At 43.4% G+C, this 124,418-nt stretch overlaps 2 protein-coding genes and 1 pseudogene across 2 annotated transcripts; 1 reads left to right on the top strand and 2 right to left on the bottom strand.

Moving 5' to 3' along the window:
• Positions 1-22,859: 22,859 nt before the first annotated feature.
• LOC139182015 (zinc finger protein 708-like) lies at positions 22,860-27,983 on the top strand (annotated as a pseudogene).
• A 17,733-nt stretch (positions 27,984-45,716) lies between these two features.
• Positions 45,717-100,891, bottom strand: LOC139182014 (zinc finger protein 85-like). The gene is given in 4 exon segments (XM_070785501.1): positions 45,717-46,498; positions 46,583-46,981; positions 98,586-98,684; positions 100,879-100,891. Coding segments are annotated over 4 exon segments (1,293 nt in total).
• Positions 100,892-101,621: 730 nt separating this feature from the next.
• LOC139182013 (zinc finger protein 678-like) lies at positions 101,622-103,100 on the bottom strand. Its single transcript, XM_070785500.1, has one exon. The coding sequence runs from the start codon at positions 103,098-103,100 to the stop codon at positions 101,622-101,624; it is 1,479 nt and encodes a 492-aa protein (XP_070641601.1).
• Between the last annotated feature and the right edge of the window lie 21,318 nt (positions 103,101-124,418).

The raw sequence follows: 124,418 nt of genomic DNA, 5'->3' as shown, positions 1-124,418 counted from the left end.
ACATTGATTCCTTGGTGCCCTACACCCTTGTGTGGCTCGCTGCGTATGCCGTCTGATTCTTTTGCCATCCTTTTGGACCTGTAGCCCACCAGGCTCCCACTGTCCCTGGGATTCTCAGGCAAGAATACTGGAGTGGTTGTAATTTCCTCCTCCGAGGGATCTTCATCGGCCAGGAAGGAACCCAAATCTCCTGCCTTCCAGGTGGATTCCGTACATGCTGATCCATCAGGGAAGCCCACCCTACACCCTTAAGTCCTCTTTTTTCACATCACTGCAGCCCGAGGCCACCCCCTGCTCTGGAGCCTCCAGCTTTTCATCTTGTACTCTCCTCTGTCCACATTCAAATCCATTCTTCAATTTCACCGCTGAGTTGAATGCAGCTTCTCCACGCAGGCCCTTTCCTGATTGCCCTACCCAATCAGACGTGGATAATCTCTCCCTTTCCAGAATTATCAAGTGATTTCCTTATTTAATTTATGTATTTGGCTACGTTGTGCTCTCAGTTGCAGAAGGCAGGCTACAGGCATGGAGTTGCTCGGCAGCAGGTGGATCTCAGTTCCCCGACCAGGGATGGAACCTGTGTTGCCTACACTGGGACGCGGAGTCTTAACCACTGGACCACCAGGGAAGCCCCTATCAAGTGATGTTATTTGTTCTTTTCTGGAGAAGTGATTTTTTCCTCGTGACAGAGTGATTTGTTTTTGTGTAGATGCCAGATAGTAACCTACCCTGCTCTTCATTACTCAACAAATTCAACCTGTTTAGGGATGCAATATTGCCTGCTCAAGCACTACTTTGGCCTCCTTTGCATTTAAGAGGGGACCGTGTGACATTGCTTTAGTGGAAGTGAGCTGGGGATTCTTGGGGAAGTTTTTGCTTTCCTGATACTGTCCTTTCCTCTTTCCTGTCTCTTCCTTCTTCTTCCTCCTAGAATATGGATGTGATACTGGATGTGGAGCAGCAATTTGGCAACCATGAGGTAACCATAAAGAAGAAAGCCACTCATGGTGATTGTTCACTTAAGGATGCTTTAGCAGAACAATTCAAGAAGCCTAGTTCCCTGACGGTCTTGGAGAGCTGCTATGCCAACCCTGCACAGCCTAGCTCTGCACATCTTTTTTTAATTGACGTATAGCTGATTTAATGTTAGTTTCTGCTGTATAGCAAAGAGATTCAATTATACATGTATATACGTATAATATATTCTCTTTTGTATTCTTTTCCTTTATGGTTATCACAAGATACTGAAATAGTTCCCTGTGCTACACAGTAGGGCCTCGTTGTTTATCCATTCTGTATTGTAATAGTTTGCATCTGTGAATCCCCAAACTCCCAATCCATCCCCTCCCCCACCCCAGCTCCCCCCTTGACATCCAAACATCAAGCAGACCTCTGTGCCCTGTGCAGAGCTTAGAAATGAACTTGTTTGATAGTCATTGATAAAATGTTCACATCAATTTCACCTTTCTTGAAACTATTCCCCCCACACACACTTGTTTTTTTTTGAAAAGCACTGACTTCAGAGCAGGAGCCCAGGGTTTGAGTGCCAAGTATGGCGGCTATGACACTGATTCATTGGGAAACCACAGATAACTGCTTTTCCTCTCTGGGCCATTTCTGCAATAATTCTGCAATAATTCCTGGGAAAGAGGCAGAATGAAGAAATACGTCTGGGCATGACCTTCCTTATTAGCATTTTAATCAAGCATTACCAAAGACATCATGGGTATTTCAGGTTCCAGGGTTATTCTATGTCCTCAGACATTGGGTTGGTCTCGATTCATTTCTGGTAAAATATTTCAGCAGCCGCCACTTTGTGGAGCTCATTGGCTTTTGCCATAAACTCCGGTCTGCATAAGGATTCCGAGACTTCTTTCCAGTAATTTTATAGACAGGGGCTAGCAACAATCCCTGATGTAGAATATGTTCATGTCCTCCAAAATCCAAATAGGCCAATCAGACACTGGGCTTCTAACTTCTTTTTTCCACCAGACATCCTGTCCTTTTCAAATTAACAACCTGTGTGGGTTTGGGCAGTTTTATTGGTTCCCATTTATTATATCCAATCAATTTTGGTTGAAGGGAGGATTTATATGTCTCCTATTTAATAATACTAGAAAGGGGAAATGTTCCCAGTCATACAAGTTATCTATTTATTAATACATTGAGGTAAAGGAGGAGATCCAATGACTTTCCATGAAATCTATTTAAAACACTCCAATCTTCCTCTAACTCCCACAGTAATCCCATCAATTCTTAAATTTCCATAGCTTCCCCATTCAACTGTAACTCCTATTAGGACTGACTAGCATCCGTTCCCATCACTTCATGGCAAATAGGAGGAGAAAAAGTGGAAGCAGTGACAGATTTTATTTTCTTGGGCTCCAAAATCTTTGCAGATGGTGACTGCAGTCATGAAATTAAAAGATGCTTGCCTTTTGGAAGGAAAGTTATGACAAACCTAGACAGCGTATCAAAAAGGCAGAGACATCACTTTGCTGACAAAAGTCTGTATAGTCAAAGCCATGGTTTTTCCAGTAGTCATGTACAGATGGGAGAGTTGGACCATAAAGAAGGCAGAGCACCAAAGAATTGATGCTTTCAAATTGTGGTGCTGGAGAGGACTCTTGAGAGTCCCGTAGACAGCAAAGAGTTCAAACTAGTCAAGGCTAAAGGAAATCAACCCTGAATATTCATTGGAAGGACTGATACTGAAGCTGAAGCTCCAATGCTTTGGCCACGTGATGCAAAGAGCTGACTTATTGGAAAAGACCCTGATGCTGGGAAAGACTGAAGGCAAAAGGAGAAAGGGGACGACAGAGCATGAGGTGGTCAGATAGCATCATTGACTCAATGGTCATGAATGTGAGCAAACTCTGAGAGATAGTGAAAGACAGGGGAGCCTGGCATGCTGCAGTTCATGGGGTTCACAAAGAGTCAGACATGACTGAGTGACTGAACAACAAGTTTTAGAATCACAGAGCATGAGGCTCCCATGTTAAGGAGTCTCAGAAACATGTCTCTGTTTTATTGCTAATGTGCATATGGCTATGAGTGCCCCACTGGAAGTGGGGCCAAGGAACCCAGGCCCTTTAATGAATCTTTATCTTGATTAGGTTATGGGACCATCACCTCAGGTGATTTGCAGGCAGATTTCTCATTGTCCTATCTGTCTTGTGGCTTTTTAAGTTCCCCCAAACAAGGGTAGATAGAGCAGACTTGACTGAGGTCCTTCAATGCTGGGGGACGATCCAGGGTTCCCACGGGTCCACCCAGTCTCCCAGTGTGCTGCACTGAGACTTTTGTTTTGACCCCATCAATGTCCCCTTTATCCCAATTCTTTTTTAAAATTAATCTATTAATTTTTGGCTGGGCTGGGTCTTTGTTGCTGCATGTGGGCTTGCTCTATTTGCAGCATGTGGGTTTTTCATTGCAGTGGCTTCTCGGTTGTGGAACACAGGCTCTAGGCGCACGAGCTTCAGTAGTTACAGCACACAGGCTGAGTTGCCCCTCTGACATGTGGAATCTTCTTGGACCAGGGATGGAACCTCTGTCCTCTGAACTGTCAGGAGGATTCTTAACCATTGGACCACCAGGGAAGTTCCTATTTATCCATTTCTTAAGGACTGTTTTAAAAGATTTCCACCCTGTCAGACTTGACTCTCCCCTTCATCTTTCTTCATTCTCTGGTGACTCACTTTAATGTTTTGTGCTCCCTGTGGTTTCACCAGAACGCTTCCCTTTAGTAGCAGCAGCCCGAGGCTAACAGCTTTATCTTGGGCTGGACAGAACCCAAACTGGGCTGTCAGGATCCAGCCCGGCCTTTTCCTTTTCTTTCATGTTAGCTATTACAGATAAAAATAACCCAGGATCATGCATTTAGCTTGTTCTTGTTATGTTGCATTTTCTTATGCATCCAGTGGGTCAACTTCTTGGATGTTGTATCCATCATTAAAAAAAAAAAAAAGGTAACCCTTAACCTCCTGTAACTAATTACAGAACAGTTGTATTTCAGCAACCCTTGAGTAACCCTGGGGCCACCCAGGAATCAGAGTCATCATCTCGTGTCCTCATATCCTTCCTTTTCCCAAATGATGTGCTTCAGTGGGTCCTGTTTGCTCTAGTGGATTTCATTTCTATGCCAGCAGCAAAGCTAGGGAACGGTCTGCAAGATGCCTCATTCCTGACAGTGACTGCAGATTGCAGGGGTCCCTAAAAGCCCCTCGTTTTTGACATCTATTGAAAGTTTGGGGGCCCTCAAGACTACCCTCAGATTTGATAATTCACTGGAAGTACTCCCAGAATTCACAGGACTTCCCTTGTGGTCCAGTGGTTAAGACTCAGCACTTCTGATGCAGGGGTCATGAGTTCAATCCCTTGTCAGGGAACCAAGATCCCATATGCTGCAGGGTTCAGCCAAAAATAGGAAACAAAAAGAATCCACTTCTAGAATTCACTGAAAGCTGTTTTAGGTTACTGTTTTTTGCAACTAAGGACACAGATTAGAATCTGCCAAGAGAAGGAGCACAGAAGGCAGAGTCTGGGAAAGTTCCAGCCAGACAGCTTCCTGTTCTCCTCTCCCCGAGGAGTCAGAGACAGAGCAACTTAACTGTTCTGGAGTTAATGTCTGACAACAGGCCCAGAAGACTGACAACCAGAGAAGCTCTCCTAAACTCTGTGAGCAGAGTTTTTATTGGACCTTGTGGCAGATTTTATTTTCCTGCTCCTTCTGAAGATGAACTGGTACCACAGGATCCAAAAACCCCACTGGAAATCACGTTGTTAAACTGTCTTGTGCGGCCAGCTCCTGCCCTTAATCACAGCTGAAGACTCTTCAGTGTGACGCCAGGACCTCAGGCAAACAGAGACTCTCCATCAGGCAGGACTTCCCAGGGTTTAGAGATTATACCTCCTGGAATCCAAGGGCAAAGGCCAGACCTCTCTTTGGGCTCCATTAACTTCCTTACTACATAGAATGATGTGTGCTGAATTCAAGGTAGCAGCGATTGCTAGATTTTAGTGGGAGATATGGTTGGGGAAGGGGTACAAAGGGTGAGTGTTTTAAATTTTAAGCTGGATGGTAGGTGCATGCTCTTTTATATACCATTTTTATACAGTTCTGTAAAGAATCTGCCAGCAATGTGGGAGAACCGGGTTCGATCCCTAGGTCAGGAAGATCCCCTGGAGAAGAATGGCAACCCACTCCAGTATTCTTGCCTGGAGAATTCCATGGACAGAGGAGAAATGAAAAATTGATCATTTCATTTATGTAAAAGTTTTATTTTATTTATTTTTGTTTTGGCTGCACCTCGTGGCATGTGGAATCTTAGTTCCCCGACCAGGGATCCAACTGGCATCTCCTGCATTGCAGGCTGAGCCACTGGGAAGCAAAGATGGATTAGTAAGTGGAAAAAAAGAAAGAATCACCTAATTAGGCCATAATGAGATTTTAAAAACCTTTAACTTCAACTAGTATTTATTGTTTACTATGTGTCTGACTGTCAATTTCACATACACATAGTCTCATTTACATCCCCGTCAACAACCTGAGAGGCTGAATATACAGAAAAAAGAGCCAGACTACATACGACCCTCAAGTCTCATCCGTATGACATACATGACTCTGGTCCTCAATTACCAGCAACTAGTCCCAAGAAACCAAACCACTACTGCAGTGACAGTTAGCCTAGAACAGTCAGAGTTTGCCCCGTAAGTATCAGGTTCCTTATTATTTACTGTTTCCAGCTCAGAACCAACCAAAGAAAACCAAATATGCTTTCCAATCCAACCACAGAAGTTGCTAACCCTCCATCTTTCTCATGATTAAAATCGTCTCCCAACACTGCTGACCACTCCTTCACTTTTTTCCACTCTAAAGGACTCCCACTGCCCTGCCCGGCTTCGTAGTCTTTGCCGAATGCAAATGGTGGTGGCTGGCTCTCTCACTACAGCAAGTCTGAATCAATAGCCTGTTTGTTCTCATTTGGGTGATTTTCGTTTATTTCCACAAGCCCTATGGAATTAAGTGTTATGATTTCCTCTTCACAGAGGAGAAAATGGAAACTCAGACAAATAAGTAATTTTCCCAGAGTTGCTGAGCAAATACAGTTAGAGATGAATTTAAAACTCGTTTCTCTTTTTCCACACCAACTTTCAAGAGTGTAGAGATTATAAGCTCCCCCAAATTCTCTGGCCAACTGGCACTATGGGTACTGTACAAATTACTATTAAATGTTTAAACAGCACTGCCCTATTCTCAGGGCTTCCCAGGTGCTCAGAGGCAAAGAATCCTTCTGCCAATGCAAGAGACGTGGATTTGATCCCTGCATCAGAAGCTCCACTGGAGAAGGAAATGTCAAGCCACTCCAGTATTCTTGCCCAGAGAATCCCATGGGCAGAGGAGCCTGGTGGGCTACAGTACATGGGGTTGAAAAGAGTTGAACAAGACTGAGAACACATGCAGCAACACAGCCCTCATGTCATAAAAAGGAAAAAGTCAATCACCTAAATTTAGGAAATATGTCTCTAAATCAAATAAAATCACGTTCAGGAAGAAATCAAGAATCAAGACCTCAGAGTCCACTTTGACTACTCTTTTCATATGTCAGAAAATCCTGTTGGTATTGTTTTCCAAAATATATTCAAAGTCTGGCCATTTCTAATCAGCTGCACTGCTCCCACTCTGGCCCAAACCACCATCCTCTCACCAAGATGGCTGCAATGATCTTCTCATTGGCTTGGCTGCTTCATCTGTGTCCTGTACATGCTACTCCCCGCATGGCAGCTGGAGGGATTCCATCAACACCTCAGTATCATCCTGCCCCCTTCTCTTCTCAAAACTCTCCAAACGGTTCTCATCTCACTCAAGAGTAAAAGGCAAAGTTCTGCATAACATGGTCCATTCCCTCCATTCCCTTTCCTTGTCTGATCCCATCCCCTACCACTCTACAGAAACTCTACATCAAAGAGCAGTCTTCCCCTTCTCAGGAACCTTTCTCAAGAAGCACCACGCCGTTTTTGTTTTTGGCCATGACACACAGCCAGCATGTGGGATCTTAGTTCCCCCAGGAGGGATCAAACCTGGGCCCCCTACATCAGCAGCACAGAGTCCTAACCACTGGACCACCAGAGAAGTCCCAAGGAGCACATGCCTTGGTGATGGCACTCTTCATTCATTCTTTCAGTCAACCAACATGTTTGAGCATCTCCTTTATGCCAGGGACTATGTTAGGGTTTTAGCAGTAAGCAAGAATGACACAATCCCTGTCCTCAAAAACCAAGCTGATGGTGAGCATAACTTGATAACTGTAAATACAATGAAGGAAAAGAACCCAGGACAAACACGATAGGAATTATGGGATGGGGGACATTGGGAAAGAGTTTAGTAGGGTGGTCAATGAAGGCTTCTTGGAGGAAGTGACATTTGAGCAGAAACCCAGAGGAAGGAAAGCCAGGCCATGCTGGGGGAAGGAAAATTGCAGGTTGAGGGAACAGCAACTGCAAAGCTGAGGAGTTTAGCATGGTTAAGAGAGAAAAAAGCGAGCTGCTGAAGTGCAGTGAGGGGTGCGGGAGACTGGCATGAGACAAGGTCAGATACCAGGTGGGCTCACCTCCTAAAAGGCACAAGAGGAATATGAATGCAATTCCATTGGAGTGTATTAAGAGGTGTGACTGTAAACCGATTAATTTGGTTTTGAGTTCCCTCTGGCTGCTGTGTGGAAAATGGACCACATCAGGGGCTCGAGCGAAAGCACAGAGACCAGTGGGAGACCATGCAGCCAGTCAGAAAGTGTGATGATGGCTTAGCCCAGGGTGGCAGCTCTGGAGATCCTTACTGTACTGAGGATAGATTCTGGGCTGAAATGATAGTATTTTCTCTTCTTCACACCCTACAGCCATTCCCTTTTTGCACTGCCATTTTTATTCCCTTTTCCTTTCTCCAATTTAAAACTGCATTTGGGTGTTGGGATGAGCCCTGTCTGGGTCCTGGCCGAGGCTTGCCCAGTAAATCACTAAAGAACCTTGGTCAACTATTTTACCCTCTCTGTTTTTTTTTTTTTTTTTTTTAATCTATATTTATCTATTTGACTCCATGGCATCTTAGTTGTGGCTCATGGGATCTAGTTCCCTGACCAGGGATCGAACGGAGCCTCCCTCCATTGGAAGCACAGAGTCTTAGCCACTGGAACACAAGGGAAGTCCCTCCTTTTATTTCTTCATCTATAATATGAGTGAGCTTGACTGTTTGAGATGTAATGATCAGCCAAGCTCTAAAATTCTGATTTCCTCTTGCTCCTCTCTGCCAGCCTTTTAGAGGTGAGTTGAGTGACTCTTCATGCACCCTCTTTTCCCCTTTCCTTCTATTTCCCTTCATCCATCACCTCTCCTCTCAATTTCACCTTTGTCTCTGGTTCCAAGGGCCCCAAACGGTTCTTTGACCTCAGCACACCTCTGTCTGTATATTTCCAAAGCAGAGTGCAAGAGATGCAGTGACCTTTCCAGACTTGGTAAGGGCGGGACTGACTTTTGGATGACTGACCTATTTAGGAGCCTGGAAAACGAATTTTCAAGAGAAATCAAGGACTAACAGTGAAACCGATTAGCTGGTTTACACGCAAGATAACTGTGTGACTAATGACTGAGTGCCTGGTAGGGGGATTAGCTTATTAGGAAGCTGATTTACAAGGAGCCTAATTGGACTGATTAACAGGGCAGGCTGTGAAGGGGGTGTATTATCTGATTAAATGATTTATGAGAGGACTCACTGCAGACTCATCAGGGCACTAGCCTGATCCGCCGTTGACATAGAGACTGACGGTCTTATTGGCAGATTGGTGATCCCCTGGCTGCTCTTCAGGCTGACCGGGTGACCCACTTGGTGGCAGGCTGACGAATACAGAGACAGGCTCCGGTGAACTGACTGGCTAGCTGGTGAGCTGGCTTTCAGGAAGCCTCCCAACCTGATCCAGAATTGGCCCCGGGGGCCTCTCAGGCCGGACAGCCACCTTGGGAGGGCTCACCCACCTCCGGCCGCCTAACTGTCTAAGGGTCACAGTGACTGACAGAGATGCCCTACTCTCATGGAAGCCCAGTTCGGCCAGTGCCAGCGCAGGTTCTCCACTCAACAACTGACAGAAGAGCCAGCAGGCGGAGTGCAGCCCCGTGAGGCCTCGTGAGGCCCCACGACGACCCACGTGTCTACAAAAAGAAGGCTGTGTGGGAACCACCCTAGATCCTGGCTGCGTGCCTCCTGAGCGTGTGACATAAGCATATATCCGGCAGCCAATCAGCGACTGCATGGGCCCGCCTCCCAGCCAATCAGTGACTGAGTGGTTTAGTTTGGCTCCTGAGAGGGAGGGGTGATGCTTAGAAAGTGAGGATTATTAGCGATGTACCCTTGTTATGGCAACCCATTCCAGAACTCTTGCCTGGAAAAATCCCATGGACAGAGTGCCGGTGCCAGCCGGCAAAGTCGATCAGGTCCCAAGAACGTGCACGGCGGGGCTAAGAAAGAAACTAAAGCAAGAGACTACAACAAAGATGGGGTCGAGAGGTTCAGACACGGCTCCACGAAGGGACGCAGTCTGACACCAACTTTATTCAGCATCTTATATTTATACAGAAAAGTGTGAGAAAGACAAGACAGTTGACATTTTTTCTTGGTTGGCCTATACATCTTACAAACAGTCACAAGAAATCTTGAGAGCATGGGAATGGCTCCCTGTTATTATTTCTTACACCAGATAACATTTCCCTGTGCGTGAGAAGTTTGCACAGAACTCCAGGTGCCTGCAGTAAATAAGCGCCTAATCTCTGGGGTGGTGGGACAGAGAGCTATGTTTGCAAGCAAACCCTCAAGAACTGAGGCAGCTCCCAGAGCTGTGTCCTTCGGACAAAGGACCCCCGTTCTCACGGGTAGCTCCCCGCATCTCCCCCTTTCTTTTTATATAGGCGCATGCTTATGTTCCTTTAACCGCAGACCATTTCCATAGATGGAAGCCTTTATCATCCATAGATCATCAATCAGTCTTTTAATTAAACAAGGTGCAAGAAATAAAACAGTTAAAATTATTAAGAATAGTCCTCCTATGGCTGCTCCCAAGTACCAAATACTATTGACAGTAGGTACATGTCGAAAAAGTTCTTTAACAAAAGACTCAGCTCTTTTTGCAACATCCAAATCAGGTCTGGGTGCATTTTCAATGTTCATTATTTCCTGATGTAGATGCAGCAAATCTAAGGAAATATTTTCATTATGCCAAATACCTTCTAAATGAGCTTTCACCTTATCCCAAGCAGTTATACTACCATTATATTTTTTGGGAGTAACACAGATCCATCGAAAATCAGCATGACATTGTACTCGTAATCTCAACTTTATACTTTGAACCTCTTTACCTACAAATTTTACAACATCATAAAGGGCATTCAATCAATCCTCTAGCTTTTTGTCAATATCTTCTTGAGTCCCCAGGGCAACGGATGCATTTTGGGCCAGATTATTAACAAAAGTTGCAGTTTGCACTGATTGTGCCAAGGACAGGGCTGCAGTAATCGAGGAAGCAATAAGAGTTACCAAAGCTACAAATCCCAGAATTATTAACCCTATTCCCCTGTGATAACGCATTAAAGCACCCTCTACTTCTCTCCAAAGTTCAAGTCCCCTTTCATCATACCAAGACCCATTAATCTTTACAGGAACCATAACAAAAGCAGGGTGTCTTAAGACTAGAACCCTAGTTTGATTAGTAATTCCCCTAACACAGTTAGTCAAAGTACAATTGTTACAAGTTACATTATAATTTCGTAACCAGGTTGTATTTTTACAGATCCTACTAGTAAAGCATAAGGGTGAGGCACACATGCACGAGGGTATCTCATGGTGAGATTCCACAAATAACCGTGTCTCACTTTTGATCCCACCTGAAGGTAGGAACCCTCACATCCAAGGGCGGCAGCTAGTTTCCAGATTTCTGTTTGGAACACTTTAGAGCCACCAAGATCCAAATACGGGATGCAAAGTTCCTATTATCTTGAGCTCCAGGGTTTCGGGCCGAGTCTGGAGACCAGTCCCACAATGACTCATTTGTCCCAAATATGTTATAAACTGTAGCAGTTCCATCTCGACACAGTTTCCATGGTGCAGCAGTGACCCTTCCCCTTGTTCCAAAAGTCGCAGAAAGGGATATCTAAAGGACCAGTTCCATTACGACATTGAGGAATTCCAGATTCTTCCGTTACTCCAGGAATATACAGGCTCCAACCATTGTCATAATCAGCATATCCGGACTCCCTAACAAAAAGACATCCTGTTGAATTAAAATATCTAGACAGACAAATAGGTAAGCGATCAAACACTCCATGGTAAGAGAAATTAACTTGATTAGGAATAATATGTTTATCTGAAAAACCACCCAAAGCCACAGTATCATTAGTGTATATGGGAATAGACCGACCCTCCCAGCCCACCGGGTCGGGAAAATAAGCCCAGTAAGCACTTGAATGTTCTTCAGAGTGTGCAGTGTTAATCTGATTTAAGATAATTAATAAGGTTATCAGGAAGCTTAAAGGCGATATCGGATCGCCCTGCACAGCAACACGATTCTGTGCCTCTCGCATCAATGCCTGAAGTTGTTGCAGAGATGGTAATTCATCATGCTCTTGAATCGTCAATCTCCTCATCTGGTTTGCTAGAGATCGTCTCCGCCGTGTGTACCAACCTTTCCGGCAGCCAGCGCGGCGCTTCGGCATCCTGTGGGAAAACACAAACATGCCCTCGTCCCCAGATGAGTACTGGATCTGGTCCGTACCATTTTCCCACAAGGGGGTATTTCCAAAAGACTTTAGGTCTTATTGTATGTGCATCAAAGTTCCAAAATCGCTGTGCTGCTGAACGGCACTTATACCCAATTGTAAAAAATTTAGAACAAATAAAGCATGGTTTAGAGAGTTGGAGGGGGTATTGGGATACAATTCCCCCTTCTTTCGTTTTTGCAATTGATGTTTGAGAGTTTGATGTGCCCGTTCAATGATTCCTTGACCTTGAGGATTATAAGGGATACCTGTTTTATGTGAGATAGACAATTGCGTACAAAATAGTTGAAAACTTTTTCCAGTGTATCCTGGACCATTGTCTGTTTTTATGGTTTTAGGGGTTCCCATAACAGCAAAACATTTAATGCAATGAGCTATACAATGTTTGCTAGCTTCTCCAGATTGTAGAGAGGCATGAAAAAGCCGGAGAAGGTGTCAATAGTAACATGAACAAATTTTTGTTTACCAAATTCAGGAATATGGGTAACATCCATTTGCCATATATCGTTTGGCAACAATCTTCGAGGATTAACTCCATAATGGGGGACGCTAAAAAATTGAGGACATGTTTGACACTGCTTAACAATCCGGCAGCTTCTCGAGTAATGCCAAATTGAAGTCTTAAGCTATTGCTGTTTTGATGGTGTAAGCTGTGAGAAGTTTTTGCCATTTGTTCCAATGAAGGAAATATCATACGTGTAGCTTCGTCAGCCAAAGCATTGCCTCGTGCTAAAGGTCCAGGAAGCCCAGAGTGAGCACGAATATGACCAAAATAGCATTTATTAACTCTGGAACAAATTAAATGTTGTATATCACGAAAAAGAGTTTGGATAGTAGAATTCAGGGTACCAGTAAATGGAACAGTCTCAATAGTGTTTAAGGCTCTTATGATATATTGACTGTCAGAATATAAATTAAATGGAGCAGAAATTTGTAATAGAGCCTGAAAAACGGCAAATAGTTCTACTTCTTGAGCAGACCTTATAATTAGTACGCCAGGTGGTAGTATTGTCCTGTATAATCAAACTAGCCATTCCATTTGAAGAGCCATCAGTAAATACAGTTAGGGCGTCAGCAAGGGGCTGAGAAACAATGATTTTGGGGAAGAGAAATTGGTGATAGTGAGCAAATTGCAAAATTTTATCTGAGGGATAATGATTATCAAGCCGTCCACTAAAACCAGCTAAGGCAATAACCCAATTGTCGCTAAACTGAAACAGCCAGTCCTGCTGAATTTTAGAAAATGGAACACATATAAAATGTGGGTCTCTTCCTAGATATACAGTGGATTCTGACCACCCAAGAGCTATTAGGGCAGCAACCAAATCATAATAGGGGGTTAATACCCAAGAGGGAGAAGCAGGCAAATGAAGCCATCTTAAAGGCAATCCTTGGAATAAGACTGCTGTAGGAGCATGTTTAGTAGGAAGAATATATAAACCCCATTCTTGAGTATAGTCGCAATAAGTAGCTTGTTGTTTAGACAGGGCCTGTTCAACTGTATCTAAGGCTTGCCTTCCCTCCAGAGTCAGAGTTCGGGGGGAAGTTGGATCAGGATCACCCTTCAGAATATCAAAAAGAGGCTTCATTTCCCCTGTAGTTAGCTTCAAGTAAGGTCTTATCCAATTAATATCTCCTAACAGTTTTTGGAAATCATTCAAGGTAACCAGATTATCTTTACGAATTTCTATCTTCTGAGCTCGAAACCATTCCTTTTCCAGAAAAAACCCCAAATAAGCATAAGGGGGGAAGCGTTGCACCTTTTCTGTTGTGATAATCAAACCATAATCCTGTAATGCAGTTTGCATATAAGCGAATGTTCTTAATAGCAACTCCTCATCTTGATATGCCAAAAGAATATCATCCATATAATGAATAATATATACTTGGGGGTACGAGGACCTAGTGGTTTTTAAAGCTTGAGCAACAAATTTCTGGCAGAGAGTAGGACTATTAGCCATTCCCTGAGGTAAAACTTGCCACTGATATCTTTTCATAGGTTCTTTATAATTTGTAGAAGGGACACTAAAAGCAAATCTTTGACAGTCATTAGTGGCAAGGGGAATAGTATAAAAGCAGTCTTTTAAGTCAATAATAATTTTGTAAGTATTTTTTGGAATGGCCATGGGGGTAGGCAACCCCGGCTGAAGGGGGCCCATCAATTCCCCTTAACCTTTCATTAACCTTTCGTAAATCTTGTAATAGCCTCCATTTACCTGTTTTCTTTTTAATGACAAAAATAGGTGAATTCCAAGGTGAATTTGAGGGGGTAATATGGCCGAGAGCAAGCTGTTCCTGCACAAGCTGATTGGCGGCCGTGATCTTTTCTACTGATAGGGGCCACTGATCAACCCATACCGGATCGTCAGACTTCCATTTTATCGGATCAGCATGGATTGCAGGACGATCAATGACCCCTCCTAAAAACATCCTATGCCTTTTCTATCATTCTTAACTGCAGGGATCAGGGGTTGTAAAGGCCCTTGTGAATGTATCCCCAACCCCTGATGGGGCAAAAGGCCTTGGTCTAACAATTGATTACTAATCTTTTTATCTGGACTATAAAGATATACCCCCATATTCATCATAACATCTCTCCCCATAGATTAACCGGCAGTCCTGGCAAAACATAAGGTTGAAAATGTCCTTCATGTCCTTCTTCGTCCCTCCATTTTAAAAAGGTTGAACTCTGTTCTGGGTCATGTGATTGCCCAATGCGTTGCAGAGTAGAAATTACAACCTGCTTAGGCCATTCATCAGGCCAATGTTTTTGAGATATGACAGAAACATCTGCACCAGTATCCAAAATACCTTTAAAAGGCTTTTCTTGAATATACAGTAGAAGCTCAGGGCGCTGTTATTAATGGCCTGAATCCAATAAGCGTCTGAAGACCCAAAACCTCGGGATCCTCGTTCTTGCTTAATGGCTTTTCCAACTGGAATTGTAGGAAGTAGAATTAATTGAGCAACACGTTGACCAGATTGTATTACTGTTATGCCCTGTGGTGAATGGGCCATAATTTTTATTTCACCCATATAATCAGAGTCTATGACTCCAGAGGCTACTAATAAACCTTTCATCGTAGTACTGCTTCTCCCCAATAGGAGGCTCATAGTGTTCTTCGGAAGAGGGCCAAAAATTCCAGTTGGCAAAGCCTGCATGCCCATTTCTGGAGTTAATACTGTGTGGGTGGAGGAACTGAGGTCCAATCCTGCACTCCCTGCAGTTGCTCTGAACAACTCGGTAACAGTTCTGCGTTTTGGCCTTGAAGCGTCTCCAATTTGGTCAGATTTTGCATCACCCCATAACATTGTTTCGGGGCCTGGGGCTGGCCCCTCACCCAGTTTCCCGAGACCGGAGGAAGTGGCTTTCCCTGTTAAGTCAGTTTTAGAACGGCAATGCTTCGCCCAGTGTTTGCCTTTCTTACACCTAGGACAAAGGTTAGGGGTTTGAGCAGGTCTCCGGCCTGCTTCTGCAGGCAGTGGGTGGCCTGATGACCCATCTGGCCACAAGAAAAGCAGCCAGAGCCAGGGACTCGAAGCCGACCACTAGTTTTATCCCACTTTTGTTGTTGATACAGTACTTCTTTGACTGTCTTTCCTTGTAATGCTGCGGCCAAAGTTATGCCTTGAACGTATGAAGGGCCGATATCAGCACAAATCTATATATAGTCAGATAAGCCTCCCTTTTTCCTGTAAGGTCTCAGGGCAGCTTGACAAGCCGAATTGGCATTCTCATAAGCAAGCTGTTTAGTTAACACCATCCCCGCCTGCTCATCCCCTATCATTTTACCAATTGCCTCAAGCAGGCGGGCAACAAAATCCTGATATGGTTCATCTGGCCCCTGGCGAATTTTAGATAAATCTTCAGTCTTTTTACCAGAATTTGGAAGCTTTTTCCATGCTCGTAGAGCCGCAGCACTAATCTGAGGGTAGGCTCCAGGCAAATAATTAAGTTGACTATTAGTGTCTCGATATTCTCCCTCTCCCACCATCATTTCATAAGTGGTGTTCAGTCCCTGTCACCGATTGATATCGGCCGTGATCCCACACTGCTCAGCAAACTCAGATTTCCATAGTAAATAATCTCTTCCAGATAAACAAGCCCGAGCAACCTGTTTCCAATCATTAGGTGGCAGATTTTGATTTCCTAAAGCCTCTATAATAGCCTGAGTAAATGGAGCAGTCGGGCCGTATTGTGCACAAGCCATTTTTAACTCTTTCAGTTGCTTCAAGGGCAGCGGCTCATTATACCTCTGCTGTTGAGCATTTTCAAACACTGGATAGATTCCTGAAAACCCAGGAATATGTTCTCCTTCTTCATTAGCTCCTTTAATTGCTTGTTGAAGAGGAGATAATAATATCTCACTTTTAATTTTTATGTTTTCACCGGGCAAAGAAGCAGGGATAGATATAAGCTCTCGCAGTTCTACAAAAGGCGGAGGTGGATCGAGTCCAGCAAGAACCGAGGGAGGCTGTGCTGGAGGCTCAGGCTGGCTGGAGTGGGAGTCTCCCTGTGCATCCTTTTTTACTGCTATAACAATCTTCTGAATTAAATTCTCCAGCTGTTCTTCAGAAAGCCCTGAATGCTTTAATTCCCCTTTTCCCGAGGGGGATTGCATGTTAACCATCATCTCCCAAGGCATATCCTCTCTATGGTACTGAGCCGCTTGTTCATTTAACTCTTCCTGTTCATCAGAGCTTAACACATCATCACTCCCTCCAGCCTTACAAGCTGTTCCCTCAGGCACAGCATAAAGCGGCTCAGGTGGAGGGGCAGAAGGCTCTGCAACTTCGGGTCCCGTGGAATCCCTGAGAGCCATTTGAATTTTATGTCCCTCATGTTCAGGATCCAGATAGTCTCTTCTGAGAGTCCACAAAGAAAAAGCATCCACAGGAACACGATTGGGACCATGTAAGGAATAATATGTCTGCAATTATTTTCCTACCTTTTTCCAAGTTTCCAGACTAACTGTTCCTTCCTCTGGAAACCAGGGACAAACCTCTTCTATAAAAAGTAAAAACTTCTCTAGCTGTAACTTATGTACATGAATTCCCCTACCTTTTAACATAGTTTTCAACATATGTACAAATAACTGGCGGCTATTGCCTTGTCCCATGATTTATTACTCTCGACAATCACCCTCCCTGCCCTTTACTTTAATTAATTAGGAATTCCTCTTTACTTACCTCAATCTTGGCGGGCAGCAGCCGTCGTCGCGCTCCAATTCTCGAGTCCCTGTTTTGGGCGCCACCAGCCGGTGCCAGCCGGCAAAGTTGATCAGGTCCCGAGAACGTGCACGGCGGGGCTAAGAAAGAAACTAAAGCAAGAGACTACAACAAAGATGGGGTCGAGAGGTTCAGACACGGCTCCACGAAGGGACGCAGTCTGACACCAACTTTATTCAGCATCTTATATTTATACAGAAAAGCGTGAGAAAGACAAGACAGTTGACATTTTTTCTTGGTTGGCCTATACATCTTACAAACAGTCACAAGAAATCTTGAGAGCATGGGAATGGCTCCCTGTTATTATTTCTTACACCAGATAACATTTCCCTGTGCGTGAGAAGTTTGCACAGAACTCCAGGTGCCTGCAGTAAATAAGCGCCTAATCTCTGGGGTGGTGGGACAGAGAGCTATGTTTGCAAGCAAACCCTCAAGGACTGAGGCAGCTCCCAGAGCTGTGTCCTTCGGACAAAGGACCCCGTTCTCATGGGCAGCTCCCCGCAACGGAGGAGCCTGGTAGGCTGCAGTCCATGGGGTCTCGAAGAGTTGGACATGACTGAGTGACTTCACTTTCACTTTTCACTTTCATGCATTGGAGAAGGAAATGGCAACCCACTCCAGTGTTCTTGCCTGGAGAATCCCAGGGACCGCGGAGCCTGGTGGGCTGCTGTCTATGGGGTCGCACAAAGTCGGACACGACTGAAGCAACTTAGCAGCAACAGCAGCACCCTTGTTTATAATGACATAATTTGAAATTATTTGAAAACCAAAATGAATGTCATTCAACTCTCAAATAATCCATACTATGCTTCGTTTCTAGTGTGTATGCAAATGTAGGTTTTTGATGGTTTGTGCTTCAGAGAAGAGAAGCCCTTCTATATTGTGTTGCAACCATTTATATCTATTCTCCATTAGAAGATGGACACCGTAATGTAAAATGTACAATGAACGTCTAACTGGAGGTGTTTGTGATTCGTGTCAAATATCCTTGGAGGTCACCATGATGTAAGTGATCATGGAATCTTTTCATGTATTAAAGTAAGACAGATTGGTTCTAAATTTTCAATAGTTATGTCACTTGATTTGTGAGGAGAACACAGTGACAGCTAACTGAAATATTGATGTTATGTTTATAATATCCCTAGAAGTCATGAACTTTAGTTGACAACGTTGAAATAAAGACAGCTTCTGTGATAAACTAGAAATGTATGGGAAACCCTTCCTGAAAAAGTCATATAATTAGTGTATGTCTGTTTACTAGCTTCTGCTTTGTCAATCACAGAAATCACAATTCTCGGATTGTTATATCAGGAAAATAAATAGCTTTCTCTACACCTGTAATTTGTATTTTAATCAATGATCACACAGTGAATTGTAAAATGTTTTATTTCAACTATGTGTGAAATTAAGACATGCTAATTAATAAAAAGTGAATGGTTTTTATTTTTTATTTTAATGAAGTGTTAACCCACCACCACCATTAATCTCTCCCACCTTATTAAAGGTTTCAGGGAAGAGATAACAACAGTAAACTATTTGGTAGCACAGAGACATGGCATCTGTAGAAATTAATTTCCTTACTGGCTTTAAATCTCTAATAACGTCATATATTTTGCACCTTTTCCACACTGTATCTTTTTCCCTCTCTGTAACTGCGGGGACATTCTGATGATTCTAATAAGAAGGATCATACAGAGTACTGTTGAGAGTCTACCTGAACTGCTCCATGCTGTTGCTGCCTCAGCATCTATCTGGGGAGCAGGCAGCCTGCAGGTCCTTGAACTCACACCAGCCAGTCCTGTGAGCACCTGCACTAGGTGACCCCTTTCCTTGAGACCAGCAGTCTTACTGAACCCCAGGGTCTACTTCACAGGTCCCCCTTCAATGACACCCTCACAGCGCTCACTAGAATCCTGGTCTTTTTGGTTTGAATGGACCATCCACGCTTGGCCTGGGGAGCCCACAGCACTTCACTCAGGGTCACTTAGAAAGGCCTGAATCCCAATTACTGCCTCTTTCTGTGCCTGGTTCTCGCCTTGACCTTCCTAAGAAATCCCTTCCCTAAACCCTACCCCACAGAGAAGTCTCAGGTGTGCTGAGTGTAAGGGCTCGACCTCAGGGCTCCTTAATGTGGGTTGTGAGGGAGAAACATCAGAACAAACAGGGAATTTGCTAAAGACTCATTTCATGGCCCCACTTCAGACCTGCAGATTCATAACTTCTTAGAGTGGGGACCTGACCTCAAGGGATTGTATACACTGAACTGGTTCAGAAAGAATATTTGGTCAAGTGGTTTCCACCTGGTTTCCTATCAGGATCACGTGACCAGTGTTAAGCGATAACCTCCCCGGTGCCCTCCCTACAGATTTCTTTGTTGGTCCTGTGGGAGCATCAGTGTGGTTTGTAGGAAGTGCTCCAGGGGCTTCTAAGGGGAGGCCTGGGTTAAGGACGTGGCTCCTGATCCATTTGTGAGAGCTGAGGCCCAGCTTCAATCAGGAGAGGCAGCAGGGTTGGCCTAGCTGGATTTGGACCGGGGAAGTCAGTCAGCTCACACGGTCTGTGTGAGCTCAGGGTGAGGAGCTCTCTCTAAGGAGAGAACAATCAAGAAATAAGTTCACAGGCTGGTCTCCAGGTAGGAAGTGATTGTTGCTGAATCTCTCCTGAGACAGGACAGGAGAGGTGGGTCTTTTCAGCTTTTCAAGGTCCTTCTGTCTGTAGTTGCGGTGGTTGCAGGTTATAGAGCTGTGCGGATGCCTTTGAAGCTATTTTCTCAAGATGTAGAGGTGCGTTTGCTACATAACATCCCCAGAGAAGACAGAGCAGGAGGAAGAAGAGGAGGAAATGGCAGCTTCTCAAGTACATGTCCTGTCCTGGGTCTGGGGCTGTGTCTGGTTTTCCTGCTGAAATGCCTGGACTGAGAGAACCTACAAACCTTTAATTCTCTACTCATATTTTTTTTGGCCTGGGATGTTTGTTTTCAACTATTTACTTTTTCCTACAATAGTGAAGACCAGCTCTTCTCCCTGATGTCCCAGAGCCTTTTCTTCATTGTCTGTATCCCAGCTTTCTATAGAAAATGAATTCTCAGAGTGAATTAGTGATGAGTTCTCAAAGTGAATTAGTGACTTTCAACTGGAGAATATATTCCCTTTGTGAGAGATCAACACTGAGAGGCACTGGTATCCCAGATTCCATGGGGATGTGGTTTGGTGTTGGGCTCTTAGGGAAGTAGAGGAAATGCAGTGATGAGTTTACATCTGGATGCAACTTCAGCTCTTTAGAACAGAAAGAAAATGCAGTTATAAATAGAATGATCTCAGTGATCCATAATTTTTCAGATAATTTTGAAACAAAAAATAATAGTGCAGTGTCTATATTATTAAAATGACTTGCTGTTAAAATATACTCATAGGATACAGAACTGGGGAGGTATATATGAAGTGAAATTTTTAGAAACTGACATTTTTCAGGGTCAATTCAGATCACTGCTACCATTTATCCCATTACACTGCATGTAACCTTGATCAGGTACTTCTGTGAGATTCCAGCATTACGATGTTCACATTTTTTTTCTCTTTACCTTTAATAAAGATTTAGGATGATTTAGGGAGGGACCTGCACAAGCCACCAATTATGGTGGAAATCCGCACCTTCTTAGTCTACCTTTGCTTTGAATAATGAACACACCTGTGTTTAGTGGGGATATTGGATTTTGGGAGTGGAGGTTTCCTCACTCAAGCCCAGGTCCGGTAGTTTCCGTTACACTCCACCCTCATATCTCAGACATGATCTTATCACCTCTTTTTATTTTCCAAAGCACTTACCATAATCATATTCCTAATGTTTGTGCAACTATGTCAAATTTCTAAAATATAGCTCAACACAAGTGATACAGATTTCAAAAGAAATAAAGGACTCTAATTTAGAGTCCTAATTTATTTCATATTGGTATGTGTGTTTGCATGTTAGTGTATTTTAAAAATACAGATTATCATCCACAAAAAATGATGAGATTTAACCAGTGAAAAATAATCTTGATTTTATTGAATTGAATACTTTTTATCACTTTTAAAATGTATGTAGTTCCCATGTTAGTGTAGGTGTGTGCGTGGAAATGTTAACCTATTTGATCCATTTTTGGACTATGTTCTTCCCAATTACCTACACTTGTCTACACATTTATTAGAGTTGTCTCTGTATATTTCTCTGTTCTTTTTCTTTTTTTGTACTATGAAAGTATGATAACACATTTACAGGAGACATGTACAACACAGAAGAAAGTTACATATAGTTCCACTATATAATACATTTGTCTTTTTAAGTAGATAAATTAAGATTTTTAGTTGGAGTTTCAATATCAAGCTCTCCAAAGTTAATGGAATATTCATTCTAAAATGAATGGATTATGATTTATTAAAGTTTATTTAATTTAATTTCTAAAAGTAGAAGGATATAGTTAGACCTGAAAAGCACCATGAACCAGTTCAACATAATTAAGATTTATATAATTTGTACACAACAGTAGGATACAAATTCTATTTGACTTCCAATAGCCTGTAAACTAGGAGACACTGGAACATATGTGCTAAGTCACTTCAGTTGTATCTGACTCTTTGTGACCCCATGGACTGTAGCCTCCCAGGCTCTTCTATCCTCCAGGCAAGAATACTGGAGTCGGTTGCCATTTTCTTCTCCAACTGGAACATATCTCAGTACATAAAACAAGGTACAAAAATTTCATGGTCTAAAGGTTTTGAAATCATAGAGTCTGTTCTCTTATCAATGTGGAATTGTCTTATCTTAGAACAAATATCAAAAGATGTTTTCAAGTGCAGTCTGACATTTACCAAGAGAGATCCTTGACGTAGCCATTGAAAACCTCAATAAAGTTAGAAGACAGAAAAAAATGTGTTTTTTAAAAATAAATTCTAGTCCATATCAACTAAAGAAAACCCAAGCTCTACCATTTACTGAATACCTGACAAAATATTCTAAAATAACTGTTACAGCAATATTATTGATCTAAATTATTTATGTGGCTCATTCAAGACTATGTAAAAACTTTTAGAAAGATATATGGTATATACTAAATATCAACAAGACTGTTTTTTTCTATGCTTACTATTCTATTAAACCTGTAAAATCTGTAAAACATGTACAGTTCAATATTAACTATGACTTCTTACCTGGCTGTTCAAGTCTTTGCAATCCCATGGACTATACAGTCCATGGAATTCTCCAGGCCAGAATACTGAAGAGGGTAGCTGTTCCCTTCTCCAGGGGATCTTCTCAACCCAGGGATCGAACCGAGGCCTCCCACATTGCAGGCAGATTCTTTACCAGCTGAGCCACCAGAGAAGCCCTACCTGGCTCTTCTACTTCTGTGCTACTCACAATGCCATTCATGAACCTGAGATTCAGTTAGAAGTGAGCTTGTTAAAGAACAACAACTCTGGCCCCACTCCAGAATTCCTGAATTAGAATCTCCTTTTAAAAAATATTCCCAGTTTGGAGAAAACTATTCCCAGTTTGGTTGATAGACAATTTATCCTGTATAACACAAGAACAACACTCTAAGTAAACCTGCCTCTATAGATCACATCATACCATAGTTTTTCTCCCAGACAAAAAGGATCTCTACAGTAGTTTTGTGAATCGTATACCATCTTCTTTTTTTCTGGGGTTAGAAATATGGTAGAGAATATTAGTGTGGAAAATCTTATTCTTGTGTAATACCAGACATTCTCCTGAATCAAAATCATTTCTCTTGCTGGTTTCATCTTGGGTCACATAAGGAAGTGACAGCCATATGGCATATGTACTTTGTATTTCAGGGATGGCTGACATTCCAGGATATAGCCATAGACTTCACTCAAGAGGAGTGGGAGTGCCTGGACCTCGGTCAGCGGGAATTGTACAGAGACATGATGCTAGAGAACTACGGGAACCTGGCCTCCTTGGGTGAGGATAACTGCCTTCAGAATCCCTTATCCACCCACTGGGTTATGGTTCCTGCATTTCCAGAATGTCTCCTGGAATCTTCTGCTTCTTATAATAGAGTTTCAGATCCCTGCTTTCTAGGAAAAGAATGGGAGTTTGTGAGGTTAGAAAGACGTCATGATGATTCTTTATTATTCCAACCTTCCTCTTTCTTGAGATAATCTGCCTCCTTCTCTCTAGATTACTAGGAATTTTATAAGTTCAGTGGTATAAAATAGTTGTATCCTCGTCTCTACTACTAACTTTTCCCTAGTAGTACCAGACCAGAATCTCAGGATCTGTCTTTATGTTTTTGTTAGTGTTTATAGGTGCTCTCAATAAAGCATTTGGGGAAATCAGTTTTCTAGGCTGTGTCAGTATTCTACCACACCTTGTCTTCTCACCTGAATACGTATTGGAATGGAAACTGATGAATCTCCTTTCTCTGATGAACAGGACTTGTGTCTCTAAGCCAGACCTGGTCACCTTTCTGGAGCGAATGAAGGATTCCAGGAATATAAGCAGCATGGAGACAACACCCATATACCCAGGTAATACTGAATGGATGGAGCCTGTGACAGGTGAGAGGTCCAAGGATCAGTGAGGAAGTCGTCCTTTGTCATGTGGTTTGGGAAGATCTGCTTCAGTGGAAATGATTTTGGAGAAGTCTGGGTTTATTTCTGTTGCTGTCATAGATGGATATCACCTTCCTCATTCTGTCTCTTTAATCATTCATGAATTCATCTCCAGTGATTACTTTTCTCATTCACAATGAGAACTGAAATTCTCCCCTTGGCCTGTGACAACCTGCATGAGTTGGCTGCTCTTTCATTTCTTGGGGATCCTAGGAAAACTGTGTTCATTTCTGAGTAACTCTATGACACTCCTTTTAAAGTTCATTTCTACCTCTAGACAGAAGTGTTTGGGTGGAGTTGTAGACAAACTGCCAAAGTTCTAGAAATACTGGGGACAGACATTTGTTTTCTGCTTTATAATTTCTAATCCACTGGGAACTATAAATATGGCCTTATAAATTTCATACTCAAATAATTTCTTCACTGCATAAAGCCAAATCTCTCTAAAATGAGAAAATGCAAATCCCAGGTGTATTTCAAAGTTTCTGTTTTCTTTATATAAACTCATGTTAAATATCTTAAGTGTATTTGCCCCAATTCGTCAATGTTAAAATACTTTAATATATTCATTTAACTCAAAGAATGTTAAAATAAATTGGCATGAGAGCTTAGAACATTTTCTACCATATTTTTTCTGGTTGTTTCTCACTATTAAGCTTTTTAGATTATGTGAAGAAATCTTTTAAAAAATTTTATTCGAGTGTAGCTGTTTTACAGTGTGCTGCTGTATAGCAAAGAGAACCATATATATATATATATATATATATATATATATATATATATATATACTTTTTTAGATTTCCTCCCCACTTAGGTCTCCACAGAGCACTGAGTAGAGTTCTCTGTGTTCTTACCACATTTTTAAAGTCTCACTTCTTATTTCATTTCATAAGAACTACTATATATTCAGTTTATCTTGTTTGTTATGAAGCATCCCAGCACTTTATCCTGTACATCCTCACTTTCTGATTAGCTCTATGCCAATATAACTTATGATTTTTAGATTCAAACATCTAATACAATATGCTCAAGTAAAAACACATGTGGTAAAAAGTGGGTTAAAGAATTAATAGGCACCTAGTAATTGTGAAAATGTTTGGTATCTCAATTTAAGATTACTTAAAGCAAATGATTACTTAAAGTCATCATTAGATTGTAATCATTAGTAATCATTAGATTAACTATCTATTCTTAATTTAGTTGTAGGTTTTTATCTTGGTCCTTTCTCTACAACATATTTCTTTTTCATTCTTCATCTCATTTTGTGAAATTTTCTGTGCTTGTGGTCTCAGACTCTGGCCTGGTCCAGCTCCCTCAAGTACAAGCTCACAAAGTCTCCAGCTGCTAAAGCTACACCTATCAGGACTGTGGGAGTCCTTATTGTCTAATCAGGCTTTCTGTAGGTGCTGAGTTGACAAAGCCAGTTGTGGGGGTATAAAATCGTGGTCTGTGCAGCTGTGAGATTTCACTTTTCTTCCTTAGATGTATGACCCTGGGGCTCAGCTGTGTTTTCCGCCCCCTCAGTGCGCGTGGGCCACCCACAGGCACCTGCTCCTCGGGCTGCCCTGGAGCACAGGAGTCCACCCTGGTGGCGAGGGTCATAGGGGAGGAGTCAGCAGCTGGGATCCTGAGATCACCCAACCCTGTGGGAGTCCTTGCTAGTGCCTGGCCAGGAGGGGCTGGCATAGGAGGAGAGGGGCTGCAATGGTGGTTCTTCCCTTTGGGCATCACTCAACAACGCTGCTCTGCTTCTCTGGTGGTTCAGGCTTCCTCCACAAGCATCCCGTTTGCAGAGCTCCTCCCTCCCTCCTGTCCCCTCAGGATGTCTCCTCACAGCCAACCGCAGTCCTCTGCCTGGGTCTGCTCTCCAAACCCCACATTTCAGGACCCAGCCCTCGTGTGCAATGTTGGACTCCTCGCTCAGGCTTGGGGAGCAGGGCTGTGGTTAGTACCATCGGTAGCGGCCTCACTCTGTCCTGCCTGCCTCTAACAGGTGCTGCCTTCTCTTCCCATAAGAGAATGAGGCTCCCTTCTGTCCCAGTGAGCTCCCCCAAGGGTTGCAGGTCCCATCCCACTTCCTCTCCTCTTCCCTTTCCTTCATTTGCTTTGGTCCCACCTGGCTAAACAGAATCTTTCTTGTCCTTTTAGGTGTCCATGGTCCTCTGCTAGTGTTCAGGAGGAGCTCCGTGAGACTTAATCCATTTCTAGATGTATTGATGCATTTGTGTAGAAAGACGAATTCCATGTCTTTCTAATCCTCTGTCATTTTGACTCCTTCCTTCTCTGTTTCATTCTTAATCTAGCTAAGGGTGTATCAGTTTTATGTAAATTGTAAACTATATTCACTGAGAATAGTAAGTAGAATAACTTGTTATTTGCCCTTTCAGCTGCGTCTTCTCTACACACCCAGTGTGTGATGCCAAGAAATCCAGGCTTCGAAGATTTATGTCCAATAGAAAACTTAAAAATATATGAAATATTTCACCTTGTAAATTTACATTTAATGAAAGACTGGGAACATACACGGGCATGTGAAGGACAGAGAAGATGTTATGATGGACATAACCCAACTGGGACAGTTTCTCATAATGTAAACATTACTGCCAAGAGAAATCAAAGTTGTGAATCCAACTGGGAAAAGCACCAATTTAAGTCATTAACGTCTGCAGAGAAGTGTATGTTTGTCAGCAAAGACCCACATCGTGTTTTGACATATACATGTTCTCTGAAAGGAACTGTGGAAAATCTGGAAAGTCATCTAGTCTCTACTGCAGATAATCATTCAAACCACTCTAAATGCAATATTCAATTAAACATGCATTCAAATATGTCTGACGTCCAGAAATTTTAAAATGAGGGAAAAGATTCCCAGTGTAATCAACTTGAGGGATCCTTTAGCAAGGGTTCAGTATTCTTCAAACAACAGATATTTTTTCCCTTTTCCAAAATCTGCAATTTTGATAATAATGGAAGAGACTTTATTCAGACATCAATGGTCAATGCATATGGGGGTATAGTTAACGCAGGACAACTTTTCATGTATCATAAAATGAGTAAGGCTTTAAGCAAGAGCTCTACCCCCAATAACTACAAGAGTCTTTATGATGGAGTGAGAAAGTATTTATTCAATGAAACTGGACATAACATTGACCAAGGCTCAAGTCTCATGAAACACCAGGGAAATCCATTTTTAGACAATGATTCTGGAAGTAATAAATGTAGGAATATCTTTTATCAAAGAGCAGATGTTTCTCTGTATAAAAGTGTGGATATTGGAAAGAAGGCTTATAATTGTAGTGAATATAGTAAAGTTTGTAATCAGTCTTGTAAACTTGAACAACAGCAGAGTATTCAGAATGTGGAGAAACATTACAAGAGTAACACATGTGGGAAAATAGTCACTAAATCATTAAATCTAAGTAGCCATAGGAAAATCCATACAGAAAGGAAGCCTTTCAAATGTACAGAGTGTGGCAAAGCCTTTATCTGTTCCTCGTGTCTTACTCAACATCAACAAACCCATACTGGGGAGAGACCTTATAAATGTAAGGAATGTGGCAAAGTCTATACCTGTTGCTCAAATCTTACTCAACATCAGGTAATTCATACTGGAGAAAAGTCTTACAGATGTAGAGAATGTGGCAAAGCCTTTAATAGGTGTTCATATCTCACTATGCATCAGCGAATTCATACTGGGGATACTCTATACAAATGTAGAGAATGTGCCAAAGCCTTTATCTGTGGCTCACATCTTATTCAACATCAGCAAATTCATACTGAAAAGAAGCCTTATAAATGCACAAAATGTGACAAGTCTTTTAAGCGGCGTGGAAGCCTAACTCAATATCACATAATTCATACTGGGGAGAAGCAGTATAAATGTACAGAGCGTGGCAAAGCCTTTAGGCACAGCTCAAGTCTCACTCAACATTAGTGAATCCATTACTGGAGAGAGACCTTATAAATGTAAATATTGTGGCAAAGCCTTTAATTGTAAATCACATCTTACTCAACATAAGCAAATTCATCCTACAAGCAAGACTTATAAATGTACTGAATGTGGTAAACCCTTTAATCAGAAGTCAAGTCTTTCTAGACATCAGATAATTCATACTTGGAGAGAAACCTTATAAATTAAGGATTGTAGCAAAGCCTTTAATTGTAAATCACATTTTACTCAACATGAGCAAATTCATCCTACAAGGAAGCCTTATAAATGTACAGAATGTGGTGAAGCCTTTAATCAGAGGTCAAGTCTTTCTAGACATCAGATAATTCATACTTGGAGAGAAACCTTATAAATGTAAGGATTGTGGCAAAATCTAACCAAATTTCAAGCCTTACCAACATCAGCAAATTCACATTGGGCAGAAATCATCCAGATGTAAAGAAACGTGGCAAAGCCTTTACCCAAAGCTCAAGTCTTGGTCAGCATCAGAGAATTCATCCTTCAGAGAAACTTAAAAGCCTAAATATAAGGAAAGTGGCAAAGGCTGTCATCACTCTCGCCTCACTCAATGTCAGAGAACACGTACTGGAGAGAAACTCTGGTAATATAATAAGTGATGAAAGAGGTTTGTCCTAAATACACACTTTAGAAAACATGAGCCTGTGTTTATACAAGAAAGGTATGTGAGTGATGTAAAAACAGATGTAGGAAAGTATTTAATCAATCATCAAATCTAAATAGGTATCAGAGAATGTGTACTAGAAAGCATTTCATCACTGCTCTTCTCTGAATTCACTCTAAAGGAGAATTACTGTATATGAACTTACGTTTTTGATGGTTGATGCCCCAAAGATAAGAGAAGCCCTTGTGTATTAGGTGGGCATGATTTATATTTATTCTTCATCAGAAGATTAAGGACACAGTAATGTAAAATGTACAGTGAACATCTAAATGGAGGCGTTCTGTCATTGAAGTCAAACATCCCTGGAGGTCACCATGATATCGGTGATCAGGGAATGATTCTGTGTATTAAAGTAAGGCAGGTTTGTTCTAAGTTTTCACTAGTTATGTCACTTGTTTTTTAAGGATGAAACAATGACAGTTCACTGAAATCTTGGTATATCTTTATAGTATCACCGAAATCTTGATGTATCTTGATAATATCAATAGTTCACTGAAATCTTGATTTATCTTGATAATATCAACAGAAATAGATCAATAATAACAGTTCACTGAAATCTTGATATATCTTTGTAATATCTTTATAGTATCAACAGAATATTAGTTGACATGGCTGAAATATTGACATCTTCTCTGATACCCTAGAAAAGAACTGGACACCCTTCCTGGAAAAGTCATGTGATTAACATAGGTTCCTGTTTATGAAACAATTAGCCTCCATTCTGTACACCATAGAAATACTTTTCTCAGATCATTATATCAAAGGCATGAATATCTTTCTCTGTGCTTGTAACTGGTTATTTTGATCAAGGATCCCACAGTGAACTGTAAAAGGTTTTATGCCAACTGTATGTGCTATTAATATATGTTAATTAATAAAACTGAGTGGTCTTTAGTGATACAGTTGATGTGGAATGAAGTGTTAACCCACCACCAACTTTAACCTCTCCCACCTTCTTTAAGGTTGCAGGGAAGAAATGAAGCATCAACTATTTGCTGCCCTTAATCCTCAAATAATGTCACATATTTTCCATAATTTCTACAATGTACCTTCCCCCGGCCCCTCTCTATAACTGCGGGGACGCTGTGACAGTTCTAATAAGAAGGACCATACAGAGTACTGTTGAGAGCTTCCCTGACTTCTCCGTGCTGTTGCTGCCCCAGCGTCTGTCTGGGGAGCAGGCAGCCTGCGGTTCCTTGAACTGACACCAGCCAGTCCTGTGAGCACTTCCACTAGATGACCCCCTTCCTTGAGACCAGCGGTCTTGCTGAACCCCAGGGTCTACTTTACAGGCCCTCCTTCAATGACACTCTCATAGCGCTCACCAGAATCCTGCTCCTCTTGGTTGGAATGGACCCATCCACGCTCAGCCTGAGGAGCCCACAGCACTTCACCCAGGGTCCCTTAGAAAGGCCTGAACCCCAAGTACTGGAGCTTTCTCACCCTGGTTCTAGCCTTGACCTCCCTCAGGGGGCCCTCAAGGTTTGCTGTTAATTCACTCACGACCTTGAGTAATAAACTCATCTGCATCAATTTCCATTGTGCTTTTTTGTTGACCTGAGACTCTCCATTCCTGCTGGAGGTTCCTTTTAACAAATGTAAATTTAAGAAAGTCACAAAAATATAATTAAAGCCATATTTATCAAAATCTGGAATCATATTTATACAATTTTATCTATTTTTCTTTGCACATATTCTTTGTCTCAACTTATGGAACACAGTATTTCATGGCTTTGACCTACACTGAATACAAAATGTAAATATACGAAGGTATATTTTAAGAGTATGAAACCTAAGAAGAAGAGCAGTGTGGGTATATGTGTTTATACACATGTCTTTTGCAGAGTTTAGAAATGTTAAATCAAAACTGGTCATTCCAAAACTTTTGATGAGTTACTAACTAAAAACCTTAGATTCAGAAAGTAAATCTAATTTGTTTACTTTTCATTGAATTCATTTCTGCCATATTTCATGAATCCTTGTTTTGAGATTCTTTCCATGCAGATCCCATTTTGCTTACTGGCCTGTTAATTATGAAAAATCTATTTTGTGGGGTTTTTTTTAGTTCAAAATTTATGAACTTTACCTATCTGCTCAAGGATTTTCAGAACAGCTTTTATTAAATTTCATGGAGATCAGAAATTAGTTTCAAGATGAGATTAATTTCCCCATGAGCATATTAATTTGATCTTGTTTAATATGTTCCATTACTTCCTTCTTAATTTGAGAGGAACACTAAGAGAATCTTTTTTTTCTGATTGTTTCTTTCATTTCTTATAATTGACTTCATCAGGGTTAAACAGTTTATTGTGACAATTGATCAGGAGAAAATCCAGAAATTTCATAAGTGATTGTGTTGCTTAGGCAATTATAAGAAGTGAACAAATACACTGAAGCTGATGGGTGCATGATAGAGTATCTGTAATTAAAAGCAAAATACTTCAGGGGCTTCCCTGGTGGCTCAGTGGTAAAGAATCTGCCTACTAAGGCAAAGAGTCAGACATGACTGAGCAACTGAACAACAAAAACAAGGCAGAAGACACAGGTTCGATCCCTGATCTGGGAAGATCCCTCATCAGTTCAGTTCAGTTGCTCAGTCATGTCCGACTCTTTGCGATCCCATGAACCGCAGCACGCCAGGCCTCCCTGTCCATCACCAACTCCTGGAGTTCACTCAAACTCATGTCCATTGAGTCAGTGATGCCATCCAACCATCTCATCCTCTGTCGTCCCCTTCTCCTCCTGCCCCCAATCCCTCCCAGCATCAGAGTCTTTTCCAATGAGGCAACTCTTCGCATGAGGTGACCAAAGTACTGGAGTTTCAGCTTTAGCATCATTCCTTCCAAAGAAATCCCAGGGCTGATCTCCTTCAGAATGGACTGGTTGGATCTCCTTGCAGTCAAGAGTCTTCTCCAACACCACAGTTCAAAAGCACCAATTCTTCGGCCCTCAGCCTTCTTCACAGTCCAACTCTCACATCCATACATGACCACTGGAAAAACCATAGCCCTGACTAGACAGACCTTTGTTGACAAAGTAATGTCTCTGCTTTTGAATATGCTATCTAGGTTGGTCATAACTTTCCTTCCAAGGAGTAAGCATCTTTTAATTTCATGGCTGCAATCACCATCTGCAGTGATTTTGGAGCCCCAAAAAATAAAGTCAGCCACTGTTTCCACTGTTTCCCCATCTATTTGCCATGAAGTGATGGGACTGGATGCCATGATCTTAGTTTTCTGAATGTTGAGCTTTAAGCCAACTTTTTCACTCTCCTCTTTCACTTTCATCAGGAGGCTCTTTAGTTCTTCATTTTCTGCCATAAGGGCAGTGTCATCTGTATATCTGAGGTTATTGATATTTCTCCCGGCAATCTTGATTCCAGCTTGTGCTTCATCCAGCCCAGTGTTTCTCATGATGTACTCTGCATAGAAGTTAAATAAGCAGGGTGACAATATACAGCCTTGACGTACTCCTTTTCCTATTTGGAACCAGTGCATGCTGCAGAGTCACTAAGCCCGTGCGCCACAGCTATAGAACCTGTGACCGGAGCCCACAAGCCACAACTCCTGAACCCTCTTGCACAACTACTGAAGCCCGCACACCTGGAACCCGTGCTCCCCAACAAGAGATGCCACCACAATGAGAAGCCCGCAACCGCAACCAGAGAGTAGCCCCACCTCACTGCAGCTAGAGAAAAGACCACGCAGCAATGCAGACCCAGCACAGCCAAAGATAAATAAATAAAATCAGTTTTGAAAAAGAAAAAGAATTCAATAGATTGAGGCTATAATCTGAAGTAAGAGGTAGAAAATACACCGGATGAAGAATTCTTCGTGTGGCGAGAGGGTACCTGCTGTCGTGGGATACAAACTGAGACTCTAAATTTAGGAGAAAAATCTATGTGTTTTATTGCTGAGTTATCTCCAGTTTTTGTATTTTCCTTGTAGGTATTTTTGCTACATGAGTCACACTCATGAGCCTTCCTTGTCTGTGTTATGACTACAGAGTTCTCAGTGTTCTCACGTGTGTCATCCGTGCAGGACCTGATAGGATTTTATGAGTGCTTTTGAATTTTTCTCATGCATTGAGAAATTAATTTTAACTGCAGAAATTGATGCCACTTAGGAGATTTGAATGCAACTTTCTGATCCCTTAATTGAGATAAAACGGGAAGAGCATCAAGTTCTAGAGGTTTCATTCAGGCAATTATACTTGACCAAGATGTGCAAAAACATCCTTTTAAAAAATATATATGTATATATTTATTTATTTATTTTTGGCTGTGCTGGGTCTTCATTGCTGCGCAGGCTTTTCTGTGGTTGCGTGAGCAGGGGCTACTCTCTAGTTGCGAAGAGGGGAGCTACTCTTCCTTGAAGTGTGTGGGATTCTCACTGCCGTGGCTTCTCTTGTTGCGGAGCACAGGCTCTAGGGCACACAGCGTTCAGAAGTTGCAGCTCCTGGGCTCAGTAGTTGTGGCGCCCGGGCCCTAGAGCACAGAATCAATAGTTATGGTGCACGGTTTAGTTGCTCCAAGGCATGTGGGATTTTCCTGGATCAGGGATCGAACCTGTGCCTCCTGCATTGGCACAAGGATTTTTTTACCCACTGAGCCACCAAGGAAGCCCCAGATGCTGTGTGTGATGCTGTTTTTCTTAGTGAGGAACACACCACCCATTGAGAGCACACATGAGAGCTCTCTGGAAATGTATGGAGGAAACTGCAAGGAAGCTCTCTTTGATCCTTCCAAAGTCTTAGACTGCTAGTGCGGGGGAGGAGGGGGGGATGTGTTCTGATGAACAAGTGACAGATATGAGAATGTGGCAAACACAGTAGGTTTCTGAGAATCCAGAAAATGCAATGCTGTCCTCCTGAGAGGCGAGTTTCTGGGCAGCACAGAACACCAACACTACTAGACAGAGGTTATTACACTTTCCCAGACTTAGATCTGGGAGAAATGGAAACAGTGACAGACTTTCTTTTCTTGGGCTCCAAAATCACTGCAGATGGTTACTGCAGCCATGAAATTAAAAGATGTTTGCTTCTTGGAAGAAAAGCTATGACAGTTCAGTTGGTCAGTTGTGTCTGACTCTTTGCAACCCCATGGACTGCAGCACATAGGATTCCCTGTCCATCACAAACTTCTGGAGCTTGCTCAAACTCATGTCCATCAAGTCGATGATGCCATCCACCATCTCATCCTCTGTTGTCCCCTTCTCTTCCCACCTTCAATCTTTCCCAGCATCAGGCTCTTTTCCAATGAGTCAGTTCCTCATATCAGGTAGCCAAAGTACTGGAGTTTCAGCGTCAGCATCCGTCCTTCCAATGAATATTCAGAACTGCTTTCCTTCAGAATGGACTGGTTGGATCTCCTTGCAGTCCAAGGGACTCTCAAGAGTCTTCTCCAACACCACAGTTCAAAAGCATCAATTCTTCAGTGCTCAACTTTATGGTCCAACTCTTATATCTGTACATGACTACTGGAAAAACCATAGCTTTGACTAGACAGATGTTTGTCGGCAAAGTAATGTCTCTGCTTTTTAATATGCTGTTTAGATTGGTCATAGCTTTTCTTCCAAGGAGCAAGTGTCTTTTAATTTCATGGCTGCAGTCATAGTCTGCAGTGATTTTGGAGCCCAAGAAAATAAAGTCTGTCACTGTTTCCATTGCTTCCCCATCTGTTTGCCATGAAGTGATGGAACTGGATGCCACAATCTTAGTCTTTTGAATGTTGAGTTTTAAGCCAGCTTTTTCACCTTCCTCTTTCATTTTCATCAAGAGTCTCTTCAGTTTCTCTTCACTTTCTGCCATAAGGGTGGTCATCTACGTATCTGAGGTTATTGTTATTTTTCCCGGCAATCATGAATCCAGCTTGTGCTTCATCCAGCCCTGAATTTTGCATGATGTATTCTGCATATAAGTTAGATAAACAGGGTGACAATATACAGCCTTGATATCCTCCTTTCCCAATTTGGAACCAGTCTGTTTTTCCATGTCCAGTTCTAACTGTTGCTTCTTGACCTGCATATAGATTTCTCAGGAAGCAGGTAAGATGGCCTGGTATTCCCATCTTCTTAAGAATCTTCCACAGTTTGTTGTGATCCACACAATCAAAACAAACATAGTGTATTAAAAAGTGGAGGCATCACTTTGCTGACAAAGGTCTGTATAGTCAAAGCTATGGTTTTTCCAGTAGTCATATATGGATATGAGAGTTAGATGATAAAGAAGGCTGAGCGCCAAGGAATTGATGCTTTCAAACTGTGGTGCTAGAGAAGACTCTTGAGAGTCTCTTGGACTGCAAGGAGATCAATCGGTCCTAAAGGAAATCAACCCTGAATATTCATTGGAAGAACTGATGTTGAAGCTGAAGCTCCAATACTTTGGCTACTTGATGCAAAGTGCCGACTCATTGGAAAAGACCCTGATGCTGGGAAAGATTGAAGTCAGGAGGAGAAGGGGATGACAGAGGATGAGATGGTTGGATGGCATCACTGATTCAATGGGCATGAGTTTGAACAAACTCTGAGAGATAGTGAAAGACAAGGAGGGCTGGTGTGCTGCAGTCCATGGGGTTGCAAAGAGTTGGACATGACTGAGAGACTAAACAAGAAAGCACCTGTTAAAACTTACTATTGGGGGTACTTTTAGGGGGAGAAATTTATAAATTTCCATCTTTCTGTGGACATTTTTCTATTTAGGCTTTCTGTAACTACTTGGGAATGGGTCCATATTGGTAAAACATATTTTAGTGGAAAACATCTTTATCACCACCTAGACTTCCAAATTAGCTGACACTGAGTTGGACAAATATATACAATAATTTTTAATATAAAAATTGCTATCATCATGGTCTTCCTTTTAATTATAGGGCTTAGAAATCCTCAGGCAGTTTGGTTCTATTTCTCTGGTCATACTTAAGCGATGCTGAAGCTCAGGGGTCAGGAAAGAACTCACTGTTGGGTAGAAAAATTTCTCAGAGGAACAGAGAAGTCAGCACAATACAAGAGTTTCATTGCCAGGCTCTCAGCTGTCAACTCAGCATTTCCTGCTCATTCCATATGAGAATCTATCTGCCTCCCCAGATCGTATAAAAGAAAAAGCCTCTCAGAGCACTGCAGTGGTCTCTTTGGGAATGACAAGTTGATTGTAGTTCTTTTGGGGGAGGGTAATTAACAGTTTTTAGAAAGTTAATTAAAAATTTTACACAAGTATCCCCTTGTTCCATGAGCCTACCTTCTCATTGCAGCTAAAAGTGAAAAGATAATCGCAATTCTGAGGGAAGAGGAGGTCATGGAATCACAAATCCATATCTAGGGGTGTGACAGCCTCCATCTAATACAGGTGCTGATTTTCAAACAGCACACCTCCTCCCACAGTGTCCTGGCAACAGAAAGGAGTCAGATACCCATTCTCTATTTCAATCTGAGAAGAAGAGTCTGCAGACAAGGAGTATCAGGAACTGAGATAAGTGGTTATTTCAGATAAAAAAGAAATTCTTCAGGGTTCAAAGCTAGTCCAGTGCCAAAGCCACACAGAAAGGATTCTGACTCTTGAGCTGGACCAGTAAAGAGAGGCCAGGACTAGAGATCCAACAGCAATCCACAACCGCTCTGAATTTATAGTGTGTAATTTAGTGTAATCCACAATGACCTTGATTCCTGGCATTGAGTGTGAGTGACAATGCAGCTTGACTTTTAATTATCTTAAGAACCTTAGGGTTTTTTTCTTTTGTTTATTTTTGGCTGCACTGAGTCTCCACTGGTGCATGGGCTTTCTCTAGTCGGGGTGAGCAGGGCCACTCCTTGTGGTGCCCAGGCTTCTCACTGCAGTGGCTCCTCCTGCTGCAGAGCACAGATTCTAGGCGCTCAGTCTTCAGTATTGAAGCATGTGGGCTCAGGAGTTGCAGTGTGCCGCTCTAGAGAGCAGGCTCAAAACTGCCGGCGCACAGGTTAGTTGCTCGAGGACATGTGGAATCTTCCTGGGCGGACCAAGGATTGAACCTGTGTCCCCTGCACTGGGAGGTGGATTCTTATCCACTGTGCCACCAGGGGAGTCCGTAAGAACTGTAGTTTTGAACTCAGTCTGAAGTTCAGCCTCGTTTACTGAAATCAGACATTAAATTTTCGGGGTTATTGCAGGTGTGCGTGACTATGACCTTCTGCATCTAGTAATGAGTAAGAGGAATCTACAGGTCACTTAGTCCTGTGCAGAAACGGTGAACCCAAATGACAGTTCCTGGTATAAAACTGTTTGCTTTATCTCTGAGTATATGAAGTGCTTAATGGAGACAGTAATTGTTATCTCCTGAAAATGTCTTAGGTCTGTTAAATTGATGAGACTGTTTTCCCTATTGAAGAAAAAGAATCAGCACATAAGAAAAGTGTACATTTATAGTAATGAGTTTCAGATAACCCCAGTCAGGCTCAAATACACCATGATACTTTCACTCATCTAAAAATATTCTACTATCAATTGTTGCTGTTGTTTAGTTGTAAGTTGTGTCTGACTCTTTGTGACCCCGTGGACTATAGCCCACCAGCTTCCTCTGTCATTGGGATTTCCCAGGCAAGAGTACTGGAGTGGGTTGCCGTTTCTTTCTCCAGGGGATCTTCCTGACCTAGGGATTGAACCCATATCTCCTGCATTGGCAGGCAGTTTCTTTACCACTGAGCCACCAGGGAAGCCCAAAATATAATGGCACATTACCAAAAGAGCTCAATATCTATTTAAACTTGGGAGAACAGAGCTACCTGGATTTGTCAGACATCACAGTGATTAAATGTGCTAGATTTGTTACGAGCCAAGTCAGGTTTCAGTCCTTTCTTGCCCATGCTGGTTTAGTTGCTAAGTCATGCCAGGCTTCCCTGTCCTTTACCATCTCCCTGAGTTTGCTCAGACTCATGTTCATTGAGTCAGTGATGCCATCCAACCATCTCATCCTCTGTCACCTCCTTCTCCTCCTGCCCTCAATCTTTCCCAACATCAGGTTCTTTTCCAGTTAGTTAGCTCATCACCTCAGGTGGCCAAAGTATTGGAGCTTCAGCTTCAGCATCAGTCCTTCCAATGAATATTCAGGGTTGATTTCCTTTAGGATTGACTGCTTTGATCTCCTTGCTGCCCAAGGGACACTTATGAGTCTTCTCCAGCACCACAGTTTGAAGACATCGATTCTTTGACACTCAGCCTTTTTTATGGTCCAACTCTCACATCCATACATGATTACTGGAAAAACCATAGCTTTGACTATACAAACTTTTGTCAGTGCTATCTAGACCTTCATAGCAGTGATTCACTCATTTATAAGAGCTCTTTTTTCCAGATTTTTTCTGCTTTTATTTTATTCATTTTAAGTTAATTTTTTATTCGAGTTTGTCGGGGCAGTCTGAGCGTGGGTTGGAAAAGAATTTCCAGACACAGAGTATTTCAGAAGGGAGCACACTTATTAAGAGCAGGGAGCAGAGATAATGAAGGTGCTAACAAATGCAGGTGGCTGGAGAGAGCCTGTGCTTTTCGTGGGTTAGTAGCTGATTTTTATAGTCTCAAGACCAAGACGATTCCTGCTGGAAGGCTAGCATTAGGTTATTGGATAGGGCACTATAGGGTGACTACCAGGATGGGCATTTTTGCCTAATTTGTGGAAAGGAAGTCTGCTGGTGATGATGGCAAGAGGTGGGGCCAGAGCTTTTGGCAGGGGTTACAAAGGGGTTTTTCCAATGGTGATCTGACATCACCATCAGTCCCAGGAACTCCAGGTGGGGACAGCTTAAAATGAAAGCTCCCAAGTACATTGGATCCACTATTTTCCTCTGCTGGGTTGTGGGCATGCTGATAAATATTCGATTTACTAGGTATATGAAACATCAATGGAGTAACAGAAACATCACAAAGAAGAAAGATTTAGGATTGTGTTATGGTTTGATTCATAATAGAATCAAAGTCTTACTGAATGTAGGATGGTTTTTACTTCCTGCTGTTTCATGTCTGGTGTTCATGATCTGGTCCAGTGTCTCCATGGTTTTCATCCTGGACAGCCACAAGCGAAGTGTGCAATACATTCATAGGATCAGCATCTCTTCAAGATTCTCCCTCAAACCTAGAGCCACCCAGAGCATCCTTGTCCTGGTGAGCACCTTTGTGTCTTTGTACAGTGTATCCTCCATCTTTCACATTTGTTTGGCTCTTTTTAACAATCCCAGCTGGTGGCTGGTGACTCTGCCCCAACTATAAGCCCCTACATTCTCATGAGTCATGGTTGCAGAGTACCCAGGCTCTCCTTTCCTTGGATAAAGATGAAATAATCACCTAATCTTACGTTGTTAGGTCACTAAGTTGTGTCTGACTCTTCGTAATCCCATGGACTGCAGCACACCAGGCTCCCCTGTCCTTTACTATCCCCAGGAGTTTGCTCAAATTCATGTCTATTGAATTGGTGATGATATATAACCATGTCATCCTCTGCCACCCCTTTCTCCTTTTGTATTCAGTCAATTTGCATGGCCAAAGTATTGGAGCTTCAGCATCAGTCCTTCCAAAGAATATTCAGGGTTGATTTCCTTTAGGATTGACTGGTTTGAAATCCTTGTAGTCCAAGGGACTGTTAAGAGTCCTCTCTAGCACCACAAGTTGAAATCATCAGTTCTTCAGCGCTCAGCCTTCTTTATGGTCCAACTCTCACATCCATACCTGACTACTGGAAAAGCCATAGCTTTGACTAGATGGACCTTTGTTGGCAAAGTAATGTCTCCGGTTTTTAATATGCTGTCTAGGTTGGCCATAGCTTTTCTTCGACAGAGCAAGAGTCTTTTAATTTTGTGGCTGCAGTTGCCATCCACAGTGGTTTTGGAGCCCAGGAAAGTAAAGTCTGTCTCTTGTTAGGGTTCACAAGGGGCTCATAGTGTATAGTTTAAAAATGGCCCGTTGTGGTGACCTGACAAACAGGGGATGAAGTCACAGTGACCAAATTGCCCTGGTGGCATCCTGTTTTTTCCTTAAGGTGATATCCTGTTTCCCCCTGCTGGTGCCAGTTTCTCAACTATGTGACCCCCTCAACCATGAGACCCCTTCAACTCCCTGATAACAAGACCCCAGCTGCGGGCTAAAGATACACTAAGGGCCCCTCCCTTTGGGGCGCAATTTCCCATCAATAAGGTATAACAAGGGTTGGCTGTAAAAAGAGAGCACTGGCTTCTCTCTAAAGTCAGCCACTTTCTCTCTTCCTATAATAAATCTTTCTCTGCCTGACTGCCCAGCTTGCTCTCTTTGTCTCTATGCTTGTCTTACATCACTGTTTCCTCTTTTTCCCCATCTATTTGCTGTGAAGTGATGGGACTGTGTGTCATGATCTTAGTTTTTTGAATGTTGAGCTTTAAGTAAAAAAAAGAAAGAAACATATCATATATCAACACATATATGTGGAATCTAGAAAAAAGGTATAGATGATCCTATTTGCAAACCAGAAGCAGAGACAAAGACCTAGAGAAGAAATGTATGGACACCAAGGGGGGAAAGGGCGTGAGGGAGATGAATCGGGAGATTGGGATTGACACGCATCCACTATTGATGCTGTGTATAAAAGAGATAACTGATGAGAATGTACTCTACAGCACAAGGAAGTCTACTCAATGCTCTGTGGTGACCTGGGTCAGAAAGAAGCCCCAAAGGGAGCGGGTATATGTATATGTGTGACTGGTTCATTTTGCTGTGCAGTAGAAACGAACCCAACTTTGTAAAGCAAGTGTACTCTAGTAAGAATTAATTTTTAAAATTTCAGTGTTATCCAAGGATTGGCAGAGGTGGGGCTATGAATATTCTGTGTCTAGAGGATTTTCTGGACAATGAAAACTATTTGTGGGAACCTTTTATTTTTTTTACTGGTCAGTTTTTTAATTCAAAGAATTTGAATTCTTAAAGAATAGTCAATAACATGGGTACCAGATGTCTCAAGAAATATTTCAGTCCCTTGAACTCCATGTACCATTGAACTTAGAAGTATTAAAAAGTACATTGAGAAGGGTCTTTGGTTTTCATATTATTAAGTCTGAATACTATAACCTTCTTAGCGAAAAACATAGGCAGAAGACTATTTGACATAAATCTCAACAACATCTTTTTTGATCCATCTACTATAGTAATGGAAATAAAAGCAAAAGCAAACAAATTAGACCTAATTTAACTCAAAAGCTTTTGCATAGCAAAGGAAACCACAAATAAAACAAAAAGCCTACAGAATGGGAGAAAATATTTGTGAAGGATGTGACTGACAAGGAATTAGTCTCCAAAATTTACAAAGAGTTCATGTAACTGAGTATCCAAAAAACAAACAATCCAATCAAAAAATGGGCAGAAGACCTAAACAGACATTTCTTCAAAGAAGACATACAGATGGCCAAGAGGCACATGAAAAGATGCTCAGCATCACTAATCATTAGAGAAATGCAAATCAAAACTGCAATGAAATATCACCTTACAACAGAATGCCCGTCATCAAAAAATCTACAAATAATAAGTGCTAAAGAGGGTCTGGAGAAAAGAGAAGCCTCCTTGGTGGGAACATCACTGTTAGAAAGAATGTAAACTGGTACAGCCAATGTGGAGAACAGTATGAAGTTTCCTTTAAAAAAAAAAACTAAACAAAAATAAATGGAAACCTTTAATAATGGATACATGTCATTATATGTTTCTCCAATGTCACAAACTGTACAACCCTGAAAGTGAGCTATAAGGTAAAGTATGGACCTAAATACTGATGTCACTATAGATTCATCAGTGGTAACAGAAGTACCCCTATGGTGGAAGATGATGATAAAGAAGGAGGTTACACATGTGTGGGAATAAGAAGCATATGAAAATTTCTGCACCTTTCTCTGAATTTTACTGTGAAACTAAACCTTCTCTAAAAAAATCTTTAAACTTAAAAAAATACATTGTTATTGGCGTATTCACACTTCATGGTTAAAAAGATTTAATGCTGTCAAATAATATTTAGAAAATGGGTATGTTTCCCTTGTTTTATTTTTACCTCAATTAATGCACTTTATAGATGTGATAAAATATCAAGTAAAGAGTAGAGAGAGAACAAACCATAGCCACATAATCCTTTTCTTTTTTTAAAAAATATCTATTTATTTGACTGAATCAGGTTCTAGTTGTGGGAGCATGGGCTTAGTTGCCCTGTGGCATGTGGGGGCCTAGTTCCCTGACCAGGGATCAAACCTGCGTTCTCTGCATTGCAAGGCACATTCTGAACCATTGGCCCACCAGGGAAATCCCTCAAACAATTCTTAAAATGTAGAAACACACATACAATAGGGCAGCAACACCAAAAAAAAATTCTCATCTGCTAATTCAGTTACAGTGTACCTTTTTACTTAATATTAATCACTACTTCCTTTGTGTATCATCAAATACACATTTATGGCATCATTTCCAAAGGCTTTGGTCCCTTCCCAACAAACATTTTAATCCTGCATGACTGCCTTTGGTTCATTTTCAAAGAAAGCTGTGATGTAAATACCTTCGTGCCCCTGGTCTCTGAAGATGGAGGCCCCCTCACCTGCGGGTAGATGGTCACAAGGCTAATCATTTTGTGAATGAATGTGGGCCCAGGGGGTCTCCCCAGGTGGCTCAGTGGTAAAGAACCCACCGGCCGATGTAGAAGATCCAGGAGACTGGGTTCCATCCCTGGGTCAGGAAAATGCCCTGGAGAAGGGAATGGCAACCCTCTCCGGTATTCGTGCCTGGGAAATCCCAAGGGCAGAGGAGCCTGGAAGGCTATAGTCCACAGGGTTGCCAAAGAGTGGGACACGGCTGAGCTACTGAGAAGGAAAGTACGTGGCCCCAGGGAGGGGAGGGGGAGACAGGACCCAAGGACTCAGGGTAACTTTGGGAAGATCTGGGAGAGCAGAGCCTCACCACACCGCCCCCCCACACACCCCCCCGCAAGGGCATCATGTGACTTTGTGCACCACTCGCCTCCCACCTCCCCTTCCCCAAGCGCAGCTCGAGGCCACGGAGGGCCGCCCCCAGGAGGAGCCCCTCCCCGGGGCATCAGGCGGAGGGAGCCGGTGTTTTCAGAGGTTCCAGCCCCGCGCCCTCACCGGCTCAGGGCTCCCAGGTGTGCTGTGTGGGATGGCTCCAGCTCAGTGCCACGGAAGACAGGTGTTACAGGAGCAGCGACAGCTCCCACAGGGGGCTTGTTCAACGTGTCATTTCACGGGTTCCCCTCAAACTGGCTAATTCATAGCTTCTTAGACTGGGGAGGGTTTGTATCCACTTTAAAGCTAGAGAAAATCTTTAGGCAAGCGGTTCTCATCTGGGGTCCCAGGAGGATCCTCTTCGCAAACTCCGGCCCCTGGTCCTGGAGGAGCATCAGCGCTGCTTGTCTTCCTGCTCCAGGCGAGGCCCGGGCTGAACACGGGGCTTCGGGCGCGTCTGTGAGAGCTCAGAGCCAGCTTCAGGCCGGGGCGGGCGGCGGGGTCTGCTGTTCTGGGGTCGGGAGGGGACGTCAGTGCCGCTCACCTCTCCCGTGTTGGCAGAATCCGGGGAGAGAACACGTGTGGACAGCAAAGGAAAACTTGACGTGCGTCTCCGGGAGGAGCTGATCGTCCTGAGTCTCTCCTGAGACGAAGGACAGCAGAGGTGGGCCCTCTCAGCTTTTCAAGCTCCTTCTGCCTGTGGGCGTGTTGCGAGCAGGCGAAGACGCTGTGCTGACGCCTTGGAAGGTGTTATCTCATGATGCTGAGGTGATCCTTCCCCATGACCTTGAGGAGAAAACGACCCAGGGCAGGAGGAAAAGAGGAGGAAATGGCAGCTTCTCCGGTAAATGTCTGTCCTGGGTCAGAGGCTATGTCTGCTTTTCCTCCTGAAATGCCCTGGATTAACAGTTTACAAACCTTTCATTCTCTACTTCTGATGTTGCCTATTGATGTGGTTTTCAACTGCTAATTTTTTCCCCTTTTATTCTGATGATGGTCAAGATCAGAGCTTTAGAATGCTTCTCCCTCACGTCCCAGAGCCTTTTCTCAGGTGTCTGTCAGCATCAAGGCTGCCTGGAGAACTTGAAGCATTCTCACCAAAAATTAATGACTTTCCTTGTGGCTAAGAATCCTCCTGCCAATGCAGGGGACACGGGTTCCATGCCCGGCCCGGGAAGATCCCACGGGCCGCGGAGCAACTAAGCCCATACCCACAAGTACTGAGCCTGCGCTCTGGAGCCCGGGAGCCACAACTACGGAAGTGTGTGCCCTGGAGCCCGCGTGGCACAACGAGAGAAGCCCCCGCAGTGAAAAGCCCATGCACCACAACTGGAGAAAAGCCCGCACAGCAACCAAGACCCAGCACAGCCAGAAATAAATGAGTGAGTAAAAACAGAAGGGCCTGGGATTTAGGAAGACTGCTTATGAACTTTCAGGCTGTTATCTAGCACGTGTGCTTATGAGAATAACTGGTGTCAAAGCAAGGCACCCATTGGCTTCTGGTCCATACACATGATGCCAAGGCAGCAATATCATGGAGCACTGTAGATAACTCTCAGCAATACTCCTATGCAATCCATATTATAACCATCATAATGTCCCAGTAGTTAAAAATGAGGAAATGACACACTGTACCATTTATGGAAAATATGATCTCAAGTTATTTGAGGGTTATTGCCAGTAGAAAAAGGGAATTACTATGAGATGTCATTCTCTGTGCATCTTAAGTCACTTCAGACGTGTCCGACCCTTTGTGACCACATGGACTGTAGCCTTCCAGACTTCTCTGTCCCTGTCTTCTCCAGGGAAGAATATTGGAATGGGTTGCCCTGCCCTCCTCCAGGGGATCTTCTGGACCCAGGGATCGAACCAGCGTCTCTTATGTCTCTTGCACTGGCAGACAAATTCTTTACCACTAGCACTACCTGGGAAGCCCCATGAGATGTCATCCTACTGTGTTACAGATACTTTCTAGTCACCATCAGTTAATGACGACTTAAAAAACCCCAGGGGGATGATAATGCTTGTGTTAATGTTAACATTGGTGGTGGAATATGTATGTGCATGCTCAGTTGTGTCTGACTCTTTGCAACCCCATGACTGGAGCCCACCAGCCTCCTCTGTCAATGGGATTTCCCATGGCAAAAATACTGGAGTGGGTTGCCATTTCCTTCTCCAGGGTATCTTCCCGACCCAGGGATCAAACCTATATCTCCTGTGTCTCCTGCATTGGCAGGCAGGTTCTTTACCACTGAACCACCTGGAAGCTTGTTACTGATGAGAACACTTCTTCAAATATACATCAAGTTTAATATATGAAAAGCCGTTCACTTTTATTGATTAACATAGAGTAAGTTCACACATAATCTAAATAAAACTTTCCAAAGTTTACTCTATAATCTTTGATCAAAATACAGATTACAAGCATTTGGAAACATTCTTGTTCTTGTGATACAGTGGTCAGAGAAATGTGATATTTATGGTTTACAAAACAGAGAGAGCAGTTATTTAGTTAAACAAGGATGTACATTAATTACATGACCTTTCAGGAAAAGGTTACATGTATTTTTCTTGGGTATCTGTGAAGATTTCCTGATTGTTACCATGTCAACTAAAATTCATGACTTCTAGTTATTGCTGTTATAAAAATACATCAGGATTTCAGTGAGCTGCCATCTTTATATCCATAAAAAACCACTGGCACAACTATTTAAAATTTCGACTTTCTGTCTTACTTTAATACAAAGAATTATTCTTTGAACACTTACCTAACGGTGACATAGAGGGATGTTTTAAACAACGACAATCATCACCTCCATTTAGACTTCCACTGTACATTTCACATTAGAGGACCCTTAATAGTACATAAAAAAGTAGATAAAAATTATTTCCACCTATTATAGAAGGGTTTTGTTTAACTTTGAGGGAGCAAAGATCAAGAATATTAGTTTTAAAAAAGCATATTAGTTCACATACACCCAGAAACAAAGGTATTGCATGTGGTAATTTGAAAGTTGAGTTATATTAAATTTCACTTTCACATACTGTCAATATGAATAAGGATACAATGATAATAATTATGTTGTCCAACATCTCTTGCCTTGATCCTATGGTCCAAGTAACATAATTTTTCTAAGTGTTTTCACTTTGGATTATTTTCTATAATATCCTGATTTAAAGTAATACCAGAAAAGGGTTATTGACTGAATGCTATCTTTGATGAATTCTCTGATATTTATGTAGACCTGAGTTTTTAAATTCATTTTTACATTTTTTACAGCATTAAGCGTTCTTCCCAGTATGAACTCTCTGGCATTTTCTGATGTGTGTGCTTAGGACAAACCTCTTTCATCACTTCCTACGTTTGTAGGGTCTCTCTCCAGCACACGCTCTCTGATGCTGAGTGAGGTGACGGCTCACTTCAAGGCTTTGTCCTATTATTTATATTTGTAAGACTACTTGGCAGTATGAATTATTTTATGGCAAGTAAGATTTGAGTGGCAATTAAAAGCTTTGCCTCATTCTTTACATTTGTATGGTTTCTCCCCAGTATGAATTCGCCTATGTCGACTAAGGTTTGAACTCTGATTAAAGACTTTGCCACATTCTGTACATTTATAAGGCTTCTCTCCAGTATGAATTCGCTGATGTTGAGTAAGTGTTGAGTTTTGATTAAAGGCTTTGCCACATTCTGTACATTTATAAGGCTTCTCTCCAGTATGAATTCGCTGATGTTGAGTAAGTGTTGAGTTTTGATTAAAGGCTTTGCCACATTCTGTACATTTATAAGGCTTCTCTCCAGTATGAATTCGCTGATGTTGAGTAAGTGTTGAGTTTTGATTAAAGGCTTTGCCACATTCTGTACATTTATAAGGCTTCTCTCCAGTATGAATTCTCTGATGTTGAGTAAGTGTTGAGTTTTGATTAAAGGCTTTGCCACATTCTGTACATTTATAATGCATCTTTCCAGTATGAATTCGCTGATGTTGAGTAAGTGTTGAGTTTCGATTAAAGGCTTTGCCACATTCTGTACATTTATAAGGCTTCTTTCCAGTATGAATTCGCTGGTGTTGAGTAAGTGTTGAGTTTTGATTAAAAGCTTTGCCACATTCTGTACATTTATAAGGCTTCTCTCCAGTATGAATTCGCTGATGTTTAGTAAGTGTTGAGTTTTGATTAAAGGCTTTGCCACATTCTGTACATTTATAAGGCTTCTCTCCAGTATGAATTCGCTGGTGTTGAGTAAGTGTTGAGTTTTGATTAAAGGCTTTGCCACATTCTGTACGTTTGTATAGTTTCTTCCCAGCATGAATTCTCTGATGACAGGTAAGGTTTGAGTGACGATTAAAGGCTTTGTTACATTCTGTACATTTATAAGGCTTCTCCCCAGTATGAATTCGCTGATGCACAGTGAGATATGAGCAACTATTAAAGGCTTTCCCACATTCTCTGCATGTGTGAGGCTTCTCCCCAGTATGAATTCTCTGATGCTGATTAAGATTTGAGCAACTGAGAAAAGCTTTGCCACATTCTTTACACTTGTATGGTTTCTCCCCAGTATGGATTCGCTGATGTTGATTAAGTCTTGCACTTCGGTTAAAGGCTTTCCCACAATTCTGACATTTATATGGTTTCTCCCTAGTATGGATTCGCCTATGTCGATTAAGGTTTGAGCTCTGATTAAAGGCTTTGCCACATTCTGGACATTTGTAAGTCTTCTCTGCAGTATGAACAGTGAGATGTTGAGTAAGGCTTGAGGGCTTGCTGAAGGTTTTGCCACATTCTGCACATTGGTTAGGTTTCCCTCCGGTGTGGATTTTCCTGTGTCTATTTAGATTTGATAATTGAGGAAAGACTTTCCCACATTTATTCCACTTGCAGTGTTTCTCCTTAGCATGAATACTCAGATGTTGAGTAAGTTCTGATGACTGGTTAGAAACTTGACCACATTCACTAAATTTGTAATTATTCTCTTCAATATGTATATTCCCATCTGTAATAAGATTTGAGCTTTGATAAAAGACATTTCTACATTCATCACTATGGTTCTCTGAATATAGAGTTCTCTGATGATTCATGAGACCCGAGTCTTGGTCAAAGTGATTCTCAGGTTCAAGGCATGGGTAGATTCTGGCTCCATCATAAATACTGTTGTAATTATTGAAGGTGGAGCTCTGGCTTAAGGCCTCATTCGTGGGATTACACATGGAAGGTTGTTCCGCATTATCTGTACTATGATACCCATTGAATGACGGCAGCTGGGCAAAGACTGTCTCATTATTATTGACATTACAGATATTGGAATAGGGAGAAAATGTTTCTTGGTGGAAAAATAATGAGCCTTCACTAAAGGATCTCTCAAACTGATCATAGTGAGATTTTCTTCCTTCATTTTCAAATCTCTGGCTCTCAGACATGTATGACTGACTGTTTAATTCAAACCTATATTTGTACTGGTTTGAGTGATTATTTGTAGCATAGACTAGATGACTTTCCATGTTTTCAAAATTTCACACCAGAGAATATGTTTTTTTTTTTTTAAATCATGTGGGTTCTTGCTTACAAAAACATATTTTTCTGCAGAACTTATTGACTTCAAATGGAATTTTTCCCAATTTGATGCATATCCTCAATTTCTTTTGGCAATCATGTTTTCATCATGAATAATTGTCCCGATTTGGTTACATCTAAAACAACATCCTTTTGGCCCTTCACAGCCCCCCTTACTTTCCCAGTCTTTCATTAAGTACACATTTCCAAGCTGAGAGCTCTCAGAATTTCTGAGCACATTACACATGAATCTCCTATGCACGGCTTCTTTGGGAACAAACCCTGGGTGTCATGAGAAGATATCGCTGAAAGATAACAAATAACGAAGATCCCACTTAGTACCTTGAGTGAATGTGCTTTACAGTTGTACACAATATTGACAAACCCTTAGCTATATTAATAAGAGGTGAGATGCAAAGAAGATCAGAAGTAAAAATAATGGCACTGTACATATTACATAGAAGAAAAGGTAATTCTATCAGGTTATGATGAATGATACTATACCAAAAAGTTGAATACCTCCAAGGAAGATTCAATTTTTAGAAACACAGAACACCTTAGATGTTAGCATGAGTGAGTTAAAAAACTATAACACATCTACAACTATTAATAAGAGTAAAAAAGTAATTAAAAAAAATCCCTGGAGTAGATGAGTTAACTGGAAAATTCCAACAACATTTCAAGAAAAATAAATATCAATTCTCCATAAGGGATCACCATGTACACAGTGCTATATTTAAAATGGAGAGCCAACAAGGTCCTACTGTCCTGCACAGGGAGCTCTGCTCAACGTTACGTGGCTGCCTGGATGGGAGGGGAGTTTGGGGGAGAACGGATACACGTGTGTGGACGGCTGAGGCCCTCTGCTACCCACCTGAAACTATCACAACGTTGTTAACCGGTTATGCTCCAATACAAAATAAAAGAACAGTGAAAATATTTCTGTGAGTCAATAGATATATTAAATGGTTTTAGCACTGATGAGTTGGGGTAAATGCACTTAAAAGTGTCTAAAATTTGTTTATAGAAGAAAAAATTGGGAGGTAGAAATTGGGGATTACATTTTATGATTTCAGGGACTGAGAATGAACTTCAGAGAGCCATGTTTGAAGTTTCCATTGGAGATTAGAAAGCAGGAAGCATATATCTGTTCCCAGTATTTCTGGAATTTTGTCAACTAATCCCAGATCTCCACAACTCTTTTCTGACTTGAGGCAGAGACGGATATTTGGAAAGGCCTTAAGGCAGAGTTTGTCAGAACTGTTAGCAGCTTTTCCTAGGTCCCCCAAAGCAGCGAGAGTATGCAGGTCCTCATAGACCAGGAGGACGGTTTTGGCTCTCAGTGAAACTGAGGGAAAACCCACTGGAGCTGAAGAAGATGGAGATGAAACAGCAGAAGAACGGGGCCGGTCATGTCCCTCTTTGGCAGACATAAACCCAGGCTTCTCATTCTAGTGAAGCAGGCCTCCCCAAACCATCTGAACACGTCTGGCTTCCTCTGTGGTCTTTGGACCTCTCACCTGTGTCATCCGCTTCATTCATTCACACCTAGCACCGGGATTCTTCCTTTCCTCCAAAGGGGACCTGCTCATTAGAAAAATGAACATAATTAGGACTTTGGGTTTAACATATACACTCTAGTATACACAAAAATAACCAACAAGGATCTGCTGCATAGCACAGGGAACTACTCTCAATATTCGTAATAACCTATAAGCGAAAAGTGTCTGACTTGACTGATGGAAACCTCTCCTTACAAAACTCAGTATCTCTCCTGAACACTGTTGCGTGTTCATATTTCAAAGCCAACTAGCAGCAAAGAGACACTAGGAGGAAATGAAGTTTCCACCTTAGCTGTGTTGGATTGTGCACCTCCCTCACCACATCTTGCCAGGATTTTATTAAAGATAAAGAGACAAAAATGGAACTTGATGGTGTGGGAATCTAGCAGAAAACACCCGAATTGGTGACCATCAGGTGTTATGGGATAAACTGGTGTCACGTGAGAGAAACACTCAAGAAGACAAGTGGTCACTGCTCAGGTACTTTCGGCAAAAATAAGGAAATGTCAATGTATCTTGAAAAAATTTCACTTTTCTGCATTTTTACTCCAAAAATACCTCCCCAGTTCTGCATCCCTAATAGCGCATTTAAATAATAGACCTTTCTTACCAATGTAGAGAATAGTCAGATTTTTGTCAAAAGTCTCTAAGGAACTCTAGACCATTAAGGTCATCCTGTTTCAGTTCAGTGCAGTCCCTCTGTCCTGTCTGACTCATTGCGACCCCACCCCATCCCAACAGAAATTCTGCACATCAATGCCTTCCCTTGTCGGTCTTTCGAAAAGGGAATATTTTGAAAAACTGAAAGTTGTTCATTCACACTGGGAATGCTTCATGCCCTGTAGGGAGCCTGGAGGCAGACAAGGAGAAGAGGCTCGTGGAGAGAGAAGAGCCTGATTGTGACTCATAAAAATAAAAGAAAAAACAGTATTTAATAGTCAAAAACCACCTCACCAGGCAAGAATATCAGAAAAAGAAAATTAAAGAGTTGTATGTTTTCAATCCAGGGTATTTAAGGAGGAAAAAGCAGACACAGCCTCTAACCTGGATCAGGACATTCACCTGAGAAGCTGCCATTTCCTCCTCTTCTTCCTGCTGCCCTGGGTCGTTTTCCCATCAAGACTGTGGAGGAATCACCTCAGCGTCATGAGATTACACCTTCAGAGGCGCCAGCACAGCTCCTTCGCCTGCTCCCAACACCCTCACAGGCAGAAGGACCTTGAAAAGCGGGAAACGCCAACCTCTCCTGTCCTTTGTCTCAGGAGAGATTCAGGACAATCAGCTCCTCCGTGGAGACCAATCTATCAATTTGTTGTTGTTGTCTACTCTTCTTTCTTCATATAAAGTCCCCCAAATTCTGCTAACATGGGGTGTGTGGGCTGCACTGACTTGCCCCTTTAAAGCTCATGCAGAGCAGAAGTTGTTGCCTCTGCTTGGACTGAAGCCAGGCCTCAGCTCTCACAAATGGACCAGGAGCCACGTCCTTAACCCAGGCCTCCCCTTAGAATCCCCTGGAGCACTTCCTACACGCCACACTGATGCTCCCACAGGACGGAGAGAGAACTCTGTGGGAAGGGCACCGGGGAGGTTATCGCTCACCACTGGTCACGTGACCCTGATGGGAAACAGGTGGAAAACCACTTGGCCAAAGATTCTTTCTGAACCAGTTCAGTGTATACAATCCCATGAGGTCAGAGCCCCACTCTGAGAGGTTATGAATCTGCAGGTCTGAGGTGGGGCCATGAAATGAGTCTTCAGCAAGCTCCCTGTTTGTTCTGATGCTTCTTCCCCAAGACCCACACTCAGGAGCCCTGAGCTTCAGCCCTCACACTCAGCACAGCTGAGACCTCTCAGGAGGGAAGGGTTTAGGTCAGGAATTTCTTGGAGAGGTCAGGCTAGAACCAAGCAGAGATAGCTCCAGTACTTGGGGTTCAGGCCTTTCTAAGGGACCCTGGGTGAAGTGCTGTGGGCTCCCCAGGCTGAGCGTGGATGGGTCCATTCAAACCAAGAGGAGCAGGATTCTGGTGAGCTCTGAGGGTGTCATTGAAGGGGGGCCTGTGCAGTAGACCCTGGGGTTCAGCAAGACTGCTGGTCTCTAGGAAGGGGGTCATCTAGTGGAGGTGCTCACAGGACTGGCTGGTGTGAGTTCAAGGACCTGCAGGCTGCCTGGTCCCCAGACAGACGCTGAGGCAGCAACAGCACGGAGCAGTCAGGGAGGCTCTCAACAGTACTCTGTATGGTCCTTCTTATTAGAACCGTCACAGCGTCCCCGCAGTTACAGAGAGGGGCCGGGGGAAGGTACATTGTAGAAATTATGGAAAATATGTGACATTATTTGAGGATTAAGGCCAGTAAGGAAACTAATTGTTACAGATGCCATCCCTCTGTGCTACCTAATGGTTTATTGTCACAATCTCTCCCCCGTAGCCTTAAAGAAGGTGGGAGAGGTTAATGGTGGTGGTGCATTAACCATTCATTACACATCAACTTTATCACCAGAAACCATTCAATTTTATTAATTAACATATATGAATATCACACATAGAATAAAACCTGTTACAATCCACTGTGTGACCTTAATTAAAATACAGATTTACAAGCATAGACAACAATATTCATTTGTCTGCTACAATGATCTGAGAATTGTGACTTCTATGGTTACAAAATGGAGGCTAATCATTTAATAAACAAGATGTAACTAGCTATATGACTTTTCTGGGAAGGCTTTCGCATACTATGGTATCAGAGATGTCGTTATCCCAAGCATGTCAACTAATATTCATGACTTCAGTTGATATGATAAAGATACATTAAGATTCCAGTGAACTCTCATTGTCTTATCCTTAATAAGCAAATGACATAACTATTGAAAATTTAGAATTTTGTCTTACTTTGATACATAGAATTAATTCCTGAACACTTACATCATGGTGACCTATAGGGATGTTTCACATGAATGACAAACACCGCCATTTAGATGTTCAGTGTACACATTACATTGCAGTTAATCTTCTAATGGAGAATAAATATAAATGACTTCTCCCTAGGATAGAAGGGGTTCTTTTATCTTTGAGGCAGCAACCTTCACAAACGTAACTTCACATACATTAGAAACAAAGCATAGCATGGAATAATTTGAGAGTTGCATTACATTCATTTTGGTTTTCAAATAATCTCAAATCATGTTGATAGAACCAGAATACATTGCTAATAATTATACCTTTCTAAACACCAACCGTCTAGTCAAGGCTATGGTTTTTCCAATGGTCATGCATGGATTGAGAGTTGTACTATAAGGAAAGCTGAGCGTAGAAGAATCGATGCCTTTGAACTGTGGTGTTGGAGAAGACTCTTTGAGAGTCCTTTGGACTGCAAGGAGATCCAACCAGTCCATCCTAAAGGAGATCAGTCTTGGGTGCTCATTGGAAGGACTGATGTTGAAGCTGAAACTTCAATACTTTGGCCACCTGATGCGGAGAGCTGACTTATTTGAAAAGACCCTGATGCTGGGAAAGATTGAGGGCAGGAGGAGAAGGGGACGACAGAGGATGAGATGTTTGGAAGGCATCACCAGCTCAATGGACATGGGTTTGGGTGGACTCGGGCGTTGGTGATGGACAGGGAGGCCTGGCGTGCTGCGGTTCATGGGGTTGGAAAGAGTTGGACATGACTGAGTGACTGAACTGAACTGAACTGAAACACCAACCTTTTGTCTGGTGATGCAGAGTAACATATCAATTTTCTATCTGTCTTAACTATGGATTACTATCTACAGTAATTCTCCTCCAGGAACTTCAGAAAAGAGGAATTGATGAAATGTTTTCTTATACATTCTTTGATATTTATTTAGATTTGATTAAAAACTTTGTTTTAACATCGTTCACTTATCTTTCTTGTATAAACCCTTTCCTGTTTTCTAAACTAAATTTGGGATGAACCTCTTTCATCACTTATTACATTACTAGAGTTTCTCTCCAGTATGTACTCTGCATATATATTAAATAATCAGGGGGATGGTATACAGCCTTGACATACTGCTTTCCCAATTTGGAACCAGTCTGTTGTTCCATGTCCTGTTCTAACTGTTGCTTCTTGACCTGCATACAGGTTTCTCAGGGGGCAGCTAAGGTGGTCTGGTATTCTCATCTGTTTAAGAATTTTCCACAGTTTGTTGTGATCCACACAGTCAAAGGCTTTAGTGTACTCAATAAAGCAGAAGTGGATGTTTTTCTGGAATTCCCTTTTTCTATGATCCAGTGAATGTTGGCAATTTAATCTCTGATTCCTCTGCATTTTCTACATCCAGCTTGTACATCTGGAAGTCCATGGTTCACGTACAGTTGAAGGCTGGCTTGAAGGATTTTGAGCATTACCTTGCTAGCATGTGAAATGAGCGCTGTTGTGCAGTAGTTTGAGCATTCTTTGGCATTGCCCTTCTTTGGGACTGGAATGAACACTGCCCTTTTCCAGTCCTGTGGCCACTGCTGAGTTTTCCAAATTTGCTGGCATACCTAGTGCAGCACTTTCACAGCAGCATCTTTCAGGATTGAAAAATAGCTCAGCTGGAATTCCATCACCTCCACGAGCTTTGTTGGTAGTAATTCTTCCTAAGGCCCACTTGACTTCACACCCCAGGATGTCTGGCTCTAGGTGAGTGACAACACCATTGTGCTCATCCAGGTCATTAAGACCTTTTTTGTACAGTTCTTCTGTGTATTCTGGCCACCTCTTCTTAATCTCTTCTGCTTCTGTTAGGTCCATGCCATTTCTGTCCTTTATTGAGCCCATCTTTGCATGAAATGTTCCCTTGGTATCTCTAAGTTTCTTGAAGAGACCTCTAGTCTTTCCCATTCTATTGTTTTCCTCTATTTCTTTGCATTGTTCACTTAAGAAGGCTTTCTTATCTCTCCTTCCTAGCTTTGGAACTCTGCATTCAGATGGGTATATCTCTCCTTTTCTCCTTTGCCTTTCGCCTCTCTTCTTTTCTCAGCTATTTGTAAGGCTTCCTCAGACAACCATTTTGCCTTTTTGCATTTCTTTTGCTTGGGGCTGGTTCTGGTCACTGCCTCCTGTACAGTGTTGTAAACCTCTGTCCATAGTTCTTCAGGCACTCTGTCTATCAGATCTAGTCCCTTGAACCTACTTGTCACTTCCAATGTATAATCATGTTGTTGTTCAGTCGCTCAGCCGTGTCGGACTTTGCAACCCCATGGATTGCACCACGCCAGGCTTCCCTGTCCATCACCAACTCTGGAGCTTGCTCAAACATGTCCACTGACTTGGTGATGCTATCCATTATCTTGTTCTCTTTTGTCCCCTTCTCCTCCTGCCCTCAATCTATCCCAGCATCAGGGTCTTTTCCAATGAGTCAGCTCTTCACATCAGGTGGCCAAAGTATTGGAGTTTCAGCATCAGTCTGTCCAGTGAATATTTGGGGCTGATTTCCTTCAGGAAGGACTGGTTGGATCTCCTTGCAGTCCAAGGGACTCTCAAGAGTCTTCTCCAACACCTCAGTTCAAAAGCATCAATTCTTCGGCGCTCAGCTTTCTTTATAGTCCAACTCTCACATCCATACATGACTACTGGAAAAACCAAAGCTTTGGCTAGACAGACCTTTGTTGGCAAAGTAATGTCTCTGCTTTTTAATATGTTGTCTAGGATGGTCATAACTTTTCATCCAAGGAGCAAGTGTCTTTTAATTTCAGGGCTGCAGTCACCATCTGCAGTGATTCTGGAGCCCCCAAAATTAGTTTAGTTTTTATTTCGTTACTCTAAGGGGTGGATCCAAACAGAGTTGCTGTTTATATCAAAGCGTGTTCTGTCTTTCTGTCTGTCCTACCTATATTTCCCTCAAGAGGTTGAGATTATCAGCCCTGTTTTGAGCTCTTTCATCAATTTGGAGTTTCTTTTTCTGGCTGGGTTCAGGGAGTGTGGTAATTGCATTCTCTTTTCACTTGAGAGACCTCCGCACTGTCCTACAGTCTGGCTGTTAACAATTGACATTGCCAGCATCCAACATGTAGGAGGGGTTCCTTCTCTCTACAACCCTTTCCAGCGTTTATTGGTTTTAGACTTCTTGCCAATGTCCATTCTGACCTGTGTGAGTTTTGATTGGCATTTCTCTTAAGATTTCGCCATGTTGAAATATTTTCATATGATTTTTAAAAAAACAGTGTGGGTAAAACTGACCTCTCGAGGTTGTCCCCTTTGACCGACTGCCCTGTTTCAAATTCTTTTTTTAGGAATTCTCTTTTTAGGATCTCCCCAAGGACATTTATTGAGAACAGATGTTTTTTCCTTACAGCTCCATGAAAGTGAAGTCGTTCAGTCATATCCGACTCTTTGTGACCCCATGAACTGGGGCCTACCAGGCTCCTCCGTTCATGGGACTTTCAGTCAGGAATACTGGAGTGGGTTGCCAATTCCTTCTCCAGGGGATCTTCCCGACCCAAGGATCAAACCCAGGTCTCCCGCATTGCGGGCAGACGCTTTACTGTCTGAGCTACAGAGCTCTAAGCCCCGCAAACATGATGAATATGAAGTGCCCATGAGCACAGGTTTTTCAGTCGTTACCAAAAGTGACCACAAGGTGGCAGCATTTCTTCCTGCTCCACTGTTGGGTTTTTTGTTGTTTGTTTTTAGTGTCTATTTTCTGTTCGAGTAGAGTTGATTTCCGATGTGTTGTTTTAAGTCTACAGGAACTTGGTTTAGTTATGCATGAACGTATGTCTATTCTCTTTCGGGTTCTTTTCCTATATTGGTTCTCTCGGTGTGCTCAGTAGACTTCCCTGTGCTATCCCGTTATTTTGGATTATCTATCTGATAATAAGCAGTGAGTATGTTAATCCCAACCTCTTAATGTCTTCCTTCCCCTACCTTTAAAAAAAAAATCGTAAGTGAGTTTTCTGTGAGCCTGTTTCTGTTTATAAATTAGTTCATTTAATGAATTTATAGATTCCCCCCGTAAGTGATGTATCTCTCTCCTTCTCTAACTGACGTCACTCAGTATAATAAATCTCTCGGTCCATCCATGCTGCTGCCTGTGGCAGTTTTTCGTTCTGCTGATGGCTGAGAGTATTCGGTGTACAAATGAACCGTTTTCTCTTCATTTCTCTATTGATGGACATTTTGGTTGATGCTCTGTCTTGGGTATTGTTAATAGTGCTGCCCTGAAGAGAGGGGTGCATGTATCATTTTAAATTAATGTTCTTTCCGGATCTAACCAAGGAGTGGGCTTGCCGGATCGTGTACTAAGTCTATGGTTAGTGTTTTAAGGAATGCGCATCCTGTTGTCCTTCGTGGCCGCACCCGCCCATTTCCACTCCTGCCCACAGTGTAGGAGGATTCCCTGTTCCCCTCGCCCTCGGCAGCATTTAATCCTTGTAGATCTTTGGGGGGATGGCTCTTCTGAAGGGTGTGAGGTGATACCATGGCCCAGTTTTGATTTGCATTTCTCCAATAGTTCGTGATGCTGAGCATCTTTTCAGGTGCTTTATATGGCCACCTGGATGTCTTCTTTGGACAAATGCCCATTTAGATCTTTGGTCCATTTTTGCTAATGGGATGATTTTTTAAATATATATACATTGAGCTGCATGAGCTGTTTTCATATTTTGGAGATAAATTCCTTGTTTCTAAATTCATTTCCAAACTTTTTTTCCCCCATTCCGAGGGTTTCTTTTTTTTAGTTTGGTTTACAGTTTTCCTTCCAGTGCAGAAGTTTTTGAGATTCGAGAAACTCAACTCAACAAAACCTCAAAAGCTTTTGAGGTTAGAGAAAATCAACTCTTTGGTTGAGTTTTAATTTTTCATTATTCTAAAAGTGGATCCAAAAGAGTTTGCTATGGTTTATGTCAAAGCTTGTTCTTCTTGTAATTTCCTCAAGAGGTTTAGAGTAATTGTCCCTCCATTAAGCTCTTTAATTGGTTTGAAGTTACTTTCTCTGTATGAGGATAGGGAATGTCACAATTTCATTCGCTGTTATCTTGTTGTTATCTTGTTACCCTCTCCTCTGAATGGACTGTTAACAATTTAACTTGGTAGCATCCGTGCAGGAGAATTAATTCCCTTTTCTCCAAAACCTTCCAGCATTTATTGTTTGTAGACTTTTTGACAAAGGTCATTTTTGACCAGTGTGAGGCAGTACCTCATAGTTTTGATTTGCATTTTGGTAAGATTGCAGGGTGTGGAGGCTTTTCATGGGATTAAAAAAAAAACAAAACTGTGAGTAAAACTAATATATCGAGATTGGCCTCTTGACAGTCTGCCCTCTCTTCTGAATTCTTTTTCCAGGACCCACCCGAGGACATTTATTGAAGCCGGGTGTTTTTTTCATTAAATCCCTGCTGCTGCTGCTGCTGCTGCTGCTAAGTCGCTTCAGTCGTGTCCGACTCTGTGCGACCCCAGAGACGGCAGCCCGCCAGGCTCCCCCGTCCCTGGGATTCTCCAGGCAAGAACACTGGAGTGGGTTGCCATTTCCTTCTCCAATGCATGAAAGTGAAAAGTCAAAGTGAAGTCGCTCAGTCGTGTCCGACTCTTCGCGACCCCGTGGACTGCAGCCTACCAGGCTCCTCCGTCCATGGGATTTTCCAGGCAAGAGTACTGGAGTCGGGTGCCATCGCCTTCTCCGTAAATCCCTGCAAGCCTGGTAAATAACCAAGTGCCCATCCGCCCAGGTTTTTCAGTTGCTGTTACCAGACGTGGCCACAAGGCGGCAGCATTTCTTCATGCTCCGCTTTTGGTTCGACTTTAGTGTTTATTTTCTGTTGGAATACAGTTGATACCTGTTGGGCTTGTTTTAGGTTTACAAGAACTTGATTCAGTTATACATAAATGTATGTCTAGTCTCTTATTTGTAGGGGTCTTTTCCCATATAGGTTCTTTCAGTGTTTTCAGTACACTTTCCTGTGCTATTCAGTAGGTTTTTTTGGATTATCTGATAGTAAGTAGTATGTATGTTAATTCCAACTTCTTAATGTCTCCCTACCCTTCCCTTTTTTGAAATAATCATAGGTGAGTTTTATTAGTCTGAGTCTATTTCTGTTCATAAATCTGTTCACTTGAAAGAACTTACAGATTGCACCTGTAAGTGATGTAATATTTCTCTTTCCCTGACTTCTCTGAGTAGGATAAACCTCTTGGTCCATCTGTGCGGCAGTTAATGGCATTATTTTTGTTGTTGTTCTTTTTGATGGCTGAGTGTATTCCAGCGTCTAGATGGATCAGTTCCTGTTCATTTCTCTCTATTGATGGACACTTTGGTTGAAGCTCTGTCTTGGAACTTGTGAATAATGCTGCCATGAAAACAGAGGAGCAAGTATCACTTTAAATTATGATTTTATCCAGATCTGAGGGAAGGAGTGGGCTTGCTTCATCAGGTGGTAACTATATTTAATGTTTTAAGGAATCTCCATACTGTGTTTCTTGTGGCTGCACCCACCCATTTCCATCCCCGCCCACAGTGTAGGTTTCCCTGTTCCCCTCAGCCTCTGAACCATTGAATCTTTGTAGATCTTTTGGAGGATGGTCATTCTTAGGGGGTGAACTGATACCTTGTTGCAGTTTGATTGGCATTTCTCTAACAGTGATGCTGAGCATCTTTTCATAGGCTTTGTGGCCATCTCGATGCCACCTTTCAAGATACATCCATTTAGATCTTTGGCCAGTTTTTTCTCTTGGGTTGATTGTATTTTGCTGTTGAGCTGCAGGAGCTGTTTGCATGTTTTGGAGATGAATACGTTGCTTTTAAATTCGGTTGCATTTTCCCCCTGATGTTCAGAGTTGTGTTTTTCTTTCGTTTTGAGTTTCCCTTGCTGTGCAAAAGCTTTTGAAGTTAATGAAGTCCCTTTTGTTGAGTCTTATTTTTCATTATCCTAAAAGTGGATCCAAAAACAATTTGCTGCGATTTGTGTCAAACCGTGTTCTGCCTGTATTTTCCTTAAGAGGGTTAGAGTAATCGTCCCTCAGTTTAGTTCTTTAATGGATTTGAAATGTCTTTTTCTGTAATTGGTTAGGGACTGTGAATTTCATCATTTTTCCCTTGTTTAAGGAGCCTCCACCCTCTCCTCCACACTGGTTGTTAGCAATTTACTTTGCCAGCATCAGTGTAGAAAGGTTCCCTTTATTCCACAACCGCTCCAGCATTTACTGTTCGTAGACTTTTTGACAAAGGCCATTTAACCAATGTGAGGTGATACTTCCTTGTAGTTTTGATCTGGGTTTTTTATAAGAGTTCATGATGTGAAGGCCGTTCATGTGATTTTTTTAAAAAACCAGTGTGAGTAAAACTGACCTCTCAAAGTTGGCCTCTGGACCGTCTACTCTGCTTTAAATTCTTTTTCCAGGACCTACTCGAGGGCATTAGTTAAGGACAGGTGTTTTTTCCTTACATCCGAGAAGGCCTGGTGAATATTACTAAGTGCCCATCAGCGCAGGTTTTTCAGTTGATGTTACCTAAAGCGGCCACAAGGTGGCAGCATTTCTTCATGCCCACCAGAGCCTTAGGGCAAGTCCTGTTCCGGGTTGTTAATTAGAATGGATCCACCCAAGGCTGTGTCTCCTTCCTTCTTCTCTCTGAGCCTTTATCCCCCGACAGATCTCAACGATTGCCACACCACTCTGCAGAAGGAGCTGTGCTCTCAGTGGGGTGACCCTAAGGAAGGAGGCTGGAGGTGGGAACCCTGCCACCAGGAGACAGGGAGCCCACAGCACGTTGCAAAGCTCTTCCAGCCCAGAGACCCCACCATCCTTTGGGGGCGCTAGGGTTGGCTCTGCTGCAGGAGGGTCCCCTGGATCTGGAGATTGTGGGCTTATGCAGAGGGGAACAGGCAGTCCAAGTCCATGGGGGTGGGCGGGGTGGGGGGCTGTTTGCCTGGCAAACCCTCCCCAGCGCCCTCAGCCCCAGGACAGTCCCGCCTGGGGACCCAAGCCTGCTCAGACTCCTGGGATGTGACACCAGCCCAGGTCCCCAAGGCCAGAAGGGAACAGAGTCAGCAGTTCTTTTCTCTTTTTTTAAAAAAATGTTTTTGAATGGTAGTTTACAGGTGACTTACATTGTGATGGCTTGTACAGAAACTTGATTCATTTATTCGTAGAAGTACATATATTCTTTATCGGTTTCTTTTCCCATAGAGGTTATTTCAGAGTTTTGAGAGGGTTTCTTGTGCTCTGTGGCGGGTCCTTGTGGATTATTCTAGAAGTATAAATAGTAGTGTGTTTATGTTATTCTCAACCTGCTAGTTTCTTTCCGCCCCACACATTTCACTTTGGGGACTATAAATTTATTTTCTAAGTCTGTGAAGCTGTTTCTGTTTTGTAAAGAAGTTCACTTGTATCCATGTTTAGGTTCCACCTAGGAGTGGTATTATATGATATATGTTTTTTCCAAATGTAAACAAAGGCCCAGAAGGGCGTCCTGTGTGAGTGATGTAAGTCTCCTCTCACTGGGCTCTCACCCAGGACTCCGGCACTGCTTACCCGCTGTGTGGTACTTAGTCTCTGTGTTAAATAAATAAACTGCTTCTCTGTGTGCTTGCCCAGACATTCTGCCCTGTCCCTAATAGTGAACTTTGTATCTGTTTTTACAGGGTTTGCCTCTTTGAGACATTCTTGCTTTCAAGCAGAGGAAAGACCCAGGGTCACTTTGCTTCTAGCCTCTGGCCCCTGCTGGTCTGGCAGCGAGGACTCCTGGTTCTCATCCAGGCTCCCCACATTCAGTTCAGGATGGCTCACTGCTGCCTGTGAGACCACTTGGTGCTGAAACCCGAAATCCAGGAGTTCAAGGTTTGCATTAAAGCAACACTGGGATGGACATGATCGAAAGGAACATCGATGGACATGAGTTTGAGTAAACTCTGGGAGTTGGTGATGGACAGGGAGGCCGGGCGTGCTACAGTCCATGGGGTCGCAGAGTCGGACACGACTGAGCGACTGAACTGAACTGAATATTGGGAAGATAATGTTATATGTGGCCAGGACTCTCTAAGACTACACTGAATTTGATTAGGTAAATAAATTTGGTGATTAATAGTAAGCTGTGACCAGACTGGGATTTGGTTTTCTCTCCCTATTAAGAGAATAAAGTTTTCTTAGAATGTGGCTTTTGATAACAGTCTATATAAATTTCTTTGCCTTAAAGTGATTTATATTTGTTTTTACAATCTTTGGTTACTTTGGTGAACTAAATATTATTTCACAATGATCTATGAAGATTGTGGTACATGTAGATAAAGCTAATTCTGCTTCTACAAAGAATTAACCCCTCGTTGTCAGACTTTTGTTTTCCTGATGTTCTTAGGAGTTGGCAATAGTCTCCGAAATCAAGGAATTTACAGTGGTAAACACACTGTAACTGAGTCAGGGCCACAGGAAATCCAAGATGGCCACTCAGCTCTCCCCAGCTCCCGGACAGACCTCATTTATATTTGAAGGCTTACAGCCTTTCCTGGGTACATGTTACACGTCTGATGGCCTCACAATGGGAAAAAATAGTTTAAAATGTGTTTTCCACTTGGGGTACATTTGCCACAGTCTCCAGTGATCATGGCACCCACTTCACTGGACACACCGTGCAAGCCTTAACAAAGCTTCCCAAACTTCTCAAAGCCATCACTGTCATCATCACACTCAGTCATCAGGCAGGGACACAGAACAAAGACTAATTACGTGGGGCTACATCAACTACTAAACTGATTATAACGTTCATGACCTTTGGGGTGACGCATTACTGGCTTCCACTCTTTTCAGGTATAAAGAAGCTCTTCTCAAGCTACGTAAGACTTACAACAGTTTGGTAATTTACACCTCTGGGTAAAGATTCAAACATTTTTTCTTTTCTCTCTGCCTTGTCCCTCCAGAAATTAGAGACACTTGGGTTCTGAGCAGCCTTATCAGGTAAATGAAAAGACCGTCTCCTGACACATACAAGAATCTCAAAGATTTGAGATTTGGGGGACCTTTAGAATAGAGAACGGAGAAGGCGATGGCACCCCACTCCAGTCCTCTTGCCTGGAAAATCCCATGGACGGAGAAGCCTGGTCGGCTGAAGTCCATGGGGTCGCTAGGAGTCGGACACGACTGAGCGACTTCACTTTTACTTTTCACTTTTCTGCACGACTGAGCGACTTCACTTTTACTTTTCACTTTTCTGCATTGGAGAAGGAAATGGCAACCCACTCCAGTGTTCTTGCTTGGACAATCCCAGGGACGGGGGAGCCTGGTGGGCTGCCGTCTATGGGGTCGCACAGAGTCGGACACGACTGAAGCGACTTAGCAACTTAGCAACAACAAGAGAGAAAAATCCACTTAGTCAAAATCTGATGGCAAACCTCTGTCATGACTTTCTTGGCCTTGAGAGGCCTTTTGGGAATTTTAGTCCAAGACTCCTGAGGAATTACAGCAGAGACCGTGTAGAAGAAGCTGTGTGGTCAGTACACCAAACTTATTTTTAAAACAAATTAGTCTTGGCCTAGTTTAATAAAAATGGGGGTAATTTTAGGCGAAAATTTGTTTCATTAAATATTAAATTCTAGTTTTGTTAATTCAGGTCTATGTTTACTAAGACTTTTCCGTCTTAGTAAACGTAGGACCTGGATTACGCTGGCTACACTTCGTCCAGGTTCTCAGATTCTTGCCTGTGACCCTACTAGCACTGCGAGCTGTGTTATTTCTTTTCTGCCTGCTTTCGAGTTGCTTCTTGCATTACCAAATATACGACTGAGCCTCTGATAACACAATGATATCATATCATTCCTCATGAGCTCAGTGATGGTAGTGGTTTAACTCTAAATATGGAAGAAGCTCCAAATGGGAATGCTTTCATGGGCCACAGAGGCTGGAGAGACAGGTGGCCCAGCGGCTCCTGGCTGCTGCTTTGTGGCCTTGTCCAGTAACGGCGCACTGAGTGGCCTGTCAGCGGAATCTCTGCCAGGCCTGGGAACGAGCGTGCCTAGCACCATGGCTCAAAACAGATGTGAGATGCCACCAAAACCGTCATCAAACCTACGGCCATGAGGGGGCCATGCTGACAGGAGACTGGCACCGCCGTCTGCTCCTGAGAAGATTGAATCAGGGGCCTCTGCCGTGGTTGGCCTTCAGCACACCCTGAACGGCACTGAGGCGGAGGTCAGGAACGAGGCCCCGTGCTCTGGGGAAGCTGGCAGAGCAAGCCTTCAGACGGTTAGATGTCTTCAGGAAAGATTCTCATGAGCCCACATTCCTGCCTCTTCTCATGCCTAGAGAAGCGCTAAAGTCAGTAACTGTGACAACTGCTTTGGGTTTTGTGATTTTTGTGTTATTAATAATACCACATCAGACGGTAAACTCTACTTAGAGAAATCTAGACAACTGGCTGCCAGGCTAAAGGTCTCCTTGAAGTGCCAGGTCTGGACTGGAACTCAGGCTTACTCTCCTGGAAAAAAAAAAGAGATCTATTTTCCTTATTACTGTTCAGGTTGTCACTCCTCCAACGACTTGAAACTGAGCCTGTCACACCCACATCAGTCACTCTGGGCTAATACAGGAGACATCGGAAGTACTAAGACCACGCAAAGGCTCCGTTCCTTTGGACAGGGCACCACCCGTGCTGACTATCTGGACCAGGATCAAAACTGCTGCAAAACATAACCCGATTCTCACTCCTGCTTGGGCCCCTGGTCACAGTAATTCTGTTACTGATCTTCAGCCCCTGCCTTTCTAAATCTCCTTGTTAAATTTGTCTCTTTCAGATTACTACAGTTTCACATCAAGATAAGGGTAATGCAGAGATTCCAGCCCATCCTTGGAACAGATCCTGAGAGATTAACACCAGAAGTCACCCTGGGGCCCCTTCATGAGACAGGGTGAGAGCTCCGTGACCCCAACAAGGTGGGGTCTACAGTCCCATGCCAGCCTGAAGAAGCTCCAGAAGACAGACCTTTGCCCTTCGTCTTCCCAATAAACAATTTTTTGGGATTCATGTCTCTCAGAGGGATTTGAGGTAGGAGATAGAAGGGCCCCCAGGCTGGAAAGCTGGAGTCTGTCAGGTGGAGTAAAGTTGAAGCTCTGTTCTCACCAGACACTCCAAGGACAAAGCTAGTGGCAGAAGCTGAGCCCTGCTGGGGTCAAGAGATAAAATGCCCACTCCTGAGGACAGGCAGAGCTTCCCTCTCTGCACACGCGCAGGAAGGCTGCTTGGCGCTGAGAAGACCATGTGGCCCCATCCCATAAACAGTGTGGACATGCACCGCAGGCCTCTGTGGTGGGATCAGTGTGAGGGAAAAGTTGCATATGCCTGCTGGGGAGGGTCCAGGGATGAGTGGGTGGGGAGGGTGGGACCCTGGGGAGGGAGGAGAGGAGAGGGGCAGGGGCCCTGGGGAGGGGAGGGCAGGGTGGGACCCTGGGCAGGGGAGGAAAGGGGTGGAGAAGCAGGGCGGGGCGGGCCCTGCCAAGGTGGGGCCTCCGGGGAGGGGGTGCGAGGTGGGGCCTTAGTGATTTGGGCCTTAGGCTCTTTGTCCACTACCTTTCAGAGAACAGTTGTTGAGGGCAGGTTTTTGTTTGTTTAACAGGTGCCCAGGCTTAGTGAGGGCCTTCCCAGGTGGCTCAGCAGTAAAGAATCTGCCTGAGATGCAGAAAAGGCAGGAGACGTCACTGGTTGGTTACCTGGCTGAGGAAGATACCTTGAGGAGGGCCTGGCAACCCATTCCAGAATTCCTACCTGGAGAATCCAACGAACAGAGGAGACTGGCAGGCCACAGTCCATCGATCGGGTCGCAAAGTGTTGGACACGACTGAAGCGACTGAGCACACACGAGGGCTGGTGGGTGTTAACTGCCCAGCAGATGTTTACAATTGCTTTACCAGGGTCAGGATTAAGTCAGAACCAGAGTCATACCAGAATGAGGCCTAAGTACGTACCACAGTCAGGCCTGAGTGTGGACCAGAGTCAGGCCTGAGTGTGGACCAGAGTCAAGCCTGAGTGTGACCAAAGTCAGGCCTGAGTGTGGACCAGAGTCAGGCCTGAGTGGGACCAGAGTCAGGCCTTAGCGTGGACCAGATTCACGCCTTAGTGTGGACCAAGTCAGGCCTAAGTAAGTACCACAGCCAGGCCTCAGTGAGTACCAGAGTCAGGCCTTAGTGAGGACTACAGTCAGGCCTCAGTGTGGATCAAGTCAGGCCTTAAAGTGGACCAGAGTTAGGCCTAAGTGAGTACGACAGACAGCCATAGGGGTGGACCAGGGTCGGGCTGAAGTGAGTATCACAGTCAGGTCTAAGTGAGTACCACAGTCAGTCCTTAGTGTGGACAGGACTAAGCCTTTAGTGTGGTCCAGAGTCAGGCCTTATGTGGACCAGAGTGAGGCCTTAGCCTGGTCCAAAGTCAGGCCTGAGTGTGCACCAGAGTCAGACCTGAGTGTGGACCAGAGTAGGCCTGAGTGTGCACCAGAGTCAGGCCTGAGTGTCCACCTAAGTCAGGCCTCAGTGTGACCAGAGTCAGGCCTGAGTGTGACCAGCATCAGGCCTGAGTGTTTCCAGAGTCAGGGCTGAGTGTGCACCAGAGTCAGGCCTGAGTGTTTCCAGAGTCAGGCCTGAGTGTGCACCAGAGTCAGGCCTGAGGGTGACCAGCATCAGGCCTGAGTGTTTCCAGAGTCAGGGCTGAGTGTGCACCAGAGTCAGGCCTGAGTGTTTCCAGAGTCAGGCCTCAGTGTGACCAGAGTCAGGCCTGAGTATGACCAGCATCAGGCCTGAGTGTTTCCAGAGTCAGGCCTCAGTGTGACCAGAGTCAGGCCTGAGTGTGACCAGCATCAGGCCTCAGTGTGACCAGCATCAGGCCTGAGTGTTTCCAGAGTCAGGCCTCAGTGTGCACCAGAGTCAGGCCTGAGTGTTTCCAGAGTCAGGCCTCAGTGTGACCAGAGTCAGGCCTGAGTGTGACCAGCATCAGGCCTCAGTGTGACCAGCATCAGGCGTGAGTGTTTCCAGAGTCAGGCCTCAGTGTGCACCAGAGTCAGGCCTCAGAGTGACCAGAGTCAGGTGAGTGTGTGCCAGAGTCAGGCCTGAGTGTGACCAGAGTCAGGCCTGAGTGTGACCAGCATCAGGCCTGAGTGTTTCCAGAGTCAGGCCTCAGTGTGCAGCAGAGTCAGGCCTGAGTGTGACCAGAGTCAGGTGAGTGTGCGCCAGAGTCAGGCCTGAGTGTGGAACCAAGTCTTCCTGATGCATGACTATTACTCACTTAGGCCTCACTCTGGTCTACACCAAGGCCTGACTCTTGTACCCACTCAGGCCAGACTCGGGTCCACACTCAGGCCAGACTCAGGTCCACACTGAGGCATGGTTCTGGTCCACACTCAGGCCTGATTCTAAACCACTGAAGACCTGACTCTCGTCCACTTTCAGGGCTGACTGGTCCACGTTAAGCCTGACCCTGGCTCACACTGAGGCCTGACAGTGGCCACTCTCAGGCCTGACTGTGGTTCTCACTGAGGCCTCATACTGTTCCACACCACAGCCTGACTCTAGTCCACACTTAGGCCTGAGTCTGGTCCTCAATTAGGCCTGACTCTGGTCAAGGCTAAGGCCTGGTTCCACACTAGGGCCTGAATCTGCTGCTCACTAAGGCCCGTACATCATAAATCAGTTCAACCCAAATAAGTTATAATTAGAGCTGGCATGAGCTTAGTCAGAAACTAACAGAAAATTTCAGAGCTATTATCCAGCAATAAAAAATAAATTAAAAAATCATATATGTGTATAAATTTTCAGTGCTTGGGCTCCATGCCTGCAGAGAGAGCTGGAGAAAAGTAATATTTTAGAAGACAGCCACACCCCAGTGATATCGGCAGCTCTAGTTTCAATAACCAAGACAGCGAAGCAACCTACGCTTAGAAGGAGAGATGACAGATAGAAAAGATGCAGTACAGATACACAGGGCGATATTATCTACCACAATATGCGATGAAATTGCGCCTTTTCCAGCCATGGTGACAGAAAACATACGATCGTGATCTCGGGGAGACAGCAGTGAGCGCGCCTGGAGAGAGATCTCAGCTCCCTGCCCGGAGCTGAACCAGGGTGCCCTGGAGGAAAAGCAGGACTGCCAGCCACGAGACTGCTGGTGGCCAGAGCGTAGAAGCAAAGTGACCCTTGGTCATTCCCTGGTTTGAACCCAAGAATATTTTAAGGAGGCAAGAAGCATAAATACGTATAGAAGTCCATTATTATCAGCATAGCGTAACATCTCGGAGAGCATAGAGAAACGCAGGGTGTTTAAGAGAGAAGCAGCTCAAAGACAAAGAACTGAGAGAAGTATATGTGTCCTGCGGAGGAGCCCAGAAGAGGTGATGTAAATCCCTCATTTAGGACCGTCCTTCCGGGTCTTTGGTCACCTTTGAGCAATTACCTTGTCTCTTTTTTCACATCTGACTGGTCCCTGCACCCTCCCCAAGATGTGGGCACGGCATTTGCTAAGATTGATCCCCCACAGAGGCCTGTGGGTGCATGTCCACACTTATTATGGGATGGGGCCCCCTCCCTTTTCGGCCATCAAGGAGGCTTCCTGCCCTTGTACAGCGAAGTCTTCTTCAACCTCAGGAGTGGGCCCCGTATCTCTTTACTCCCACAGACTTCAGCTTCTGCCACTAGATTTGCCCTTGGAGTTTGTGAGTGAGAACAAAGCTTCAATGTCACTCCAGACAAATACCAGCTGTCCAGCCCAGAGGCCCCTCTATCTCCTATGTCAAATCCTGCTGAGAGACATGAACCCCAAAAACCTTTATTGGGAGGCTGAAGGGCGAAGGTCTGTCTTCTGTAGCTTCTTCAGGCTGGCATGGGGCTCATAGACCTTACCTAGCTGGGGTCATGGAGCTCTCGTCCTGTCTCATTCAGGGGCCCCAGAGTGACCTCTGTTGCTATCCCCACAGGATCTGTTCCGAAGACTAGCTGGAACCATTGTCTTGATGTGAAACCATCGTAGTCTGAAAGAGACAAACATAACAAGTGGATTTAAAAAGTCAGGGGCCAAAGATCTGTGATTAATTATCACAAATTATTGTGAGCAGGAGCTATAGCAGGAGTGAGAATCAGGTTACGTTTTTCAGCAATTTTGAGCCTGGTCCAGACAGAGTCAGCACGGGTGGTGCCCTGTGCAAAGGAACAGAGCCTTTGGCGTGGTCTTACATACTTTCCATGTCTCTTGTATTAGCCCGGAGTGACTGATGAGGGTGTGACAGGCTCAGGTTCCAGTAGTTGGAGGAGTGACAACCTGAACAGTAATGTGAAAAATCAATCACAATTTTTCCCAGGAGAATAAGCTGGATTCCCAGTCTAGACCTGGCAGGCACTTCAAGGAGACCGGTAGCCTGGTAGCCAGTTGTCTAGTTGTGTCTAAGTAGGTTCTAGCTGCTGACATGGTATTCACATATTAATTCACATATTAGTCAGAGCAGTTGTCACTGTTACTGACTCTAGTGCTCCTCTAGGCATGAGAAGAGGCAAGAATCTGGGCTCGTGAGAATATTTACTGAGAGCATCTGACTATCTGAAGGCCTGTTCTGCCAGCTTCCCCAGAGCGCAGATGCCCCGTTCCCGATCTCCCCCCTCAGTGCCCTTCAGGGCTGCTGAAGGGCAGCTGCTGCAGCGGGTCCTGATTGAGTCCTAGCAGAGGCAGACGGCAAGTGCTGGTTTTCAGTTGGCACGGCCCCTTCGTGGCAATTTGACCGTGGTTTTGGGGGCGCTTCATGTCCATTTCCTCCCAAGGTGCTAGGAATGGTCATTCCTAGATCTGACAGAGATTCTGCTGACAGGCCACTCAGTGCGGTGTTACGGGACTAACCCAAAAAACAGGAGCCAAGAGACGCAGGATCACCTGTCTCACCAGCCTCTACGGTCCGTGAAAACATTCCCTCTTGTTGCTTCTTCCCATAGCTAGAGTTTCACCGTTACCCTCACTGATCACATATCATCATTTTATCAGAGGCTCAGCCACACACTTGGTAACGCAAGAAACAATTGTGCAAAGCAGGCAGAAGAGGAAATAATGCAGCTAGCAGTATCAATAGGACCATAAGTAAGAATCTGAGACCCTGTTTTAAGTACAGTTAGTATGTCCCAGGTCCTCTGACTTAGTTTGTTAAATAACTGTAGCCTGGTGTTAAACTCCTGGCTGTAGACCATGGAGATTCTGATCCTTATCCAAAGACTGATTACTGAGATAAGTTTTAGAAATAAACTTAGAGAGCTCCTTAATAATTCAGTTAACTCTCATCAGCATTATAACATAAACGCAAGGAACTATGTCATAAGAGTTTCTTAGTAAACATAGACCTTAATTAACAAAACTGGAATTTAATATTTAGTGAAACTTTTTTTTCCTAAAATTGCCTCTATTTTCATTAAACTAGGCCAAGACTAATTTGTTTTAAAAATAAGTTTGGGTGCTGACCACATAGGCTTCTTCTACATGGACTCTGCTGTAATTCCTCAGGAGTCTTAGACTAAATTCCCCAAAGGCCTCTCAAGGCCAAGAATTTATTAACTTGTTCTACTTTCCCCCATTTATAAATGACTGACTAGAGAATAGAATTATCATTACTTTTTTACAACAAAAATGTTTCCAGTCTTTATATCTTCTCTCACTGACAACACATATCCGACTTGCCATACACACTGAAACATTTTCCTTGTCACTTTAGTAGATTTGAGTCCATAATTTTTAATCTTTAAAAAATGAACCCCTAGTGAAAATCAAGAAGAAAGCAATTGTGAACTCTCTGTTGCATTGGCAGTCTCTGATTAGCAAATTCAAGAACGTATTTTAGAACCTCTAAAAACATGTATTTTTTCAAAGTAGTTTTTCTCAATGTAATACAAGGCATGTGTCTAATAGATATGTGTCTGTGTATAACTGAATGAAGTTCCTGAAAACCAAAAACAAACACAACATCGGAAACCACAGTCTACTCCAAGAGAATATAAAAATGTACCAAAATAATAGAGTGGGGCATGAAAAAATGTTGCCACCTTGTGGCCACTTTGGGTAGCAACAATTTAAAACCTGTGAAGATGGGTGCGTAGTATCCCCAGGCCTTCATGGATGCGAGGAAAAATCACCTGTTGTCAACAAACGACCTTAGGTAGATCCTGGAAAAAGAATTCAAAACCTGGCAATTGGTCAAGAAGCCAGTCTTACTCACACTCGTTCAAAATAATCACAGGAAAAGATTTCAGTATCACTAAAACTTCCTGCTGCTGCTGCTGCTAAGTCGCTTCAGTCGCGTCCGACTCCGTGCAACCCCATAGACGGCAGCCCACCAGGCTCCCCCGTCCCTGGGATTCTGCAGGCAAGAATACTGGAGTGGGTTGCCATTGCCTTCTCCACAATAAAACTTACAGAAATTTGAATCAAAACTACAATGAAGGTATCACCTCACTCCGATCAGAATGGCCACTGGCAAAAAGTCTACAAACAATAAATGCTGGAGAGGGTGTGGGGAAATGGGAACCGTCTTACACTGATGGCTGGCAAGGTAAGCTGTTAACCGTCAGCATGGAGGAACAGGGTGGAGGTTTCTCAAACAAGTGAAAAGACGATGAAATTACTACACTGCTTAACCCCATGCAGAAAAACATACGCCAAATCAATTAGAGATCTAAATGGAGGGATGGATACTATAAAGCTCTTGAGGAAAATATACAGAACATGCCTTGATATAAATCGCAGCCAGTTCTTTTTGGATTCATTCTTAGAATAATACAATAAAATAAACAAATGGGACCTCATTAACCTTAAAAGCATTTGAGCAGCAGGATAAACCATAAATGAAAGAAAAAGACAACCCTCAGAATGGGTGGGGAAAAAAGTGTTTGCAAATGGAGATACAAGGAATTCATCTCCAAAACATGCCAACAGTCCGTGCAGCTCAATTAAAAAAAACAAACAATCGAAAAGTGGGCCAACGATCGAAATGGGCGTTTCTCCAAAGAAGGCATCCAGGTGGCCATAAAGTACGCAAAAGATGCTCAGCGTCCCTAATCGTTCAGTTCAAGAGAAATACAAATCAAAAGTTCAATGAGATATCACTTCACACCAGTCAGCATGGCCATCTCAAAAATTCGACAACAATAAATGCTGGAGGGGGTGTGGAGAGAAGGGAACCCTCCTACCCCGGGTGGGAATGTAAATCAGTGCATCCACTCTGGAGACCAGTATGGAGGGGCTTTCAGATACTCAGCAACAAAGTACCACGTACCCCAGCCATCCCATGCCTGGGCATGGATCCTGGGAAAACCAAATTTTCAAGATACTGCACACCAACAATCATGGCAGCACTGGATACAATCGCCAAGATACAAAAATACCTAAGTGTAGAAGGACAGGTGAACGGTTAAAGAAGCCGGGGTACAGACACACAAAGCGGCATTACCCAGACACGAAAGGATGACAGAAAGCCACTTCCAGTCACAGGGAAGAGCCAGAGAGGCCACACTAGGGGAAGTAAGTGAGACAAAGTATCACCTGTTATGGCTTCTAGGTGGAATCCAAACACGTAAACAAATGAACTTCTTTACAAAACAGTAACAGCTTCAAACACTTAGTAAAGAAACGTGTTACCAAAAAGGAAAGGTCGGGTGCAGGGAGAAATATTTGTTGAGAATAACATATACACACTATTAGTTATAAAATGCGAAGAGTTGCCTCAGTGGAAAAGACTCTGATGCTGGGAGGAATTGGGGGCAGGAGGAGAAGGGGACGACAGAGGATGAGATGGCTGGATGGCGTCACTGACTCGATGGACAAGAGTCTGAGCGAAGTCCGGGAGTTGGTGATGGACAGGGAGGCCTGGCGTGCTGCGATTCATGGGGTCGCAAAGAGTCGGACACGACTGAGTGACTGAACTGAACTGAACTGAATCCATAAGGACCCACTGTAGAGCACAAGGAACCCTACTTTGACTGTAAATAACATATATGAGAAAAAGAACCCCAAAAGAACATATATACATCTATGTATAAATGAATAACGTTGCTTTACACATTAAAAAGAAAAAACCCACAACAGTGCAAATCACCTATATACTCGAATTTAAAATAAACATAACAGGAAAGAAAGAAAGCCAAAAGAACTGCTGACTCTGTTCCCCTCGGGCCTTGGGACCTGGGCTGGCGTCACACTCCTGGGGCCTGAGCAGGCTGGGTCCCCAGGCGGGGCTGTCCTGGGGCTGAGGGCGCTGGGGAGGATATGCCAGCCAATAAGCCCCCCACCCCGGTGGACATGGACTTCCTGTCCCCCTCTGCATGAGTCCAGTCTCCAGATCCTGTGGGACCCTCCTGCAGCAGAACTAAATCTAGTGCCCCCAAAGGATGGTGGGGTCTCTGGGCTGGAAGAGCTTTGCAAAGTGCTCTGGGCTCCGTGTCTCCTGGTGGCAGGGTTCCCAGCTCCACCCTCCTTCCTTAGGGTCACCCCACTGAGAGGACAGGTCCCTCTGCAGAGTGGTGTTGCAATCATTGGGATCGCCTGGGGGATGAAGGCTAAGGGGGAATAAGGAGACACAAGCCTTAGGCTTCCCAGGTGGCGCTAGTGGTAAAGAATCCACCTGCCAATGCAGGAGACATAGGAGAAGCGGGTTCAATCCCTGGGTCGGGAAGATCCCCGGGATGGATTCTCATTGACAACCCAGAAACCGGATTTGCCCTAAGGCTCTGGTTGTCCAGGTAACCAGAGCGGGCATGAAGAAATGCTGACACCTTGTGGTCATTCCCCGTAACAACCACTTGAAAACCGGGGCTGTTGGGCTCGGCTCTAAATGACACCAGCCCTAAAGAAATCTTCCGGGGTAAATCACATGAAGAGAACTCAAAACAGGGCTGACTGTCAAGAAGCCACTTTCCAGAGGTTAACTGTACTCGCCCGTAGAAGGTAAAAAGCCCATGGAAAGATACTCAACATTAGGAAGTATTAAAGAAATGCAAATTAAAACTACCATGAGCCATCTTCTCACACGGCTCAGAACGGCCATCCTCAAAAGATCTTCGAAGTTTAAGTGCTGCCGAGGGCGAGGGGAACAGGGAACCCTCCTACACCGTGGGCAGGGTTGTAAATGGGTGGGTGCAGCCACGAAGGAAAATATCTGGAGGCTCCTTGAAACACGAAATAGAGAGTTACCACGTTTTCCAGCAATACCACTCCTTGCTTCGATCTGGAAAAAACTCCTAATTCAAAGGAATATGTACATTTCTATTTTCAGGGCAGCACTACTCACAATAGCCAAGTCAGAGCATTAACAAAAATATCCGTCAACAGAAAAATGAAGACGAACTGGCCCATCTATACAGTGGAATACACTCAGAAAAAAAAAACTACCATGAGCAGCAGCATGGATGTACTGAGAGATTATCACACTGAGGTATGAGACCAAAGACAAACATCCTAAAATAATACTTAAAGGTGGAAGCCAGAAATTCATGCAAATGAAACAATTTGCAAATAGAAACAGACTCAGAGTTAAAAAAAAACAACTCATGATTATTTTTTTAAAACGTTGCAGGAGGGATACACTAAGAGGAATTAAAATGCTCACATTACTACGTATCAAACAGGTAATCTAAAAGGACCAGCTGAAGAGCTCAGCAAGTTGAAGGAAACACACTGTGACAACCTTCCCGGGAAAAGATCCCCCAAAAGAACAGCGGTACATCTGTTTATGACTGAATCAAGTTCCTGAACACCTAAAACAAACACAGAGTCGGAAATCAACTCTATTAGAAAAAAATAAATTACCAAAAAAAGTGGAGGATGAAAAATGCTGCCGCCTTGTGGCTACTTTTGGTAACAACAACTGAAAAACCTGTGCTGACCAGTCCTTCAGGCATGTTAAGTAAATACACCTGTTCTCAACAAATGTCCTGGGGTAGGTCCTGGAAAAAGATTTCAAAACAGGGCAGGTGGTCAAGAGGCCAACGTAACTTGTTAATAGCCAGGACAGAGGACAGGGAGGAGGGTCCTTAAACAAGCAAAAAGAGAATCAAATTACAACACTCCCTAACCATTTAAAGAAAAACTCCAAATTAGTTAAAGAACTAAACGGAGAGACAATTACTCCCTACCATTAGAGGAAAGCATAGGAAAAACAGGCTTTGACATAAATCACAGCAAATTCCCTCAGGATCCACCTCTTAGAATAAGGAAAAAATAGAAGAAAGAAAAACTCAGCAAGGGACCTCATTAACCTTAAAAGCACTTACACAGCAAGGGAAACCATAACGAACGAAAATGACAACCCTCAGAGTGGGAAAAAACTTTACAAGCAAATATATCAACAAGTAATTCATCTGCAAAACAAGCAAACAGCGCATGCAGCTCGATTTAAACACACACACACACACACACCAGAAATGGGCCAAAGATCTAAACGGATATTTGTTCAAAGAATGTATCCAGATCGCTATAAGGCACATGAAAAGATGCTCAGCATCTCTAATGATTGGAGAAATGCAAATCAAAATGACAACGAGGTATCAGCTAAAATCACTGAGAGTGAGTATCCTCCAAAAGGTCTACAAAGATTAAACTCTGCCAGGAGCCTGGGGAAAAGGAATCCTTCTACCCTGGGGATGTAAACAGGTGGGTGTGGCCACGAAGTAAACCTGCATGGAGATTCCTTAAAACACTAACAGGGAGTTACTAACGCCCTGGAAGCCAACTCCTTGCCTTAGATCCGGAAAAAATAAAAGATTTAAATGATATGTGCATGTACCCTTATTTTTGCTGCTGCTGCTGCTAAGTCACTTCAGTCGTGTCCGACTCAGTGTGACCCCATAGACGGCGGCCCACCAGGCTCCCCCGTCCCTGGGATTCTCCAGGCAAGAACACTGGAGTGGGTTGCCATTTCCTTCTCCAATGCATGAACGTGAAAAGTGAAAGTGAAGTCGCTCAGTCATGTCTGACTCTTAGCGACCCCGTGGACCGCAGCCTACCAGGCTCCTCCGTCCATGGGATTTTCCAGGCAAGAGTACTGCAGTGGGGTGCCATTGCCTTCTCTGACTTTAGGACAGCACTATTGACTATATTGAAGACAGAGTGTTAAACAAAATGTCCATCGACACAAAAATGAGGTAACTGGTCCATCTAGACATCGGAATACATTCAACCAGCAACAGAAGAAGAAAGTGGCCTGGATGGACGGAGGGGACGTAAGGAAAGCACACATCTCCTCAACTTGCGTCCTCAGGTGGGTCCGGGGAAAAGAATTCAAAACAGGGCAGACGGTCAAGAGGCCAATCTTGAAAGGCGGGTTTTAATCACAGTTTTGTTTGTTTGTTTTTTTAATCAAATGGAAACCTTTCGATATGAAGTAATTTTAGAGAAATTCAAATAAAAACTACAACTAGGAATGAGCTAGTCCCAGTCAGAATGGCTAGTGTCAAAAACTCTACAAACAGTAAATGCTGGAGGGGTTTTGGAGAAAAAGAAATTCTCCCACATTGATGCTAGTAATGTCAATTGTTAACAGCCAGAGCAGAGGATGGTGTGGGAGGCTCTTGAAACAAGTGAAAAGTGAATGAAATTGCATTTCTCCCTAACCTCATACAGAAAAGAAACTCCAAATCGATTAAAGAACTAAATGGAGGGATGGATACTCTAAACTTCTTGAGGAAAATATGGGCAAGACAGGTTTTGGAATAAATCCCAGCAAGTTCTTGGTTTCCCTCTTAGGATAACAACAACAACAAAAAACCTCAACAAAAGTAACCTCATTGATCTCAGAAGCTTTAGCACAGCAAGGGCAGCCCTAAATGAAAGAAAAAGACAACTTAAATTGGGGAAATGGTTACACTTGATTTGGAACACGTGTACACCCGTGGCGGATTCATTTTGATGTATGGCAAAACCAATACAATCTTGTAATTATCTGCCAATTAAAATAAATAAATTTATATTAAAAAATTAAAATAAAAACAATTTATTCATCTCCGAAAACATGCAAACAGTTCATTCAGCTCAACATCAAAAATCAATCAATAGAAAAATAGGCCAAAGATCTAAATACGCCTTTGTCTTCAGCTGGCATCCAGCTGGCCACAAAAAGCTCATGAAAAGATGATAAACACTACTGTTAAAAAAAAATGCCCATCAAAACTGCAACGTGGTATCAACGCACACCCCTCAGAATGGCCATCTTCCAAAAGCTCTACGAAGATTAAATAACGCGGAAGGCGAGGCAAACGGGAAGTCTTACTACACTGTGGGCGGGGATGTAAATGAATGGGGGCGGTAACGAAAGAAAGCAGTGTGAAGATTGCTGAAACACACTAAATATAGTTACTGCATGATCCGGCAAGCCCACCCACATTGCCTTAGATCCGGAGAAAACCATAATTTAAAATGATACTTGCAACCCTATTTTCAAGGCAGCAATACTGACAACATTTAATAGAGAGCTTCCCCAGTGGCTCAGCTAGTAAAGAATCCACCTGCAATGCGGGAGACCTGGGCTCGATCCCTAGGTTGGGAAGATCCCCTGGAGGAGGGCGTGGGAACCCACTGCGGTATTTTTGCCTGGAGAATCCCCAAGAACAGCAGAGCCTGGCGGGTTACAGTCCGTGGGGTCGCAGAGAGACACGACTGAGCGACTAAGCCCAGCAGAATAAAGAGCATCAGTCTACATGTCCATCAATAGAGAAGTAAAGTCACTGACCCATCTACACACGGGAATCACTCAGCCGTCAGAAAGAGCGAAAAAATATCATTGTCAGCAGCATGGATGGACCGAGATTTATCATACTGAGTGAAGTCAGTCAGGAAGGGAAAGAAATATATCACTCACGGGTGGAATCTATAAATTCATACGAATCAAAGAATTTATAAAGAGAAACAGACTCTCAGATTTAGAAAACCAATTTATGATGATTAAAAAAAAAAACAAACAGGTACAGGGAGGGAGACAGTAAGAGGTTGGGATTAACATATACTTACAACGTATTATCAGATAGATAATCCAAAAGGACCTCCTGAATAACACAGAGAAGTCTACCGAACACCCTGAAAGAACCGACCTGGGACAAACCAGAAAAAGAACAGACACAGTTCTCTATGTAATTGAATCAAGTTCCTGTAAACCGGAAACAAACACAACAGCGGAAATCAACTCTAGTCCAAGAGAAAATAAGTATTAATTTAGCCAACAGAACAGCGGAGCGTGATGTGCTGCCGCCTTGTGGCCGCTTTTGGTAACAACAGTGGGAAAACTGCAGACGGGCACTTAACATGCACCAGGACCAAGGGGCTGTAGGATACACCCGTCCTCAACTCATGTCCTCGGTGGGTTGGGGGGAAGATTCAGAACAGGGCCAATGATCACACGGCCGATCTCAAAAGATCAGTTTTACTCACACTGTTTTTAAAAATATCACATGAAAAGCTTTCAACATCGTGAAATGTTCAGTTCAGTTCAGTTCAGTGGCTCAGTCGTGTCTGACTCTTTGCGACCCCATGAATCGCAGCACGCCAGGCCTCCCTGTCCATCACCAACTCCTGGAGTTCACTCAGACTCACGTCCATCGAGTCAGTGATGCCATCCAGCCATCTCATCCTCTGTCATCCCCTTCTCCTCCTGCCCCCAATCCCTCCCAGCATCAGAGTCTTTTCCAATGAGTCAGCTCTTCACATGAGGTGGCCAAAGTACTGGAGTTTCAGCTTTAGCATCATTCCTTCCAAAGAAATCTCAGGGCTGATCTCCTTCAGAATGGACTGGTTGGATCTCCTTGCAGTCCAAGGGACTCTCAAGAGTCTTCTGCAACACCACAGTTTAAAAGCATCAATTCTTCGGCACTCAGCCTTCTTCACAGTCCAACTCTCTCATTTTACATGACCACAGGAAAAACCATAGCCTTGACTAGATGAACCTTTGTTGGCAAAGTAATGTCTCTGCTTTTGAATATGCTATCTAGGTTGGTCATAACTTTCCTTCCAAGGAGTAAGCATCTTTTAATTTCATGGCTGCGGTCACCATCTGCAGTGATTTTGGAGCCCAAAAAAACAAAGTCTGACACTGTTTCCCCATCTATTTCCCATGAAGTGATGGGACCGGATGCCATGATCTTCGTTTTCTGAATGTTGAGCTTTAAGTCAACTTTTTCACTCTCCACTTTCACTTTCATCAAGAGGCTCTTTAGTTCTTCACTTTCTGCCATAAGGGTGGTGTCTTCTGCATATCTGAGGTTATTGAGATTTCTCCCGTCAATCTTGATTCCAGCTTGTGTTTCTTCCAGTCCAGCGTTTCTCATGATGTACTCTGCATATAAGTTAAATAAGCAGGGTGACACTGAAATGTTACAGAAATGTAAATCAAAAAAGTACAAGGAGGTATCAGCTCATAATGGTCAGAGCGGCCTTTGTCTATAAGCCTTAAAAACGATAAAGGCTGGAGAGGTTGTGGAGAAAAGGGAGCCCTCCTACGCTGATGCTGGGACTGTAAGTTGCTAACAGCCATGATAGAGGACGGAGTGGAGGTTCCTTCAACTTGTGAACAGTGGAAGAATTTACTCCTCTCCCTAACCGCTTACAGATGAAGGAATTTAAAATCGATTAAAGAATTTTATGTAGGGACGATTCCTCTAAATCTCTTGAGGAAAATATATGCAGAACACACTTTAACATAAATCACAGCAAGTTCTTTTTGGATCTATACTCAGAATTATTAAAAATAAAAGTACACTGAAAAAAAAAAGGCACCTCATTAACCTAAAAAGGTTTTGCACAGGAAGGGCAACCCTAAAGGAAAGAAAAAGACAACCCTCAGAATGGGAAAATCAATGTTTGCAACCGAAGTTAAAAATAAGGAATTCGTCTCCAAAGATGCAAACTGCTCACACAGCTCACGATAAAACAAAACTATGAACCCAGCAGGAATACAGGCAAAGATCTAAACGGACATTTTCCAAAGAAGGCATCCAGATGGCCATAGAGCGCGTGAAAAAATGCTCAGGACCACACTTACAGAAATGTCAATTGAAACCGCAACCAGGTATCACTCACACCTCTCAGACAGCCCCCCCAAACCTATAAAGATTAAATGCTGCCGAGAGCGAAGGGAACAGGGACTCCTCCTACACTGTGGGCGGGGAAGGAAATGGGTGGGTGTGGCCACAGGGAAAACAGTAAGGACATTCCTTAAAACACTGCTGCTGCTGCTAAGTCGGTCAGTCGTGTCCGACTCTGCGACCCCAGAGACGGCAGCCCACCAGGCTCCCCCGTCCCTGGGATTCTCCAGGCAAGAACACTGGAGTGGGTTGCCATTTCCTTCTCCAATCTTAAGACACTAATCATAGACTTACTACCTGATCTGGCAAGGCCACCCCTTGCTTTACATCCAGAGAAAATCATAATTGAAAATGACAGTTGCACCCCTGTTTTCAGGGCAGCACTATTGATTCTCCACGACAGAACATCAGCCAAAGGGTCCATCAATAGAGACGTAAAGAGGAACCTGTCCATCTAAACACCGGAATACACTCAGCCATCGGAACAAATGAAAAAACGTCATTTTCAGGAGCATGGATGGACTGAGAGTTTATGATACTGAATGTAGCCAGTCTGAGAGGGAAAGCAAACTATCACACACGAGGGGAATCGATAAATTCCTCAAATGAACGAATTCATAAGCAGAAACAGACTCACAGACGTAGAAATACAAGTTTATGATTTTTTTTTTAAAGGTTGGGGAAGGGAGACAATAAAAGACTGGGATTAACAGATAACACACTACTTACTGTCAGATCATCCAAATGAACCTACTGAATAGCACAAGAAAGTACAAAACACACTGAAGGAACCTATATGAGAAAATACTCCGGAAAAGAACAGAATAGATGTACCTCTATGTATAACTGAATCAAGTTCCTGTCAGCCTAAGACAAACATAGCAGAAATCAACTCTACTTCAATAGAAAATAAAAATTAACAGCAGTAAATAAATTAACGGAAATAAATAATTGTGAAACACAAGGAAATGCTGCCGCCTTGTGGCCGCTTTTGGTACAACAACGGAAAATCCTGGGCTGACGGCACTTCCTATTCCCCAGGACTGAGGAGCTCTACGGAGAAGGCAATGGCACCCCGCTCCAGTCCTCTTGCCTGGAAAACCCCATGGACGGAGGAGCCTGGTAGGCTGCAGTCCATGAGGTCGCTGAGAGTCGGACACGACTGAGCGACTTCACTTTGACTTTTCACTTTCATGCATTGAAGAAGGAAATGGCAACCCACTTCAGTGTTCTTGCCTGGAGAATCCCAGGGACGGGGGAGCCTGCTGGGCTGCCGTCTCTGGGGTCGCACAGAGTCGGACACGACTGAAGCGACTTGGCAAGCAAGAGAGGCTCTAAGGAAGAAACACCTGCCTCAAGAAATGTCCTAGGTGCGTCCGGGAAATTTTTCAAAACAGGGCAAAAGATCAAGAGGCCGATCTCCGAAGCTCGTTTTACTCACACTGTTATTAAAAATATCTCATGAGAAGCTTTCAACATCGTGAAATGTTATACAAATGTAAATCAAAACTACAATGAGGCATGGGCTCATACTGGTCAGAATGGACTCTGTCAAAAAGTCTTAGAAAAAATAAAGGCTGGAGAGATTGTGGAGAAAAGAGAGCCCTTCTACGCTGATGCTGGGAATGTAAGTTGTTAACAGCCAGGATACAGGACGGGGTGGAGGTTCCTTAAACAAGGGGAAAGTGAAAAAATTTACATCTCTGGCTAACCGCTTACAGACAAACTCCAAATCAATTAGAGTTAGCTGGAAGGACAATTACTCTAAACCTCTAGAGGAAAATACAGGCAGCACACACTTTACATAAACCACAGCAAGATTTTATATATATATATATATATATATATATATATATATATATATGCTCAGAATTATTCTAAATAAAACTTTTAAAAGGCACTTCATTAACCTGAAAAGATTTTGCACAGGAAGGGCAACCCTGAAGGAAAGAAAAAGACAACCCTCAGAATGGGAAAATAAATGTTTGCAACTGAAGTGAAAAACAAGGAATTCATCAACAAAGATACAAAGTGCTCACACAGTGAAAGTGAAAGCTGCTCAGTTGTGTCCGACTCTCTGTGACCCATGGACTGTACAGCCCGTGGAATTCTCCAGGCCAGAATACTGGAGTGGGTAGCCTTTCCCTTCTCCAGGGGATCTTCCCAACCCAGGGATCGAACCCAGGTCTCCTGCATTGCAGGCAGATTCTTTACCAGCTGAGCCACAAGGGAAGCCCCCCACAGCTCATGATCAAAAAAACAATCAACCCAGTAGAAAAACTGGCAAAAATCTAAATGGACATTTCTCCAAAGAAGGCACCCAGATGTCCATAAAGCACATAAAAAGGTGCTCAGGACCACTCTTACAGAAATGCCAATCAAACTGCAACCAGGTAGCACTGACACCCCTCAGAAGAGCCATCCTCCAAAAGATCTACAAGGATGAAATGCTACAGAGGGCAAGGAAAACAGGGAATCCTCCTACACTGTGGGCGGGGATGGAAATGGGTGGGTGCAGCCACAGAAGAAAACAGTATGGAGATTCCTTGAACACTAACCATGCACTTACCGCATGGTCCGGCAAGCCCACTCCTGGTCTTAGATCGGTAGAAAGTCAAAACTGAAAACCATGGTTGCACCCCTATTTTCAGGGCAGCATTATTGACAATATCCAAGACAGAGCATAAACCAAAGCGTCCATCAATAGAGAAATAATGAGGAAACTGTCCATCAAAACACGGCAGTACACTCAGCCATCGAAACGAATGAAAAAAAAGTCATTTTTAGGAGCATGGATGGGCCGAGAGATTTATCATACTGAGTGAAGCCAGTCAGAGAGGGAAAGCCTGTGTTTATACAAGAAAGATATGTGAGTGATGTAAAAACAGATGTAGGAAAGTATTTAATCAATCATCAAATCTAAATAAGTATCAGAGAATGTGTACTAGAAAGCATTTCATCAGTTGCTCTTCTCTGAATTCACTCTAAAGGAGAATTACTGTATATGAACTTATGTTTTTGATGGTTGATGCCCCAAAGATAAGAGAAGCCCTTGTGTATTGGGTGGGCATGATTTATATTTGTTCTTCGTTAGAAGATTAAGGACACAGTAATGTAAAATGTACAGTGAACATCTAAATGGAGGCGTTCTGTCATTGAAGTCAAACATCCCTGGAGGTCACCATGATGTCGGTGATCAGGGAATGATTCTGTGTATTAAAGTAAGGCAGGTTTGTTCTAAGTTTTCCCTAGTTATGTCACTTGTTTTTTAAGGATGAAACAATGACAGTTCACTGAAATCTTGGTATATCTTTATAATATCACCGAAATCTTGATGTATCTTGATAATATCAATAGTTCACTGAAATCTTGATATATCTTTGTAATATCTTTATAATATCAACAGAATATTAGTTGACATGGCTGAAATAATGACATCTTCTCTGATACCCTAGAAAAGAACTGGACACCCTTCCTGGAAAAGTCATGTGATTAACATAGGTTCCTGTTTATGAAACAATTAGCCTCCATTCTGTACACCATAGAAATACTTTTCTCAGATCATTATATCAAAGGCATGAATATCTTTCTCTGTGTTTGTAATTGGTTATTTTGATCAAGGATCCCACAGTGAACTGTAAAAGGTTTTATGTCAACTGTATGTGCTATTAATATACGTTAATTAATAAAACTGAGTGGTCTTTAGTGTTACAGTTGATGTGGAATGAAGTGTTAACCCACCACCAACTTTAACCTCTCCCACCTTGTTTAAGGTTGCAGGGAAGAAATCAAGCATCAACTATTTGCTGCTCTTAATCCTCAAATAATGTCACATATTTTCCATAATTTCTACAATGTACCTTCCCCCACCCCCTCTCTGTAACTGCAGGGACGCTGTGATGGTTCTAATAAGAAGGACCATACAGAGTACTGTTGAGAGCATCCCTGACTGCTCTGTGCTGTTGCTGCCTCAGCGTCTGTCTGGGGAGCAGGCAGCCTGCGGTTCGTTGAACTCACACCAGCCAGTCCTGTGAGCACCTTCACTAGATGACCCCCTTCCTTGAGACCAGCAGTCTTGCTGAACCCCAGGGTCTACTTTACAGGCCCTCCTTCAATGACACTCTCACAGCGCTCACCAGAATCCTGCTCCTCTTGGTTTGAATGGACCCATCCACGCTCAGCCTGAGGAGCCCACAGCACTTCACCCAGGGTCCCTTAGAAAGGCCTGAACCCCAAGTACTGGAGCTTTCTCAGCCTGGTTCTAGCCTTGACCTCCCTCAGGGGGCCCTCAAGGCTTGCTGTTAATTCACTCAAGACCTTGAGTAATAAACTCATCTGCATCAATTTCCATTGTGCTTTTTTGTTGACCTGAGACTCTCCATTCCTGCTGGAGGTTCCTTTTAACAAATGTAGATTTAAGAAAGTCACAAAAATATAATTAAAGCCATATTTATCAAAATCTGGAATCATATTTATACAATTTTATGCTATCTATTTCTTTGCACATGTTCTTTGTCTCAACTTATGGAACACAGTATTTCATGGCTTTGACCTACACTGAATGCAAAATGTAAATATATGAAGGTATATTTTAAGAGTATGAAACCTGAGAAGAAGAGCAGTGTGGGTATATGTGTTTATACACATGTCTTTTGCAGAGTTTAGAAATGTTAAATCAAAACTGGTCATTCCAAAACTTTTGATGAGTTACTAACTAAAAACCTTAGATTCAGAAAGTAAATCTAATTTGTTTACTTTTCATTGAATTCATTTCTCCCATATTTCATGAATCTTTATTTTGAGATTCTTTCCATGCAGATCCCGTTTTGCTTACTGGTCTGTTAATTATGAAAAACCTATTTTGTGGGGTTTTTTTTTAGTTCAAAATTTATGAACTTTACTTATCTGCTCAAGGATTTTAAGAACAGCTTTTATTAAATTTCAAGGAGGTCAGAAATTAGTTTCAAGATGAGATTAATTTCCCTATGAGCATATTAATTTGATCTTGTTTAATATGTTCCATTACTTCCTTCTTAATTTGAGAGGAACACTAAGAGAATCTTTTTTTTCTGATTGTTTCTTTCATTTCTTATAATTGACTTCATCAGGGTTAAACAGTTTATTGTGACAATTGATCAGGAGAAAATCTGGAAATTTCATAAGTGATCGTGTTGCTTAGGCAATTATAAGAAGTGAACAAATACACTGAAGCTGATGGGTGCGTGATAGAGTATCTGTAATTAAAAGCAAAATACTTCAGGGGCTTCCCTGGTGGCTCAGTGGTAAAGAATCTGCCTACTAAGGCAAAGAGTCAGACATGACTGAGCAACTGAACAACAAAAACAAGGCAGAAGACACAGGTTCGATCCCTGATCTGGGAAGATCCCTCATCAGTTCAGTTCACTCCCTCAGTCGTATCCGACTCTTTGCAACCCCATGAACCGCAGCACGCCAGGCCTCCCTGTCCATCACCAACTCCCGGAGTTCACTCAAACTCATGTCCATTGAGTCGGTGATGCCATCCAACCATCTCATCCTCTGCCGTCCCCTTCTCCTCCTGCTCCCAATCCCTCCCAGCATCAGTCTTTTCAAATGAGTCAGCTCTTCACATCAGGTGGCCAAAGTATTGGAATTTCCTTCCAATGAACACCCAAGACTGATCTCCTTTAGGATGGACTGGTTGGATCTCCTTGCAGTCCAAGGGCCTCTCAAGAGTCTTCTCCAACACCACAGTTCAAAAGCATCAATTCTTCTGTGCTCAGCTTTCTTTATAGTCCAACTCTCACATCCATACATGACCACTGGAAAAACCATAGCCCTGACTAGACAGACCTTTGTTGACAAAGTAATGTCTCTGCTTTTTAATATGCTATCTAGGTTGGTCATAACTTTCCTTCCAAAGAGTAAGCGTCTTTTAATTTCATGGCTGCAATCACCATCTGCAGTGATTTTGGAGCCCCAGAAAAATAAAGTCAGCCACTGTTTCCACTGTTTCCCCATCTATTTGCCATGAAGTGACGGGACTGGATGCCATGATCTTAGTTTTCTGAATGTTTAGCTTTAAGTCAACTTTTTCACTCTCCTCTTTCACTTTCATCAGGAGGCTCTTTAGTTCTTCATTTTCTGCCATAAGGGTGGTGTCATCTGTATATCTGAGGTTATTGATATTTCTCCCGGCAATCTTGATTCCAGCTTGTGCTTCATCCAGCCCAGTGTTTCTCATGATGTACTCTGCATAGAAGTTAAATAAGCAGGGTGACAATATACAGCCTTGACGTACTCCTTTTCCTATTTGGAACCAGTGCATGCTGCAGAGTCACTAAGCCCGTGCACCACAGCTATAGAACCTGTGGCCAGAGCCCACAAGCCACAACTCCTGAACCCTCTTGCACAACTACTGAAGCCCGCACACCTGGAACCCGTGCTCCCCAACAAGAGATGCCACCACAATGAGAAGCCCGCAACCGCAACCAGAGAGTAGCCCCACCTCACTGCAGCTAGAGAAAAGACCACACAGCAATGCAGACCCAGCACAGCCAAAGATAAATAAATGAAATCAGTTTTGAAAAAGAAAAAGAATTCAATAGATTGAGGCTATAATCTGAAGTAAGAGGTAGAAAATACACAGGATGAAGAATTCTTCGTGTGGCGAGAGGGTACCTGCTGTCGTGGGACAAAAACTGAGACTCTAAATTTAGGAGAAAAATCTATGTGTTTTATTGCTGAGTTATCTCCAGTTTTTGTATTTTCCTTGTAGGTATTTTTGCTACATGAGTCACACTCATGAGCCTTCCTTGTCTGTGTTATGACTACAGAGTTCTCAGTGTTCTCACGTGTGTCATCCGTGCAGGACCTGATAGGATTTTATGAGTGCTTTTGAATTTTTCTCATGCATTGAGAAATTAATTTTAACTGAAGAAATTGATGCCACTTAGAAGATTTGAATGCAACTTTCTGATCCCTTAATTGAGATAAAAGGGGAAGAGCATCAAGTTCTAGAGATTTCATTCAGGCAGTTATAACTAACCAAGATGTGCAAAAACATCCTTTAAAAAAAAAATATATATATATATATATATATTTATTTATTTATTTATTTTTGGCTGTGCTGGGTCTTCATTGCTGCGCAGGCTTTTCTGTGGTTGCGGTGAGCAGGGGCTACTCTCTAGTTGCGAAGAGGGGAGCTACTCTTCCTTGAAGTGTGTGGGATTCTCACTGCGGTGGCTTCTCTTGTTGCGGAGCACAGGCTCTAGGGCACACAGCGTTCAGTCGTTGCAGCTCCTGGGCTCAGTAGTTGTGGCTCCTGGGCCCTAGAGCACAGAATCAATAGTTATGGTGCAGGGGTTTAGTTGCTCCAAGGCACGTGGGATTTTCTTGGATCAGGGATCGAACCTGTGCCTCCTGCATTGGCACAAGGATTTTTTTACCCATTGGGCCACCAAGGAAGCCCCAGATGCTGTGTGTGATGCTGTTTTTCTTAGTGAGGAACACACCACCCATTGAGAGCACACATGAGAGCTCTCTGGAAATGCATGGAGGAAACTGCAAGGAAGCTCTTTTTGATCCTTCCAAAGTCTTAGGCTGCTAGTGCGGGGGAGGAGGGGGGGGATGTGTTCTGATGAACAAATGACAGATATGAGAATGTGGCAAATACAGTAGGTTTCTGAGAATCCAGAAAATACAATTCTGTCCTCCTGAGAAGAGAGTTTCTGGGCAGCACAGAACACTAACACCACTAGACAGAGGTTATTATATTTTCCCAGACTTAGATCTGGGAAAAATGGAAACAGTGACAGACTTTATTTTCTTGGGCTGCAAAACCACTGCAGATAGTTACTGCAGCCATGAAATTAAAAGACACTTGCTCCTTGGAAGAAAAGCTATGACAGTTCAGTTCAGTTGCTCAGTTGTGTCTGACTCTTTGCGACCCCATGGACTGCAGCACACAGGATTCCCCGTCCATCACCAACTCCTGGAGCTTGCTCAAACTCATGTCCATCAAGTCGGTGATGCCATCCACCATTTCATCCTCTGTTGTCGCCTTCTCTTCCCACCTTCAATCTTTCCCAGCATCAGGCTCTTTTCCAATGAGTCAGTTCCTCATATCAGGTAGCCAAAGTATTGAAGTTTCAGCTTCAGCATCCGTCCTTCCAATGAATATTCAGAACTGCTTTCCTTTAGGATGGACTGGTTGGATCTCCTTGCGGTCCAAGGGACTCTCAAGAGTCTTCTCCAACACCACAGTTCAAAAGCATCAATTTTTCGGCACTCAACTTTATGTTCCAACTCTCACATCTGTACATGACTACTGGAAAAACCATAGCTTTGACTAGACAGATGTTTGTTGGCAAAGTAATGTCTCTGCTTTTTAATATGCTGTTTAGATTGGTCATAGCTTTTCTTCCAAGGAGCAAGTGTCTTTTAATTTCATGGCTGCAGTCACAGTCTGCAGTGATTTTGGAGGCCAAGAAAATTAAGTCTGTCACTGTTTCCATTACTTCCCCATCTATTTGCCATGAAGTGATGGAACTGGATGCCACAATCTTAGTCTTTTGAATGTTGAGTTTTAAGCCAGCTTTTTCACCTTCCTCTTTCACTTTCATCAAGAGTCTCTTCAGTTTCTCTTCACTTTCTGCCATAAGGGTGGTGTCATCTACGTATCTGAGGTTGTTGTTATTTCTCCCGGCAATCATGAATCCAGCTTGTGCTTCATCCAGCCCTGAATTTTGCATGATGTATTCTGCATATAAGTTAGATAAACAGGGTGACAATGTACAGCCTTGATGTCCTCCTTTCCCAATTTGGAACCAGTCTGTTTTTCCATGTCCAGTTCTAACTGTTGCTTCTTGACCTGCATATAGATTTCGCCGGAGGCAGGTAAGATGGCCTGGTATTCCCATCTTTTTAAGAATCTTCCACAGTTTGTTGTGATCCACACAATCAAAAGAAACATAGCGTATTAAAAAGTGGAGGCACCACTTTGCTGACAAAGGTCTGTATAGTCAAAGCTATGGTTTTTCCAGTAGTCATATACGGATGTGAGAGTTAGATGATAAAGAAGGCTGAGCGCCAAGGAACTGATGCATTCAAACTGTGGTGCTAGAGAAGACTCTTGAGAGTCTCTTGGACTGCAAGGAGATCAATCGGTCCTAAAGGAAATCAACCCTGAATATTCATTGGAAGAACTGATGTTGAAGCTGAAGCTCCAATATTTGGCTACTGATGCAAAGAGCCGACTCATTGGAAAAGACCCTGATGCTGGGAAAGATTGAAGTCAGGAGGAGAAGGGGATGACAGAGGATGAGATGGTTGGATGGCATCACTGATTCAATGGGCATGAGTTTGAGCAAACTCTGAGAGATAGTGAAAGACAAGGAAGGCTGGTGTGCTGCAGTCCATGGGGTTGCAAAGAGTCGGACATGACTGAGAGACTAAACAAGAAAGCACCTGTTAAAACTTACTATTGGGAATACTTTTAGGGGGAGAAATTTATAAATTTCCATGTTTCTGTGGACATTTTTCTATTTAGGCTTTCTGTAACTACCTGGGAATGGGTCCATATTGGTAAAACATATTTTAGTGGAAAACATCTTTATCACCACCTAGACTTCCAAATTAGTTGGCACTGAGTTGGACAAATATATACAATAATTTTTAATATAAAAATTGCTATCATCATGGTCTTCCTTTTAATTATAGGGCTTAGAAATCCTCAGGCAGTTTGGTTCTATTTCTCTGATCATACTTAAGCGATGCTGAAGCTCAGGGGTCAGGAAAGAACTCACTGTTGGGTAGAAAAATTTCTCAGAGGAACAGAGAAGTCAGCACAATACAAGAGTTTCATTGCCAGGCTCTCAGCTGTCAACTCAGCATTTCCTGCTCATTCCATATGAGAATCTATCTGCCTCCCCAGATTGTATAAAAGAAAAAGCCTCTCAGAGCACTGCAGTGGTCTCTTTGGGAATGACAAGTTGATTGTAGTTTTTTGGGGGGAGGGTAATTAACAGTTTTTAGAAAGTTAATTAAAAGTTTTACACAAGTATCCCCTTGTTCCATGAACCTACCTTCTCATTGCAGCTAAAAGTGAAAAGATAATAACAATTCTGAGGGAAGAGGAGGTTGTGGAATCACAAATCCATATCTAGGGGTGTGACAGCCTCCATCTAACACAGGTGCTGATTTTCAAACAGCACACCTCCTCCCACAGTGTCCTGGCAACAGAAAGGAGTCAGATACCCATTTTCTATTTCAATCTGAGAAGAAGAGTCTGCAGACAAGGAGTATCAGGAACTGGGATAAGTGGTTATTTCAGATTAAAAAGAAATTCTTCAGGGTTCAAATCTAGTCCAGTGCCAAAGCCACACAGAAAGGATTCTGACTCTTGAGCTGGACCAGTAAAGAGAGGCCAGGACTAGAGATCCAACAGCAATCCACGACCGCTCTGAATTTATAGTGTGTAATTTAGTGTAATCCACAATGACCTTGATTCCTGGCATTGAGTGTGAGTGACAATGCAGCTTGACTTTTAATTTTCTTAAGAACTGTAGGGTTTTTTTCTTTTGTTTATTTTTGGCTGCACTGAGTCTCCACTGGTGCATGGGCTTTCTCTAGTCGGGCTGAGCAGGGCCACTCCTTGTGGTGCCCAGGCTTCTCACTGCAGTGGCTCCTCCTGCTGCAGAGCACAGATTCTAGGCGCTCAGTCTTCAGTATTGAAGCATGTGGGCTCAGGAGTTGCAGTGTGCCGCTCTAGAGAGCAGGCTCTAAAGTGCCGGAGCACAGGCTTAGTTGCTCGAGGACATGTGGAATCTTCCTGGACGGACCAAGGATTGAACCTGTGTCCCCTGCACTGGGAGGTGGATTCTTATCCACTGTGCCACCAGGGGAGTCCGTAAGAACTGTAGTTTTGAACTCAGTCTGAAGTTCAGCCTCGTTTACTGAAATCAGAGATTAAATTTTCGGGGTTATTGCAGGTGTGCGTGACTATGACCTTCTGCATCTACTAATGAGTAAGATGAATCTACAGGTCACTTAGTCCTGTGCAGAAACGGTGAACCCAAATGTCAGTTCCTGGTATGAAACTGTTTGCTTTATCTCTGAGTATATGAAGTGCTTAATGGAGACAGTAATTGTTACCTCCTGAAAATGTCTTATGTCTGTTAAATTGATGAGACTGTTTTCCCTATTGAAGAAAAGGAATCAGCACATAAGAAAAATGTACATTTATAGTAATGAGTTTCAGATAGGCCCAGTCAGGCTCAAACATACCATGATACTTTCACTCATCTAAAAATATTCTACTATCAATTGTTGCTGTTGTTTAGTTGTAAGTTGTGTCTGACTCTTTGTGACCCCATGGACTATAGCCCACCAGCTTCCTCTGTCATTGGGATTTCCCAGGCAAGAGTACAGGGGTGGGTTGCCGTTTCTTTCTCCAGGGGATCTTCCTGACCTAGGGATTGAACCCATATCTCCTGCATTGGCAGGCAGTTTCTTTACCACTGAGCCACCAGGGAAGCCCGAAATATAATGACACATTACCAAAAGAGCTCAATATCTATTTAAACTTGGGAGAACAGAGCTACCTGGATTTGTCAGACATCACAGTGATTAAATGTGCTAGATTTGTTACGAGCCAAGTCAGGTTTCAGTCCTTTCTTGCCCATGCTGGTTTAGTTGCTAAGTCATGCCAGGCTTCCCTGTCCTTTACCATCTCCCTGAGTGTGCTCAGACTCATGTTCATTGAGTCAGTGATGCCATCCAACCATCTCATCCTCTGTCACCTCCTTCTCCTCCTGCCCTCAATCTTTCCCAACATCAGGTTCTTTTCCAGTTAGTTAGCTCATCACCTCAGGTGGCCAAAGTATTGGAGCTTCAGCTTCAGCATCAGTCCTTCCAATGAATATTCAGGGTTGATTTCCTTTAGGATTGACTGATTTGATCTCCTTGCTGCCCAAGGGACTCTTATGAGTCTTCTCCAGCACCACAGTTTGAAGGCATCGATTCTTTGACACTCAGCCTTTTTTATGGTCCAACTCTCACATCCATACATGATTACTGGAAAAACCATAGCTTTGACTATACAAACCTTTGTCAGTGCTATCTAGACCTTCATAGCAGTGATTCACTCATTTATAAGAGCTCTTTTTTCCAGATTTTTTCTGCTTTTATTTCACTATAGGGTGACTACCAGGATGGGCATTTTTGCCTAATTTGGGGTTAGGAAGTCTGCTGGTGATGATGGCAAGAGGTGGGGCCAGAGCTTTTGGCAGTGGTTACAAAGGGGTTTTTCCAATACTCACATATGGATGTGAGGGTTAGACCGTAAAGAAGGCCGATTGCCAAAGAATTGATGCCTTCGACCTGTGGTGATAGACAAGACTCTTGAGAGTCCCTTTACAGCAAAGAAATCAAATCAGTCAAGCCTAAAGGAAGTCAACCCTGAATATTCATTGGAAAGACTGATGCTGAAGCTGAAGCTCCAATACTTTGGCCACCTGATGTGAATAGCCAATTCACTGGAAAAGACCCTGATGCTGGAAAAGATTGAGGGCAGGAGCAGAAGGGGGCGACAGTGAATGAGATGGTTGGATGGTATCACCAACTCACTGGATATGAGTTGAGCAAAGTCTGGGAGATACTGAAGGACAGGGAAACCTGGCGTGCTGCAGTCCATGGAGTTGCAAAGAGCCAGACACACCTGAGTGACTGAACAACAACAAGGGGGCTCAGACAGTTCCGGAGATGACCTTGTTTCTGGGCTCCATGACTGTGGCCTTGGGGCAAGACTCCACAGAGCATGGTTGATTTATAATGTTGCAGTAGTTTCTGCAGTACAGCAAAGTGAATCAGTATACATATACATATGTTTAGTCTCTTTTAGATTCTTTTGCAGCATAGATCATTACAGAGTACTGAGTAGAGTCTCCTGTGCTGTGCAGGAGGTCCGTATCACTTGTCTATTTTACATATAGTAGTGTGTATCCGGGGCTTTCCTGGTTGCTCAGACGGTAAAGAATGGGTCGGGAAGATCCCCTGGAGAAGGAAATGTCTACTCACTCCAGTATTCTTGCCTGGAGAGTGCCACTGTAGCCTGGCGGGCTACAGTCCATGGGGTCACAAAGAGTCAGACATGACTGACAAGTAACACTTTCACTACTTCAGCGTATGTATATCTATCCCAATTTTCCAATTTATCCCTTCCCCACTTCCCCTCAGTAACTGTGTTTGTTTTCTGCATCTGTGATTCAATTTTTATTTCATATATAGGTTCATTTGTACAATTTTGTTTAGATTCCACATATAAGTGATATCATATGATATATATCAGATCAGATCAGATCAGTTGCTCAGTCATGTCCGACTCTTTGCGACCCTATGAATCGCAGCACGCCAGGCTTCCCTGTCCATCACCAACTCCCGGAGTTCACCCAGACTCACGTCCATCGAGTCAGTGATGCCATCCAGCCATCTCATCCTCTGTCGTCCCCTTCTCCTCTTGCCCCCAATCCCTCCCAGCATCAGAGTCTTTTCCAATGAGTCAACTCTTCACATGAGGTGGCCAAAGGACTGGAGTTTCAGCTTTAGCATCATTCCTTCCAAAGAAATCCCAGGGCTGATCTCCTTCAGAATGGACTGGTTGGATCTCCTTGCAGTCAAGAGTCTTCTCCAACACCACAGTTCAAAAGCATCAATTCTTCGGCCCTCAGCCTTCTTCACAGTCCAACTCTCACATCCATACATGACCACAGGAAAAACCATAGCCTGGACTAGATGAACCTTTGTTGGTAAAGTGATGTCTCTGCTATTGAATATGCTATCTAGGTTGGTCATAACTTTCCTTCCAAGGAGTAAGCGTCTTTTAATTTCATGGCTGCCGTCACCATCTGCAGTGATTTTGGAGCCCAAAAAAATAAAGTCTGACACTGTTTCCACTGTTTCCCCATCATGGAAACCTCTTAGTAAAATAAAAACAAGAAGGTAATATATCTCTGTGGAAATGAATAATAAGTGGACAAGATTAAATTTCACTTGGTGTAACACATGTGGCCCATGCCTCATTTTTTTGTGCAGGAAACTCTAGCTCAGAAGGCAAATATCCTTCATAGAGAACTGGAAGGATGGCCACCAGAGATTTTGTAATAGAATTGATCTTCCTATCCCAGAATATATTTGGAATCCTGGGAAATTTCTCTCTTCTTTACCATTATCTCTTCCTTCACTTCACCGGATGCAGGCTAAGATCCACAGATCTGATCATTGAGTATCTGCTTCTGGCCAACTCCTTGGTCATGTTCTCTACAGGAACCCCAAGGACAATGGAAGTGTTTGAGTGGAAATATTTTCTCAATGATACTGAATGCAAAATTGTTTACTATATCCAAAGAGTGGCCAGGGGAGTGTCCATTGGTAGCATCTGCCTCTTGAGGGTCTGCCAGGCCATCACCATCTGTCCCAGGAACTCCAGGTGGGGACAGCTTAAAATGAAAGCTCCCAAGTACATTGGATCCACTATTTTCCTCTGCTGGGTTGGGCGCATGCTGATAAATATTCGATTTACTAGGTATGTGAAAGATCAATGGAGTAACAGAAACATCACAAAGAAGAAAGATTTAGGATTGTGTTATGGTTTGATTCATAATAGAATCAAAGTCTTACTGAATGTAGGATGGTTTTTACTTCCTGCTGTTTCATGTCTGGTGTTCATGATCTGGTCCAGTGTCTCCATGGTTTTCATCTTGGACAGCCACAAGCAAAGTGTGCAATACATTCATAGGATCGGCATCTCTTCAAGATTCTCCCTCGAACCTAGAGCCACCCAGAGCATCCTTGTCCTGGTGAGCACCTTTGTGTCTTTGTACAGTGTCTCCTCCATCTTTCACATTTGTTTGGCTCTTTTTAACAATCCCAGCTGGTGGCTGGTGACTCTGCTGCACCCATTACTGCATGCTTCCCAACTGTAAGCCCCTACATTCTCATGAGTCATGGTTGCAGAGTACCCAGGCTCTCCTTTTCTTGGATAAAGATGAAATAATCACCTAATCTTATGTTGTTCGGCCACTAAGTTGTGTCCGACACTTTGTGATCCCATGGACTGCAGCACACCAGGCTCCGCTGTCCTTTACTATCCCCATGAGTTTGCTCAAATTCATGTCTATTGAATTGGTGATGATATCTAACCATGTCATCCTCTGCCACCCCCTTCTCCTTTTGCATTCAGTCAATATGCATATCAAGTGGCCAAAGTATTGGAGCTTCAGCATCAGTCCTTCCAAAGAATATTCAGGGTTGATTTCCTTCATGGGACTGTTAAGAGTCCTCTCTAGCACCACAATTTGAAATCTTCAGTTCTTTAGTGCTCAGCCTTCTTTATGGTCCAACTCTCACATCCATACCTGACTACTGGAAAAGCCATAGCTTTGACTAGATGGACCTTTGTTGGCAAAGTAATGTCTCTGCTTTTTAATATGCTGTCTAGGTTGGCCATAGCTTTTCTTCGAAAGAGGAAGTGTCTTTTAATTTTGTGGCTGCAGTTGCCATCCACAGTGGTTTTGGAGCCCAGGAAAGTAAAGTCTGTCTCTTGTTAGGGTTCACAAGGGGCTCAGAGTGTATAGTTTAAAAATGGCCCATTGTGGTGACCTGACAAACAGGGGATGAAGTCACAGTGACCAAATTGCCCTGGTGGCATCCTGTTTTTTCCTTAAGGTGATATCCTGTTTCCCCCTGCTGGTGCCAGTTTCTCAAGACTATGTGACCCCCCAACTATGAGACCCCTTCAACTCCCTGATAACAAGACCCCAGCTGTGGGCTAAAGATACACTAAGGGCCCCTCCCTTTGGGGTGCAATTTCCCATCAATAAGATATAAGAAGGGTTGGCTGTAAAGAGAGAGCACTGGCTTCTCTCTAAGGCCAGCCACTTTCTCTCTTCCTATAATAAATCTTTCTCTGCCTGACTGCCCAGCTCGCTCTCTTTGTCTCTACGCTTGTCTTACATCACTGTTTCCTCTTTTCCCCCATCTATTTGCTGTGAAGTGATAGGAGTGTGTGTCATGATCTTAGTTTTTTGAATGTTGAGCTTTAAGTAAAAAAAAAAGAAACATATCATATATCAACACATACATATGGAATCTAGAAAAAAGGTATAGATGATCCTATTTGCAAACCAGAAGCAGAGACAAAGACCTAGAGAAGAAATGTATGGACACCAAGGGGGGAAAGGGCGTGAGGGAGATGAATCGGGAGATTGGGATTGACACGCATCCACTATTGATGCTGTGTATAAAAGAGATAACTGATGAGAATGTGCTCTACAGCACAAGGAAGTCTACTCAATGCTCTGTGGTGACCTGGGTCAGAAGGAAGCCCCAAAGGGAGCGGGTATATGTATATGTGTGACTGGTTCATTTTGCTGTGCAGTAGAAACGAACCCAACTTTGTAAAGCAAGTGTACTCTAGTAAGAATTAATTTTTAAAATTTCAGTGTTATCCAAGGATTGGCAGAGGTGGGGCTATGAATATTCTGTGTCTAGAGGATTTTCTGGACAGATAAAACTATTTGTGGGAACCTTTTATTTTTTTTACTGGTCAATTTTTTAATTCAAAGAATTTGAATTCTTAAAGAATAGTCAATAACATGGGTACCAGATGTCTCAAGAAATATTTCAGTCCCTTGAACTCCATGTACCATTGAACTTGGAAGTATTGAAAAGTACATTGAGAAGGGTCTTTGGTTTTCATATTATTAAGTCTGAATACTATAAAACTCCTAGAGAAAAACATAGGCAGAACACTATTTGACATAAATCTCAACAACATCTTTTTTGATCCATCTACTATAGTAATGGAAATAAAAGCAAAAGCAAACAAACCAGACCTAATTTAACTCAAAAGCTTTTGCACAGCAAAGGAAACCACAAATAAAACAAAAAGCCCACAGAATGGGAGAAAATATTTGTGAAGGATGTGACTGACAAGGAATTAGTCTCCAAAATTTACAAATAGTTCATGTAACTGAGTATCCAAAAAACAACAATCCAATCAAAAAATGGGCAGAAGACCTAAACAGACATTTCTTCAAAGAAGACATACAGATGGCCAAGAGGCACATGAAAAGATGCTCAGCATCACAAATCATTAGAGAAATTCAAATCAAAACTGCAATGAAATATCACCTTACAACAGAATGCCCATCATCAAAAAAATCTACAAATAATAAGTGCTAAAGAGGGTCTGGAGAAAAGAGAAGCCTCCTTGGTGGGAACATCACTGTTAGAAAGAATGTAAACTGGTACAGCCAATGTGGAGAACAGTTTGAAGTTTCCTTTAAAAAAAAAACTAAACAAAAATAAATGGAAACCTTTAATAATGGACACATGTCATTATATGTTTCTCCAATGTCACAAACTGTACAACCCTGAAAGTGAGCTACAAGGTAAAGTATGGACGTAAATACTGATGTCACTATAGATTCATCAGTGGTAACAGAAGTACCCCTATGGCGGAAGATGATGATAAAGAAGGAGGTTACACATATGTGGGAATAAGAAGCATATGAAAATTTCTGCACCTTTCTCTGAAATTTGTTGTGAAACTAAACCTTCTCTAAAAAAATCTTTAAACTTAAAAAAATACATTGTTATTGGTTCTATTCACACTTCATAGTTAAAAAGATTTAATGCTGTCAAATAATATTTAGAAAATGGGTATGTTTCCCTTGTTTTATTTTTACCTCAATTAATGCACTTTATAGATGTGATAAAATATCAGGTAAAGAGTAGAGAGAGAACAAACTATAGCCACATAATCCTTTTCTTTTTTTAAAAAATATCTATTTATTTGACTGAATCAGGTTCTAGTTGTGGGAGCATGGGCTTAGTTGCCCTGTGGCATGTGGGAGCCTAGTTCCCTGACCAGGGATCAAACCTGCGTCCTCTGCATTGCAAGGCACATTCTGAACCATTGGCCCACCAGGGAAATCCCTCAAACAATTCCTAAAATGTAGAAACACACATACAATAGGGCAGCAACACCAAAAAAAAATTCTCATCTGCTAATTCAGTTACAGTGTACCTTTTTACTTAATATTAATCACTACTTCCTTTGTGTATCATCAAATACACATTTATGGCATCATTTCCAAAGGCTTTGGTCCCTTCCCAACAAACATTTTAAGCCTCCATGACTGCCTTTGGTTCATTTTCAAAGAAAGCTGTGATGTAAATACCTTCGTGCCCCTGGTCTCTGAAGATGGAGGCCCCCTCACCTGCGGGTAGATGGTCACAACGCTAATCATTTTGTGAATGAATGTGGGCCCAGGGGGTCTCCCCAGGTGGCTCAGTGGTAAAGAACCCACCTGCTGATGTAGGAGACCCAGGAGACGCGGGTTCCATCCCTTGGTCAGGAAAATGCCCTGGAGAAAGGAATGGCAACCCACTCCAGTATTCGTGCCTGGGAAATCCCAAGGGCAGAGGAGCCTGGAAGGCTATAGTCCACAGGGTTGCCAAAGACTGGGACACGGCTGAGCTACTGAGAAGGAAAGTACGTGGCCCCAGGGAGGGGAGGGGGAGACAGGACCCAAGAACTCAGGGTAACTTTGGGAAGATCTGGGAGAGCAGAGCCTCACCACACCGCCCCCACACACACACCCCCGCAAGGGCATCATGTGACTTTGTGCACCACTCGCCTCCCACCTCCCCTTCCCCAAGCTCAGCTCGAGGCCACGGAGGGCCGCCCCCAGGAGGAGCCCCTCCCCGGGGCATCAGGCGGAGGGAGCCGGTGTTTTCAGAGGTTCCAGCCCCGCCCTCACCGGCTCAGGGCTCCCAGGTGTGCTGTGTGGGATGGCTCCAGCTCAGTGCCACGGAAGACAGGTGTTACAGGAGCAGCGACAGCACCCACAGGGGGCTTGTTCAACGCGTCATTTCACGGGTTCCCCTCAAACTGGCTAATTCATAGCTTCTTAGACTGGGGAGGGTTTGTATCCACTTTAAAGCTAGAGAAAATCTTTAGGCAAGCGGTTCTCATCTGGGGTCCCAGGAGGATCCTCTTCGCAAACTCCGGCCCCTGGTCCTGGAGGAGCATCAGCGCTGCTTGTCTTCCTGCTCCAGGCGAGGCCCGGGCTGAACACGGGGCTTCGGGCGCGTCTGTGAGAGCTCAGAGCCAGCTTCAGGCCGGGGCGGGCGGCGGGGTCAGGAGGGGACGTCAGTGCCGCTCACCTCTCCCGTGTTGGCAGAATCCGGGGAGAGAACACGTGTGGACAGCAAAGGAAAACTTGACGTGCGTCTCAGGGAGCAGCTGATCGTCCTGAGTCTCTCCTGAGACGAAGGACAGCAGAGGTGGGCCCTCTCAGCTTTTCAAGCTCCTTCTGCCTGTGGGCGTGTTGCGAGCAGGCGAAGACGCTGTGCTGACGCCTTGGAAGGTGTTATCTCATGATGCTGAGGTGATCCTTCTCCATGACCTTGAGGAAAAAACAACCCAGGGCAGGAGGAAAAGAGGAGGAAATGGCAGCTTCTCCGGTAAATGTCTGTCCTGGATCAGAGGCTATATCTGCTTTTCCTCCTGAAATGCCCTGGATTAACAGTTTACAAACCTTTCATTCTCTACTTCTGATGTTGCCTATTGACATGGTTTTCAACTGCTAATTTTTTCCCCTTTTATTCTGATGATGGTCAAGATCAGAGCTTTAGAATGTTTCTCCCTCACGTCCCAGAGCCTTTTCTTAGGTGTCTGTCAGCATCAAGGCTGCCTGGAGAACTTGAAGCATTCTCACCAAAAAGTAATGACTTTCCTTGTGGCTAAGAATCCTCCTGCCAATGCAGGGGACACGGGTTCCATGCCCGGCCCAGGAAGATCCCACAGGCCGCGGAGCAACTAAGCCCATACCCACAAGTACTGAGCCTGCGCTCTGGAGCCCAGGAGCCGCAGCTACGGAAGTGTGTGCCCTGGAGCCCGCGTGGCACAACGAGAGAAGCCCCCGTGGCACAACGAAAGAAGCCCCCGCAGTGAAAAGCCCATGCACCACAACTGGAGAAAAGCCCGCACAGCAACCAAGACCCAGCACAGCCAGAAATAAATGAGTAAGTAAAAACAGAAGGGCCTGGGATTTAGGAAGACTGCTGGTGACCAGGGCTGCTGGGGAAGACCTATGAGGAATTTACATTTGCTTATGAACTTGCAGGCTGTTATCTAGCACGTGTGCTTATGAGAATAACTGGTGTCAAAGCAAGGCACCCGTGGGCTTCTGGTCCATACACATGATGCCAAGGCAGCAATATCATGGAGCACTGTAGATAACTCTCAGCAATACTCCTAGGCGATCCATATTGTAACCATCATAATGTCCCAGTAGTTAAAAATGAGGAAATGACACACTGTACCATTTATGGAAAATATGATCTCAAGTTATTTGAGGGTTATGGCCAGTAGAAAAAGGGAATTACTATGAGATGTCATTCTCTGTGCATCTTAAGTCACTTCAGACGTGTCTGACCCTTTGTGACCACATGGACTGTAGCCTGCCAGACTTCTCTGTCCCTGTCTTCCCCAGGGAAGAATATTGGAATGGGTTGCCCTGCCCCCCTCCAGGGGATCTTCTGGACCCAGGGATCGAACCAGCGTCTCTTATGTCTCTTGCACTGGCAGACAAATTCTTTACCACTAGCACTACCTGGGAAGCCCCATGAGATGTCATCCTACTGTGTTACAGATACTCTCTAGTCACCATCAGTTAATGACGACTTAAAAAACCCCAGGGGGATGATAATGCTTGTGTTAATGTTAACATTGGTGGTGGAATAGGTATGTGCATACTCAGTTATGTCTGACTCTTTGCAACCCCATGACTGGAGCCCACCAGCCTCCTCTGTCAATGGGATTTCCCATGGCAAAAATACTGGAGTGGGTTGCCATTTCCTTCTCCAGGGTGTCTTCCCGACCCAGGGATCAAACCTACATCTCCTGTGTCTCCTGCATTGGCAGGCAGGTTCTTTACCACTGAACCACCTGGAAGCTTGTTACTGATGAGAACACTTCTTCAAATATACATCAAGTTTAATATATGAAAAGCCATTCACTTTTATTGATTAACATATAGTAAGTTCACACATAATCTAAATAAAACTTTCCAAAGTTTACTCTATAATCTTTGATCAAAATACAGATTATAAGCATTTGGAAACATTCTTGTTCTTGTGATACAGTGGTCAGAGAAATGTGATATTTATGGTTTACAAAACAGAGAGAGCAGTTATTTAGTAAACAAGGATGTACATTAATTACATGACCTTTCAGGAAAAGGTTACATATATTTTTCTTGGGTATCTGTGAAGATTTCCTGATTGTTATCATGTCAACTAAAATTCATGACTTCTAGTTATTGCTGTTATAAAAATACATCAGGATTTCAGTGAGCTGCCATCTTTATATCCATAAAAAACCATTGGCGCAACTATTTAAAATTTCGACTCTCTGTCTTACTTTAATACAAATAATTATTCTCTGAACACTTACCTAGCGGTGACATAGAGGGATGTTTTAAACAATGACAATCATCACCTCCATTTAGACTTCCACTGTACATTTCACATTAGAGGATCCTTAATAGTACATTAAAAAGTAGATAAAAATTATTTCCACCTATATAGAAGGGTTTTGTTTAACTTTGAGGCAGCAAAGATCAAGAATATTAGTTTTAAAAAAGCATATTCACATACACACTAAAGGTATAGCACATAGTAATTTGAAAGTTGAGTTATATCAAAGTTCACTTTCACATACTGTCAATACGAATAAGGATACAATAATAATAATTATGTTGTCCAACATCTTTCGCCTTGATCCTATGGTCCAAGTAACAAATAATTTTTCTAAGTGTTTTAACTTTGGATTATTTTCTATAATATCCTGATTTAAAGTAATACCAGAAAAGGGTTTTTGACTGAATGCTATCTTTGATGAATTCTCTGATATTTATTTAGACCTGAGTTTTTAAATTCATTTTGTACATTTTTTACAGCATTAAGCATTCTTCCCAGTATGAACTCTCTGGCATTTTCTGATGTGTGTGCTTAGGACAAACCTCTTTCATCACTTACTACGTTTGTAGGGTCTCTCTCCAGCACACGCTCTCTGATGCTGAGTGAGGTGACGGCTCACTTCAAGGCTTTGTCCTATTATTTATATTTGTAAGACTACTTGGCAGTATGAATTATTTTATGGCAAGTAAGATTTGAGTGGCAATTAAAAGCTTTGCCTCATTCTTTACATTTGTATGGTTTCTCCCCAGTATGAATTCGCCTATGTCGACTAAGCTTTGAACTCTGATTAAAGGCTTTGCCACATTCTGTACATTTATAAGGCTTCTCTCCAGTATGAATTCGCTGATGTTGAGTAAGTGTTGAGTTTTGATTAAAAGCTTTGCCACATTCTGTACATTTATAAGGCTTCTCTCCAGTATGAATTCGCTGATGTTGAGTAAGTGTTGAGTTTTGATTAAAGGCTTTGCCACATTCTGTACATTTATAAGGCTTCTCTCCTGTATGAATTCGCTGGTGTTGAGTAAGTGTTGAGTTTTGGTTAAAGGCTTTGCCACATTCTGTACATTTGTATAGTTTCTTCCCAGCATGAATTCTCTGATGACAGGTAAGGTTTGAGTGATGATTAAAGGCTTTGTTACATTCTGTACATTTATAAGGCTTCTCCCCAGTATGAATTCGCTGATGCACAGTGAGATATGAGCAACTATTAAAGGCTTTCCCACATTCTCTGCATGTGTGAGGCTTCTCCCCAGTATGAATTCTCTGATGCTGATTAAGATTTGAGCAACTGATAAAAGCTTTGCCACATTCTTTACACTTGTATGGTTTCTCCCCAGTATGGATTCGCTGATGTTGATTAAGTCTTGCACGTCGGTTAAAGGCTTTCCCACAATTCTGACATTTATATGGTTTCTCCCCAGTATGGATTCGCCTATGTCGATTAAGGTTTGAGCTCTGATTAAAGGCTTTGCCACATTCTGGACATTTGTAAGTCTTCTCTGCAGTATGAACAGTGAGATGTTGAGTAAGGCTTGAGGGCTTGCTGAAGGTTTTGCCACATTCTGCACATTGGTTAGATTTCCCTCCGGTGTGGATTTTCCTGTGTCTATTTAGATTTGATAATTGAGGAAAGACTTTCCCACATTTATTCCACTTGCAGTGTTTCTCCTTAGCATGAATACTCAGATGTTGAGTAAGTTCTGATGACTGGTTAGAAACTTGACCACATTCACTAAATTTGTAATTATTCTCTTCAATATGTATATTCCCATCTGTAATAAGATTTGAGCTTTGATAAAAGACATTTCTACATTCATCACTATGGTTCTCTGAACATAGAGTTCTCTGATGATTCATGAGACCTGAGTCTTGGTCAAAGTGATTCCCAGGTTCAAGGCATGGGTAGATTCTGGCTCCATCATAAATACTGTTGTAATTATTGAAGCTGGAGCTCTGGCTTAAGGCCTCACTCGTGGGATTACACATGGAAGGTTGTTCCGCATTATCTGTACTATGATACCCATTGAATGACGGCAGCTGGACAAAGACTGTCTCATTATTGTTGACATTACAGATATTGGAATAGGGAGAAAATGTTTCTTGGTGGAAAAATAATGAGGCTTCACTAAAGGATCTCTCAAACTGATCATAGTGAGATTTTCTTCCTTCATTTTCAAATCTCTGGCTCTCAGACATGTATGACTGACTGTTGAATTCAAACCTATATTTGTACTGGTTTGAGTGATTATTTGTAGCATAGACTAGATGACTTTCCATGTTTTCAAAATTTCACACCAGAGAATATGTTTTTTTTTTTAAATCATGTGGGTTCTTGCTTACAAAAACATATGTTTCTGCAGAACTTATTGACTTCAAATGGAATTTTCCCCAAGTTGATGCATATCCTCAATTTCTTTTGGCAATCATGTTTTCATCATGAATAATTGTCCCGATTTGGTTACATCTAAAACAACATCCTTTTGGCCCTTCACAGCCCCCCTTACTTTCCCAGTCTTTCATTAAGTACACATTTCCAAGCTGAGAGCTCTCAGAATTTCTGAGCACATTACACATGAATCTCCTATGCACGGCTTCTTTGGGAACAAACCCTGGGTGTCATGAGAAGATATCGCTGAAAGATACCAAATAACCAAGATCCCACTTAGTACCTTGAGTGAATATGCTTTACAGTTGTACACAATATTGACAAACCCTTAGCTATATTAATAAGAGGTGAGATGCAAAGAAGATCAGAAGTATAAATAATGGCACTGTACATGTTACATAGAACAAAAAGCAATTCTATCAGGTTATGATGAATGATACTATACCAAAAAGTTGAATACCTCCAAGGAAGATTCAATTTTTAGAAACACAGAACACCTTAGATGTTAGCATGAGTGAGTTAAAAAATTATAACACATCTACAACTATTAATAAGAGTAAAAAAGTAATTTAAAAAAATCCCTGGAGTAGATGAGTTAACTGGAAAATTCCAACATTTCAAGAAAAATAAATATCAATTCTCCATAAGGGATCACCACGTACACACTGCTATATTTAAAATGGAGAGCCAACAAGGTCCTACTGTCCTGCACAGGGAGCTCTGCTCAACGTTACGTGGCTGCCTGGATGGGAGGGGAGTTTGGGGGAGAACGGATACACGTGTGTGGACGGCTGAGGCCCTCTGCTACCCACCTGAAACTATCACAACGTTGTTAACCGGTTATGCTCCAATACAAAATAAAAGAACAGTGAAAATATTTCTGTGAGTCAATAGATATATTAAATGGTTTTAGCACTGATGAGTTGGGGTAAATGCACTTAAAAATGTCTAAAATTTGTTTATAGAAGAAAAAATTGGGAGGTAGAAATTGGGGATTACCTTTTATGATTTCAGGGACTGAGAATGAACTTCAGAGAGCCATGTTTGAAGTTTCCATTGGAGATTAGAAAGCAGGAAGCATATATCTGTTCCCAGTATTTCTGGAATTTTGTCAACTAATCCCAGATCTCCACAACTCTTTTCTGACTTGAGGCAGAGACGGATATTTGGAAAGGCCTTAAGGCAGAGTTTGTCAGAACTGTTAGCAGCTTTTCCTAGGTCCCCCAAAGCAGCGAGAGTATGCAGGTCCTCATAGACCAGGAGGACGGTTTTGGCTCTCAGTGAAACTGAGGGAAAACCCACTGGAGCTGAAGAAGATGGAGATGAAACAGCAGAAGAACGGGGCCGGTCATGTCCCTCTTTGGCAGACATAAACCCAGGCTTCTCATTCTAGTGAAGCAGGCCTCCCCAAACCATCTGCACACGTCTGGCTTCCTCTGTGGTCTTTGGACCTCTCACCTGTGTCATCCGCTTCATTCATTCACACCTAGCACCGGGATTCTTCCTTTCCTCCAAAGGGGACCTGCTCATTAGAAAAATGAACATAATTAGGACTTTGGGTTTAACATATACACTCTAGTATACACAAAAATAACCAACAAGGATCTGCTGCATAGCACAGGGAACTATTCTCAATATTCGTAATAACCTAGAAGCGAAAAGGGTCTGACTTGACTGATGGAAACCTCTCCTTACAAAACTCAGTATCTCTCCTGAACACTGTTGCGTGTTCATATTTCAAAGCCAACTAGCAGCAAAGAGACACTAGGAGGAAATGGAGTTTCCACCTTAGCTGTGTTGGATTGTGCACCTCCCTCACTACATCTTGCCAGGATTTTATTAAAGATAAAGAGACAAAAATGGAACTTGATGGTGTGGGAATCTAGCAGAAAACACCCGAATTGGTGACCATCAGGTGTTATGGGATAAACTGGTGTCACGTGCGAGAAACACTCAAGAAGACACGTGGTCACTGCTCAGGTACTTTCGGCAAAAATAAGGAAATGTCAATGTATCTTGAAAAAATTTCACTTTTCTGCATTTTTACTCCAAAAATACCTCCCCAGTTCTGCATCCCTAATAGCGCATTTAAATAATAGACCTTTCTTACCAATGCAGAGAATAGTCAGATTTTTGTCAAAAGTCTCTAAGGAACTCTAGACCATTAAGGTCATCCTGTTTCAGTTCATTGCAGTCCCTCTGTCCTGTCTGACTCATTGCGACCCCACCCCATCCCAACAGAAGTTCTGCACATCAATGCCTTCCCTTGTCGGTCTTTCGAAAAGGGACTATTTTGAAAAACTGAAAGTTGTTCATTCACACTGGGAATGCTTCATGCCCTGTAGGGAGCCTGGAGGCAGACAAGGAGAAGAGGCTCGTGGAGAGAGAAGAGCCTGATTGTGACCCATAAAAATAAAAGAAAAAACAGTATTTAATAGTCAAAAACCACCTCACCAGGCAAGAATATCAGAAAAAGAGAATTAAAGAGTTGTATGTTTTCAATCCAGGGTATTTAAGGAGGAAAAAGCAGACACAGCCTCTAACCTGGATCAGGACATTCACCTGAGAAGCTGCCATTTCCTCCTCTTCTTCCTGCTGCCCTGGGTCGTTTTCGCATCAAGACTGTGGAGGAATCACCTCAGCGTCATGAGATTACACCTTCAGAGATGCCAGCACAGCTCATTCGCCTGCTCCCAACACCCTCACAGGCAGAAGGACCTTGAAAAGCGGGAAACGCCAACCTCTCCTGTCCTTTGTCTCAGGAGAGATTCAGGACAATCAGCTCCTCCGTGGAGACCAATCTATCAATTTGTTGTTGTTGTCTACTCTTCTTTCTTCATATAAAGTCCCCCAAATTCTGCTAACATGGGGTGTGTGGGCTGCACTGACTTGCCCCTTTAAAGCTCATGCAGAGCAGAACTTGTTGCCTCTGCTTGGACTGAAGCCAGGCCTCAGCTCTCACAAATGGACCAGGAGCCACGTCCTTAACCCAGGCCTCCCCTTAGAATCCCCTGGAGCACTTCCTACACGCCACACTGATGCTCCCACAGGACCGAGAGAGAACTCTGTGGGAAGGGCACCGGGGAGGTTATCGCTTACCACTGGTCACGTGACCCTGATGGGAAACAGGTGGAAAACCACTTGGCCAAAGATTCTTTCTGAACCAGTTCAGTGTATACAATCCCGTGAGGTCAGAGCCCCACTCTGAGAGGTTATGAATCTGCAGGTCTGAGGTGGGGCCATGAAATGAGTCTTCAGCAAGCTCCCTGTTTGTTCTGATGCTTCTTCCCCAAGACCCACACTCAGGAGCCCTGAGCTTCAGCCCTCACACTCAGCACAGCTGAGACCTCTCAGGAGGGAAGGGTTTAGGTCAGGAATTTCTTGGAGAGGTCAGGCTAGAACCAAGAAGAGATAGCTCCAGTACTTGGGGTTCAGGCCTTTCTAAGGGACCCTGGGTGAAGTGCTGTGGGCTCCCCAGGCTGAGCATGGATGGGTCCATTCAAACCAAGAGGAGCAGGATTCTGGTGAGCTCTGAGGGTGTCATTGAAGGGGGGTCTGTGCAGTAGGCCCTGGGGTTCAGCAAGACTGCTGGTCTCAAGGAACGGGGTCATCTAGTGGAGGTGCTCACAGGACTGGCTGGTGTGAGTTCAAGGACCTGCAGGCTGCCTGGTCCCCAGACAGACGCTGAGGCAGCAACAGCACGGAGCAGTCAGGGAGGCTCTCAACAGTACTCTGTATGGTCCTTCTTATTAGAACCATCACAGCGTCCCTGCAGTTACAGAGAGGGGGCGGGGGAAGGTACATTGTAGAAATTATGGAAAATATGTGACATTATTTGAGGATTAAGGCCAGTAAGGAAACTAATTTTTACAGATGCCATCCCTCTGTGCTACCTAATGGTTTATTGTCACAATCGCTCCCCCGTAGCCTTAAAGAAGGTGGGAGAGGTTAATGTTGGTGGTGCATTAACCATTCATTACACATCAACTTTATCACCAGAAACCATTCAATTTTATTAATTAACATATATGAATATCACACATAGAATAAAACCTGTTACAATCCACTGTGTGACCTTAATTAAAATACAGATTTACAAGCATAGACAACAATATTCATTTGTCTGCTACAATGATCCGAGAATTGTGACTTCTATGGTTACAAAATGGAGGCTAATCATTTAATAAACAAGATGTAACTAGCTACATGACTTTTCTGGGAAGGCTTTCGCATACTATGGTATCAGAGATGTCGTTATCCCAAGCATGTCAACTAATATTCATGACTTCAGTCGATATGATAAAGATACATTAAGATTCCAGTGAACTCTCATTATCTTATCCTTAATAAGCAAATGACATAACTATTGAAAATTTAGAATTTTGTCTTACTTTGATACATAGAATTAGTTCCTGAACACTTACATCATGGTGACCTATAGGGATGTTTCACATGAATGACAAACACCGCCATTTAGATGTTCAGTGTACACATTACATTGCAGTTAATCTTCTAATGGAGAATAAATATAAATGACTTCTCCCTAGGATAGAAGGGGTTCTTTTATCCTTGAGGCAGCAACCTTCACAAACGTAACTTCAAATACATTAGAAACAAAGCATAGCATGGAATAATTTGACAGTTGCATTACATTCATTTTGGTTTTCAAATAATCTCAAATCATGTTGATAGAACCAGAATACATTGCTAATAATTATACCTTTCTAAACACCAACCGTCTAGTCAAGGCTATGGTTTTTCCAGTGGTCATGCATGGATTGAGAGTTTACTATAAAGAAAGCTGAGCGCAGAAGAATCGATGCTTTTGAACTGTGGTGTTGGAGAAGACTCTTTGAGAGTCCTTTGGACTGCAAGGAGATCCAACCAGTCCATACTAAAGGAGATCAGTCTTGGGTGTTCATTGGAAGGACTGATGTTGAAGCTGAAACTCCAATACTTTGGCCACCTGATGCGGAGAGCTGACTTATTTGAAAAGACCCTGATGCTGGGAAAGATTGAGGGCAGGAGGAGAAGGGGACGACAGAGGATGAGATGGTTGGAAGGCATCACCAGCTCAATGGACATGGGTTTGGGTGGACTCCGGGAGTTGGTGATGGACAGGGAGGCCAGGCGTGCTGCGGTTCACGGGGTTGGAAAGAGTTGGACATGACTGAGCGACTGAACTGAACTGAACTGAAACACCAACCTTTTGTCTGGTGATGCAGAGTAACATACAATCTTCTATCTGTCTTAACTATGGATTACTATCTACAGTAATTCTCCTCCAGGAACTTCAGAAAAGAGGAATTGATGAAATGCTTTCTTATACATTCTTTGATATTTATTTAGATTTGATTAAATACTTCGTTACTTTTTGTTTTAACATCATTCACTTATCTTTCTTGTATAAACCCTTTCCTGTTTTCTAAACTAAATTTGGGATGAACCTCTTTCATCACTTATTACATTACTAGAGTTTCTCTCCAGTATGTACTCTGCATATATATTAAATAATCAGGGGGATGGTATACAGCCTTGACATACTCCTTTCCCAATTTGGAACCAGTCTGTTGTTCCATGTCCGGTTCTAACTGTTGCTTCTTGACCTGCATACAGGTTTCTCAGGGGGCAGCTAAGGTGGTCTGGTATTCTCATCTGTTTAAGAATTTTCCACAGTTTGTTGTGATCCACACAGTCAAAGGCTTTAGTGTACTCAATAAAGCAGAAGTGGATGTTTTTCTGGAATTCCCTTTTTCTATGATCCAGTGAATGTTGGCAATTTAATCTCTGATTCCTCTGCATTTTCTACACCCAGCTTGTACATCTGGAAGTCCATGGTTCACGTACAGTTGAAGGCTGGCTTGAAGGATTTTGAGCATTACCTTGCTAGCATGTGAAATGAGCGCTGTTGTGCAGTAGTTTGAGCATTCTTTGGCATTGCCCTTCTTTGGGACTGGAATGAACACTGCCCTTTTCCAGTCCTGTGGCCACTGCTGAGTTTTCCAAATTTGCTGGCATACCTAGTGCAGCACTTTCACAGCAGCATCTTTCAGGATTGAAAAATAGCTCAGCTGGAATTCCATCACCTCCACGAGCTTTGTTGGTAGTAATTCTTCCTAAGGCCCACTTGACTTCACACCCCAGGATGTCTGGCTCTAGGTGAGTGACAACACCATTGTGGTCATTCAGGTCATTAAGACGTTTTTGTACAGTTCTTCTGTGTATTCTGGCCACCTCTTCTTAATCTCTTCTGCCTCTGTTAGGTCCATGCCATTTCTGTCCTTTATTGAGCCCATCTTTGCATGAAATGTTCCCTTGGTATCTCTAAGTTTCTTGAAGAGACGTCTAGTCTTTCCCATTCTATTGTTTTCCTCTATTTCTTTGCATTGTTCACTTAAGAAGGCTTTCTTATCTCTGCTTGCTAGCTTTGGAACTCTGCATTCAGATGGGTATATCTCTCCTTTTCTCCTTTGCCTTTCGCCTCTCTTCTTTTCTCAGCTATTTGTAAGGCTTCCTCAGACAACCATTTTGCCTTTTTGCATTTCTTTTGCTTGGGGCTGGTTCTGGTCACTGCCTCCTGTACAATGTTGTAAACCTCTGTGCATAGTTCTTCAGGCACTCTGTCTATCAGATCTAGTCCCTTGAACCCACTTGTCGCTTCCACTGTATAATCATGTTGTTGTTGTTCAGTCGCTCAGCCGCGTCGGACTTTGCAACCCCATGGATTGCACCACACCAGGCTTCCCTGTCCATCACCAACTCTGGAGCTTGCTCAAACATGTCCACTGACTTGGTGATGCTATCCATTATCTTGTTCTCTTTTGTCCCCTTCTCCTCCTACCTTCAATCTTTACCAGCATCAGGGTCTTTTCCAATGAGTCAGCTCTCCACATCAGGTGGCCAAAGTATTGGAGTTTCAGCTTCAGCATTAGTCTGTCCAGTGAATATTTGGGGCTGATTTCCTTCAGGAAGGACTGGTTGGGTGTCCTTGCAGTCCAAGGGACTCTCAAGAGTCTTCTCCAACACCACAGTTCAAAAGCATCAATTCTTCGGCACTCAGCTTTCTTTATAGTCCAACTCTCACATCCATACATGACTACTGGAAAAACCAAAGCTTTGGCTAGACAGACCTTTGTTGGCAAAGTAATGTCTCTGCTTTTTAATATGTTGTCTAGGATGGTCATAACTTTTCGTCCAAGGAGCAAGTGTCTTTTAATTTCATGGCTGCAGTCACCATCTGCAGTGATTCTGGAGCCCCCAAAATTAGTTTAGTTTTTATTTCGTTACTCTAGGAGGTGGATCCAAAGAGTTGCTGTTTATATCAAAGCGTATTCGGTCTGTCTGTCTGTCCTACCTATATTTCCCTCAAGAGATTGAGATTATCAGCCCTCTTTTGAGCTCTTTCATCAATTTGGAGTTTCTCTTTCTGTCTGGGTTCAGGGAGTGTGCTAACTTCATTCTCTTTTCACTTGAGAGACCTCCGCACTGTCCTACAGTCTGGCTGTTAACAATTGACATTGCCAGCATCCAACATGTAGGAGGGATCCCTTCTCTCTACAACCCTCTCCAGCGTTTATTGGTTTTAGACTCTTGCCAATGTCCATTCTGACCTGTGTGAGTTTTGATTGGCATTTCTCTTCAGATTTTGCCATGTTGAAATATTTTCATATGATTTTTAAAAAAACAGTGTGAGTAAAACTGACCTCTCGAGGTTGTCCACTTGACCGACTGCCCTGTTTCAAATTCTTTTTTTAAGATCTCCCCAAGGACATTTGTTGAGAACAGATGTTTTTTCCTTACAGCCCCATGAAAGTGAAGTCGTTCAGTCATGTCCAACTCTTCTATCTGGGACCCCATGGTCTGTAGCCTACTAGGCTCCTCTGTCCATGGGACTTTGCAGGCAGGAATACTGGAGTGGGTTGCCAACTCCTTCTCCAGGGGATCTTCCTGACCCAAGGATCAAACCCGGGTCTCCCGCATTGCAGGCAGACGCTTTACCGTCTGAGCTACAGAGCTCTAAGCCCCGCAAACATGGTGAATGTGAAGTGCCCATGAGCACAGGTTTTTCAGTCGTTACCAGAAGTGTCCACAAGGTGGCAGCATTTCTTCCTGCTCCACTGTTGAGTTTTTTGTTGTTTGTTTTTAGTGTCTATTTTCTGTTCGAGTAGAGTTGATTTCCGATGTGTTGTTTTAAGTCTACAGGAACTTGGTTTAGTTATGCATGAACGTATGTCTATTCTCTTTCGGGTTCTTTTCCTATATTGGTTCTCTCGGTGTGTTCAGTAGACTTCCCTGTGCTATTCCGTTATTTTGGATTATCTATCTGATAATAAGCAGTGAGTATGTTAATCCCAACCTCTTAATGTCTTCCTTCCCATACCTTTAAAAAAAAATCGTAAGTGAGTTTTCTGTGAGCCTGTTTCTGTTTATAAATTAGTTCATTTTAGTGAATTTATAGATTCCCCCTGTAAGTGATGTATTTCTCTCCTTCTCCAATTGACGTCACTCAGTATAATAAATCTCTCGGTCCATCCATGCTGCTGCCTGTGGCAGTTTTTCGTTCTGCTGATGGCTGAGTGTATTCGGTGTACAAATGAACCGTTTTCTCTTCATTTCTCTATTGATGGACATTTTGGTTGATGCTCTGTCTTGGGTATTGTCAATAGTGCTGCCCTGAAGAGAGGGGTGCATGTATCATTTTAAATTAATGTTCTTTCCGGATCTAACCAAGGAGTGGGCTTGCCGGATCGTGTACTAAGTCTATGGTTAGTGTTTAAAGGAATGCGCATCCTGTTGTCCTTCGTGGCCGCACCCGCCCATTTCCACTCCTGCCCACAGTGCAGGAGGATTCCCTGTTCCCCTCGCCCTCGGCAGCGTTTAATCCTTGTAGATCTTTGGGGGGATGGCTGTTCTGAGGGGTGTGAGGTGATACCGTGGCCCAGTTTTGATTTGCATTTCTCCAATAGTTAGTGATGCTGAGCATCTTTTCGGGTGCTTTATATGGCCACCTGGATGTCTTCTTTGGACAAATGCTCATTTAGATCTTTGGTCCATTTTTGCTAATGGGATGATTTTTTAAATATATATATATTGAGCTGCATGAGCTGTTTTCATATTTTGGAGATAAATTCCTTGTTTCTAAATTCAGTTCCAAACTTTTTCCCCCCGTCCCAAGGGTTTCTTTTTTTTAGTTTGGTTTACAGTTTCCCCTCCAGTGCAAAAGTTTTTGAGGTTCGAGAAACTCAACTCAACAAAACCTCAAAAGCTTTTGAGGTTAGAGAAAATCAACTCTTTGGTTGAGTTTTAATTTTTCATTATTCTAAAAGTGGATCCAAAAGGGTTTGCTATGGTTTATGTCAAAGCTTGTTCTTCCTGTAATTTCCTCAAGAGGTTTAGAGTAATTGTCCCTCCATTAAGCTCTTTAATTGGTTTGAAGTTACTTTCTCTGTATGAGGATAGGGAATGTCACAATTTCATTCGCTGTTATCTTGTTGTTATCTTGTTACCCTCTCCTCTGTATGGACTCCTAACAATTTAACTTGGTAGCATCCGTGCAGGAGAATTAATTCCCTTTTCTCCAAAACCCTCCAGCATTTATTGTTTGTAGACTTTTTGACAAAGGTCATTTTTGACCAGTGTGAGGCAATACCTCATAGTTTTGATTTGCATTTTGGTAAGATTGCAGGGTGTGGAGGCTTTTCATGGGATTAAAAAAAAAAAAAAACAGTGTGAGTAAAACTAATATATCGAGATTGGCCTCTTGACAGTCTGCCCTCTCTTTTGAATTCTTTTTCCAGGACCCACCCGAGGACATTTATTGAGGACGGGTGTTTTTTTCATTAAATCCCTGCTGCTGCTGCTGCTGCTAAGTCGCTTCAGTCGTGTCCGACTCTGTGCGACCCCGGAGACGACAGCCCACCAGGCTCCCCCGTCCCTGGGATTCTCCAGGCAAAAACACTGGAGTGGGTTGCCATTTACTTCTCCAATGCATGAAAGTGAAAAGTCAAAGTGAAGTCGCTCAGTCGTGTCCGACTCTTCGCGACCCCGTGGACTGCAGCCTACCAGGCTCCTCCGTCCATGGGATTTTCCAGGCAAGAGTACTGGAGTCGGGTGCCATCGCCTTCTCCGTAAATCCCTGCAAGCCTGGTAAATAACCAAGTGCCCATCCGCCCAGGTTTTTCAGTTGCTGTTACCAGACGTGGCCACAAGGCGGCAGCATTTCTCCATGCTCCGCTTTTGGTTCGACTTTAGTGTTTATTTTCTGTTGGAATACAGTTGATACCTGTTGGGCTTGTTTTAGGTTTACAAGAACTTGATTCAGTTATACATAAATGTATGTCTATTCTCTTATTTGTAGGGGTCTTTTCCCATATAGGTTCTTTCAGTATTTTCAGTACACTTTCCTGTGCTATTCAGTAGGTTTTTTTGGATTATCTGATAGTAAGCAGTATGTATGTTGATTCCAACTTCTTAATGTCTCCCTACCCTTCCCTTTTTTGAAATAATCATAGGTGAGTTTTATTAGTCTGAGTCTATTTCTGTTTATAAATCTGTTCACTTGAAAGAACTTACAGAGTGCACCTGTAAGTGATGTAATATTTCTCTTTCCCTGACTTCTCTGAGTAGGACAAACCTCTTGGTCCATCTGTGCGGCAGTTAATGGCATTATTTTTGTTGTTGTTCTTTTTGATGGCTGAGTGTATTCCAGCGTCTAGATGGATCAGTTCCTGTTCATTTCTCTCTATTGATGGACACTTTGGTTGAAGCTCTGTCTTGGAACTTGTGACTAGTGCTGCCATGAAAACAGAGGAGCAGGTATCACTTTAAATTGTGATTTTATCCAGATCTGAGGGAAGGAGTGGGCTTGCTTCATCAGGTGGTAACTATATTTAATGTTTTAAGGAATCTCCATACTGTGTTTCTTGTGGCTGCACCCACCCATTTCCATCCCCGCCCACAGTGTAGGAGGTTTCCCTGTTCCCCTCAGCCTTTGAACCATTGAATCTTTGTAGATCTTTTGGAGGGTGATCATTCTGAGGGGGTGAACTGATACCTTGTTGCAGTTTGATTGGCATTTCTCTAACAGTGATGCTGAGCATCTTTTCATAGGCTTTGTGGCCATCTCGATGCCGCCTTTCAAGATACATCCATTTAGATCTTTGGCCAATTTTTTCTCTTAGGTTGATTGTATTTTGCTGTTGAGCTGCAGGAGCTGTTTGCATGTTTTGGAGATGAATACGTTGCTTTTAAATTCGGTTGCATTTTCCCCCTGATGTTCAGAGTTGTGTTTTTCTTTCGTTTTGAGTTTCCCTTGCCGTGCAAAAGCTTTTGAAGTTAATGAAGTCCCGTTTGTTGAGTCTTATTTTTCATTATCCTAAAAGTGGATCCAAAAACAATTTGCTGAGATTTGTGTCAAACCGTGTTCTGCCTATATTTTCCTTAAGAGGGTTAGAGTAATCGTCCCTCAGTTTAGTTCTTTAATGGATTTGAAATGTCTTTTTCTGTAAGTGGTTAGGGACTGTGAATTTCATCATTTTTCACTTGTTGAAGGAACCTCCACCCTCTCCTCCACACTGGTTGTTAGCAATTTACTTTGCCAGCATCAGTGTAGAAAGGTTCCCTTTATTCCACAACCGCTCCAGCATTTACTATTCGTAGACTTTTTGACAAAGGCCATTTAACCAATGTGAGGTGATACTTCCTTGTAGTTTTGATCTGGGTTTTTTTATAAGATTTCATGATGTGAAGGCCATTCATGTGATATTTTTAAAAAAACAGTGTGAGTAAAACTGACCTCTCAAGGTTGGTCTCTGGACCGTCTGCTCTGCTTTAAATTCTTTTTCCAGGACCTACTCGAGGGCATTAGTTGAGGACAGGTGTTTTTTTCCTAGGTCCGAGCAGGCCTGGTGAATATTAAGTGCCCATCAGCGCAGGTTTTTCAGTTGATGTTACCAAAAGCGGCCACAAGGTGGCAGCATTTCTTCATGCCCACCAGAGCCTTAGGGCAAGTCCTGTTCTGGGTTGTTAATAAGAATGGATACACCCAAGGCTGTGTCTCCTTCCTTCTTCTCTCTGAGCCTTTATCCCCCGACAGATCTCAACGATTGCCACACCACTATGCAGAAGGAGCTGTCCTCTCAGTGGGGTGACCCTAAGGAAGGAGGCTGGAGGTGGGAACCCTGCCACCAGGAGCCAGGGAGCCCACAGCACGTTGCAAAGCTCTTCCAGCCCAGAGACCCCACCATCCTTTGGGGGCGCTAGGGTTGGCTCTGCTGCAGGAGGGTCCCCTGGATCTGGAGATTGTAGGCTCATGCAGAGGGGAACAGGCAGTCCAAGTCCAAGGGGTGGGGGGGCAGTGGGGGGCTGTTTGCCTGGCAAACCCTCCCCAGCGCCCTCAGCCCCAGGACAGTCCCGCCTGGGGACCCAAGCCTGCTCAGACTCCAGGGATGTGACACCAGCCCAGGTCCCCAAGGCCAGAAGGGAACAGAGTCAGCAGTTCTTTTCTCTTTTTTAAAAAAATGTTTTTGAATTGTAGTTTACAGGTGACTTACATTGTGATGGCTTGTACAGAAACTTGATTCATTTATTCGTAGAAGTACATATATTCTTTATCGGTTTCTTTTCCCATAGAGGTTATTTCAGAGTTTTGAGAGGGTTTCTTGTGCTCTGTGGTGGGTCCTTGTGGATTATTCTAGAAGTATAAATCGTAGTGTGTTTATGTTATTCTCAACCTGCTAGTTTCTTCCCCCCCACACACATTTCACTTTGGGGACTATAAATTTATTGTCTAAGTCTGTGAAGCTGTTTCTGTTTTGTAAAGAAGTTCACTTGTATCCATGTTTAGGTTCCACCTAGGAGTGGTATTATATGATATATGTTTTTTCCAACTGTAAACAAAGGCCCAGAAGGGCGTCCTGTGTGAGTGATGTAAGTCTCCTCTCACTGGGCTCTCACCCAGGACTCTGGCACTGCTTACCCCGTGTGTGGTACTTAGTCTCTGTCTTAAATAAATAAACTGCTTCTCTGTGTGCTTGCCCAGACATTCTGCCTTGTCCCTAATAGTGAACTTTGTATCTGTTTTTACAGGGTTTGCCTCTTTGAGACATTCTTGCTTTCAAGCAGAGGAAAGACCCAGGGTCACTTTGCTTCTGGCCTCTGGCCCCTGCTAGTCTGGCAGCGAGGACTCCTGGTTCTCATCCGGGCTCCCCACATTCAGTTCAGGACGGCTCACTGCTGCCTGCGAGACCACTTGGTGCTGAAACCCGAAATCCAGGAGTTCAAGGTTTGCATTAAAGCAACATTGGGATGGACATGATCGAAAGGAACATCGATGGACATGAGTTTGAGTAAACTCTGGGAGTTGGTGATGGACAGGGAGGCCGGGCGTGCTGCAGTCCATGGGGTCGCAAAGAGTCGGACATGACTGAGCGACTGAACTGAACTGAATATTGGGAAGATAATGTTATATGTGGCCAGGACTCTCTAAGACTACACTGAATTTGATTAGGTAAATAAATTTTGTGATTAATAGTAAGCTGTGACCAGAATGGGATTTGGTTTTCTCTCCCTATTAAGAGAATAAAGTTTTCTTAGAATGTGGCTTTTGATAACAGTCTATGTAAATTTCTTTGCCTTCAGATCAGATCAGATCAGTCGCTTAGTCGTGTCCGACTCTTTGCGACCCCATGAATCGCAGCAAGCCAGGCCTCCCTGTCCATCACCAACTCCTGGAGTTCACTCAGACTCATGTCCATCGAGTCAGTGATGCCATCCAGCCATTTTATCCCAAACAATTTTATTTTTCATGTCTCTCAGAGGGATTTGAGGTAGGAGATAGAAGGGCCCCCAGGCTGGAAAGCTGGAGTCTGTCAGGTGGAGTAAAGTTGAAGCTCTGTTCTCACCAGACACTCCAAGGACAAAGCTAGTGGCAGAAGCTGAGCCCTGCTGGGGTCAAGAGATAAAATGCCCATTCCTGAGGACAAGCAGAGCTTCCCTCTCTGCACACGCGCAGGAAGGCTGCTTGGCGCTGAGAAGACCATGTGGCCCCATCCCATAAACAGTGTGGACACGCACCGCAGGCCTCTGTGGTGGGATCAGTGTGAGGGAAAAGTTGCACATGCTGCTGGGGAGGGTCCAGGGACAGTGGGTGGGGAGGGTGGGACCCTGGGGAGGAGAGGGGAGGGGAGGGGAGGGGAGGGGAGGGGAGGGGAGGGTGGGACCCTGGGGAGAGGAGGGGGAGGGGAGGGGAGGGTGGGACCCTGGGGAGGAAAGAGGTGGAGAAGCAGGGCGGGGTGGGCGGGGCCCTGCCAAGGTGGAGCCTCTGGGTAGGTGGTGCAAGGTGGGGCCTTAGTGATTTGGGTCTTAGGCTCTTTGTCCACTACCTTTCAGAGAACAGTTGTTGAGTGTAGGTTTTTGTTTGTTTGTTTGTTTGTTTGTTTAAAAGGTACCCAGGCTTGGTGAGGGCCTTCCCAGGTGGCTCAGCAGTAAAGAATCTGCCTGAGATGCAGAAAAGGCAGGAGACGTCACTGGTTGGACACCTGGCTCAGAAAGATACCTTGAGGAGGGCCTGGCAACCCATTCCAGAATTCTTACCTGGAGAATCCAATGGACAGAGGAGACTGGCGGGCCAATCCATCGGGTCGCAAAGAGTTGGACACGACTGAAGCGACTGAGCACACACGAGGGCTGGTGGGTATTAACTGCCCAGCAGATGTTTACAGTTGCTTTTACCAGGGTCAGGATTAAGTCAAAACCAGAGTCATACCAGAGTGAGGCCTAAGCACGTACCACGGTCAGGCCTGAGTGTGGACCAGAGTCTGTCCTAAGTGAGTACGACAGACAGGCATAGGAGTGGACCAGGGTCAGGCCAAAATAAGGACCAGAGTCAGGGCTTAGCACGCACCAGAATCAGGTCTCAGGATAGACCTGAGTCAGGGTAAGTAAGTACCAGAGTCAGGCCTTATGTGGACCAGAGTTTGCCTGAGTGTGGACGAGAGTCAGGCCTGAGTTTGCACCAGAGTGAAGCCTTAGCCTGGTCCAAAGTCAGGGCTGAGTGTGCACCAGAGTCAGGCCTGAGTGTGACCAGAGTCAGGGCTGAGTGTGCACCAGAGTCAGGCCTGAGTGTGCACCAGAGTCACGGCTGAGTGTGCACCAGAGTCAGGCCTGAGTATTTCCAGAGTCAGGCCTGAGTGGGACCAGAGTGACACCTGAGTGTGCACCAGAGTCAGGCCTGAGTGTGACCAGAGTCAGGCCTGAGTGTGGAACCGAGTCTTCCTGATGCTTGACTATTCCTCACTTAGGCCTCACTCTGGTCTACACCAAGGCCTGACTCTTGTACCCACTCAGGCCAGACTCGGATCCACACTCAGTACAGACTCAGGTCCACAGTGAGGCATGGTTCTGGTCCACACTCAGGCCTGACTCTAAACCACTGAAGGCCTGACTCTCGTCCACTTTCAGGGCTGACTGGTCCACGTTAAGCCTGACTCTGGCTCACACTGAGGCCTGACAGTGGCCACTCTCAGGCCTGACTGGGGTTCTCACTGAGGCCTCATACTGTCCCACCCTACAGCCTGACTCTAGTCCACACTTAGGCTTGAGTCTGGTCCTCAGTTAGGCCTGACTCTGGTCAAGGCTAAGGCCTGGTTCCACACTAGGGCCTGAATCTGCTGCTCACTAAGGTCCGTACATCATAAATCAGTTCAACCCCAGATAAAATATAATTAGAGCTGGCAAGACCTTAGTCAGAAACTAACAGAAAATTTCAGAGCTATTATCCAGCAATAAAAAATAAATTAAAAAAATCATATATGTGTATAAACTTTCAGTGATTGGGCTCCATGCCTGCAGAGAGAGCTGGAGAAAAAATAATATTTTAGAAGACAGCCACACCCCAGCGATATCGGCAGCTCTAGGTTCAATAACCAAGACAGCGAAGCAACCTACGCTTAGAAGGAGAGATGACAGATAGAAAAGATGCAGTGCAGATACACAGGGCGATATTATCTACCACAATATGCGATGAAATTGCGTCTTTTCCAGCCATGGTGACAGAAAACATATGATCGTGATCTCGGGGAGACAGCAGTGAGCAGGCCTGGATAGAGATCTCGGCTCCCTGCCCGGAGCTGAACCAGGGTGCCCTGGATGAAAAGCAGGACTGCCAGCCACGAGACTGCCGGTGGCCAGAGTGTAGAAGCAAAGTGACCCTCGGTCGTTCCCTGGTTTGAACCCAAGAATATTTTAAGGAGGCAAGAAGCATAAATACGTATAGAAGTCCATTATTATCGACACAGTGTAGCATCTTGGAGAGCATAGAGAAACGCAGGGTGTTTAAGAGAGAAGCAGCTCAGAGATAAAGAACCGAGAGAAGTGTGTGTGTCCTGCGGAGGAGCCCAGGAAGAGGTGATGTAAATCCCTCATTTAGGACCATCCTTCCGGGTCTTTGGTCACCTTTGAGCAATTACCTTGTCTCTTTTTTCACATCTGACTGGTCCCTGCACCCTCCCCAAGATGTGGGCATGACATTTGCTAAGATTGATCCCCCACAAGGCCTGTGGGTTCATGTCCACACTTATTATGGGATGGGGCCCCTCCCTTTTTGGCCATCAAGGAGGCTTCCTGCCCTTGTACAGAGAAGTCTTCTTGACCTCAGGAGTGGGCCCCGTATCTCTTTACTCCCACAGACTTCAGCTTCTGCCACTAGATTTGCCCTTGGAGTGTGTGAGTGAGAACAAAGCTTCAATTTCACTCCACACAAATACCAACTGTCCAGCCCAGAGGCCCCTCTATCTCCTACGTCAAATCCTGCTGAGAAACATGAACCCCAAAAATCTTTATTGGGAGGCTGAAGGGCGAAGGTCTGTCTTCTGTAGCTTCTTCAGGCTGGCATGGGGCTCATAGACCTTACCTAGCTGGGGTCATGGAGCTCTCGTCCTGTCTCATTCAGGGGCCCCAGGGTGACCTCTGTTGCTATCCCCACAGGATCTGTTCCGAAGACTAGCTGGAACCATTGTCTTGATGTGAAACCATCGTAGTCTGAAAGAGACAAACATAACAAGTGGATTTAAAAAGTCAGGGGCCAAAGATCTGTGATTAATTATCACAAATTATTGTGAGCAGGAGCTATAGCAGGAGTGAGAATCAGGTTACGTTTTTCAGCAATTTTGAGCCTGGTCCAGACAGAGTCAGCACGGGTGGTGCCCTGTGCAAAGGAACGGAGCCTTTGGCGTGGTCTTACATACTTTCGATGTCTCTTGTATTAGCCCGGAGTGACTGATGAGGGTGTGACAGGCTCAGTTTCCAGTAGTTGGAGGAGTGACAACCTGAACAGTAATGTGAAAAATCAATCACAATTTTTCCCAGGAGAATAAGCTGGATTCCCAGTCTAGACCTGGCAGGCACTTCAAGGAGACCGGTAGCCTGGTAGCCAGTTGTCTAGTTGTGTCTAAGTAGGTTCTAGCTGCTGACGTGGTATTCACATATTAATTCACATATTAGTCAGAGCAGTTGTCACTGTTACTGACTCTAGTGCTCCTCTAGGCATGAGAAGAGGCAAGAATCTGGGCTCGTGAGAACCTTTACTGAGAGCATCTGACTATCTGAAGGCCTGTTCTGCCAGCTTCCCCAGAGTGCAGATGCCCGGTTCCCGATCTCCCCCCTCAGTGCCCTTCAGGGCTGCTGAAGGGCAGCCGCTGCAGCGGGTCCTGATTGAGTCCTAGCAGAGGCAGACGGCAAGTGCTGGTTTTCAGTTGGCACGGCCCCTTCGTGGCAATTTGACCGTGGTTTTGGGGGCGCTTCATGTCCATTTCCTCCCATGGTGCTAGGAATGTTCAGTCCTAAATCTGGCAAAGATTCTGCTGACAGGCCACTCAGTGCGGTGTTACGGGACTAACCCAAAAAACAGGAGCCAAGAGACGCTGGATCACCTGTCTCAGCAGCCTCTATGGTCCGTGAAAACGTTCCCTCTTGTTGCTTCTTCCCATAGCTAGAGTTTCACCGTTACCCTCACTGATCACATATCATCATTTTATCAGAGGCTCAGCCACACACTTGGTAACGCAAGAAACAATTGTACAAAGCAGACAGAAGAGGAAATAATGCAGCTAGCAGTATCAATAGGACCATAAGTAAGAATCTGAGACCCTGTTTTAAGTACAGTTAGCATGTCCGAGGTCCTCTGACTTAGTTTGTTAAATAACTGTAGCCTGGTGTTAATCTCCTGGCTGTAGACCATGGAGATTCTGACCCTTATCCAAAGACTGATTACTGAGATAAGTTTTAGAAATAAACTTAGAGAGCCCCTTAATAATTCAGTTAACTCTCATCAGCATTATAACATAAACGCAAGGAACTATGTCATAAGAGTTTCTTAGTAAATATAGACCTTAATTGACAAAACTGGAATTTAATATTTAGTGAAACTTTTTTTTTTTTCTAAAATTGCTTCTATTTTCATTAAACTAGGCCAAGACTAATTTGTTTTAAAAATAAGTTTGGGTGCTGACCACAAAGGCTTCTTCTACATGGACTCTGCTGTAATTCCTCAGGAGTCTTAGACTAAATTCCCCAAAGGCCTCTCAAGGCCAAGAATTTATTAACTTGTTCTACTTTCCCCCATTTATAAATGACTGACTAGAGAATAGAATTATCATGACTTTTTTACAACAAAAATGTTTCCAGTCTTTATATCTTCTCTCACTGACAACACATATCCGACTTGCCATACACACTGAAACATTTTCCTTGTCACTTTAGTAGATTTGAGTCCATAATTTTTAATCTTTAAAAAATGAACCCCTAGTGAAAATCAAGAAGAAAGCAATTGTGAACTCTCTGTTGCATTGGCAGTCTCTGATCAGCAAATTCAAGAACATATTTTAGAACCTCTAAAAACATGTATTTTTTCAAAGTAGTTTTTCTCAATGTAATACAAGGCATGTGTCTAATAGATATGTGTCTGTGTATAACTGAATGAAGTTCCTGAAAACCAAAAACAAACACAACATCGGAAACCACAGTCTACTCCAACAGAATATAAAAATTTACCAAAATAATAGAGTGGGGCATGAAGAAATGTTGCCACCTTGTGGCCACTTTGGGTAGCAACAATTTAAAACCTGTGAAGATGGGTGCGTAATATCCCCAGGCCTTCAGGGATGCGAGGAAAAAACACCTGTTGTCAACGAACGACCTTAGGTAGATCCTGGAAAAAGAATTCAAAACCTGGCAATTGGTCAAGAAGCCAGTCTTACTCACACTCGTTCAAAATAATCACACGAAAAGATTTCAGTATCACTAAAACTTCCTGCTGCTGCTGCTGCTAAGTCGCTTCAGTCGCGTCCAACTCCGTGCAACCCCATAGACGGCAGCCCACCAGGCTCTTCCGTCCCTGGGATTCTGCAGGCAAGAATACTGGAGTGGGTTGCCATTGCCTTCTCCACAATAAAACTTACAGAAATTCGAATCAAAACTACAATGAAGGTATCACCTCACTCCGATCAGAATGGCCACTGGCAAAAAGTCTGCAAACAATAAATGCTGGAGAGGGTGTGGGGAAATGGGAACCCTCTTACACTGATGCTGGCAAGGTGAGCTGTTAACCGTCAGCATGGAGGAACAGGATGGAGGTTCCTCAAACAAGTGAAAAGACGATGAAATTACTACACTGCTCAACCGCATGCAGAAAAACATACGCCAAATCAATTAGAGATCTAAATGGAGGGATGGATACTATAAAGCTCTTGAGGAAAATATACAGAACATGCCTTGATATAAATCGCAGCCAGTTCTTTTTGGATTCATTCTTAGAATAATACAATAAAATAAACAAATGGGACCTCATTAACCTTAAAGCATTTGAGCAGCAGGATAAACCATAAATGAAAGAAAAAGACAACCCTCAGAATGGGTGGGGGAAAAAAGTGTTTGCAAATGGAGATACAAGGAATTCATCTCCAAAACATGCAAACAGTCCATGCAACTCAATTAAAAAAAAACAAGCAATCGAAAAGTGGGCCAAAGATCGAAATGGGCGTTTCTCCAAAGAAGGCATCCAGGTGGCCATAAAGTACGCAAAAGATGCTCAGCATCCCTAATCGTTCAGTTCAAGAGAAATACAAATCAAAAGTTCAATGAGATATCACTTCACACCAGTCAGCATGGCCATCTCAAAAATTCGACAACAATAAATGCTGGAGGGGGTGTGGAGAGAAGGGAACCCTCCTACCCCGGGTGGGAATGTAAATCAGTGCATCCACTCTGGAGAAAAGTATGGAGGGGCTTTCAGATACTCAGCAACAAAGTACCACGTACCCCAGCCACCCCATGCCTGGGCATGGATCCTGGGAAAACCAAATTTTCAAGATACTGCACGCCAACAATCATGGCAGCACTGGATACAATCGCCAAGATACAAAAAAACCTAAGTGTAGAAGGACAGGTGAACTGGTTAAAGAGCCGGGGTACAGACACACAAAGCGGCATTACCCAGACACGAAAGGATGACAGAAAGCCACTTCCAGTCACAGGGAAGAGCCAGAGAGGCCACACTAGGGGAAGTAAGTGAGACAAAGTATCACCTGTTATCGCTTCTAGGTGGAATCCAAACATGGAAACAAATGAACTTCTTTACAAAACAGTAACAGCTTCATACACTTAGTAAAGAAACGTGTTACCAAAAAGGAAAGGCCAGGTGCAGGGAGAAATATTTGTTGAGAATAACATATACACACTATTAGTTATAAAATGCGAAGAGAAGACTCTGATGCTGGGAGGGATTGGGGGCAGGATGAGAAGGGGACGACAGAGGATGAGATGGCTGGATGGCGTCCTGACTCGATGGAGGAGAGTCTGAGCGAACTCCGGGAGTTGGTGATGGACAGGGAGGCCTGGCGTGCTGCGATTCATGGGGTCGCAAAGAGTCGGACACGACTGAGCGACTGAACTGAACTGAATTGAACTGAATCCATAAGGACCCACTGTAGAGCACAAGGAACCCTACTTTGATTGTAAATAACGTATATGAGAAAAAGAACCCCAAAAGAACATATATACATCTATGTATAAATGAATAACGTTGCTTTTACACATTAAAAAGAAAAAAACCCACAACAGTGCAAATCACCTAT

This window comes from Bos indicus, unplaced genomic scaffold (genome assembly GCF_029378745.1).
Source record: "Bos indicus isolate NIAB-ARS_2022 breed Sahiwal x Tharparkar unplaced genomic scaffold, NIAB-ARS_B.indTharparkar_mat_pri_1.0 scaffold_62, whole genome shotgun sequence".
In the NCBI taxonomy this organism is placed as follows: domain Eukaryota; kingdom Metazoa; phylum Chordata; class Mammalia; order Artiodactyla; family Bovidae; genus Bos; species Bos indicus.
The sequence above is the reverse complement of the archived record's forward strand: the minus strand, read 5'-3'. Positions and strand labels throughout refer to the sequence as shown.

Excerpts from the sequence above, each read along its gene's own strand:
- LOC139182013 (XM_070785500.1), bottom strand. The coding sequence starts at position 103,100 with ATGTCTGAGAGCCAGAGATTTGAAAATGAAGGAAGAAAATCTCACTAT.